Raw genomic sequence first — 126747 nt, forward strand, 5'->3', positions numbered from 1 at the left:
CTGCAATAGTTAATTAATTAGTACCACATTCCCATCTTTTTTTGCATAATTAGCTCCACATTTATTAATAAGTAGTAATATTAACAATTAATAGTATCGTACTAGTATTTAAAATGGAGGCTTATGGAAGTGTTTTTTTTTTTTTTTTGTGGGACTTACATCTTAAACCCCACAAAGGGGGGAACTAGAGTCTAGAGAGCCGCGTCTGACAAGCATATCTTCGACTTGATCATTCTCATCTTCTTGGTGAATATCTTCTTTGATGTGTTCTGTTTCTTATGTGTTTTAAAACAAATTTGTTTATCCACGATTTAAAGTGAGGGTTTTTGTTCGTATAAAAAGGTATTTGCAACGAGATGTACTATTGATTGAGATTAATTGTTTAAGTCGAAATTTGATTGCAACAGACCAAACAGTAAAGAGTTTACATAAAGATTCCAGTCAATCATATTTAGAACAACACTATCTTCCCTTACGACTTGCTACGTACATAGTTAAGCTAATTAGTACTAAGACTTCAAATGGGTTTAGGATTTTGCCATTTCCTTTCCCCCTGGGACTGCTACTGCTACTGCACCTGAAAATCAAACACAGATCAAGATCGCATCTACATGTTTCAAACTAAAACACTTGAAATAGTCAGATTTTAGATGAAGCTCCTAAATTGTTTTATGTTAAACTATTATGACGTTGACTCAAGTTTCACTCCCTAAGACATCCAATAATGTATCTATCTTCAGATTGGATATCTCACATAGAAAAGAAATGAAGATGAGGCCTAAGAAAAATACCAACTCGAGGAAAATACTTACCTTGATCTAATGTTTGGGCGGCTCAAAAGATTCCCCTGCTTTGCTCATAACTTCAACTTGAATCCCTTGGACAGAAATCCACCCCTAAGATTGTGTAACATAAAGAAGTATAAGCATGTTGATACGGTTAACCATTTGAAGATACCTAAGACTCAGATTGATTTTCCTTATCATCGATTTCTACATTTCTATCAAGGAGACAAAACGAGTAAGAAACCACTGGCTCACCTTTTATTACTCTTCTGCATCATCTGATCTTTCCTGCGCTGAGCTTCAGTAGGGTCTCCTTGACATCCCAAAACAAGGCTACTCACGAGGATATCTGCGGTGAATGAACTATCACACTCTATTCCAAGAGTTGTAAGAATCTTTTTACTTTCCAAATCAAACCACATGAGATTCTTGGCGTTGTTAATCTCCATCAGAATCTTGCTCCTGTCCTTGGAATAGAGCAGAGGTCTCACGAAGTCAAAAGATTCTACACTCTCTGGTTTAGGCACCGTAAACATCTTAGTCCAAGATTCTATATCTTCATATTCCCTCAATACCCAAACATCAACATGGCTAAACTCATTGTAACACATCAAACAAACGCAGCCATCTAAGACACCTATATCCATGTTATCTTCTAGATAAAGTTCCTGTGGGAAACTGAGGACTCCAAGGTCATCAGAGGCAAGATCAAATCTGATTATCGTGTTAAAAGCGATCAATCCTTGCTTCCGAGGCAAAATCCAGTGAAGATGATTCTTAGCAACAACACCAAATCCACGGCGAGGCAACACATCGTAATAGAAATAGATGAAAAGAATCTGAACCTCAAAGAGAAGATAGACCCTCTTCCACGAATTCTTCTTCAAGCTGAAAACTTTGATCTCAACAGGGTAACCAAAATTGTCATTGCCTCCTTTAAGCTTAGACTGAAGAATCCTCACAACTTTGAAGTCGTCGCTCACAGAATCATAACCCAAACCGTAAAACACATACTCACGAGTGATGTGACGTTCTGGGAAATCAAGAGGCTCAATTGGTAACCGGTGAATCTTCCTGGTCGACGGATTGAACAGAGCCATGTCTACGGGAGAGTTTACTAAGCCGACGACACCGTTCAAAGAACCAAAAACCTCTGTAAAACCTCCGGCTTGCAGAGGGTGGTCGATGTCGGAGACGTTCTCCGGCGCGTCGAGCTCCACCGTGCGTAGAATGCGAGGTCCTCGGAGTAAGACCATGAGATGGTCTCCTGTTTCGAGTCTGCGACTGAGGTGAGACGAGACGAAGTCTGGACTGTCGATAAGAGAGAAGCATGGCTTCGAGAGGACGCGACAACGTACGAGCGTAGCTGCTGCGAGACGGAGGAAGAGATCGTTGATGAGATCCATCGGACACTCCGCCATGTTCGTTCCCCGGAGAAATTTCACAGAGAGAGAGAGAGAGAGAGAGAGAGAAATTAGGGTTTTCAAAAGGATTTGAGCGAAATGATTTTTGATTTTTTTCGACTACTTTTGTGTGTTCATAATTCGGGTCAAGTTCTCGGGTGTCGGTTGATTCGGATTGGTGAAAACGGATCCGAACTGAAATTATTTCGGTTTAATTTTCGGTTATGTTAGGTTACATTGGTCCAATTCGGATTAAGGAAATCCTCCCACGGTGGATGGATGGAATCAGTGCCTCGTCCTTCCTATTGGCTATTGAGATGATAAATACAAACTTCACTACTTTCTTTAATGCAGAAAGATGAAGAAAAATAGATGCAAACACGTTTCGATTCAATTATTTAGTGAAGTGAGGGTCTTTTTTTTCTTTCTTAATATATTCTTTGTATTTCTTTCTTCTCATCTCTAGTAAATATATGGTATTAAGATCATTACAATTTAGTTATTATAAAAAAATTGGTATAAAATCCAGTGAATATGATTCTTAGCTAATACACCAAATCCACGGCGAGTCAACAGATGATAATAGAAATTGATGAAGAGAATCAGATGGGGATGTGGCTAAAGAAGATTCTTCTTTTTTAGTTATTAATTATTAGTAACCTTTAGTAAATAATTATTCGTAATACAATCTTTAGTTATTACTTATTAGGAACCTTTAGTATTTTGCTGATTTAACTCTAGTATTCGTTCCTTTTTTATTACAGTTGTGGTTGGTAACTTCATGGATTTAGGGATTTGGTGATTGTTGAATTGAAGTTTGATCTGAAAACACCTATCAGAGTATGATCTGATCCGATCATCCAAGCTTATGTTCACAATATGGTTGGTTTGATCGTTTGGTATAGCCTAGTATTGGATCAATTTAGTGTACTAGGAGCTCATATTGCTTCTATCTATTGTTTTGTACGTAGAATCAACCAGAGCGTGTTGTCCAACTGAGAATTGTTAATTCTTAGATGATGTAGATGATTATACTGCTACTGATTGTGAAAGGGACTTGGGTTAAAAGCACTAGCTAGGCAAGAGAAGCGAGCCAAGAAAGAATCATTGGCCACAGTACGTGCCAGTCATAAAGTGATTAGAACTTGAAACTGATGATAAGTCAGTGGTTTCTGAATTAGAAAGTATGATTACGGAACGCTAAAACAGTTTCGACTTATGTGGTTTAAAGCAATTACTAAGTTAGTTCGAGTAGATTTTACTATTTATGTTTCGTTCATAAATAAAAAACCAATGAATATAGGTCATGTACGAGTCGTCGTCATAGGTAGAATATAGATGTAAACCACTAATAGGTGGGTCAGTGGTAGGATGGATTTCGGGTTGAGAGTGAAATTCTCAATACTCCCGGGTTCGAATCTCCACGGCTACAAACACCTTAAGTGGCCACCACAGAAAAATTTAACATTGGGCTATGCGGCCTCTAGGAACCACTCTTGCTGCCTTCGGGACGCACGCCAAGCTTTTGGGCTAGTGGGCTAGTCAGGGCCCACTGGGCTTTGGATAAGTGGATTATCAACAAAAAAAAGTAGAATATAGATGTAGTTCTTATAGGAATATGCCGTTTCTATGTCAAAAGAGATACTAACATGCCGTTTCTATGACAATATACAACTTTAACTCTTTCTGTTTTTACCAATTGTATTTAACTCCACATATATAAAGTTTCTATTAATAACTTTTATAATAAATTTGTAAATCTCTAGAACAAACTTTACAGTAATATTTTTTGATGTGCCAATAAGATCATGCGTGAACCACACTCGCTTACACGTATTATATTTTCTCTATAAAAAAATCATTATTAAATCTCTACTAACATTAATTACTTAGATGCTTTGTCATTTAGAAAATTAGGCAATTAAGAACTCTTTCTACCATGTGTAAACTATTTTACATATTTCTTTATAAAAAAATTTATCTAACACATCATGAGATAGTGTGAGCACACGCGTCGCTTACATTTACTCTATCTCTTATAGTAAATGTATGCAATCTATGTTTGATTTGCCTTAAATTGTCATTACACTCTCAATAGATTTTGTATATGTTTATATGACTGAATCATTTAATTATAGATATCTTGATTCTCCCTTTTTCATATACAAACAAGAGTTATAAATTAATAAATCCTTAGTTTTTGACTAAGTTTAGCCTAAGGTTTATGGTGTATAGATAGATCTTCATATTTTATTAATACACAATCTTTGACACGTTACGCTCTCAATCTCACTTTCTTAAACTCTCAACCCCTATCTCTTCTTATATAAGAAGGGACACCCTCCCAACACCAAAAATCAAAGCAACAACAAAGTCTTATAGTCTAAACCCAAAAAATCAAGTGCTTCTTAGAGAGAAATGGATAACTTGATTGTTTTCGTAGATGAAGACGACAACCAACAACTGAATGGAGAGAAGCCCCCACCGCGAGCGTGTGCAAGGTGTAGCTCCAACAACACCAAGTTCTGCTACTTCAACAACCATCGCGTGTCCCAGCCACGCTACTTTTGCAAGAACTGTCATAGATATTGGACTCATGGTGGGGCTTTAAGGAACGTACCAATTGGTGGAGGCTGCCGTAAAGCCAAGCAAGCTAGAAAAGATAAGTCTCCTGTTTCTCGTATGGTTTCTCCTGACATCCAACAGATTACCCCTGACATCCAACAGGTTAATCATCAACCTTTCTCGTATGTTCAAGAAAGCAATGAGTTTGTTGGATCTTTTGGTGCTTCTTCTTCTTCTGGTGCTGTTGCTACTGTTGGAAACCATTTTGGTTCTTTGTCTGATATTCGTGGTAGTATGGTACCATATGTGCCTCCTCCATCTCAAAGTTTCCAACCAAATCATCGCCTGGATTTCCAAGATGGATCATTTGAACATGATTATTACAATGTTGGATCCAGTACTAATCCTTTCATAAACCAATCAATTGGTGGTGGTTATGTTGATAATTACAACGGTTATGGCATGGAGCAATACAAGTGGAACCAGAGCTTCAACAACACTCTGACCATGAATCATGACGCCAGCACTAGTGGAAGCAGAGAATCTGGCATGACCATGATGAACAACGACAACAAAAACAAAATCATATACAACAGTGTGATCAAGCATCCTTTCTAGAGAAGCATGGTCCTTAATATTCTTAACCGTATTAACTGTTTTCTATTTATAATAAAATAAAAGTCAATTGTTTCTCTTTTATGTTTTCTATTGTTTTTTTTTTCTTCTTTCTAGTTTGCATCTTTTGTTTCTTAAAAAATCAGAAATAAATTGCTTTTCTGATCTTTTTTTTTTCCCTTTGTATAATAATATTAATTATCTATTTTTCTTTAAAGTATAATGTATAATTGTCTAGTAATCACCAGTTTGTTTCATTGTTTTGCAATCTGCATATATCTTTCTTGGTTATGTTATAATTAGGTGTCTTGAGCCAAATCACAAACTAATTTTCAGAGTATTTTTAAATTATGATTGTTATGTAATATCAATAGGGACTTAGAGAATCTAAGTTAACCTCAGTCCTCATCAATGGCACTTGATAATTAATTTCTTGAAAACTTAAGTAACTTCCTTTTTACCAAATTTGTTTTCATATTAATCTATAAATGACTTTTTTTGTTTAATGATTCAATTGAAATTGGGGTTCTTTTTACTAAATACTATCTGTTTGACATAAATAATTATATATTTATTGCAAAAATAGATAGTTAATAAAGAGAAATATGAATTAATAATTATAAAATATAAATTTATTATATTATCATTTATTTGGTCAAAATCAATTATTAATTGATATATAAAACTAATAAGTTTATAACACATTCCTACAATGTCAATTTAGTAGTTGTTAAATAATAAAGTAGATAGATAATCTAAATAAAGTGAGCTTACATATCTCTTATGACCAATCAATAATGATGTAAAACTTAGAAATTAATTGAAATATATTGCCTTTAAATATAATATTTATAGTCTTATTTGGGTGAAATTGAATGACTCTCAGTTTCTTTTGTCAACAACTTAATGAATTTCTATGTTTTAAATAAAAAATAATTGATTTTTGAGAAAGAAAAAAAAAGTGACTAGTTTCCTAATTTTATTTATTTCTAGGTAACTATGAATATATGGAAAAAACCATAGAAAATATTATAAATAGGTACAAGCTGTTGGCAAGAAAAATATGTTATCTCCGATTTTCCTTGTGCCAAAGCTGCCACTTTCTTAAATACTGTTTGAAACATTGTTGAGATATGCTATAGTTGTTGAAATAATAAAACTTGGTGTTATCAGAATTATACCACAAGTATATCAGTCAATGGTACTGTAACTCAGACAACACCAAATTCTGTTACTATGATCACTATAGCGTATCTCACCTGCGTTAGCTCTGCAAGAATTGCCATAGATACATGACTCATGGTGGACATGACATTTCAGGAGAAGCTAATCGTGCAAAGATAGATAAATGTTGGTTTCTCATATTATTTTACACAATTCACCATACATATTCGTATTTTTTTAAAGTTAATTGACATTGCACTACACTCTATAAAGTATTCTTATAAAGATAAAATTATTTAAGATAAAATTTCAGTCTATAAAATAATTATTTTACTTTGACCCGGTAGTACTATTCGAACATACAATACTTGTAATGATGCTTAAATTCTTTTTGTGTGGAAGGATAACTCCCAAAAGTGATATTATGGTTGCAACCGTTGTTGTCCATATGGAATTCGTATTTCTTAATGGTTACCTTTTTATACTAACATGTCACATGTGTTTTTTCGTTTCACATCGCATTATTTCCCTGCATTTTATTTGAGAATAGAAAACAGAGTGGTGGTTGCATTTGGCTTGCATCATCAAAGGGGGATATATAGTGATCGTAGTAACACCAAATTCTCTGTTACTACGATCACTATAGCGTCTCTAACACCAAATTCTCTGTTGCATTTTCTGACCCGCGTTGCTCTATAATTGTCATAGATACATGACTCTTGGTGGACATTTCAGGAGAAGTTAATCAAAATAGATAAAATGTTGGTTTTTCATATTATTTAACAGAATTCTCCATACATATTTGTGTGTTTTCAAGTGAATTTTGACATTGCACTGCACTCTTAAAAGGATCCTTATAAAGAGAATTTTAATGAAAAATCCTTATTAACACAATAAATACTCCATAGTCCTACTAACGAAAGCAGAAATCCAAAGAGTGGTCTCACTAGTTTGTTATATCAAGTCTAAAATTTGGCAACCTGCAATAGAATCCAAAACCCATGAACTGCTTGCAGCTCTGGCTCTAGCAGATTTAGCCAAGGCTTCAGCATCAGATCTTCTCTGGGTCAGAGTTTTCTTCTTGCTAGGCTCAACACCGAACACAATGATAGTTGAAGCTTCATCTTTATCATTAGAAACAGGCCGCCTGCGCAGGATCGTTCCTCCAGCTGCTACAATCAGATCTTGTAGATACCCTTTGTAGGCAACCTCGAAATCTCCCATAATGTAAAACTGTAGTCCATTAAAAAGTTTTGGTTTCTGCATATAGAATGAAACCATTTAGGTGAAATATTCTCAAGTCAATTGTATCATAGAGAGCATCACAGATACGAATTCTAACCTTCTTTAAAGCTCTTTGTCTTCCAAGATAAGGTCCTTCTCGTATTCCATGAACATCCATGGTAATTTCATACGGCTCCTCGCTTACATAATTTTTATTCAGCATACAGGCCTTAATCCCTGCAAGAAACAATATACAACACTTAGAAAATTGGCAATTCATAGATTGCAAACATATATATATGCTTCATTGCTAATAAATTAAAAAGCCTTACAATCAATAGTTAGTATCCATTTCCCCTCCAAAATTGCCATCATAAATTTGAGGGTCCTTTTGCAAGCTCCATTTTCATTGATTGATGCAATGACATGTGTAACAGTTGGCTCCCATTTTTTTGAGATTGTAACTCCAGACAGTTCCGCAAATTCTGTTATAACAGTCTGCAATCCAAGACATCATGGATTTGAAGTTTCAACTCGAGGGTTGCTTATAGTAAAAGAGTATATATATATACATACCTTCTCTTCCACTGTGAGCCCTGAACAGGATAAGACCAATTTCTTGGATCCACGGAAATGCTTGCTCTGGAGCTCACCGATGTCAGTTTGTTTAGAAACTTGGTTAGACTCAGAGTGCAGTGGTCTAGCAATGATAATGATATATGATCAGCTGTCTAATTTAAAATTTAGAATCACATCATAATCCCAATCAAAAGATAAAAAGGACATACCCTTTAGGGGTACGCTTGCATTTTCTTTCTTTTGAATTAGTCTCTTCACAGGGCAGCTTAATGGATGCATCCAAAGGGCATAGCATTACAAAGTTTTCCTGTTGATAAGAAAAGGTTTTACAAGAACTGCTGTGTAAGGAACTGTATAGATCTTCTACAATATATGCATCACTTACATTATCCCATCTGCATTCTGGTATCAATTTTGCACACGTAACATGAAAACTATTCTTGCAACTCTTATTGTAACAACCAAGTGCTGCGCCTTTAAGCTTACAACAGCTGCAACTTATTCTCCGGCTTCTTGTCAACTCCCCATCAAGATTCACTGCAGTAAGGTTCTTGAAGTATACATTTGGAGCCCTGAAAAAGCAACACCGTTTCTTACGTTCAGTCAGTGGTGTACCAAAAGCACATGTGTCGTACCCAAGCAGTTTAAATGATTTCAAAAGGCATGAGCGGATAATTACTACTATCCAGATTACTTACCATTCAGCACAGTTTTTGTGAACATGTATGACCTTAGACCCACCATTAAAATCTGCAGAGACAGGTTCACCTCTGTGGTAGTGAGCCATTTCTCCTGAAGCCTGTTCATATAACATGCCAATTAACAAAATAGTAAAAATCAACAAAGGTCAACATCTAAGACTCCAATGTGAGATAGTGAAGCCAACCTCTGTGTCTTCTGAAGAGTGACAAAAGGCACATGCGAATTTCTTTGTTGAAGGTCCATCACATCGTAGCAACTGTGCACTACCTCCAGATGAAGACTTAGTCATCCCTGAGCGTTTCTCTAAAACTTGCATGGTAAGATTGTCTTTATCCACAGTGGATTTCTTTTTCTTTGTTGAATCTTGTTTATCACCCACTTGATTCAACTCATCAGTTAGGATACCATTTCCATGCGATTGTGTAGCTTTGCTTGAGATCAAATGGGAATCTAGTTTCAATCTCTTTTCTGAAGTCTTCTTTTGAGTTTTCTCAGATAGATCTTTTAAAGCGGAGCTTGCATTGGACTTTCTTCCCCTCTTCTTCAGAGTGGGTTTCTCGGTGGGACTTTGTTTTTCAGGATGTGTATCAGATGAACCATGGGCTCGATCCTGATCCCCCTTTCCCACAATTTCTGTTTCAAGTGAGAGCTCATTAGATCCTTCGATCGGGTGAGCTGGAGAGGATTTAATGCTAGATCTTTTCCTCTTTGTCCCCTGTTGCCCAGCTGCTTCCTTGGATACATTTAGATCAGACTTAACTCGTGAACTCTGACCCTTACTTCTTGTAGTCCTTTTAGCTTTCACATTTTCATCAGGACTCCCATCATTACTAATTATTGTGCCAGAAGTCGAACGACTATCTTGTTTCTCACTAATGTTTGCTACTGCAGATGAGTCCATGTTGTCCACCAGTGAAACCCCAACGCTTCGTCTAGTAACTGTATTATTTCTTGCACTTCCTGCTTTGCGGGTTTTACATTTGGATAATGCTGCTTTAGATAGTTTCTTTTGAGTGAGATCAACCTCACCTTTGCCTGGGACCTGCAAATCGATTTAAATTTTGAGTTCATTTTAATATACTTGCTGACATTATTAGAGAAAACAAAGACCTTGGTGTATCAGATTGAAGAGCTGCCTATACCTTGGCCTTCACAGGACTAGGGAGAATCTCCGGGGAACAAGGCCTCTGAGTCCATTCAAACATTTCGCTGTCAAACATGTCTCCTGGATTGGGCTTATCTTGCTCATCTGCCTGAAATACCCATTGAGAAAAAGGTAAGGTCAAATATTGGATTGAATCAGGGCATTCATGTAACTGAGTCTGATATTTATGAGTAAGATGTGTCAAAGACCTTTAAACTCGCAGTATTCAATCTATATTAAAGATAACCTACACGGCATAACTAAGATTTATCTAACACATTTCTATGAACTCAGAGCAAGTGTAGCATGTACCAATACCACAGAACAACATAATGCAATATGAATACTGAAAGATAGCAGTTACAAAACGCTATTGAGGTTTCCAAGTACTAACCTTTGATGGGCTCTCATGATCTGAGTCCATTAAATCGCTGAAAGAGGGAACATCAACAGGTGTAGTATCTAAAAGTTGATCACTTTGTGTGCGTTGACTTGAGCTCTCTCCGTCAACCTCATCTCTCAACCAAAAGAAGGGTGGCAGATCTCCTCCTTTATTCAGACTTGGATGCTCATCCAAACGAATCACAGTTTTCTCAGTGAAATCCTTGTTATTTCCAGCTATCTCAGTAGACTCAGTAGGTTTAGCTAAACTTTCAGAAGAAAGATTCTGCAGCAGCTGAACCCTTTTCTTGGTTTGGGATGAAGGTTTCATAACAATAGGCCCAAGTTCATCTAGTTCTGTTTCCTTGGTTTTCCCATACTCTTTCCTCTTGGATGCTCGGCTCTTCCTAGATGATACCTGACGATTCTTATCATTTGCCTTTTCAATGGAATCATCTCTCGCATGCTTTTCTTTATCTGTAGGCGCACAAATCCCACTTTTAGACAACTTAATGATTACAGAAACAGTTTCAAACATCATCAATCACTGCCTTTTGTTTCATTCAAGATAACCAAAATGACAACTCATCGATCCAGTTAGACAAGAGTAAGAAGAAGTACCTGATGGTGATGGATTATTATTTTGGCTAACGAATAAGTTGACACCAGAAGCATCTTCCATGTTCTTGTAAATACTCACCAAGCTATCCATATGAGGAGCACCACGAATCTCTAAAAAATACAACACAGTCATTATAAGGTAAGGTAGTACCTCTATCTGTAAGACCAAATAGAAGAAAAGCTGAGAGCAACAAAGAGGATGAGAAGTAGTACCTCTACGATGGTATGGGATTTTACAAACTGGACAAGTAGCATCCAGTTTCATAGATTTTACTATACACGCACTTAAAAATCAAAAAGAGAAGACCAGTGTTAACGCTTGAATAGACTACAAAAGCGTAACAATACGAAGAAGAACAAACTAAGGTAAGGTAAGGTAGATACTTACTTGCAAAAGACATGGTTGCACGAAAGTGAAACTGCTGAATTAAATAGACTCAAGCTGCCAACAACAACAAAAAATCAAATCGAAATTGAAATTAGGGTTTTTTTTTTTCGCCGTGTTCGTCATAAAACTCAGAATAATAATATGAGCAAAGAGATTTACCAAATAGGACACTTGAGTTCTCTTCCCATCTTCTCCAGATGACTTGTGTCCGCCATTTCGATCTTCACTGAGAGTAACGAACAAATCAATCTGACGAATGAATTAAGGAGTGAAGCGGCTCTTTGGGTACTGTATATAGATATAGAAATGGTGAAGCCTGAAGCAGAGTGAAGCGTGTCCTTCAAAGAGGCTTACCATGTAAGCTTTAGGCTAAAACGTTTCACGAGAAAAAGCGCGAAATTTTCACCAAAAAATTCCAATATCCCGCCATTAAAAAAACACACTCAATTTTCGATTTGCCCACTTAAGTTTATAAGTTTTTACGATTTTGACTCATTACTTTTAATTCCTTCAATTTTACCCCCCATATTTTTTACAAATGAATCCATCAAAATTTGAACGATTTGTGTTGAAACGGGAGTCTATTTTTACTGCATTACCAGTAATCTTGACAAGAACAAGAACCATTTTTGAAATGGTGAAACCTGCTACGGTCTCTTACAACAATCTCTCGACTATAAACCTTTGACACAAGTTTGATCGCCGAGTGACAATCTGCGCAGACTCTAAGATTCTTCACGACTCGAATAGGTGATCTTTCTGGTGTGCTAATTAGTATAAAAGCAATAGCTATCTTCTCACTGTGATAGACCAGAGCATTCTCTTTCTCTTCCTCCTCAACATCAACATAAACGTTCGAAATCTGTGGCACGTAGCCTTCTAATCTCAATCTATCAGTCATTTCTTTCAGCTTAGTGTAAATCTCTTTGCTTTGCGGATGAGACTTATCACCCATAAGAAACTCATGAACTCTGTTTCCTACTTCTACTAAACTGTGACCGGGGACTTTTCTCACACCGTCTCTTAACATTTGTTTCCTTATCTTTTGCACATCGGACCAACGCTGCTCAGATGCATACATATTCGACAAGAGGACATAATCCCCGCTGTGGTTCGGTTCTAGTTGTAGGATTTGGAGTCTGGCATATTCTGCTAACTCTGCATCACCATGAACAGTACAAGCTCCTAACAATGTTCTCCAGATCACAACATTTGGCTGCATAGGCATTTTCATAATGTATTCATACGCTTCTTTCACTTGTCCAGCTCTAGCTAACAAATCAACCATACAACCAAAATGTTCAATCCTAGGCTCAATCTTATACTCTTCTCTCATTCTCCTGAAATACTCAAACCCTTCCTTCACCATCCCACAATGGCTACAAGCGTATAATATCCCCACAAACGTGATCTCACACGGTACTAATCCCTCCTTTGATTCCATATCCCTGAAAAGCTCAATAGCTTCTTTTCCAAAACCATTAACAGCTAAACCAACAATCAATGAAGTCCACGAGACACTGTTCTTGTCCACCATTTCATAGAAAAGTGTTTTAGCTTCTTCAACTCTTCCACATCTCCCATACAAGTCCAATAGTACATTCCTGGAATGTAAGTTTCGTGTCAAACCCACTTTGATCATATACACATGGATCCTCTTACCCAACGTCAAAGCACCAATCTTGGCACAAGCAGACAACAAGCTTACGATTGTGAACCCATCAGGCTTGATTCCTTTCGAGTCCATTTCGTTATAAAGCGCTAAAGCTTCGTTTGGTTTACCGTTTTCTGCAAACCCATTAATCACAGAGTTCCAAGCTACAAGATCTTTCTCAGGCATTTCATCAAACACCTTATACGCACTCGATAAGTCTCCGCAATTAGCGTACAAATGAAGCAGAGAGTTCTGAGCAAATATCAACGAACCAAACCCACTTCTTATAACAACCGAATGAATCGTCTCTCCCAAACGAACATCCGCCGTTTTCGCCACAGCCTTGAGAAGAAACGGATAAGTATGAGTATCTGGCTCGACCAAACCAGATACTTTCATTTCACGGTAGAGAGATATAGCAGAGACGGAGGCGTAGTTACTACTGCACTCAGCGTAGCCTCTGATTAAAGTGTTCCAAACAAAGATGTTAATGGGTTTCTCAATCTTGGAGAAAACCTTGTGAGCGTAAGACATGGGAGGTGGAGAAGGAAGAGATACGAGGTAGAAGATGAGGTGCTTTCCCATCTCGGCGTCGGAGATCGAGACGCCATGGCGGATTGAAAAAGCGTGGATTTTTCTTAGTTTCGTTAGCGATGATGAAACGCCGTGGGTTTGCAAGAGAGTTATGCATCTCTCGACCATGGGAAGTAGCAAAACAGAGGTTTCTGAACATGGAGGCATTTTTGCTCTGTTTCTGTGGGCATTGTCGTCAATTGCATTTAGTATCGAGGAGAGTTCCATTATTAATCATATAAAAAGACTTCGAAAGATTATACCTTTCCAGAACCCTAAATTTTGAAATCAAAGTGGCCAAACAACTTCGACAGCCGCCGCAGAAAGATGCATCCTTCAAACTTCAAAGATGAACCAAGCAGAGGGTTCGACTTCAAAATGTCAAAATCCCAAAAGGGTTGAATTGAGAGCAGTATCTCCAAACCAAGAGTTATAAACCAATCAAAGGATGGGTTTTTGAATCAAGAATAGCCTTTTTGAGGTAAGATTCTTCTCTTGGTGAGAACTGAGAATGGTTGAGGTTAAGCTCTGATGTTACTCTATCAATATAATCCATCTCATTGCCCTAGTTTGACACTTTTTACTCTCTAGTTCCGTCCTCTTAACTGTTTATACTTGAGAGGACAACTATATCTATTATGTCTCGTTGCTTTTCTTGATTGATTCACCGTGTATCAGAACTTCATAGCCGTGAGGTTTTGGCATGAGGCTTAACCACGGTGATAGATAAAATAAAAATCAATAAGCACATATGGCTGTATCCATCTGATCATGAAGAGATTAATTGGCAGTCTTAGAGCTACAGTCAGTTTTGTTGTTCTAAGCTCTGAGTTTTCTTCATTCCAGTTTGTCTAGGGACTTTTAGAAAGAGCTTCTGCTATTGACCTGCAGACTCTTAAGATTGATGTTTAGATGCTCTGTTTATACAATCACTCATGGATGCTGATCAATTCATGACTCTGTATGCTAACCAAGCTTTTATGTTTACGGACATGTGACATTTACAGGATGAGGATTGTGGCAAAACACTGAGAAAGGAAGCAGACAACTCGGCATTACCTGGATCTTGTGAATGCCCTCCTCCATTTCTCTCTTCTCAACGGCAAAAGCTGAGGAACTTTTTGGATAAGCGGTGCAAGTTACGCAGATGATTAAGAAAATGTAACTTGATGAAAGCCAAACTCTTGATTCCGTAACTCAAGCTAAACATAATGGCCAGCAGAGTAGCTTAATACAGTGACCTCAACTTCTCTTTCTTGCTAGCCACATATTGCTATGGCAAATTTTTTTTGAAAGAATATGCTTAGCTAACAGTATAAATCTCAATAAACATCCTACTTCATGGACACCAATGTACAATAAGAGATTGTTATGTTCAATGTGTAAATGTGTAAAACAACTACTGGCACCAACGAGGAAAAATACAAAAAAGGTTAAGGTGGTGCCTAATCTGTAATCCTGTTATCTCCCTACCAGTGCTTCGTTTTTGTCATCTGAAATTGCAACATTGTGCTCGGCCTTTCAATAAATTATCCCACAAGCATATCATCTGACTCGGAGATTGGTAATGTGCAGTGTAGTAGTTCAGTGTGCATCCGTATTGGCAGAATTTCCAGCTGTGTGAGTATTCAACAGGCTGCATGGAGGCGTTGAATTTCTCCACCCACATTCCCATGCTCACATCTTCCATCTTGAATAGCTGTGACAACAATATGAAAGTAGTTTAGTTCTAGTATCAATTCAAAATGGGAGACACTCTTATGTTCACAACGGTAAGAGATGGAGATGGAGATGCGGTAAGAAAATGAAAGATGGTCAGACCCTAAGCTTTTGTCTCGAATTCTGAGAAACAATATATTTAGCAATGTTGATTGAAATTATGTATCCGGGTCCATTGGCGTAAGGAGGGTACACAGCTTCTGGCCACTCCTGTTACAGTAAGAAGTAAGAAAAAATGTTAGTGACTGAGGCAGCTTCTGATACTGAATCATAAAAGAGTGTATGCAGGCAAAGTACACAAGCCATTGTACCTCCCATGTAACTGCCCACTTGCCAGTTCTAAGAGGACGATGTCGAAGATTTAGATTTCCCATATAGAGTGATTTTTCCGGAGAGACTCGATCGATTTGTTTCAATATTGATTCCACTCTGATGAATGTGTCATCGTCACATTTCATTATATATGGAGCTGTCACATTCTGGACCTGAAAGGTAGACATTTTAGACAATCATAATCAGATTCCTGTAAAGTAACTACAAGGAGGGAAACTGTAAATAATCCTTAATTCCTTATTAGAGACTATATACAAAGACTTAAATAGAGATGGAGTTGTGACTGCAGAAATGATCAATACCCCAAATTCACAAATAGCAATTGTCTTAAGGACCACAAGCTCGTAACGATCCATAAAGGGCAGAATCACAATGTCTCCAAAATATTCAGCCTCTTTCTTCAGCATTGCATTGACTTCTTTTCTTGCCTTCTAAAATTACATAAATCAACAAAAGAAAAGTATGAACTTCAAATCAGTAATTCTCCACCTCACTAGTCCAATAAAATCGATCTGCAGTATGAACTTTCATAAAGATTTTGTTTCTGGATTATGCCTTAACATAAGGAAAGGTTGGTAAGAACTTACAAGTGCAACAAAGAATCGTACTACTACATCTGAAGATTTAATAGAAGGATGCTGCATCCATGTCTTTCTCACTGCCATGCGCTCTGAAAAATGGTTAGTTGCTGATAGAACACCCATGAAAAGGCGAAAAGGACTGCCAGGCAATGGAGGAGCTTTCCATTCTGAAGAAAACTCTAATGCTTTCTGAGGTGAGAAACTCGGATGAGATGTTGAAAGAGAAGTAGCATGAACAGAGTGAATATCAACATCTCCAGTAACTGCCAGCCCTGTGGCATCTTCTATGGTAAACCCCTGAGAGGCCAAAAATAACAAAATATATTAAAACCAATTATCAGACACCGAGGAGACGAATTCTCTTGGTTTGACTACCAAATCATATTATTGAGTGTTGAGACCAATTAGTAAGGCATATACTAGTATAACGCTCATCTGATATCACACACCGGTCGATAAGGGAATGAAGACACATGCCTTCCTCCTACATTTATATGGAAACCATCAATTCCAGCTCGCAAAGTTAAGACAAAGACTCTGCCTTCCGCAAAAGGGAATGACCAAGTGACCTCTGGTTTCTGTTCACGTCCTATAAACCGTTTGAACCAAGAAGGTGTCTTCGAATCCTTTGAGTCCACCATGTCAATTATGTCATCCTTCGTCCACTTTTCACATCTACGGAATCCATCAACTGGAATAAAACATTTACTTTGTTGAAGAGGAAACAAAAGAAAACATAAATATACAGAACTAAGAAAAACTAAGGTAACTAAAGATAAGACTTCTGGGGATGGGCTTGCTACATTTCTTGCAACTGATTTCAATATGACATTATCGTATATGCGTAATCTGATCTTCCACATCTAAACTAATAAGCAGTTTATGATGGATGTCAAAATCTTACCAAGCATGTCTGTGTCCTTCTTGGATGGAGTACCATCACATCTTTGAGAAACCCCCCACTGCATCCTATAACATGTATTGTGTTCAATGACAGGCCGGTGATTCCAATCACCTTTAATTCTAGGATTCAAATGAAGAATCTTAGGGGGATATTCACCGTCCCCTGTCTTCAGCCCTTGCAACTCAACCATAAATTGTGAAACCATAACCATTACATCGCCTCTTGTAAATCTCGAACGCTGAGGAACAGATTCTTTATGTGCGTACTGTGGAGTTCCAAGAATTGTAATAGAAGATCCTGCAGCAAGACCACAGGGAAGCAACATGGTCCCATTGGCTTTATTCAAGTCATCTCCATTCATTGAGATCTGAGAAGGACATGATTCCACCTTCCCTTGGTACATGGAAGGACTCTCTTCAAAGTTTTCAACCTCAAACTTATCAACATCTTCCCAAGCCTTGGATCCAAGCATCCAAGCCTCATCTGCCATTCTTTCAAAAGGTGACATATGGATAGTTCTATTCCTACGTCTCATGACCTCTCCCGAGATTCGACCATACCGAAGTGGCTGAATCGGTTTAGATCCACTTAACTTCTCTTCTTGCGGCGCATTATGAGTAGTAGAAGGCCCACTTTGAATATCTTCATCTTCTAGCTTCCTATCTAACATGTCACTGCGTAAAGACTCGCTTAAACTAACATCAAAACCAGTAGTATCCCTTAACGCCCCATCTAAACCACCAGTATCCCCACTTAACATAGCAACCATCTCGATGAAATGTGGGAACTTAAACGCTAGGAAAACCAAGTAAAACCCAGCTATAGCTAGCAAGAAATGTGACAACTTGAACCTCCTTGAACTATAAACCCCTCTAAAAGATTCGCTTTTTACCCTTTTCATTGTTAAGGCTCAGCTATAAGTCTATAACAAGTACCTCCCCCAATCAAAAGCACTCGACTTGTTGGTTTCCAAATCGAATCAGTGTGTCAAAACTGCAAATGGCGTGTTATAAAATGTAGCCAATTCATTATACGAACAACTTCATCCAAAGAATTACTTTTTAACCTCAAAATCTGGTAAAGAGATGGACCCAGACCCCTTCACAGTAGTAACAGCTAAAGCTTGGCACGATCTGATGACTCCACGAAAATCCAATCAAATCAACCCAGATGTCTCGATTTGATACGGCTCTTTCCAAATAGACCAATTTTTTGGCGAAGAAGATATAGAAAAAGTTACTGAATTAAAACCCCCAATGAAGCAGAGCAAATCAAAAACCTTACTTTAGTGGTTTAATTCTCCTCGAATCTAGGGCTAGAAGATAAATAAAACAGAGGAGAAACCCACTCAGGAGAGGGGATGATGGAGAAATCACAACAAGGAACCTTTTTCCAATTTTTAAATTCAAATAAAATTGTCCCTTTTTTCTTATCTAACAACAACAACATACAAATTCAAATGCGTGCGTTTTTTTAGTAAATCTCAGTTGAAACTTCAAAGGGTTTTAATTTCTCTGTAATTTGTCTCCTAATTTGTAGTTAAGATTTCTTCAAATTCATGCTCTAATAAGCTTAAGTGGTGGTACTCTATATTTTTTTGACATGTCTTATTTTTCTCAATTTTAAATACATTATTTTTCATAAGATTTAATTATACTTTTATACTAAGAATATATTCTATCATTTTTAATATCCATTTAGTAATTATATATTTTCTAATGAAGTATCATTTACCAATATTTTATATAGTTACCATAATATTATTATTTGTTATATAATATTCATTTGTTATAAAGTAAATAATACAATATAATTATAATTTTTGTTCTAAAAGATCAATTAATTTTATTCTAAAATAAAATCAAGATATGAAAAATTACAATATTTCTTTGTTGTTAAAACATAATTTATTTGATTCACCAAAAAAATAAATAATTTATTCTTAGCGGTGTAATTTATTACGTTTATCCAAACATTGCATGAGTCTTTTTCTAGTATACTAGTAAAGTTAAGTTTTAACTTCTAAGTTAATGAATGAATCATAAAAAAAAACAAAATCAAAATTGAAATTTACTTGTTTACCACAGGCTTTAGTTTCAGTTTAAATATAGTTTTGAATAAATTTCAATTTTGTTCATAGATATGTGAGTGCATGACCTTTAGAAGAACATTTAGCGAGTATCTCATTACGCTTTGTGCAACGATCACACTTTCGTACTTCTTTAATTTGACGGGTACTCGATCTCATTGTTTTCGTTTGTGAGCGTCGTAGTCAAGTTTTCCTTATTCGTTGGGTATGCTAAAGGATTGGATTGTTCTCTTTAGGGAGTGCAAAATTTAATTAGGGTATGGTCTACAAGATCATGAGTATGGGGTTATGTATGCGTTGCTGATTAGTCCCGAACCCCGAAGTGTTGAACTTCTTTATGAACCGGCCATTACATGTGCTAACAAAATGACTTGTTAGTTGTTAGTTGTTACCCCCAAAAAAAAAAAAAAAAAAAAAAAATTTGCAATACAGATTTTATAATATTAGTTTAGATGCAATATATAGTTAACTAAAGTTTGATTCTTGCTACTATTCGAATACATGTATGTGAACATTTCTACAAAAACTACATCTTTATTAAAATGGGGTTTCGAAAATTACAATACTCTTGTAGAACCCCGTATCTAATACAAAATTTTAAACGGCGGCAATGGAGAAGTATATATAGCACGTCTACTGAATCGGACCTTTTACATGATAATAAAAAGGTCGGAATCTTAAGAAAACTATATATATAAATAAACGTACGGGTACACACAAAAATATCGACCCGATCAAATACAAGATACATCACACGTATGTGGTGGATCTAACTAGTTTTCGAAGGCAGAAAAAGAGCTTCGAACCTCGGCAAGAAAATTCTTAGAACTGCTAGATCCGGATATAGAAACCGAACTAGAAGAAGACGAAGAAGCTGAATAAACATGATGATGATGCTGAGATGTTTTCACCATCGTACCACCATTGAAACAATCGTTGTCTTCTTCTTTGATTGTGTCTAGCTTCTGCTTCGCTGCTCTGTGCCTCCTCATCACTGTCACGAATTGAGGTGGAGCAACCTCGGTTACAAACCTAGCTAGACGAGAAGTTGCCATTTCTTGCTTGATTTCTTTAGATACTAAACAAGAAAAGTGTGTAAAGAAATCAAAGGAAAGAGAGAGATATATATATTTTGGTTTTGATTTATGAAAATGCTTGAGATATGAAACTCATATATATATATGAAGATGAGTTGGTCAATTACCCACGTCGTAGGGAATTTGTTTTTAACGTTTTGTACCGTCAATAGCTTTTGGTATTCAATGCATAGACACGTGTATTGTAAGTCTTAATTTTGTTTTGTCGTGAGCTATTCAACTCAAAATTTGAAAGGTTTTTTAATTAATGACTTTTAAAACCAATGGTCTTCTCTATATAACTCTTCTTTAACATATCGTCGATTATGATAGTAAATTGGGTGAAATTAAACTACTTATTTACAAATAACACTCTACGGAAAAACAGTACTATCGATGTTTCATAATTAGTGCCTCGATTAAAAAAAAAATTGAATTGTGACACTTTATCTTTAGTGGTAAATTAATTCACATAAACCACATTAGCCAACTCACTATGTGGTTATACAATGCGTTTGCCAAGTTTTGAAAACGATATATAGAGATACTGAAATTAAATGAATTAAGTTCAAAAAGAGAACGTGTCGAAATCGTTGTAAAAGACCTCATCTCTATCTCTGTCGGAATCGATGCCTGACAAAATCTAGCTTTTTTTATCTCATTTGTGTTAACCGGTCGTATGATAACCCACGTATGAGCTACCAAAATCTGAACGTTTTGTGACTTGTCAATGTCCTTGTTATAACGAGATTTTTCTTTAATATCCACTAAAGATTTTTTTCTAAGAAATTGGCCGTGTGGCTATGGAAAATCTGAGTGAAACTTTTAGGTAATCTGAGTGAACAACATGTAACTATTTAATGTTATTTTTAGGTAGTTCAACATATATTCATAATTACACATAAAATTTATTCAGAGACACATTTATCAACAATAAATCAAAATTTAAAGAAAGATATTCATTAAAGACTATAAATGTTACTACTATATTTTTAAAAAATATTTCAATTAATTTCTATGTATTACATCATTTTTTTTTGGTCATATCTTATAGAAAAAAAACTTAATTTACTTGGATTTACCTATCTACTTGACTACTAGATGATTGACACTTTAGGACTTCTTTTGTAACAATAAATTTTATGTATAATATATTAATTGCTATGAAATTATGGTCATTTCAGATACTATTATTAAAGTATTAAGTATAAAAATAATTATATTGTACATCTATAATTATATTTATCATTGTTAACTACTTATGTAATTATCTATGATTTTTTCCCCCGATTTCTTTAGCCAATCATTAAACATTTATATCTAAATTTACGAATTATGAATAGCATTATAATATTTGAAATAAAAGAATAGCATTATAATCATATTGAATATTTGGGTTGACTAGGACAATAGAAACTCATTCTCAATCCGAATCGAGAATACAAAATCAGTTTATCAAACCGAAACTTATACACTTTGAAAAGTGTATTTTGTAAAATGATAGCTTTATCATATAGTTTTCAAGAAATTATCAAATGCCACGCTAAACTTAAAATTGTGTACGTAGTAGTCTCGATCGAGATTACATGCCGATTTTTTTTTTTTTTTGTGTGTGTGCAAAACATAACGATTTCTATTAGACGCATTTTGGTTTGGGCCGTTTGGCTCAAGTCAAGCCTTAGCAAATGAGAAAGTAGCAGATTTGCAACAACCAAAAAAAAAAAAGGAATCGGTGACGCTTAGATAATTATATATTACTAGAAGAAAAAAAAAGATCAAACAACTGATGTCTGAATCTTTTGGGATACAAAGATGCAAACTTAAATAACTAAAAAAGACCCAACCAAAAAAAAAAAAAAAACAGAACGAAACATTAACTTAAGACATAGAGAACATGTAATACGATAAACTCAAGGACCATGTTTTTTCCAAATTGTTAAGAAGATCTAATCAAACAGGTACTTCTGATCTTTGTTGTCGTTGTTGCTGTTCGTCTCGGTGTCTGAAGATCCTCTGCTTCCACTAGAGCTTGCTTCATGATTCACATTCATAGTGTTGTTGATGCTTTGGTTCCACTTGTGCTGATCCACTTGATTTATGAAACAATTGTTATGATTATTAACATATCCACCACCAATTGATTGGTTGATAAAAGGATTACCAATCAAATCATTGCCAACATCGTAATAATCTTGTTGAAACGAGTCCTCACCAAAATCCAAGCGATCCAGCAGTACAGGTCGAAGACCTCGAACTTGAGGCACATTGGTTACACCACGAAGTTCAGCCAAATAACCCAAATGCTTCCCAAGAACGGCAGCAACAGCAGCAGGAGAAGAGGAAGAAGAAGTAGAACCACCAAAAAGTCCAACAGACTCGTTGTTTTCATGAACAAGTCTCAAAGGTTGATGATTAACTGGTTGGTTCTCAAAGGTAGCCACCTGAGAAACAGAGGATTGTTCTATCCTTGGACGCTTGGGCTTACGGCAACCTCCACCAACCGGTACGTTCCTCAAAGTCCCACCTTGAGTCCAGTATCGACGACATTCCTTGCAGAAGTAGCGCGGCTGAGACATGTTATAGTTGTTATAGTAGCAGAACTTTGTGTTAACAGAGCTACACCTTGCACACACTTGCGGTGGGGGCTTCTCTCCGTTCAGTTGGTTCTCTCCCTTTGCGAAAACACTCACGTTATCCATTTCTCTCAAGAACTATTTGATTCTCTCTTAAGAAAAAGAAAAAAAGTCTTAAACTATAAGACCTTGTTGTTGCTAGCTATGCTCTGTTTTGTGTTGTGGAAGGTGTGAAGGTGTCTTCTTATATAGGTTCTTGGGCGTGGAAATTTAAGAAGAGATACGTTTCGGGGTTTAGGAGAGTGAGATTATGAGTAAAACGTGTCACAGATTTTGTATTAATAAAATCTGAAGATCTATCTACACACCATAAAAACCTTAGGCTAAGCTAAGTCAAAGATGCAAAGCTTTTTCTTAATTTTAACTCTTGTCTGTATATGAAAAAATTTAAGAATCAAGAAGCTATACTTAAATTGGTCAAATCCCACATACAGAAGAAAATCTAGGGTCATTGAGTGCTTAATGACAATATAAGGCAAACCAAACATGCAATGCATGGTTTTATGATAAGAGAGATTATGTGAAAACACGTGTGCTCACGCTTTATCTCACGATGCATAACTATATATTTTTTGCAGAAATTTCTTTATATGATGTTTGAACAATGATTTTTTTATTAAAGAGAAAAGACCAAACACAGTTATTAACTTTAATATGAAATTAATGTTATTTATTGAGAAAAAGAAAAAATAATTATTGTGAGCGCGTATAGTTTACGCGCTCTCATGGTGTGTGTGATACAAAATTTCTTACAACTGGTTTATGTGTGGTTTTATTGGTGCTCTTGTTGGTCCAATACAAAATTTCTTATAAAAAGATTTATAAATTATGTACAATTGGTAACAATAGAAAGGATTAGGTAGAAAACAATACCAAAATCTAGATAACAAGCATATCAGTAGTGTAGAAGAGAAAACTATAAAAGAAGCTGATTAGCTTCGATAACCACCTAGTGATATTCGTTTTTCGAGTTAGAAGACACTGTGCCTGACCGCAGCATGCTCGTGTTGTCTGTCATTGGCGCATCACGGAAGTGAAATTTTTATTTTCATAGAAATTTACCGCACTTAAAGTGGATACAAGTTAGAGGAATAAATGGTTATATAGAAAATAATGCATAGCAAAAATAATTTAGTAACAATATATAGTAACAATGAAATGAATTTTCAACTTTAACAAGATAACAGAATTTCAAGAATCTGTAAAACACTAAGATAAATTAAATTTAAGTTTGTTGATTTGTACACTAAATTAAACAAACAAACATCATGACCTTCGAACAGCAAATTTTCTATGGTCGGAACGAAGAAAAGCTTAGTACTCGTAGAAACAAATAACCATAGATTCCCTTGTCTTATTTAGTTATATACTAATGTATCTCACATTGTCAGATACATGAGACCAAGTTTAGTTTGAAAACAGAGTATAAACTGAAAACAGAACACAAAGTATAGATTCCCTTGTCTTATTTAGTTATATACTAATGTATCTCACATTGTCACATACATGAGACCAAGTTTAGTTTGAAAACAGAGAATAAACTGAAAACAGAACACAAAGTAATGAACCCCTAAGAACACAAAGATTTCTCTTCCTCATCAGTTAAATGTTATGAAATCATCGTCGTCTTTCCGATCTTTCTCTGCTTGTTTCTTCCACTTCGACTTCGTATGATCTTCCACGCTTTTATCGATATCAGCCCGTGCCTTCTCCGCATCATCTTCCGGCCCAACCACAGCTTCAGTCACGGTTTGAGCAGCATTTTTGGTACTCTCCCAAGCTCTTTTCACAGTCTCCTTCGTTTTCTCTCCAAGCTCCTCAGCTTTACCCTTCACAGTCTCCTTAATCCCTTCTGCCTTCTCCTTAGTATCTTCTCCATACTCTTTGACCTTCTCTTTCGCATCTCTAGCTTTCGCTTTTGCGTCGTCCATTGTATCCTCAGCATAACTCTTGGCTCTTTCTTTTGTATCTTCAGCTTTATCAGCTGCCTTAGACGCACCTTCGTTCACCTTGTCTTTAGTCCGTTCCGCATAATCCTTAGCCGTCTCTTTTGCATTGTACGCTGTGTCCTTTGCTTGCTCTTTTGTTTCGTATGCTTTATCCTTTGCTTGCTCTTTTGTCTCGTATGCTTTATCAGCAGCTTTGCTGGCTCCTTCGTTAGCCTTGTCTTTAGCCGCTTGGGCATAGTTTTCTCCAGTATCCTCCCTCCATTTCTGTGAACCGTAAGCTGAATCAGCCCTAGAATCTCTAGCGTTATCTTGCGGATTTCTCCCCTGAAAATAAACATAACAAGGTACGAACTAGTAGTATCAATAGCTTGAGTGCTTGACCAACACGTTAACCTAAGGGCAATATACATCGATTCTTAATTCTTAAGCATGCAGGACCAAAACCTAGTCTAACTAAGATATAAAACAACCGCTACATATGCAAAAATATTTCGATAGTATCATCTAAAGTTAGCTAGGACAGGATCGATAGTTCACGTGCACTCTCAGACCCTCAAACCGGACTTATTTGAATCATACTCTTCACAAAAATAACACACATGAGACTAGAAACCATATGAAAATGTAAAAAATTGTATATAACCTCGGAATGGCTAACGGATGAGGCGAAGCAGACGCGAGAGATTTTTCTAGTAGAAGCAGCGAGAGTTGCCGGAGCTTTGATTCCAGGGAAAGCCTTTGAGAGACCAAAGAGAGCAGTTCTTGTTAGTTGCATAGCCGCCATTTTCAATAATATCAAGAAACACAAGAATTTTTTCTTCGAAATTTTTAGACTTTTTGTTTTTGCTATATGAGATACAATGAGATAGAGATCCCACTTCTTCTTCTTCTTCTCTATTTGCAGTGCATCTTCAAGGTCGGTTTCTCTAATACGTTGCACCTTAACAGAGAAGCTGGCAGCACAAGTATGTGACACGTGTAAATTTTGACGACACGTGTTTAACACGTGAACAGTTTTGGTTTCTTCCAATAATTAAGCGCACCGTTTTTATGTGGGTTAATGTAAATTACCCATTTAGGGTAATATAAATTACAACTCAATTTGACTAAAATAATAAAAGGCCCATGAGAATATTACTTTTTTCTGAGAGGACCAGTTCCCTTTTTTTTTACACACTTGTATTTTCTTTATATTTGCTTTAATCACACACCCTAAAATTAGCCTTTCATTTTAACTTTCGAAGGGTTTGATCAGATTCATCAGTTACGACAAACAACAAACCCTAAAGCACGTCTCAATCTCTCTTTCATAATCGAAAAACTCATTGATCAACAAAAAAAAAAAAAAATCAAGTTTTTGTTTTCGATTCCAATCCCTTGCTTCATTCTTTCTCTAAGGTTTGTCTAGATTGACTAAACCTATTTATAGAAAATCTCATCGGGTGGAAACCCTAATTTTTGGGGGAATCGGCCTTGTCTATTAAGCAAACTCTAAGTCTATATAAATTTTTTGATCAATGAGTTATTTTGTGTCCATGATCTTCTGAATGTCATGATGCCGATTTTGATTTTCTCATGATGTGACCTATGAATTGGGATAGTGGTTTTTTTTTATTACAAATATGAATTGGATCTCAGATGAATTTTTTTTTAGTTTCTGAAATTTTGTACATGGCCATATCAAATAACCAAAGTTTTGTAGTCTCTGCGCATTCAGAATTATTGAAAGGTTAAGGTCATTGTTTTTCTCTGTAAAAATCCAGATGGCTTTAAAGGAGCAGCTAGATAAGTTCAACAAACAGCAAGAGAAATGTCAATCTACTCTTTCCAGCATTGCTTCTTCAAGAGAAAGATCGGGGACTTCGTCGAGGCAGTACGTGCCTCTGCCTGCGGCAATCACTCAGAATAAGCCTGATGCTGCTCCTGTCAGGTTTTCAGACAATACCAAGCAACTTCAGTACATTAACAACATAAGAAACAGTGCTGTTGGAGCTCAAATGAAGCTTGTCATTGATCTTTTGTTCAAGGTTTAATTTGTGTCTCCCCTCTCTTTGTTCTTCCGTTATATGAGCTTGTAATTTATATAATCAAGTTGAGTTTTCTTGTAGTCAAGGGAAGCATATACGGCAGAGCAAATAAACAAAGCTTGTTACGTTGATATGAAAGCCAATAAGGATGTTTTTGATAGATTGAAGAAGAATCCTAGAGTGCATTATGACGGAAGAAGGTTCTCTTACAAGGTAATATCCTAAAAACTTAAACAGTTCATTCAAGGTTGATTTATCTATGACAAGTTTCTCATTTTCTCTTTGAATTCTGCTACTCTGGCGTCACGTCACAGGCTAGGCACGATATCAAGGACAAGAGCCAGCTTCGTTCGTTGGTATTCAAATACCAAAATGGGATTGATGTGGCTGATCTCAAAGATGCATACCCAAACATCATGGAAGATTTGCAGGTCAAGCATTGCATTGCATTGCATTGTGTTGTTTAATTTGGGAAATACAAATGCCATTTTGTTAAGTGTTTTAAGGTTGTTTTGTGTGTTTGCAGGCTCTGGCAGCTTCAGGTGACATTTTTTGGATGACAGTAAACACTGTTTCAAAAGAGGGCATTGCGTATCCAAATGTTGAAGACTATCCGTTTAAGATTGATAACGAATTGAAAGCTATATTCCGCGACATGGACGTCCCGAGCGACATGCTGGACGTGGAGAAGGAGCTGCGAAAGATCGGTTTGAAGCCGGCCACAAACACTGCGGAGAGGAGAGCTGCTGAACAGCTCCATGGCGTACCGAATAAACCAATAGATAAGAAGAAGAAGAAACAAGAGATCAGCAAGAGAACCAAACTCACCAATTCCCATATGCCTGAGCTCTTCAACAGCATTAACGCTAGCAGTTCCCGGAACTGAGCCACATACATTGCGCTTTGAAGTTCTTCGTCTCCGGACCTATTTAATTTTCCTACTCCAGTTCTCTGAACTAATAAGTCAAAAGAGGAGGAAAGCATGGACATTAATTCTTGATAAAAGTACCAAACATATGATTCTCTTACAAGTTACATTAACAATGACAACTTGTATTTTGTATGATGATCATCGATTCATTGAAAAATGAAAACTTGGCATGAGCTAAAGATTCTTGATGATACAGATTCTTCAGTTCTCGAGTCAGCTAAGGGTACCTTAAGGCAAGCCTTTCCACAGTGTGTCTTTGGGACGTGATAATAACTTACTCACTCGAACAGGGATATAAAGGCTAACACACTGACACTGGTGACCTCAGTGTGACCAGTATCAAATAGAGAAAAGGTTTGAGGTAGGGAGCAATTGATGATGTGATGTTTATATATACTTTTATTTTAAAAATGAATTAATGCAACTCACTGTTTCTTTATTCACGTTCGAACATTCTCGATATTACAAAATATAGATAAATTCTTATTATGCAAAAGGATATTACAAAAAAATAAATTAATTTAATCTATCAAACATTATGATTGTAGAACCAAACTGATCTTCCATGTGGGTCTTGAACCGGTCTTGAATTTACCTCAAACCCCTATTGATCATTCAATTAATTAGTTAGAAATAAACTAAATCAGTATTATTCTAATGAAATTACATAATCAATTTCGACTATGTGCTTACATCGTCAACGGCTTCCTTCAGAGCTGTAATTTGCTCCATTGATACTGTGTTCACCTACATATACCAATATACGACAATTTACTGATATTTTGCAATATTTGTATATAACGAAAAATGAAATATATATGTAATGAATAAAGAAGGTTATCAAATTTATAAAACGAAACAAAAATTATACTAATGCGTACCTTTGTGAGTACGGTCCAAATAACGCCTTCAGTGCAAGGAGGAGCAGTTAAAGACCCAATGTATCTATAGATTTTGCTATGAAACCTAGCCTCTCGAGGATCCACCATCCCTATATCTTTCTCTTTTTTCTCCACTCCTTTTATTCCATTTAGTAGCTGCATGTTTATTTTGTTTCGAAATTAACAAATCATCAAACTAATTTTAAAAATAAAATAATCATACATATATATATGTAATTATAAACTGTACCTTTGCAATGAATTCATTAGGTTCACCTAATTTGTAAAGAACACCAATCACTGCATGTTTGCCATGAGCACTCGTGTGAACCATGTGAAGCTCCAAATCGTAACTGTAACACATTAAAAAAAAAAAAAAGTCATCTAAAAGTTTTGACAAATTTGGTGTAAGCGAAATTGTTTTTATTTCTTTTGCCATTTGTTGAAAAAAAAAATACAAACCTGGTTCCGTTAATGGTATGCTCAGAGGGAGTATGCCAATGGCATTGCACCAATTTAAAATCCGTTTGATGTATTGTTACTTTTCCAGCATCTCCTTTCCACGATACCTATTTTTAATTGTATCAAGATTTAAATCACCATAATGAATGTATTAATAATAATATAATTAAGTGGAAAATATAACAACTATGATATATGAATTAGAAAATGTTTAACTACCATAATGTCATGTCCTCTGTTTACAATTACAGCCGGAGCTGGTTTGTAATCTAATTTCCATGCTTGATCATGAACAAGACTGACTCTTTCGTTGGTAAGATCGATCGGAGATTGAAATTTTCCGGTGTTACAAACTTTCCAATCAGGATCTATGTTACCCCATCCCTCTGGTCCTTTGTCTGTTTTTTGTTTGTATGTATATGATGCTTTGTGGTTGTGGCCTGTTTTTTCAAATTATTATAGTAATAAAGTCATAATTAAGATCCAAAAAAGATCAGATTACTAGAGTACAATAGGTAGGGATATAGGAATCATACCGACTTCACGAGCATAAACGAGTAGAATATTAGGGAAAAAGATATCGAAGAAAAACATTGCAAACAAGAAAATTGTTTTTGTGTTTGGTTCCATTTATAAATAATTCTTTTGAGAATTGATTGTGTTTAATCTTCTTGAGTGTTTTGGACAATGAAAGAGTTTAGAGATATTATTAACCTATTTATAAAAGAGGCTTTATGGAAAGGTTTGTTTTGTTGTTATTTTGTAACTTTTGCGGTTGCTGCGAAATGCGAATTATTAGTTATTAATTTGGTGCATCTATTGTAAAAAAATAAAACTGATTTCTCAATGATAACCAAAACCAAAAAAAAACAGTTCATTGGTTCTTTTTTTTTTTTTTTTTTTTTGTCGACAGTTCATTGGTTCCGTTTGGTTGAGTTTTCTAATTTGGGATTTTATAGTAAGTTTGTTTATGTGAGCTATGACAATATGACAAAGATTAAAATCGACCTGGATAATAGAATTGAACTTATTCATAAGAGAATATGTTGAATAATAACGAACGACTTGAACAAACAAAACATGGCTTATTTGAATTCTCTCTACTTGCATTCTCTAGCTTGCTTCCGTAGATTATGGGCTTTCATCATTTTTTAAAATTTTTTTATTATTAGTAAAAATGTACCGATCGAAAACGAAATGTACATAAAGTTGCATAAAATTACACACATGTGAAAACTTTATATGGTGAATGTTACATATATAAAGGTACCGAAAACACAAAACCCTAAATAGAGTAAACCATGTGTATTTTATATAGGCTATCTCTTTTGGCCTTCCCTTTTGCTTAACGGCGATTTTCTCACTTGACTTTGGTTGTTCAACTACGATTCTGATTTGCTTAAAAAATGGGACATGATGATTAGCTACGTACCAAATGTATTTCTCTGTGTAATTAAACAACATTTTCTCGTTTTCTGGTTTTATAGACTAATAGAGATTCTTTGATGGATTGGCTTGGTGATAATTGAATATATTTAAAAAAAAAAATTGTGAAAGAAAGTGCTATTGATCGAATATATTAATTGTATTAATCTATTATTGTTAAAATAAGTTAACAAGTATTGAATACATCAGGAAGAGGAAGGGTTTGAAGGATATATGACGACTCCTCTCGCCGAGTGCTCAAGGACAAACTCTCTAACCTTACCATTAATCTTTCTCCCTCTCTTTCTGACCATTTTATCTTTAGGTGTGCTTAATTAGAGTATATATGTGCTTAATTAGAGTTAAATTTAGTAGCTTAGACTGCTTGCTTTTATATAAATGACAGAGTGGTAAGTGGTTAGTCGTAATGTTGATGTAATCAGGTAACTTTGTTCTTTTCCGATGAGGATTAGAGGAGTATTACTAGTTGACCAAAAAAAAAGAAGAGGAGTATTACTAATGGTATATTGAGGAACATTGCTGATATTGAGACATGAATGGAGTTAACTCATTGCTTTCTTAATTAAAGTTCGAAAAATCTTTGATATTACAAAATAGTATATTTGGTAAAGGGTATTACAAAATAAATGAAATCAATAAATCAAACATTTGGATCGTAGAACCAAACTGATCTGCCCTTTGAGTCTTGAACCGGTCTTGAATTTGTCTCAAACCCCTATTCAGTTGGGTAAATTAATTAATTAATTGGTAATTAAAAAAAAATCAAGTCAATTTTGTTCATGAAATTACTACATAAAGGCAATTTCGACTACTCACATCATCAACGGCTTCCCTCAGAGCTGTGATTTGCTCCATTGATATTGTGTTCACCTACATATACATACACGAAGGATCATGCATATGTAATGAGTTAAGAAGGAAGCTAAGATCATTATATAACAATTTATATAAAAATGAAACAAAAATGTAAATACCCTTTTGACGACAGTCCAAAGAACGCCTTCGGTGCATGGAGGAACAGTGAGAGAGCCAATGTATCTATAGAATTTTCTGGTTTGAAACCTAATCTCTCGAGGATCAATCACACCTAGATCTACCTCTTTGTTTCCCACTGCTTTTATTCCATTTAGTAGCTGCATATATATGTGTGTTATTTTCGAAAATTACAAAATCATCAAGCAAAATCTCTAAAAAATACAATATTAAGTATTATACGGTTACCTTTGTGAGGAATTCATTAGGTTCGCCTAGTTTGTAAAGAACTCCAATAACTGCAGTTCTGCCTCGAGCACTCGTGTGAACCATGTGAAGCTCTAGGTCATACCTAGTTCCGTTGACGGTATGCTCAGAGGGTGAATGCCAATGGCATTGCACCAATTTAAAATCAGTTTGTCGTATTGTTATTTTCCCAGCATCTCCTTTCCACGATACCTTGAGAAAGAAGTAAAAAAAAAAAGATTTCAAATGTTTGAAGCGTTGTAATGGTAATATAATGTAATGAGAATAAACTAAATATTGAAATAAAAAGTTTTACCATAATGTCATGTCCTCTGTTTGTAATGACAGCAGGAGCTGGTTGGTATTGCCTATGCCAAGCTTGATCATGGATAAGGCTGACTCTTTCGTTTGTGAGATCGATCGGAGATTGGAATCTTCCGGTGTTACAAACTTTCCATTCCGGATTTATGTTGCCCCATCCCTCTGGTCCTTTCTCTGTCTTTTGTTCATATGTGAATGGAGTTTCATCGTCTGTTTTCGGATTAAAAACAGAAACAAAAACATATATAAGTCTGAATTTTGATACAAAAGATAAAAAGTTAGTAGAATGAAATAGGAGAGAGAGCTAAATAATCATACCGACTTCAGAATTTGCGAGTGAGATTTTAGGGAAAGATAAGTATATGAAAAACAAAGCAAAGAAGAAAATTGTGATCGTGGTGGAACCCATTTTTCTTCTTCTTTTGATTTTGCTCTATGCTTGTTGTTATGTTCTTGAGTATGTTTTGAAAATTGAAGAGCTCAGATGTAACCTATTTAAAAGGATTAAAGGAGGCTTTAGGGGCAAGGGGTTTGTTTTGTTGCATTGTTATGGTTTTTGCCGTTGCTACAATTATTATTAGTTAATATATCGGTGTTCCTATTGGAAAATGTGAAAAAAAAACCGAATGCTTAGTGAAACCATTTGGTTGAGTTTTTCTAATTTTGGGTTTAATATAGAAATAAATGTGAGCTATGACAGTTTAACAGAGAATAAAAACAGACCAGGACAATTAGAATCAAAACTCATTCATAAGAGAATATGCTGAACGACAGCAACAAATAAAACTAACAAATAACTATCATGTTATAAAAGAAACAAATTCCATCTAACTAGACTTGACCATAAATTGCAAATTTTATAAAATCAAGTGACAGGTGCAAAATGATTCAAGACATTTGGAGGGTATATAATAAGAGAGCCATGATATAAAAAAAGATTTATGTTTTGTGAACCATGTGATGATTTTTCCAAAAGATGTCACGAAGATAGTGTTCTAAATCTCAAATTACAGCAGTACCACCAAAAATTGGAAAAAGACAAGATAATAGAAAACAAAACCCTCCATAGCTGTTGTCTGATTGAAGCTTCAACTCTCAAACGAACCCAGAAACCAAAAGTGTGGACTTTGACCTGAAGAAGATACTTCAAATTGTGAATATATGAATGATGCTTATGTTTTATAACTTTATAGCTACAAATAAAAATCATCAATCACACTACGCCACCAGTTTCTAATCTATGATGAACACAAAAGCATGAAAGTCAGATGATCACAAACTAGATTAATTATAGTGCGTTCTGCAAATTCATGTATTCTAAGTGCTTAATCCAAGTTCCTAAACAAGTAATCAAATCCAACAAGCATATAACGGTAACAACTTTTTCAATTTAAGAGGGTTTGTATATATTACCTGACTTTATAACCATCAAGCTTGAGCTTCATCAGCTTTCTTATCCTCAGTTTCTTTAGCTGCAGCTACACTTGGTTCTGCTCCTTCTGTGTTCTCCTCAGGTGGCTGAACCTGTTCATCTTCAGGCAACGGTTCCTCAACATAATCATTCTCAAAAGCATCTGGTGGAACCTCGTAAATCCTCACTTGAGGCTTCGATGGATCCTTGACAAGAACATACTTTCCTTCGCTTAGTTTCATACACAGATCAACAATGGATTTCACAATACCCCACATGTTAGAAGTGTTCAGATTGATCTGTCCAGCGAAATCCTTAGGCTTATACCCCAAAACAGATAAGATAACATGGTTGAAATGATCACGAGGATGAACCCTAGAGACAAACCCAATCTTCATCATATCAGCATTAGCCAAGAGAGCTTGTGCAGTCCACTTAGCCAACTTATTACCATTGTTCTTCAACTCAGTAGCTAAAACCGCACCTCTCTGAGTTTCAAGCTTCTGCCTCCAATCAACACCAGAATACTTAGGATCAAACTCATTGAGAGCATTCAAAGTTAAGAACGATCTCTGGTTGTTGAGCTCAGCAACACTCTGCAACTCACACCTCGCAACAAGATGCATATCATTATCAAGCTTCCATCTCCTATACCTATAAGCAACAGAAGCAATCTCGTCACCTTCATTAGCAAATGGATTCGCCTCATCAAAAGTTTCCTTCTTTCCATCTCTAACCAACACCTGCTGAGAAAAGTTCTGATTGATATACGCAGCTTCCATACCTAGAGAGTGAGCAGAGTTGATATCATCTTTAGCCTCAGGCAATGGCTCTTGAGATGTCTCGTGCACAGACAACAAATCAAGCTGTGATCCATCTCTCTTGTCAAAGAACAGTTTGTTGCCAACACGCTGGATAACAATATCCCAAGAGTAAACAGATCGAGGAGCACACATAAGAGCAGCTAATATAGCATCAGTAGCGAAAACAGTAGCTTTGTCTTCCTTAGCTAAACGCCTAATCACAGGATCATCACTAGTAGTGACTTTGAAGAAGTTCCTGTTCTTGAAACGCTCGAGTCTACGCTCGTTCTTGGGCGTTATGCGATCATTAACGCGGTTGTAGTACTCAAGGCCACCACAGAGAAGGAGATCTTCTGGCTCTTGAACAGAGTACGAGAGCTTCGAGAACGTCGAGAAAGGGATCTGCTCAAGCATGTTCCACTCCGGCTGAATATCAACGGATGATTTGAAAGCGGCGGCTTCACGGCGCTGGTGATGGATGTTGTTACGGTTGAGATTGTAGAGACGATCACGACGAGCTCGTTCCTTCTCAGCATCACGCTTCTTAGCTTCGACTTCTTCATCTCGCCGCTGAGGAAGCTGATTCCGATTGTGGTGAGGATTGAAACGCCACTTAGGTCCGAATTTAGGACGCGGCGGTGGCTTGCCGTCGACGAGACGGAAAGCTGCGTCTTCATCGGGATTTCCACCGGAGGAAGCGAGACCGAATCCTTCGTCAATAGCAAAAGCGGAGAAATCGAAAACTGCAGACGGATCTGATTTGGATCCGGTGGGAGGACGAGCTGAGGGGTTAGAGAGATTGCGAGTCCAATCAGCTACACGGCCGAGCTTATCGGAACGGGAGAAGGAAGCGAAAGGAACGTTGGGGAGGAGATTTGCGGCGGCAACACTGGTGGATGAGGCAGAGGAGGAAACGTCGGAAGCGTCTGGAGGTCCCCAGCCATCGAAATTGAAAGGAACGGCGACGAATTCGAAAGCTTCGGCGACCATTTTTTTTTTTTGGGGAGAAGATAGTGTTGCAGCTGCGTGTGGAGAAAGCGGAAACCCTAATTCTTTAGACTACGAAGGAGAGAGAATGTAGAAGAAAAAAAACGTGTTTTGTTCATATTTGGGCTTTATGGGCTTTTAATGAATATTTGTTGGACCATATTTTAACAGCCCATATGTAAAACTTTATCAATTTTGTTTCTTCTGATTAATTTGAAATGTGACAAAATAGATTTGTTTTTTAATCAAAATTATTTATCAGAATTTAGTTTAAATGATATAATTTTTGGTTATTTGGTTAATTATAATACAAAAATGTTAAATTTGTATAAATATGATTGGATTTTTGGTTGATCGTAATAGTCTATGGAATCGCACACCATAGAAATTATATCAATGATGTGCTAGTTGTCAAAGTCTCAAAGATAAAATGATAACTTGTATAGTTGTATATATATATATATATATATATATATATGTATTGATTTGAAATTTAATTCAAATGATAAGGTATCATACATTCATACGAAAAAACATAAAATATGGTCGGTTAATTTTTCATTATTTGATGGCTATTTTTAAAAATATTAAAATTAAAATATTTAAAAAAAATTGTTACATTCCTAGCATATTTTAATGATTAGGCTAAAATTCTCGTTCATGCAATTGTTCTCAATTTCTTTTTCTTTTCTTTTCATTTTTGGATTTAGTTCTTATATATTTTTATTATCCTATATTTCACAGCTGTTAGTAGAGAAAAAAAATAATTATGCTCACAATAAAACGTCACTTTCACAGCACATGATATAATTCAAGAAAAGGAGTCTGACATCAAATACTAAATCAAGAAAAGGAACAAGAACATTTTACACCTTTTTTTCAAGAAAAAAAAAAGGAACAAGAAAACTATCTTAATTAATTAATTAACACTGCTCACAAACTTCTCCAGTCTTTCAGTAATTTGACTCCTAGCTCCGTAATCACACTCTTCCACCTATATATGTACATTAAAATATAAATTAACAAATTTCATTCACAATAAACAAAACAAAAAAAACATCAAGGACATCTGCAGGGAATATAATGGATATTACGAGGAATCAACTAGTACAAATTAACTTATTATCAAATGGGACCGATGTATAGTTTCTTAGCATTTTGAGAGCATTCATATGTTATAAACTTTATAATATATCCCGGTGACGGAACTTTAATCCCATTCCCACTGTGTTTATACAATCTTCTGGACTACACGTAGTATTTTAACATAATAGACTTAGTAGTAGTAGTAGCAAAATTTGAGATTGCTATATATTCTAAGTCAAAAAAAAATGTGTTCTTGGATGTTATACCTTGCAATGAAGAGTGTGGAAGACGGCATCATCAACAATGGAGTATCCAGCATGTGTGATCTCAGCTCCTAGTTCCTCAGTGAGAACACGAACGATCTCACAGAACATAAACTTGTGTTCTAAGCTTGTCACGAGAAAGATGTGAAAAATCGAACCGGTTTCTTGAATTTCGATTCTCGGCAGCTTTCTAGGCACGGAGACGTCGACACTCGAAGAAACCAACGAAGATCCTGCGGAATTCAACTTCTCGGAAGTTGCAGCCGCAACAAGTTTGCTTTTCCTTTCTCTCTTTTTCTCCACGTTCACTTGTAGCTTCTTGATGTAGTTCGCAGCTTCATCTAGCTGATCAGGCAGTGTTAAAGGCTCCTAACAACAAACAAGAAAAGAGTTTTTATATATTAAGATATAAGTACACATGGAATTAAAAATTATGCATAAGATGAACAAAAGAATAAAGAGAAGAAGAAAGAAACCCTAGAAGAATGATGGGGAAGAAGAGAGGTGAGTTCTGAGTAGAGAGATTTCATTTGCATCCTTCTATTTTTCTCAACTGTTTTACGATCTACAGATCTTCTTGATTGAGCTGTGTTTGAATGGCTCGGCTCCATTCTTTTTTCACATAGACAATGATGATAAAACTCAATATTAACCACGCTTATATAAAGAAGGAGGTTGGTTGAAGTGACATCTTGATTCGCCTAATGATAATTAACAATTTAGTTAGTGAAAACGGCATTGTAAAGAACGAAAGTTATATATATACCAAATTATTATATAGAACATAACAAAAGCAAGACAAAGTTAAAAAGGTAAGTTCTTTAAATAAAATTCTTGACTCATGTTATGGTCAATATTGTTTTATGTATTCATCTAGTTTTAAAGATTTAAGAATATCAAATTGGTAGTAACAATGAATCAACATTAGTTTGTAAGAGGCATGCGTTAAATTATTTATAAACAAATCATTTTAAGTCAAAGCTCGTTAGTCATAACTCATAACTCTCACATGATATTATATTTTCATGCATCGTCAATCGATATTGGATATAAAACATGCCAATTAACTCTCACATGGTTTTTGCCTTTTGGGTGCATATTTAAATCAGAAATTTGCTAGAACTATTGAACAAATAGTCTCTGTTTGTATTTTAGACCATTGCGTAATTTTTTGATCAATAATTTCACTCTCAATTATATAGCGTTTGTTCGAACTTGGGGTTCGATAAGATCACTCAATTCTCCAATTGGTTGGCTAATCATGTACTTACATTTACTTAGTATAGTAATGACATTAGCTTAACAATTATATTTTTTTTTTCTGAATTCCATCATTGAAAAATACTTAACATCGTTTTCTATAAATGCAAAAGGAGAAGGATAAAAGAAAAGGTTGTGAAATGGAGAGTGGTGGGGTGAGTATAGTCAACTTTTTCGCTAAGGCAATTGCGTGGATTTTGTTGAACCACTCGAACATAGTCGACATAAAGACATGCTCATAATCTTTAATTTGTTCCCATCACCAATTTGTAGATGAATCTTTATCACATTTCTCTATTATTATGTACACATACTACTAGATTAGATTAGATGTTTTATGTCGGATACAAACTATGACATGTATACATACTGTATTTCGGTTTTTCGAATAATGGTAAAAGGTTAACTCATTTAAAACAATCATTATATAGATAGCGCGTAATGTTCTTAAATTTAATGCTATAACAAAATAAGAAGAAAAAAAAAAACTCTATTTTTAGCAATTATAAATTCTGAATTTGAAAGTAGGATTGTTATAGTTATCAAATATGCTTTGATTAGTACTTATTTCTTGCCATTAGTTCATATTCCCACAAAAATCTAGAAGATTTGTCAAATTTGTAATGCAGTTTGACAACAATCGGTTTTCAATACATTGTTGTGTAGTTGACATGTTATTCATGAGTTCCAATTATCCAATTACGAAACCACACTAGATCTTAGGATACCCATTATGTGTAGGCCATATAAAGAAGGTCGAATCGCATTCTCAACATGTGAAAATATTTTCTTATTTTCAAAATTTAAAACTTCTACAAAAAGTCTTTTATTAGTCCATTACTATTATCTGTAAACCCTTCAAAATACAATGCTTTTCAAAAAGTATCATGCATGACATCATACATAAAAACATCAAAAATAGCCCTCTAGCAAAACGCTTCTACCTAATTGCTTAGACTGCAAATCTTTCACATGTTTTGATTCTAACCACTCCATTGACGCGATCTGTCTCTCATCTTTTGTGCTCCATTCCGGTAAAACCTCAATCACTACTTTCTGCAACAGTTTCTGCTCGAATCCATCTCTCATAAGCACTTCAAGGTCTTTGATGTTCCCCCTCAAATCCAACAACACACTGCATAGTCCACGATGATAACAGTAATCTAAAATGGAATCCAAGTTTATCTTTTCCAATACCACGGTCTCAACCATGTTGGTTCCAGATTCTGCAACCAATTCCTTTTTGGTGAACATCACAACTTTTGGACCCGATTCTTCCACTGTACTGGAAGAAGTAAGGATAGGAGACTGTAGTACATTGCTAGCTACTATGATTTGAATAGGTTGGATCGAAACATTAGTATCTTCTTGCGAGGAAATGCTCGGGAGCTTATCAGAAAACGAGGACGAAAGTATTACAGCGTCGTACTCCTGTAATAGCTTTGAGTAGTACCCACCAGTATCCGTAGCCCCTTCCCCAATCTTGTCCACAAAACAACCATTCACAGATATAGAATACCTGCAAAGATTTCCAAAAATTACAAAAAACAATCTATTGACTCGGTTTTGTCTCCACACTCAAGAGAGAAGCAATGAACTTTTACCTAAGGGCAAGAAAAGGCTTTCCTGTTAACATTCGATGGATGAATCCCTCATTCATCTTCTTGCATAACTCTTCTTCAACACCCACAGTGACATCAATACCAGCATCTTTCAAACGACTGATACCAGAAGAAAAAACGATTGGATTAGGATCAACCATCCCAATCACAACTCTTTTCACCTTAGCCTTAATCAATGCTTCTGTACAGGGAGGTGTTCTTCCGTAATGATTACATGGTTCCAAACTAACATAAGCAGTAGCATTCTCAGCTAAGTCACCAGCATCTCTAAGAGCAAACACCTAACCAACCAATGAAAATGAATCAAACTCAAAATTCCACAATCATGAAAGCTAGAACTAAAGTTTCCTCATTTTGCATAAAACCATCAAGAAAAATTGAACCTTTTTTGTTGAAATCAAACGAAATTGTTTATACCTCAGCATGAGGCTGACCAGCTTTGGGATGAAACCCTTCACCAACAACAGCTCCGTCTTTGACAATGACACAACCAACCATGGGGTTAGGACTAGTACACCCAATTGCTCTCTTTGCTAGCTCCACAGACTTCCTCATATAGAACGCATCGTCGACGACGACGACTTCAACACCATCTCCGCTTCTCATTGCAGCCAAAACAGGGTTGCTGAAACCAGTCTGAGATTGATGTGATATCTTGAAACCGTGTTTTGCGTTCTGAAGTGAAGTGAGATTAAAAACGCGGCGAGGATTTGAGGATAGCGATAAAACTGGAACCGAAGTTCGTGGATTGATCGAAGGAATCGAAATCGGGAGGTGACATGTGATCTGCATATCACTATTGAACTTAGGTTTTAGTTTAGAAATCGTAAGATCGGTTTCGAAATTTTTGATGGCTGTGGTTCACCAGCTACTGGATTTCAGATCCGAGCTGTCTACGGCGGCGAATTCAGTCGAAACCCTAATATCAACGGGAGACGACGACGACGAAGACAAGATTAGATTCCTAATTCAAAGAGCCGGTTACGCTTAACCGGAAAGCGTAACGTTATATATCCATCGGTTTACTAGGCTATTTGATTTTAGACCGTCGGTTTTAATCAAGAAAACACTGGTAGAAGTTTGAGTTTTAGTAGCTGAATGTTTGATGTAACGACTTCTTCAACGCACTGATCAGTAATGTTTAATGTAAATTGTAAACTGCTTGTTTTGTTTTTATTTTGTGGTTCAAACATAAAATAACGAGAAAGAAACTCAAAACACAAGATTTTTTTTTTTTTTTTAAAGCATTCTGAAATCATTGAGTCAAAATCACACGTATTTGAATTTATACCTCTTTCGGCGTAAACTAGGCTCAGAAAGTAGTTTAGTTGTATCAATCATCTCAATATGGGGAGGACGAGGCACCGGTTCCATCCACCGTGGGAGCATGAATTGTAATAACTTGACCGAAACTCTGTTGGCTTTGTTCCAGATACCCTCTTGATTATATTCATCTCCGAGGAATGTATTCTTCTTTGTCCGCAAGTTACATGATACCGTATGACGATTCTGTTTGCTCCATATATAGAAAATATCACTATCAAAAGGATGCATTGCCGTAGGTACATAATCATCACCTGGAAGGTTGGTTTTGGACAAAAGCTGCCAAGAGTCATCATCATTGTTCAACCTCCAAACCTTTAAAACGGTTTCTTCCTTTTGAGATAATGATGTTCTCATACACATGAAATGTCTTCCGGATGTAGTAGTCAAGACTCTTTTCTTGTTCCCATCGCCTTCGTTGTGATCAGAGAGAGGTATAACCAGTGCCGGCTCACTTATTTTTGGGACCTTGTGCTCAAATTTTTTTTTTCCCATAAAACTAGGGTTATATTTGCAACATTTCAAATTTTATGACCCTAAACCTTAAAGAAAAAATCATAAAAATCTGGAGACATGGTGCTTTTGCACCGTCTGCACTGCCTCTAAGCCGGGCCTGGGTATAACCCGGAACTGATCAGATTCAGAATACAAATCATGAGCTACAACTACTCCAGGTTGACTAAATAGATTGGAATAGTAAATCGTACCATCAGCAGTCACATAATAGATTCAGTTCTTTTCAGTATGCAGCACTCAACACTCTCCTTCTTGAGTGGATCATGACAATTTTGGCTTATAGAACCGAGCTAGTAGCTGTGTTGTGGAATTATATGAAACGATGCCATGAGAAGCAGAAGTGGTTTGTCTTGTTTATAAGTAAGTTTTGTTTTGATTTAATGCTATTTTTTTGTTTGGTGTATGAATTAATTGTCACTCTCTCGTATGACTATAGGTATATTAGTGTTGTGAGGGTGATTTAATACTTGAAAGTGGTTTAATATTGTCGTTGATGATCAGGCATATGCTAATGATAGTTGACAATGAGGAGTTCTATGAACGAGAGAAGCCTTTATCGCTACAAGATATTAGGTTGTTGATCATTATTCTTAACCAGGTAGGTGTTTTGATTCAGCATTTTTGTAACTTAGACGTGAAGAGTTTTGATATATGATTGATGACTCGTACGTAATTAATGACGAGATTAGATGTGGCTTAGACTGCTACAGAGATATAATAAGCTAGATTGGCTTTGTATTTTCATATGGATGCTTTGCTGCAGTGGTTGTTCAACTTGCTACTAATGTTTACACAACAGTTTTTATCATCTCTTGCACATTGCCACTCTGTTTTATATGAGAAATTTCTTTAAATACCACTAAAAAAGTTTTTTTTCCAAAAATACCACATTTTTTTTTTCAAAAATACCATAAAATTTTTTTTCCCAAAATTACCACAAAACTTACAAAAAACAATCTATTGACGCGGTTTTGTCTCCACACTCAAGAGAGAAGCAATGAACTCTTACCTGAGGGCAAGAAAAGGCTTTCCTCTTAACATTCGATGGATGAATCCTTCATTCATCTTCTTGCATAACTCTTCTTCAACACCCATAGTGACATCAATACCAGCATCTTTCAAACGACTGATACCTGTCGAAAACACGATTGGATTAGGATCAACCATCCCAATCACAACTCTTTTCACCTTAGCCTTAATCAAAGCTTCTGTGCAGGGAGGTGTTCTTCCGTAATGATTACATGGTTCCAAACTAACATAAGCAGTAGCATTCTCAGCTAAGTCTCCAGCATCTCTAAGAGAAAACAACTAACCAATGCCATGAATCAAACTCATTAACACCTAACTCCCCTTAAAATTCCACAATCATGAAAACTAGAATTAAAGTTTCCTCATTTTTCAAAAACCCATCAAGAAAAATTGAACTTGATGCTGGCAAGGCTCGAACCCTTTAATTGATAGGCAACATACTAACGCTCTAACCACTTTGACACAGAAACCAATTTGGTAGCTCTGAACGAAGCTTTTATATATCATAATGCAGTTCGTCTCTCTTCTTCTTCCTTTGTCTCTTTCCATGGCTGATATGGCGACGATGGAGATTATAAAATCCGAATTGCAGAAGAAGAAATTGTTAGTGATTTGGGACTTCTTTTTCTTCTAAGATCCAAAATTCATATCGAAAAAGAACAAGCTTTCACAGAAACCCTAGCTAATACTTTATTTCCAGTCTCTATCTCCATCTCCATTAAATTACTAATGGAGTGTCTTAGGGCAGATGGACTCAATCCGATTTGGATTTCATCCTGTCAGTCATGGAAAGAAAAAGGAAGAAGAACAAGGGGAGAAGAAGAGAGACAAACTGAATTATGATAAATAAAAGCTTTGTTTAAAATTTCAAAAGGTGTTAAGTGTCCTAGTGGTTAGGGCGTTAATGTGATCCATATCCGTTGGCGGGTTCGAGCCTTGCTAGCATCAAGTCATTTTAATTTTATTCAGTAACAAAAATGACGTCGTTTTAGCCTCAATTCCACAAGTTTGCCACCATGGCATCTGACTCAGCACCGTTAAATGGTTCATTAACACCGCTAAAATTATTGTAGAAATTGGCTAAAATCAAGTAGTTTAGACATGTAATTTATTTTTTTTGACGATTTGCATGGTACCATGGGGTTAGCACTAGTACACCCAATTGCTCTCTTTGCTAGCTCCACAGACTTCCTCATATAAAACGCATCGTTGTCGACCACTTCAACACCATCTTCGTTTCTCATTGCAGCCAAAACCAAAACAGGGTTGCTGAAGCCAGTCTGAGATTTATGTGATATCTTAAAAGTTGAAACCGTGTTTTGGGTTCTGAAATGAAGTGAGATTAAAAACGCGGCAAGGATTTGAGAACCAAAGGTGTAGTAGAGATAATGGAGACGACGCCGACCAGAAGATTGGATTCCTGGATTCCTAATTTAAAGAGACGGTTTACTCTTAACCGTCTTTGTGTCTTGTAGACATGCCTAGAGTTTTTATTTTTTGTTTTTTTTGATCAACGGTATTATATTGAATATTAAAGATTGTTACATTAAGTTCAAGAATATTACTAAATATTCTCTAAACTATTACCCAATTTTTTAGATAATGTGAGATATTGTACTCTTATTTTTTATTCATCTATAGAGTAATATATGTCTGTTTTTAAAATTTTGTATTACATCATATGCAGGAAAAAATCACAATTTTTATTAACTAAATGTATTATAGAATAATTCAAGATAATTTAAATATAAACTCAAATAAAATAAAAGATAATCATATATTTATGTTTGAATGAGGTAGAAAGATTTCCTTATTTTTTAAAATCTTACCTATAATTAATTTTGAAGTTTTGGTAAATAATATTAAAGTCAATACATTAAATGTAAAAACTTTCCAAAAATTATTTTTGAGCAAAAACTGCTGCAAAAATACTAGTATAGATATATAAATTTTTTGGTCATATTTAGTTTTAAAAAAATCTTGTACCTTAATAGTTTTTTTTTAGTAACATTGACATCGATTAACATACTTTTTACAAAATATTTCATTTAGAAACTGTTATCAAAATTTCAATGGAAATGTTCATGCGTGACTGTTATCAATATAGTCTAACTCATGAAAGAACTGCAAAAGAAATCTCAAGAAATAGCTTGAGTTACTGCCCTGCGATGCAAGCACACAATACCGTATCAAGTAAGTATCTATAAACTTTGTAAAATGTCGTAAATCAGTTTCCTGTTGCATCGACTCTGACTACAAGTTTGCTTCTCAGGTTAAGCTAGAGGTCCTGCACAAACCACGTATCCAGCTGCAACAAGTAATGCTAAGGTTTAATCGGGCAGAACCAAAAATCTTTATAATTAATATGTTTAGTTTAATTATAAAACTCTATAATTTATTGTGTAGTCTTGAGTCCTTGTGGAATTCGACCCCTAAGTACTACATTAATCTCTTAATTTAAGAGAGTAGCTCTAGGGTTTAATTTGAGCATATCACTTTGACGTTGAAGAATCGCACTGAGTTTCTCCAGAAAATAACAAACTTTCGCGAGAAAAAACAAAACATAGTAGTAAGTTTTTGGGAGGAAGAAAGAAAGAGCCAAAAAGTTATTCTTAAGCACGTAAGTGTTCTGATTCAGCATTTTTGTAACTTAGATGTGAAGAGTTTTAGATATATGATTGATGACTCGTACGTAATTAATGACGAGATTAGCTGTGGCTTAGACTGATACAGAGATATAATAAGCTAGATTGGCTTTGTATTTTCATATGGATGATTTGCTGCAGTGGTTGTTCAACTTGCTACTAATGTTTACACAACAGTTTTTATCATCTCTTGCACAATACATTGCCACTCTGTTTTATATATTACAAGATCATCTCAACTCTTTTTTATCAGCTGAAGTTCTGTGATAAGCATCTTTCTCTTGTGTGTTAAACATTCTCACTTTTATGTTTACACAAGCTTTTTAAGATTTGAATTTTTTAATCCTCCTATTTTAGACCCCTCCATTGGACTATGTCAAAATTAATAAACTTGTTCCAGTGTCTAACTTTTTTTAATTTGTCATTTTTTTCAGTTATAAATATTGTTGGATCCCAAAAAATGGATCCAACCATTGGAGATGCTCTCTTTGGAAACATATGACACCATATGTTATCTTTTAGATGCTTACTTGCTTTGTAAAAGTTTTGATTTTTTTAGTAGCTGAATGTTTGATGTAAACTACTTGTTTTTTTTTTTTTTGGTTTTTTGGTTCTAAGATAAATAACTAGAGATAAGAAGAAACTAAAGAAACTCAAAATACAAGATTTAAAAAAAAAAAAAAAACATTCTGAAATCATACGTATCTGACTCTATACCTCTTCCTCTTTACGAGTAAACTAGGGTCAGAAAGTAGTGAAGTTGTATCGATCATCTCAATATGGGGAGGACGAGGCATCGGTTCCATCCACCGTGGGAGCATGAATTGTAATAACTTGACCGAAAATCTGACGGCTTTGTTCAAGACATCCTCTTTATTATATTCATCTCCAAGGATTATTGAATGGTTCATTGTCCGCAGTTACATGATACCGTATGACGATTCTGTTGACTCCATATATAGACAATATCACTATCAAAAGGATGCATTGCCGTAGGTAACCTGGAAGGTTGGTTTTCGACAAAAGCTGCCAAGAGTCATCATCATTGTTCAGCCTCCAAACCTTTAAAAAGCTGCCAAGAGTCATACACATGAAAGATCTTCCAGATGTAGTAGTCAAGACTCTTTTCTTGTTCCCATCGTGATCAGGGAGAGGTATAACCCGGAACTGATCAGATTCGGAATACAAATCATTAGCCACAACTACTCCAGATTGCCTAAATAGATTGGAATAGTAAATCGTACCATCAGCAGTCACATATTTATGATGAAGGTCGGCAATTTGGTGAGCGCAGTGAATTATCTTGGAAGTCCATAGCCCTGTCTCAGAGGAATAAAGAAACATACTCAAACTCGTCCTATCTAGTGAAGTTAAGCTAATCACTTTGAAGCTCAAAACGACTCCATCCTCATCCACGCGAGTCACCAAACTATAAACAAGAGAAGAATCATCTGGAGGTGGAGGGATTTTGACCCACTCTTGTAAAACAGGATTGCCCACAAAGCAGCTACCATATCCTCGAATCAAAACCAGTCCATTGGAATAATATAAACGAGCATATGGGATCAAAAAAGCTAGAGACTTTGGAAGTTCCCATGTCTCGCATCTATAGAACCTTATGAGTTCTTTTGTTATGCCGCACGTTAGCGACCACGAGTTTGAATTTTTGTGCAGAGACACATAGAGACGGCGGAAATACATACACAGATTCGATTAACGATTTCGATGTTTTGCTAACCGTTTTGAATCTGTAGATGCTTCTCAAAGGCAGCCTCGCCAGAATCTCCGTCAATATCGCCTCTGGGAGTGTTTCCATTTGGAATAATTTGCGATTAGGGTTTTTAAGATTTTAGTGCCCTGAGAAAGATCATATATATAGTGTTACAAACGTAACCTAAAAGTTAAGATTCCTAATTCAAAGACTCGGTTAAGTCTAACCGGAACATAGAACACACCATATAGCAGATTACGTTCTCTTCAGTGAACAGAGGAAAAAAAAATGAAATTTCATTCACTACTCATGAGACATGAGCAGATTACGTTTTCTTTTTTTACAGGGAAAATGTTATAAGAAAAAGACTACTAGAATTCAACACACTACTACTACTAGCTTGAATCAAGAGCATGCTTCTCCAGAAACAAAAGCATGAACTTGACAAAGGAGAACACAATCAGAGGGACCAAACTCCATTGGAACCTACAAAACATATTAAAAAAAAAAAGACAGAAGGAATAGCAAACACCTTGTTGGGTTCCTAAATCGAAGAAAGATCTTCATAAATGGTCTTAATACCAGGTCTCTCTGAAACTGATCTTATACACCTCAAAGCAATCCCAAGAACTTCTTTCATGCCTTTCTCTGTAACCGGATCACTTCCCATTTCCTGAGTCAAGACCGAATCAAAGCATTCCGCACCACGCCCTTCTGCTACACGTAACCTCACCCAATCGGTTAAATCAACACCTTCTTGTTCACCTGTGATCACATCTCCCGCACATCTTCCCGTTAGGATCTCGAGAAGTATCACACCGAATGCATACACATCTGACTTAAAAGAAGGTAACGGTTTTCTTGAAGCTGCTAGCTCAGGAGCTCGGTAGCCGAGGATTCCTGCGTCTAGAATCTGCTCGACTGTGCCTGCTTGTGTCATGAGACGGTGGAGGCAGTAATCTGCTACACGTGCGTTTAGCTCTGCTCCATCTAAGAGAATGTTTGTTGCCTTGAGGTTACCGTGTGGGACAGCTCTGTCGAAATGGAGATAGTTTAGACCACGTGCGACATCAACTGCAATTTTCAACCGTTGAATCCAGGCTAAGGGAGGGCCTTTCCTGCCTGGTCGATCTGGAGATCAAACAAGAATCATAAGCTTGATGAAAAGTACTGCAGATACATATAATACTTAGAGAAGTTTATTTGAAAGGAGCGTTACCGTAAAGGAAGCTGGCGAGGCTTCCTGGCGATATAAAGTCTGAGAGAATAAGCTTTTCGTGTTGTGTTGGACCCCAATAGTACCCTCGGAGAGTCACAACATTAGGATGTCTAATGTTAGAAAACTTTTTCACTTCTTTAGCAAACTCCTTTCTTTGCTTTGCCACGCCTTCTCTTAGCCATTTCACGGTTAAAAACACTCCATTATCCAGCGTTGCCCTGTAAGAAGTTCCATGGCTACTTCTTCCAAGAACTTCAGCTGGTGCCCTCGATAGTTCCTCTGGAGTCAACTTGATTGAATCATCCAGAAACTGCAGCTCTCCCACAAGTCTATCTGGTGACCTAACATCAAGCCGTGCTAATTGCTGATCAGCTGGGAATGAATCTCCTGAGCCAGGTGACCAAGATAAATTGCTGGTCTTGGAAGGAGAGAAACCAGTTGCAACAGCTAGTTTTTCATCTGGACTGAGAATTTCAGATGATGAGCCTTTTCTTGAAGCAACGAGATCCTCAGCAGAGACAACCATACCACCTCCACTGCCTGAGGGGATTGTTTGAGCCCGCCTATTAATTTCTTTACCTGTCATAGTACGCTCCTCGCGTCTTCTTGAATTGCAGATGCAGAAAAGCAGGATAGCCACAAGGATGAGAATAATTATAGCAACGGCGCACGAAACTATTATAACAACCTTAACAAGTAAATTGGATCTCTTCGTGGAAGCTTCTGATGCACTTGTTGAACCAGAGGATCCAGCAGGCAAGGAGAGTTTGCTGTTTCCAGGATAAAAGGAAGGCGGAGGGAAGTTCTTCAGATTCTCTGGCACAGTCCCTGATAGATCATTGTATGAGACGTTAAAGGCCATAAGGCTGCGAGATAAGTTGCTTGGGAGTGGTCCAGTGAAATGATTCTGGGATACGTCTAATGAGCTTAGAGAGACCATGCCATTCATGGAGCTAGGCAAAGAGCCAGAAAAATTATTTGCTGCGAGATTCAGCACTTGAAGATTGGTTAAAGATCCGACCACACCAGGAAGATCGCCGTCAAACCGGTTGTGAGAGAGATCAAGAAGACGGATTCTTGAACCAGAAGAAGGTAGGGGTCCGATGTTACCTGTCATGCCATTGTTTTGAAGGTGGATTTCCTCCAAAGTGGACATGGATAGTAATGCACTTGGGATTGGCCCTTCTAAGCTGTTGGAACTTAAGTCAAGTACCTGAAGTTTCGGATAATGCGTAGGAATCCGATCTGGAAGTGAGCCTGTGAGCTTATTGTAGGAAAGATTAAGATGGTTTGCTCGCAGAAGCTGGGGAGTTACATCTGGGAACGGCCCAGTGAAATGGTTCTGGCTGAGATCAAGGTACTCAATATTCTCCCATTTTGACCATCTTGTTAGATTTCCTTCAAACTGGTTGTTTGAGAGATCAAGTAGTATACAGCTCCCAGTCAAGAGAGGAAGCTCCCCGGTCAATGCATTTGAAGAAAGGTCAAGAGTGTGAAGAGTTGTTGACATGATAGAACTTATTGGCCCTGGAACACAAAAAGAATCAAGTTTTCTTATTGGCCACTATTAAGATATAACAATTCACACTCTGTAGAAGATAATGTTAAAAGCATACCTGAGAGATTGTTGCCACTTAAATCCAGCGTTGTCAAAAGCAAAGAGTCACCTTTCAACAAATTATTGGGTAGGGAACCTGAGAATCTGTTGTTGCTAAGCTTGAGTACTTGAAGATCATAGGCATAGTTGAAACCTGGTAACTCTCCAGATAACTGGTTGTAGCTAAGATCCAAGACTTTTATGTTCTGAAACAATTGAAACCCACTAGTCAATGAACCTTCAAGCTGATTATGGCTGAGATTTAAATGCTTGATGCTCTCAGAAACACCAGGTAACAGCTTCCCAGATGTAGTCACCAATTTGTTTCCACTGATATCGACATAGCTCGCATTCGTTGAAAGGAAAAACTGCCCATCAAGATTACCTTCAATTGAGTTACCATGCAAATCAAGCACTTCAAGGCTTGATATCAACTCAAAGCCCCTTGGGACTGTCCCTGTGAATCCATTAGAAGACAGATTCAAGTACAAGAGATCGTTCAGCCTTGTCAAGGACTTAGGCAAAGGTCCAGATAAGGAGTTGCGACTCATATCCAAGGACTGAAGAGAACTCAACCCACTCATAGATTCCGGAATCTCACCAGAGAGGTTGTTACCAGCCAAAGAAAGATTCCTCAAGCTTACTGATCTACCAATCTCTTTAGGCAGTGAGGAAGAGAACAAGTTATCAGACAAATCCAGGAACTGGAGGCTTTTGAAACTGCCTAAATTATTAGGTAAGCCACCAGAAATGGAATTGTTGGCCATAGATAGCTTCACAAGCTTGGTCAAGTTGGAAAAGAGACTGAAGTCAGCATCAGCAGTCAAGCCCAAATTATCCAAAACAACACCAGCCACATTACCGCCATTGCAGACAATACCATTCCAAGAAGAAGGACAACCATTAAAGTCAATAGACTCATCGTTCCATGAATTAAGGACAAAACCAGTAGGGTCATGTTTGATTCCTTTCTTGAATTCAAGTAATGCCATGATGTCCTGTGATGGAAGTTGCCCCATTGCAGACAGGAAAAACATGGAGAGTAACAAAATCCTCCTAGATAGATTCATCCTTGACTTCATTATATTTCCCCCAAAGCTACAGTCTTTTGCAGAAAGCCAACAACTTTATATCCAGCTCACCAACGCAGAACATTCATGGAAGCCCCCAAGTAAATCTGAAACAAGACAAACAAAACCCATCAATGTTACCATAAAAAGTTTCAATCTTTCCGCAAAAAATCAACAATACCAAACATTTCCATAAGAGAAAAAAACAAAACGGAAGCTAAATTTTACCAAAAAAACGCAAAACAAAACGGAAGTTAAAGAGAGACTTCACCTCAGATGAACAAATCTTCTGAAAAAACTAAACCCAATCAAACTAAAATGCAGGATGATAGTGAATGAGAAGGAACAAACTTGAACCAGAGGGAATCAGCTGGGGAAAGAAAACATTAAATGAACAAAATGGGGTATTGAATATGGGGTCCCATTCCGAGATCTAAAAACCTAATCACAAAGCAAAAGAGATAAAATGAGAAAAAGTGAGGATTTTTTTAAAAAACTTACGGAGAGATGAAAAAAAAGCTTCACTGTGGGATGGGAACAATGTCGACAGAGGTGAAGAAGAAGGAAGACAAAGACTTTGAAGCAGAATGATTTTGTAAATTAGCTCATGCAGTGCACGGGGTTTTGGATTTGACTCTCTCAAAGACACTGTAGAGAGACTGAGCCAAGCCAAGTGAGAGAGAAATCTTTGTTGTGGGTCACTTTCAAAATTTAAAAGAACATTTAACAAACAAAAGATTGATTGTCACACTTGTTTTAACAAACAAAAGAAAGAAGCCAAAAAAACAAAAATTAAAGGAGAAAGAAAAATTTGCTAGTTTTCACGTACGACAGTGATGAACGACAAGGACCTTGTAAAGAGATAAAAAAAAAAAGTCTTGAAGCTTGTGAACGGCCAAACAAAAAACACAACCAACCAACAAAATCAAAAACCCTAAAAATTAAAAGAAAATAAAACTGAAAAAAAATAGCAAGAAAATAGTTTACTATTTTTATTGGTTCACGAGAGAGAATTATTTTAAGCTTACTTTTTCATAGTCTTTTCAGGTAAAGAGAAGAGGGTAGTGCTTAGGAAAGATTAAATATTAAAGATTAAAGAGAAGAGGGTAGTTTTTAATTATCACCCGCCAGGAATGGCCCCGGGAAAAAAGAATCCAAAAAAAGACTGCAAGAACAAAAAAAAAAGGTGACCTACACTAACTAATGTTTAAGTGACTGTGACTCATGGTGGACGCCAAAGTGTTTTATCCAATATGGTTTTGAGTCTTTTGCCCTTTGCCTTTAGTGAAGGCTAAAACTGTCATTTTGACTTCACAGTGAGTTTTTTGACCTCATTGGGAAAATAAGCGAGAATTGCGCAGTGCAGTAATAATAATAAATCCTTGTTAAAAAAAATTGCAACTAATATGAAATTTACAAGAAAATTTACAGAAAAAATGGGAATAAGTTAATAATAACCAGTGTTCAAGAAAGCGCTAGGCGGTGTTTGGGCGGTGATTCAGCGCCTAGCGCCTAGAACGCCTAACCGGGGCCTAGACGGTTTTAAGCAGTTTAGACATTTACAACATAAAACATTATATATATAAAATTATGTATAAATATATGTTAGAAAAATAAAAAAATTATAAATTGTAAACAAAATTAAGAAAAATACATTTATTTAAGTTATATTAACAACATATAAACATTTATAATTACATATACATATATAAAACTTGATAGTTTAAATATATTTATAGTTAAAAATCAAAAATAAATATTAAAATTAAATTAATATAATTTTAAGCGGTTTAGACGATCATCTAGGCGTCTGCTGAGCGCCTAGACGGCGTCTAGGCGGCCGCCTTGACTGCTTTCTTGAACACTGATAATAACCTATAAATGATTTTTTTTTCTTTTGAGAAATCCAGGAAAAAAGAATGAATCCCAATTAAAATTCTGAAATAGATATAAAAAAAAAGAAGAAGAAGAATAATGAATAATTATGTCAAAAATCAATGATAATTAATAATTGAGAAAAGCAACATTTATTAGTAGTAAAATGTAGAAGAAATGGGGTCCTCAGATGCTGACTACGTTGACTAGGTGAGACCGGGATAGACAAGACCCGGTCAGGACAATTATTTTGGCTTTTACACTGATAATTTCAAAAGTTATAGTCCACTTTCGGAAGAAACTGGGAACTAAAGGGGTCATCTATTCAAAAAGCAAAATTGATGACTCATGAGTGTGCTGGTGAGATGATCTGATCATGAGAGAGGAGGACTTGCGTCTGAGACTCACTCACTCTCCTTTTGCTTATTTTGCTAAACAAAGCTCTTGAAAATTTCATCAATGGCGATTCGCAGAGCGCAGTCTCTTCTTTGTCTCACCAAATTCAAAACCAATTTCGTGTTTGGATCTTATCTACGGCCCCGCCGATTCTCTTCGTCGTCTCAGAATTCAAATCAGTTCCAGGTTCTGGTTTTAAAACTTTTCTTCATGATCTCTTTTACTCATTTGCTTATAACGTTCCAAAAACATGATCTTTAAGGTAGCTGGAAGAAAAAGGTCTTAACTTTTATAATATCGAGCATAGTTTTACACGAATTTTGTCTTTCATTGTTTTGTGAATCTGATCAAAATTTATGTAAATGAAATTCTCATTTTTCTCTGTTTTTCTCAGAACGTTGGTTTCATAGGGCTTGGGAATATGGGGTCTAGGATGGTGAATAATCTAGTTAAAGCTGGATATAACGTTACCGTTCATGACATGTAATAATTACCCTTTAGTGCCCATTTTCATATTTTGTTAATGGTTGATCCATTTGAGTTGTCTAACCTTTTTGCTCGTATACTTGTGTTTGATATCACAGAAATCGTGATGTTATGAAGATGTTTGCTGAATTAGGAGTCTCTGCTAGAGAAACTCCTTATGAAGTTGCACAAGATAGCCAAGTTGTGATTACCATGCTTCCTTCATCATCTCACGTAAGTTATTATTGCCTCTAGCAAGAGTTTTTTTGTGAGAACAGTTTTGGACATTGTCATGTTAGTTGCATGATTCAATGCGTTATTGGGAAATAATAGTCTACAAGAATCAAGATAGTACTGTTGTTTAACTCCTGTTACTGGGATGTTTAGATGGTTGAAACCTGAAGCCTGAAGGAATGTAAAACCTTTATTTGTTGATCTCTTGATTGGTTTTATGAAGAAAAAGGATTCTAATTCATGTAGGTGATGGATGTGTACACAGGAAGAGATGGGTTGCTTCGTGGAGAAAATGCAATAAGACCTGCTTTGTTTATAGATTCATCTACTATTGATCCACAAACAACTCGAAAAATCTCGCTTGCTGTTTCTAATTGTAATTTGAAAGAAAAGAGAGGTAAAGCATATAATAGTATTTGCTCTTATGAGTTAACTATGAGTAAACAACAGCTTCATTTTGTTCTTCTTGTGAACAAGTCGAGTTTGTTTCATTTTATATAGTTTTAACCATCTTCGATGCAGATAACTGGGAAAGGCCAGTCATGTTGGATGCTCCTGTCTCTGGAGGTGTACTTGCTGCAGAAGCTAGTACGCTCACTTTCATGGTATGTTGTCGACTCTCTTTTCTTCTACAATATTTGAATCACATCCTTTATAGATACTCAATGATTATATGTTCATGTAGCAGCAAAATGGCATTGATACAATTGCACGTTTATAGGTTGGAGGTCCCGAAGATGCTTACTTAGCTGCTAGACCAATTCTTCAGTCAATGGGTAGAACTTCCATCTACTGTGGTGGTTCAGGAAATGGATCTGTAAGTTCACTGTTATACCATGTTTTAGTGACTTTTTCTATTACAGTTCCTCTTATCTAATCATTGGTATATTTGGATCCACAATTCTCTGGATGAATCTTTTCAATCTAGACTGAGAAACGACGTGTTCTTTTTTTCAAACATAGGCTGCAAAGATTTGTAACAATTTGGCAATGGCTGTTAGTATGCTCGGCACTTCAGAAGCCTTAGCTCTTGGTCAGTCTCTTGGAATATCTGCCAGCACTTTAACAGAAGTGTTAAACACATCTAGTGGCCGATGTTGGAGTAGGTATGTAACTAAAATGACCTCTTCAAATTTATAAACGCCTTCTATTTAAGTACAAATCCCAATTTAACTTCATTATATTCTTAAAACCACAGCGACGCATATAATCCAGTTCCAGGAGTGATGAAAGGTGTGCCCTCTTCAAGGGATTACAATGGCGGTTTCGCATCCAAACTTATGGTCAGTTTCTTAACATATATATTTATATTGTTGATCCTATCTGTAAAGCTCCATTTCTTTTGTTTCTTTCATGGATTTTGGGTATTCAAAATGCAGGCTAAAGACCTAAACCTCGCAGCAGCATCAGCTGAAGAAGTTGGACACAAAAGCCCATTAATATCCAAAGCACAAGAAATGTGAGTACTTACACTAGCTTTTCTTCTAGACGTTTTTTTCCTTGAAAAGATGACTCGGTGTTAACAAAGAAGGCTTGTGAAGTTTATGAAAACAACTTTAAAACCTGTGTTTAAAGCTCCTTAATGAAGCAATGCACACATATCATCAAGCTGGAGTTTTTTTTGTGTGTTTGCAGTTACAAGAAGATGTGCGAGGAAGGGCATGAAACAAAGGACTTCTCTTGTGTCTTCAGACACTTTTACAATGGCAAAGATGAAGTCTGAGGCAAACTTTACAATGACCCTGTAAAAATAATCAGTGTCTTCGTATACATCTTTGGTAATAAAAGAGCATTATATACAGGATTTACTCTTAGTGCAGAATAAAGCATGAAAGCATTCTATACAGGATTAAACAAAGTTAATGCAAAGTCAAACGTCACCGTTGGTAATTAACATCTTTTTTTTTTAACGGTGTTACTCGCTAAACCGATCCACATTTATATCATTTTCCTTTTTTGTATTCGTAATGAATTTGATATACAATCAGTCTTTGGCTATATTCCTAAAACATCAAGATCTTGACTTCGACATGACAAGTCCAATGAAGAACCAAACCATTTTTGCAGAATCTCCGGGTACCAAATCTCTCTATTTGTTAGAAGTGGGAAGTAAAAAAATCACGGAAACACCCCCACAATAATGTAATGACCAATACACCCTTGGCTTTCTTCATCCCACCGCTACATTTGAAAATCCCCAGCTTCCTCTGTACGCTCAAAACTAGTTACATGCCATTTCTCTCAACACTGTTATAAGGTAAGTCTTTGTTTCTTGCTTGCTTTTCGTCTCTTAAGTTTCGCTTCGTTTGGTTCTTTGTAAATTTTGATTTCGTTGATCCTTCGTTTCTGTGGACGATTCGGTCCTCGTAACGTTACTTCAACCCTTTCTTTTTTAATTTTTGATCCCTTCGCGCGGAAAAATCCTTGCTTTGACTCATGTTCCTCTGTTTCATCTCTCTGTTTTCTGCGGCATCTCCGTAAAGCCTATTACTTTATCGGATTTGAGTTTGTTTACATCCTTCACTCATCTGAATTTTCTCCTTTGGATTTTACCATTTTGTATGTTGTTGTGGAATCAAGACTCAACTAGACTGATAATTTAAGCCATCTTCTCCTCTAGCTAACCCCTGAATTTAGGTCATCTTCTTAGGTTCTCTCTCTTTAGGAAAAACCCTAGTTTTTTGGGGTTCCGTGCAGTCGTACAGTTTGCACAAAAGTTGCCATTTTCCCTGATCTATGCAAGTCATGTATAGTTCTTTTGTTTTGTCTCAGTGTCTAGAGAAGCTAGAGTGAGTTTGTAATGGCGGGTGAGGAGAAGCAGACTCTTAATCCTAAGGAAATTATACATGACAAGTTTGGTGTTAAAGCAAGTTACAGAATTGAGGAAGTTCATGCTTCTTCGAATGGATGCCTCTATCGATGTCACTTGCAGCTACCTGACTTTACTGTTGTATCAAACGTCTTCAAGAAAGAGATGGATTCTGAACAATCCGCTGCTGAATTGGCTCTCGAGAAGGTTTGTTTTGTTATATTAATCTCCTGTATTTTGTATCTTTGTTTTCTGAATGTTGTTATGCTAAAGAAGAAGACGATACTATTCATGTTGCAGCTTGGCATTCACCCACTGGATTATAATGATGATGATATTACAGTGGAGGAAGCTTGGGATGATATCGTTGAACGCATCAAGTATATATTTTCTGATGAGGTTAGTATGTCACAAGCAATTTTGGATTTCTGTAGGTTTGTAAATATGAGTAATGGTTATTGATTAATTGATCACTGGACTAAAAGCCTAAAAGCAATCTGGGAGTTGTCTTTATGCAAATGACATTATATAATTAACCAACTTACGTTTTTCGGCATTAATGTTTTAAGTTGTTGCCATTGCAGTTTCTTTCAGCTGATCATCCTCTTGGAGGTCACATTAGGGCGGCATTGCAAAGGGATGGTGAACTTTGCGGATCAGTTCCTGTTTCTGTCATCGCTACATTTGATACAAAGATCAACAGTCGTTGTAAAGTGATTAATCCTTCTGTGGACTCAGATCCTAGCTTGCTCATGTCCTATGTCATGAAGGCTGCTGCAAAGTTGCCAGACTACGTTGTCGTATCTCCGCATGAAGATTCACTCCGGAGGAAAAAACCATACCCTTCAGCAATTATAAAAACATTGGCTACTCAAGTAGAAAGCATAAAATTTGAGGCTGTGCATTTACAATGTAGCGTTGATGGTGAAGAGGCTGTTAAGCCAGTCACTCTTGATATTTCATCAGGTCGGTATTACTTGGATATTATTGCTGAAAAGCTTGGGTTGAAGGATGGCAGCCAAGTGATGATATCAAAAAGGTGATGAAATTTTCCTTTTTGTCAATTAATGGAGCTTTCTTGGTGTTAATCTGATTAAAACTCTTTTTGGATTTTTTCAACAGGACTATTGGCAAAACTGACTCTGGCTTAGAGTGTAGAGTATACGCTGCCATAACTAAGTTGAATCATTCATGGAAATCCCGTGAAAAACGTCCAATTAATGAATCATCACATCTTGAAAAGTCTCGGAATGCAAAAGCTAGTTTTGTTAGTGGTCTAGATATTCACGGTGATGCGATTGTGGCATCTGTTGGTTATCCATGGAGGTCCCATGATCTTGAACACGATGATGTAACTTTAAAGTCATTTTACAGGTCTCTACTCCTACCAACTTTTGCTCTGTTTAAGTTTTTATCTTCTTCTTTTGTATATCTTTTGGTCTTCCCCGCTGATGCACTAATTATCTTATCATGTTTTTGGCTACATGTAGGATATGTTGCGGTATGTCTCCTAATGGTATCTATAAATTCTCCCGACAAGCACTAATTGCTGCACAGTTGCCTTTTTCGTACACTTCAAAGTCTAATTGGAGAGGTCCATTCCCGAGGGAGATTCTCTGCATGTTCTGTCACCAGCAACAGCTAGCAGAACCCATTTTTACTGTAACTATATCCCCTGTGAAACCACTGTCTGGCATATTAAGATCCTACCAGAAGCTGAAAGACTCAGAATGTGATGATAGCGACAATCAGTATATGAGAAGGGAAGAAGACGAGATACCAGGATCAGGGACTGGGTATAGATGTGAAGTGAAGATTCTCTCAAAGTCACAGGATTTGGTTTTAGATTGCTCACCGGGTAACTTCTATGAGAAGGAGAATCATGCTATTCAAAATGCTGCGTTGAAAGCCCTCTCATGGTTTAATGGGTTATTCGATGACCTTGATGCTGATCCAGATCAACCATGTTATTCGAAACTACACCTGGATATGCTCTTTCAACGTAGTGTCATGATAAAAGGGGCTTTTCCAAGTAGTAGAAAGTATGAACAGCCCAGGTCTAAATCAAGGAACACGGGTATGCCACGTGAACGGAAGCGTGTTCAATCCATAACAGATGGTTCCTTGGTTAGCATATGCTATTCTGTGTCCGTGGAGGTTGATGCTGACTTTTGGAGGAATAGTGAATGCTTGAAAGAACTCATCGAAAGCAATGAAGAGATAGAATTTGAGGTAGGAAATGGATCTATGAATCCACATCTTGAATCGGTTGTCACTCAGATGTCTGTGGGACAATATGCTTGTTTTTTAACTAATAACCCTGCTGAAAGCTTGGTTTTGGCTGCTGCCACTGATACTGTGAGAACTCAGTCACTCTTATCAGGTAACGCTTGTAATGTTTAATAGAGAAATCTTAGCTTTTTCAGGTAACTTTATCAACTGACGACATATCTTTTGTTACAAATGCAACCAGAACTCTCAGCCGGTTTGGAATACAATGTACGTTTGTTGGGAGTGAAAGGGCCGACAGAAGAACGAATGGAGGCGGATTTTTTCAAACCCCCACTTTCAAAACAGCGTGTTGAATATGCAATGAACCATATAAAAGAATCGTCAGCTTCTACTCTGGTAGACTCTTCTTGTTTCTTATATATTATCTGTCTTTCTGCTTCTTGTGATTCAGGATTCTTTTTAGGACTCCTTATAATATTCCAGTCTTGATACTTGTTTCAGGTTGACTTTGGATGCGGGTCTGGAAGTTTACTAGCCTCTTTACTTGACTATCCAACTTCACTTCAAACCATGGTCGGTGTTGACATCTCACAGAAGGGCCTTGCCCGTGCTGCCAAGGTATGCTAACTCTGAGACTTAACCTGATGAGACTAAATGCATCTTAAAGCTTGATATGTGTTTGATCAAAACTGCATTTATGCGATTCATGAGTTGTGTAACATGTGAAGATTGTATTTTATATCCTCTTCAGAGATGGTTGAATGAAGATTGTTAACTTACATCAAATATGTGTGCATGTATTGTTTCAATTTCAGATGCTACATTTGAAATTAAACAAGGGACCTTGCAACCTCAAATCTACTACACTCTATGATGGCTCTATCCTCGAGTTTGATTCTAGGCTGCAAGACATTGACGTCGGCACTTGCTTAGAGGTCCCCTTCTATTTTCTTGCTTCATTTCTTCATCATCAGCTTTTCTTATATTTTTTTAAAAATGTGTATTATCCTTAAAGAAATCTGACTTTAACATATAATCTGTTCCGACTCTGTAGGTCATTGAACACATGGAGGAAGATCAAGCCTGTCAATTTGGGAAAACAGTTCTAACCTTGTTCCGCCCGAAACTTCTGATTGTCTCCACACCAAACTACGAGTACAACAAAATTCTCCATAAGCGTGCTCCAGACAACTCAAAAAAGAAATCCATTTCACAGCCACTCCAGTTCAGGAACCATGACCACAAGTTCGAATGGACAAGGAAACAGTTTAACCAGTGGGCAACTAAGCTCGCCAAAGGCTACCACTACAGCGTCGAGTTCAGCGGTGTTGGTGGGTCTGGCAACATAGAACCCGGATTTGCTTCTCAGATTGCTGTTTTTAGACGGAAATATTTGTCTGCTGTTAAAAGGAAGGACTCGGAAGGCTCGATGCGGCCTTATAAAGTCACTTGGGAATGGACAAGAAGAAATGGAGACAAAAAAGACTAATCTTTGATCAACCAGAATAGACTTGTGTCCTTTTTTTGTTTAGCTTCTTTTTGAGTATGTAGATTTTATTACTGTTTGAAATCTGCATGTTTCTTCTGTATCACACGGTCTTTGATGCTTATTATCTTTAATGTTTTTCAGAAAGCACAAGAAATGTGATAAAACTGTCAATTACACAGAAGTCACAAATGACACATTATTTTCTTCTAAAAATAGAGAATGGTGGATAGGGAATAAAATAAAAAGTTGAAAAAATAAAGAAACGATTCTACTACATCAATGAAATGACCAGAACACCCTCTTTCCTCTTTCCTCTTTCCTCTAAAACCCCATTCTCTCTCCCACTCTCTTTTTCTCTGTTGTTCTCTCCTCGGTTCTTACATGACATTCTTCTGCTCATCTCTTTAGGTTCGTTGTTGATTCTTCGTGCTTTTAGGTTTGTCTGAATCGTTTTTACAACTTTTGGGCTCTTTATGAAATTCAATTTCATTGACTCTTCGTTTCTCGTCATGACGATTCGTCTGTCTTGATGTTACACTCAAAACCCCTTTTTTGTTGTTGGGTTTGTACCCGAATCCTCTATCTGTACTCTCTCAGAACGAAAATTATCGTTACTTTACTTATTTTCTTGTGTTTCTTCTCTCTGTTTTTTTCGTGGCATGCGTAATCGATTCTAGTTTTATAATTTGGGTTTTGGCAAGACTGAGACTTTACTTATCATTCTCTAGTCTTATAATAATGCAGAAAAAGTGGTTAGAATTAGAACATTGAGAATGTGGGAACTCAATCAAATTTGATGTTGGTTAGAATTAGAACTTTTTATTTGTATGTTAATGTTTTATGTGGCTTTGATTTTAATTGTCAAGTTACCATCTTTCCTGATCTTTGGCTTATATTTATATATATATGACCCTTTGTTTGTCTCAGTGTATTGAAGAAGCTACATTGCGTTTATGATGGCGGGTGGTGGGAAGCGTACTCCTACCCCGAAGGCAATTATACATCAGAAGTTTGGTGCTAAAGCGAGCTATAGAGTTGAGGAAGTTCATGATTCTTCTCAGAGTGGTTGTCCAGGTTTGGCAATACCTCAGAAAGGCCCATGTCTCTATCGCTGCCACTTGGAGCTACCAGACTTTTCTGTTGTTTCAAATGTATTCAAGAAGAAGAAGGATTCTGAACAATCTGCTGCTGAATTGGCTCTTGAGAAGGTATGCTTCCTTGTATGTGTCTCTTTTTGATATTTTGGTATCTCTTATGATATAACAAAAACAGTACCATTCATTTTGCAGCTAGGCATTCGTCCTCAGAATGATGATCTTACTGTAGATGAAGCTTGGGATGAGATCGTTGGACGCATTAAGTATATATTTTCTGATGAGGTATGTATCTCAAAAGAACTTTCTGATTTCTATTTATACAATACTTTGATCAAAATAATATCTTATATTATTCGGTTGCAGTTTCTTTCAGCTGAACATCCTCTAGGAGCTCACCTTAGAGCAGTATTGCGAAGGGATGGTGATTGTTGCGGCTCAGTTCCTGTTTCTGTCATTGCTACATTTGATGCAAAGATTAATAGTCGTTGTAAAATCATTAATCCTTCTGTGGAATCAGATCCTTCTCTGGTCATTTCTTATGTCATTAAGGCTGCTGCAAAGTTGTCGGACTATATTGTCGCATCTCCAGATGAATCTTCACTCCGAAGGAAAAATCCATACCCTTCAGAAATTGTAGAAGCACTAGCTACTCATGTATCTGATTCCCTACTTAGCAGAGAACTCGCGGCTGTATTTATACCATGTCTCGGTGAGGAGGTTGTTGAGCTAGATACTCTTTACATTTCATCAGACCGGCATTACTTGGATAGTATTGCTGAAAGGCTCGGTTTGAAAAGTGGTAACCAAGTGATGATATCCAGGTGATTATATTGTTTTTTTTTTCCTATTAGTAAGTGGAGCATTCTTGGTGTTAATCTGGCTTGAAAGTATTTTTGCTTTTCAACAGGACTTTTGGCAAAGCTTCCTGTGGTTCTGAGTGTAGATTGTACTCTGCTATTCCGAGCAAGTCCTCTGATAAATCATCAGAAGCTTCTGGATGTTCAAATGAAGACTCATCTCATACTGAAAAAACTAGGAATGCACGAGCAAGTTACATTTGTGGTCAAGATATTTTCGGGGATGCTATCTTGGCATCTGTTGGTTATCGATGGAAGTCCAACGATCTTGACTGTGATGATGTAACTGTGAAGTCATTTTACAGGTCACTTTCTCCTACTAACTTTTGCTCAGTTTTCTGTCTAACATTGCATTACTTACGTCTACTAACGCTGACATATTGCATTTTTGACGTTTGTCTTGGCCTTCCGATGAAGCATTGCATATCTTATTATGAACTGATGTATGACATTAGCGTTGTGGCTTCTGCAGGATATGTTGTGGTATGACACCCAATGGAATCTACAAAATTTCACGTCAAGCAGTAATTGCTGCACAGTTGCCTTCTTCATTCACTACAAAATCTAATTGGAGAGGTCCATTCCCCAGGGAGGTTCTCTGCATGTTCTGCCACCAGCACCGACTAGCAGAACCCGTCTTTTCTTCATCCAATGCTCCTGTGAAATCGTTATCTGACATATTCAGATCTCACAAGAAGTTGAAGGTCTCAGAAGTTGACGATGCTGATAATGATAATTTAAGTAGGGGAAAAGAAGATACACCAGGATCAGGGATCAGGTTTAGATGTGAAGTGAAAATTTTTACAAAGTCTCAGGATTTGGTTTTAGAATGTTCACCGAGAAAATTCTATGAGAAGGAAAATGATGCCATTCAGAATGCTTCATTAAAAGCCCTCCTATGGTTTAGTAAGTTCTTCGATAACCTGGATGTGGAGCAACCATCTGATACAGATGACGACGAGGATATCATATTTTCAACTCCTAATGTTTTTGCGGCCCCTCCGATTATCCAAAATGGAGACAGTTCTGAATCAAAAACCACAAATGTGCCATTAGCAGAGAAGCGTGTTCAATCTATAACAAATGGTTCTGTGGTTAGTATATGCTATTCTTTGTCTTTGGCAGTGGATCCTGAAAATTCGAGTGATGGTGAATCTGCAAGTGATGACATCGAAAGCAATGAAGATATGGAATCTGAGGTGGATGCTGAGTATTCGGCTAATTGTGAACCCTTAATAGAACTCATTGAAAGCAATGAAGAGATAGAGTTTGAGGTAGGGACTGGATCCATGAATCCACATATAGAATCAGCTGTTACTCAGATGACTGTGGGTGAATATGCTTCTTTTAGTACTACACTCTCTGATGCTCCAGAAGCTTTGATTTTGGCTGCTTCTGCTGATACTGTGACAGTCCGCTCGCTCCTATCAGGTATTGCTTCTAATGTTTACATTTGTTGGATGTTATAGGATGGTTTCTGAAAACGATTTTCTGGTTGGAAGAAAAAAAAAGGTGTTTATCAAATGTTGATATTTGTACTGCCTTCATTAGTGAACTTACTTACTAGTAAGTACAAAATTCTAGGCAAAGTTATGTAAGGTAGCATCATTATTAACAAATAACAATTCACCTTTGCTGTATCGAGCTTTTATAGCTGACGGCAGAGGATGAACAAAAGTTAAGAGATTCCATGAACATTTATATGTGATACTGATGAATTTCTCTGCTTTTTTCTTTCACAGAACATCCAACTTTAAATTACAGTATACTTTTGCTGGGTGTGAAAGGACCATCAGAAGAACGAATGGAGGCGGCTTTTTTCAAACCTCCACTTTCAAAACAGCGTGTTGAATATGCACTGAAACATATAAGAGAATCATCCGCTTCTACTTTGGTAAGCTCTTTATATCTTAATGTCTTCCTGCTTATTGGGACTCTAAATTCAAGACTTCTTCAATTGTTTTGAGTCTCACTTGTCCTAATTGGTAGCACTGTAATTAAGCGTAAGATGACACCTCTATTTCTCGTTACAGGTTGATTTTGGATGCGGATCTGGAAGTTTATTAGACTCTCTACTTGACTATCCAACTTCACTTCAAACCATTATCGGTGTTGACATTTCACCGAAGGGTCTTGCCCGTGCTGCTAAGGTATTCAAAATCGCATACCACTGTTTTTTTACTCCCGCTAGTAGAAGAAATAACTTGATGAGACTAGTGCATCAAGAAAATTGATGTGTGTTTGATGAAGGCTGCATTTGTGTAATCGAAAAGAAATGGTAGATTTACGTATGTTTCTGTGTATCAACTTCAGATGCTACATATAAAACTAAACAAGGAAGATTGCAACGTCAAATCTGCTACACTTTATGATGGTTCCATCCTTGAGTTTGACTCTAGGCTGTATGACGTAGACATCGGCACTTGCTTAGAGGTGGTTCTCCTGTCATCTGCTTTATTCCTTAAAAGTTTGTGCATGTTCATCAAAAGCAAACTGTCTGGTTAAGCGTTGCATATAATCTGTTCTGAATCTGTAGGTTATTGAGCACATGGAAGAAGATCAAGCCTGTCAATTTGGGGAAATAGTTCTGAGCTTGTTTCGCCCCAAGCTCCTGATTGTATCAACACCAAACTTCGAGTTCAACACAATCCTCCAGCGGTCTACACCTGAAACCCAAGAAGAAGACAAAACCGAGTCACAGCTTCCTAAATTCAGGAACCACGACCACAAATTCGAGTGGACAAGAGAACAGTTTAACAACTGGGCGTCTAAGCTGGCCAAAGTCCATAACTACAGCGTCGAGTTCAGTGGTGTTGGTGGGTCTGGTGAAGTAGAACCCGGTTTTGCTTCTCAGATAGCTGTTTTTAGAAGGGAAGCTTCATCTGTTGAGAATGTTGCAGAAGGCTCAATGCAGCCTTATAAAGTCATATGGGAATGGAAGAAGGAAGATGGAGACAAAAAAGACTGATCTCTGATTAGAGTAGTAACGAGCAAGCAATGTGATGAATGTGTTCACCTAAAAACAACTCAAAGCTTGTTTAGTTCCTTTTGTCTTAGCTTTTGCAGATGATTAAATTAAATTAACCGTAAAAAACAATGTTTAAAACTAGATTAATGCGAATTACCCTTTTACCCCTGCATCAAAGTTTGTTTATTTATACACAAGTCCTTGTAATTATTATCACTTTCTAACTTCTTCGACTCTGTTTCTTTCAATTCAAGCTAAAGAAGAGCATTTGAGTTCTTTGATCTTTCCACGAAGGACGATCGATCTCTCTGAGGATTTGCTATTTTCTCCGAGAAAATTGAATAGAATCGCCAAGAAAATGTGTTCCTTTGAAGAACGTCGTGCTCCGCCTGGGGTTTACTATACTCCGCCGCCGGCGAGAGCAAGAGATTATGTGACGCCGATGCCGTTGACGGAGAGGAAGAGACCACCGTATTCTTGCTCGTCGTCGTCGGAGAAACGTGACCCCTTTCACATTGTTCACAAGGTTCCTTCTGGTGATTCTCCTTACGTCAGAGCCAAACATGCTCAGGTATAATGAATCTTCCCGGGAAAGCAAGAAAGGATTTTTTTTTTTTGCCCTAATTTAGGGTTTCTTAATTCGTCTGAAGATTTCTCTTAAAATCTTTTAGATTTGTATCGCTGAAACCAATCTTTGAACTCAAATTTGTTGTGATCTTCTTGAACAGTTGATAGCTAAAGATCCGAATCGAGCTATATCATTGTTTTGGGCTGCAATAAACGCTGGAGATCGAGTTGATAGTGCATTGAAGGACATGGCAGTTGTTATGAAACAGTTGGACCGATCTGATGAAGGAATTGAAGCCATCAAATCCTTTCGGTATCTCTGTTCCTTTGAGTCTCAAGACTCCATTGATAACTTACTCCTCGAACTCTACAAGGTAATGAAGCAACCCATTTTTTCTATATCTTAAGTGTTATGGACTTTTGGATGTTTTACTCACAGCTTTGAAATCGGTTTTTGCAGAAGTCAGGGAGGATAGAAGAAGAAGCTGCATTACTTGAGCACAAGCTTAGAACATTCGAACAAGGAATGGGATTTGGTGGTCGAGTCATGAAAGCAAAAAGGGTTCAAGGAAAATATGTTACAATGACTATAGAGCAAGAGAAAGCAAGGTGTGAAAATTTCGGTTTACTCTCATGTTATCTTGATGAGTGAGTATTCTGTCTCTTGAATTGACGTTACCATTGTTTGTTTGAACATTTTAGGTTACTAGGGAATTTAGGATGGGTTCATTTACAGTTACACAACTATGGAATTGCAGAGCAGCATTACAGGTTTGGTTTTGTAATCAGATTCCCAGTTATGGATAGTTGATTACTGTTCCATCTTGTGAGTTTTTGCTTAATGTTAATCATCCATGAACAGGAGAGCTTTGAGTTTGGAACCGGACAAAAACAAAATGTGCAACCTAGCAATCTGCTTGATGCGTATTGGTCGAATTCCTGAAGCTAAATCTCTGCTTGATGATGTACGAGCTTCTTCTGCAGAGATCGACTGTGGAGACGAACCATTCGCAAAGTCTTATGACAGAGCTGTTGAGATGTTAGCAGAAATAGAATCGAAAAAACCAGAAGCTGGTCTTTCAGAAAAGTTCTACGCGGGATGTTCATTTGCAAAAGGAATGAAGGAAAACAGAGATCCTGGATTTGCAAACAAGAACTATTCACATGTTTCTTCTTCTCCAGCATCTGTTCGACAGAACTCTGCAGGTCTATATACACAACCACGCGAATGTAGTAGAGCAGTGATGTACGAAGAAGAAGAAAAGAGAGGTGCAGCTCGAAAGCTACTGTTTGAGAATAGGAAGCCTTTTGATTCTGAGCAATTTAACATCTTAAAGAGAGGAGAAGAAGAAGAACCCATGAAGCGAAAGAAACTGGACCCGAACATGATTCATTATCTCCATGAATACATCACAGATGCTGCAGATGGTCCACAAAGTGAATCTAAGAAGAGCTGGGCAGATATCGCCGAAGAGGAAGAAGAAGAAAATGAAAAATTGCAGGCAGAGCTTAAAACCGCAAAGATATAGGATCTAGTTGTACCAGTTATCAAGTTTTTGGATCGTAGGTGTTTGTCATTTGCAGGCAGAGCTTAAAACCGCAAAGATATAGGATATAATTGTACCAGTTATCAAGTTTTTGGATCATAGAAATTGTATGTGTTTGAGTTTGACATTGATATATTTTCATGAACAAAACAAAGAAGCATAGGGCAAATGGGATTACACTCCGGAACAAATCTTAGTTTTTGGAAAGAAGAAACTCAATAACAAAACACACAAAAGCACAAAAAGAGAGAGAATTCAATTCAGAAAAAGGAGATAAAAGAAATGAGTGCGACAAGACGAACTTACAGCTTGTGTGTGAAAAGCCTTACAAAACAAAAGTAGTAATCAATAATCTTTTTTCTCTTTAAGCCTCTTCTTCTTCTTCGTCCTCCTCGTACTCCTCTTCACCGACTGTAGCATCCTGATATTGCTGATACTCTGCAACAAGATCGTTCATGTTACTCTCAGCCTCAGTGAATTCCATCTCGTCCATTCCTTCTCCTGTGTACCAATGAAGGAAAGCCTTTCTCCTGAACATGGCTGTAAACTGTTCACTCACACGCCTGAACATTTCCTGGATTGAAGTTGAGTTTCCAATGAAAGTCGATGCCATTTTCAAACCAGTGGGAGCTATATCGCAGACGCTTGATTTCACGTTGTTTGGAATCCATTCAACAAAGTACGATGAGTTCTTGTTCTGGACATTCATCATCTGCTCATCAACCTCTTTAGTGCTCATCTTTCCACGGAACAAAGCGGAAGCTGTCAAGTAACGGCCATGACGGGGATCAGCTGCACACATCATGTTCTTGGCATCCCACATCTGTTGAGTAAGTTCAGGGACACTCAAGGCACTGTATTGCTGTGATCCTCTTGATGTCAACGGTGCAAAACCAACCATGAAGAAATGGAGTCGTGGGAAAGGGATAAGGTTCACAGCGAGCTTTCTAAGGTCAGAGTTTAGTTGACCAGGGAACCGAAGACAGCATGTGACACCACTCATGGTAGCTGAGATGAGGTGGTTAAGATCACCAACTGTGCATCAGACAAAAAGAACAATGTCAGGGTTTCAAAACTACAATTCTACAATCACATGAATATTCCAAAACAAAAGGAGAAATGGTTTGTAAATGTACTCACAGGTAGGATTAGATAGCTTCAAGGTGCGGAAACAGATATCGTAGAGAGCTTCGTTATCCAAAACCATACATTCGTCAGCATTCTCAACAAGCTGGTGAACAGAGAGTGTAGCATTGTATGGCTCAACAACGGTATCAGAAACCTTAGGAGATGGGAAAACCGAAAAGGTCATCATCATACGATCAGGATACTCCTCTCTTATCTTAGAAATCAAAAGCGTTCCCATTCCAGAACCAGTTCCTCCTCCCAAAGAATGACAAACTTGAAAACCTAATCAATAATATACAAATCATACAATCAGAGAACAGCTTAATCAAGAATCTAAACCAACCGAGAGCATCATAAGCAAAATGATCAACCTATACTAAACAAATTCACATTTCTAATAACAGATCTGGATTCAAACCTTGAAGACAATCACAGTTCTCAGCCTCTTTCCTAACAACATCAAGAACGGAATCAGTCAACTCAGCGCCTTCGGTGTAGTGACCTTTAGCCCAGTTATTGCCAGCACCAGACTGGCCAAAGACGAAGTTATCAGGGCGAAAAATCTGACCAAAGGGACCGGATCTGAGAGAATCCATAGTACCAGGCTCCAGATCCATAAGAACAGCGCGAGGAACGTACTTGCCTCCGCTAGCTTCGTTGTAATAGACATTAATCCTCTCTAGCTGTAGATCTGAATCGCCACAGTACTGACCGGTGTGATCGATACCATGCTCGCCGCAAATAACTTCCCAAAACTTAGCACCGATCTGGTTTCCGCACTGACCTCCTTGAATATGAAGGATTTCTCTCATTTTCTTCACCTGATGTTTTTTTTTCTCGGGAAATCGCTCAAAATCTTAAAAAATTTCTCGAGAAAATGATGGTGAGAAAATTTTTGGCGACTCCCCTTCTCTCTGTTGTTTTTTTGATTTGTGAGGGGTATAAAACAAAAAAAAAGAGTAGTAATCGCCTATATATATATAGTTTACGTTCTTTTTTTCTCAGTTTCTAGAATAATTTGCGTTTTGGTCCTTTATCTTTTCTCGAATTGTTAAATTTACCCTGATAGTTTTCGATTTGGTTTCTTTATGTGCTGTAATGACAGCGAATCAAAAACAAAAAACAAAATATCTTTCCTTAGATATTTTTTGTTAATTAATTAATATTAAAATCACTCGTGAAAAGATAGAAAGGCAAATTTGTTTAATAATTTCAGATTAGATCCTTTATTTTCTTCGGATATTGTAATAAAAGACTAAAAGATTCGAATTAGCGTCATTACTGGAATTTTCCTTTCTTGTTTTTTTAAACACTAATTTAGTAAGTTGATTAATGTTTTTTACAACCATGAATAGGCAATTTTACTTATTTAGCAAATAACCGTATTAATTAGATTAGCTGACAATAGAAATTAGAAGTAAATGGTTTTTTACAAGCCAACGCCAAAGAGTTGCCAACCCATGAAAATTGCTAAATATAGAGAGAGATACGTCGAGTCGAGTAAAGATAATTACTAAATGTTACTATTTGCTAACGAGTTTATAATATGAATCAACGGTTCAAGTATTTAGCAATCAGAAAGGTGTTGGTAAACATCTAACTATAGACATAATATGTTGTTGATCGGTTTAATGAAGAAACTGTAAATATTTATCTTTAGAAACATAAAGAAACGTAAGAATCTTAAAATAGACGTAACCAAATTAACCATGTCAAATATACAGTAGATGAAATGGTTAGTTCGCTGTATTTAATTTGTTAGTTAACAAATTCTCTAATTCGAAATGGTTTGGAAGTTTTCAGGTCCGGTTTAATCTGACTTAATTTTGGTTTGGTATTTTATTTCGAACAATACGAATTAAGATTGAGAAGCTATTGTTATACTTATATAAAGTCATCAAATATTTTTTAACATACGTATTAGCAAAAACTAAGCTGAATAAATTAGTTTTTTTTTTTTTTTTTAAGTTTTAACTCCATAAATGTAAGATCTCGAATATATAAAATTATCAGTTCATCTTTCATTCGGTTTAAGTTACTTTTGTTGGTTTCGGTTTATAAATGTACAAATTATTGATTATTTCGGTTCGATTGGTTATTTTTAATTTGGTTAAACAAAAAGTATTGAATCTACAAGATCTGCCTAGTACAGTTGTACAACTATTACAAAAATGGAAAAGAATAAAAAATAAAATGGTTAAGGCACGCGTCGTCCTGTAAATGTCTTTTAAGCGGTTTCCTCATCATATCTCTCTCTTTGGAGGCCCTTTCACTTTCTGCGCAAACAAGGAAGACGAAGACGAGAACGAAGAAAGAGCTCTCTCTATCTATCTATCTTCTCTCCATTTATTACATTATATCTCTTCTCTCTCTCTCTCTCAAAATGTCAAATTAATGGTTTTGATCTTCCAACCAGATCTTCTTCTTTATCTCTTCGACAAACCCTTTCTTCTGGGTTCTTCCTTGAGCTGATTCTTTCTCCCAAAAACCATTTTTGTTGTTTCTTGAGGCAGAGAGACATGCCTTTACCTTGGAAGAAATCTAGATCGAGTCGGATCTCAAGATTCGTATCAGACTTTCAACAATCTCCAAAACATGGTGGATCTCTCGTTGTTGAAACTGGCTTCCCTACTTCTTTAATCGATCTCTTCGTCAAGAACCGCGATCGTCTCAAAAAACAATCTTCTAAACGTGTTAATAATAATAACAACAAGACTACGGCTCCTACACGACGGCGTGTTTCCTCTCCTCCTCATCCTCATCATCCTCTGCCTCCTTCTCTGTCTTTACAGAGACGTATGTCTCTTCCTCTCAAGCTTGATCCTGCTTTGGTTACCGAGGATCCTTCTCTTGTTGTGAGTAAGATCGATGAGGAGAGTTTTGTCCCGGAGAATAAACGCGGCGGAGGAGGTGGTGGATGTTGTGTTTTGATGGTGGTTGTGTTTAAGGTTTTTATGGTGGCTGTGCTCGCGTTGAGCACGAAAAAGCTCGCCGTTGGGATTACTCTCTCTGCTTTTGCGCTCCTCTTCCTCGAGCTCGCGGTGGCGCGTGTCTTTACGCTTTTGAACATCTGCCCCGACGCGCAGGTTCGGATAGATTCGTTGATCGAGAAGCTCATAGGGAAGCGACATAAAGAGAAGCTAGAAGAAGAAGAAGAAGTAACGACATGGACGCATGACAGAAGAAACAAGGTCTCGTTTGAAATAGTCGAAGAGCCTAGAGAGGAGATTAGTGTTGTTGTGCCTCAATCGGAGAAGAGCTCGTCGTCGGAAGAGAAGACGAGACCTGTGGCTGAGGAGGAGGAGGAGGAGGAGAAGAAGAAGGAAGTGCAGACGATAAGAGACGTGGTGTTTAAGAATGAGAAGAGTAAAAGCGCGAAGCTTAAATCAAAGATTGTGAAGAAGATCGTGCCAAAGAAGTTGAGGAGTTATAAGAAGAAGAGGAAGATGAAGAACAAAGAAAAAGAAGAAGCAGCAGCAGAAGGACAAGATGTTGAAGTTGAGATTGAAGAAGAAGGGTCTTTGACAGAAGTGTCTAGCTTGTATTCAGATGATAGAATCGAGAGTGAAAGCTCTGAAAGAGATGATGTAAGTTCGAGTCCGCCATTGTTAGAAGAAGAAGAAGGAGGAGAGATTGGGTCAAAAGGAGGGGATCTAACGAAAGTGATTGTTCTGATAGTGATTGTTCTTGTTGGATTGTTAATTGGGAAAGTCTTTGCTATCGGTCTGACACTATCTTCGTGTCTGATCCTCAGAGTTTTCTGCTGCAAATCACGAACCAGTCTCTGAATCTGAAACAGAAGAAGCAGAAAGATTTCAAGGCATTGGGTTTTGTTTTTTTTGTTTGTGTGTCCGTGGCAGTGGGTGGTGTGGTGGGCCTTACGGTGAAAGGGAGTGTTATTGTTTTGGGGTGGTTGGCAGTTCGAAGCTATGCAATTGGTTTGCTTATGAAACTGTAAATTTTTTAATTTTGTTTTGTAAACTTAATTAACAGAGAATATATTGTTATTATATATGATGGTCAAAGAGTCAAAGATGTTTGTGTTTACAAGAAAAAAAACGAAAACAAAAAATATAATTTAAGAAAAAAATGGTCATTGTTAATAATGAAAGGCAGAGCAATAACGTTTTTGTCGGCCAAAAAAAGCACTAACTTTTAGCAATAATTTATGTGGCGATATTGACGGAGACACATGATGACATGACCTTATTTACTTAGTCGTGCGTATTTTACAACATTTGATATACGTTCAAGATAATCTTGAATTTGATATGGCGTAATCGTATTGTCCTCGGTTATGTTATGTCCTTTGCGAATAACTAATCGTGCGCCTTTCTTTTGTTGTTTTTTTCACAGTTGCTAAATCAACTTTTTAAAATTGGATTCAATCTTTCTAAAAGAAGAAACTTTTTTTAAAGAGGATGTTGAAACATTGATAGTATCGATTTTTAGGTGGTTCAAATGAGAGGCATCAACATTTCTTTTTTTATGTATCCGGATTCGAAATGCTATTTTCTTGGGAATTAAAGAAAATGAGAAACAAGATCTACTAGTAAACTATACTCCAACATGATTGGTTTATAATAAAACAAGAAATTTGGACCTTGTATTAAGAAGACTGCATATTCCATGCGAGGAATCTTATCTGTGACAAATATCTTTGTTGTGGACTGACTATTAGGAAGAAAGAAAGAAAAAACAAAGCCCTTTTTGTTAAATTAAAGAGGTTGATTAAATATCTAAACCTAAATTAAACTTATATAAAAGTGCATGATGTATACTACTATTATTTATATAGTGGAAAACCTCACCGCTATATCATGTTCATGCCTACCATTAAGATTTTAATTTGGCCATGTCTATTAATTTATATATATGCAATGACTTGCTAGTTGGGTTGTTGATTACTAGTTCCCAACAGATGAAGTGTCTAAATGCATGTGTCATGTACTCATGTGTGTGTGTGTGTATATATATTTGTTGATATAAAATAACATATCCAATGATCCAATCTTGGTTTATATAAAATCATATATGTGAAAACTGTATACAGTTTGTATAGATCTCCTAGTGTAACAAACAACTTAAACAAGGCAGAGCCGCAGAGGGCTTTATAATATATATTTTCTACACATAATTCATTCATCTAGTCTTTGTTTAAAAATTAGTCATGCGTCCACATAATTCATGATTTATCATAATAAAAACTGTTGGTGATACTTGTGAGCAAAAACCCATTCTCATAGACTCTTAAGGCTCGTAGACTGATAGTAGTAGTGCATAGATAGACTCATAGTCCATAGAGAAGAGAAAAGCTTTCCCTAAAATTTGTCACAACTCACAAGTGACAAGAGATAAACTTCATGAAACATCATATTATCGAGGGACCGACCAATCCTATGAATCTATGACTGAAGACGTTTTCATTACCGATAGCAGCTCCCGCTCAAGCAATTTGTAGCAGCTCAATGTTGGCTACTTGGCTAGGCAGACTATTTTTTTTTTGTTTTATTCTCCATTTCCAAAATCAAAAGCGCCTCATGTAATTTGCGCTGAGGATGCTGATAAGAAAATTATGAAAAAAATTGAAATTTGTTTTCCACAGTTTAAAACCTTTGTTTTTAAAATAGCAAAATTATTTATATTTGTTCCATATACTGTACATGGGGATGTTTTCTAGAAACAGAATGGATTTATAAGCAAACACTATTTTGTTTTCCTTACAAAGACTATTCTTAATTTTAAACTTATTTTCTTCCAAAATAGCAAATGAAAATATATATTTTCTATACAAAACAAAAGATATTTACAAATATTTCCAAAAACAGAATAGATTTAGAAAATACTATTTTTATTTTTCTTACAAAAAAAACTACTCATAATTTCAACTTTTTTAATTTCCAAAATAGCAAATAATTTTTATTTGTTTCTAAACAAAATAAAAAAAGATATTTCCAATGGCTAAAGAAAAAGAGAAAACGTGGGCCGAACATTATCAGGATTCAAGCGAAGCATAATCCCACCCCTTCTGGTGACAGAGTGTTGTTTTGTTGTTTCCCTTCAATTGGAGAAAGAGTTAGCGAGTCTCTTACGCCGAGATTGAGAGAGAGAGAGGCTTGTTCTTTCTTTCTTCTTCTTCTTCGTCGTCGTCCTCTTTAAGGTAAAACAAAAAACCTCAGATCTCTTCTTCGCATTCTCATCTTTTTTTCTTCCGATTTCTTCTCCTTCTTTCTTCTACCACCCTTTTCTTTTTAAAATTTCTTGCGAAAACTTCGGGATTTTGTTCGTCAATTTCGGAGAATGTTTGTTTTTTTCTTCACCGTCTAAAAGGTGTCTTTAGCTTTCGTGGGGAGGGAAGGGTTTGATGATTTTGATTTTGTTTTTGTTTTCCTTGTGATCTCCGAAGAAATCTCATGTTTTGATTCGATTCAATCCTTCTCAAAGTTTCGTCCTTTTTATTTACATTGTCGAGGTTCTCTCTGTTTTATTGGCTCTGTCTTTTAGGTAATGATGTGAATCTTCCAATTTACTTAACTTTCTTTGTTGGATCATTGACCCTTGATGAGACTCTTCTTTGTTTTTGTGTTCCCCTTCTGCTAATTCAGCTTATTAACCAATTCCTCGGATGCCAAATGCAGTCTTTTTTAGATTCTCATTAAAGCAATAGAGTTTCTGAGAATTTTTGTTTGAGGTTGAATTGCACCTGGTTTTTAGGCCTCAAATCTTGTTTTCTTTTTGGCAATCGTTAATGGACTCAGTTACCAGATTTATATTTCTTTGTAGATAGATATACGCATTTACGATTTTTGCTCGTGGCTCTTCTTCTTGCAGAAGCAATCTCTCTCATATAGTGGGCAAAGATGGTTGCAGAACGCTTCACAGTCGATTTGAATAAGCCACTTGTCTTTCAGGTGATGCGCTCTATCCCTTCTTTTTTGAATCTACCTTTTAGATTGACAAGAGAATGTAATAAATGGCGATTTCTCTGTCAAATCTTCACAGTTGTTTGGTAGATTCTTTGATTATGTAATGCATCATTTTTTACTAATATAAAGATACTTGTATCCTTTGTCAGGTTGGTCACCTTGGTGAAGAGTACCAGGAATGGATTCATCAACCTATTGTATGCGTCGAAGGTCCTCGTTTTTTTCAAAGTGACTTTTGGGAGGTAACAACAACTCTGCCTTATTAAGATTTATCTTCTTATATATTGTCTTCTTTGTTCTGACTAAATCCTTTTTTTGGGGAACTTGAGCAGTTCTTGACTCGCACGGTTTGGTGGGCTATCCCAACAATTTGGCTTCCAGTTGTTTGCTACGTTCTTTCGATATCGGCAAGGAAGGGACTTACATATCCCCAGATCGGTTTAATAGTTGCCTTAGGCGTACTCACGTGGACACTTCTCGAGTACACCCTTCATCGTTTCCTTTTCCACATCCAAACCAAGAGTTACTGGTTAGTTCAATATCCATATGATTATGCATAAAACCATATCCAGAGTTTCATCACGAAGCTGATTTTGTTTCCCTGTAGGGCAAACACCGCACACTATCTTCTTCATGGATGCCATCACAAGCACCCACAAGATGGCCTTCGTCTTGTTTTCCCACCTACTGCAACAGCTATTCTCTTGGTTCCAGTAAGTATGCTTGATCCAAATCTAGAATCTTGTTTATTCATTCGAAACTATTATTAATGTTCTTCTTTTCTCATTGTTAGCTGTGGAAGCTTCTCCATCTCGTAGCTACTCCTGCTACAGCTCCTGCTATGCTTGGAGGCATATTGTTTGGCTATGTGATGTATGATATTACTCATTTCTATCTACACCATGGTCAACCTAAAGTACCAACCTTTAAACATCTTAAGGTAAGAAAACCCATCTCTAACCATCTCCCTATTTGTTTGGCATTCAAACTTATTCCTCTGAATTTCTTTCTGATGAGGTTTGGTATACGTTTTTACAGAAATACCACCTGAATCATCACTTTAGGATTCAGGACAAAGGATATGGAATCACTTCATCTCTCTGGGACAAAGTCTTTGGAACACTTCCTGGTACAAAAGCCGCTGCAGGGAAGAAGAGCTAAATCGGATTTCTGTTTGCCATTTTGAGAGTGTCGAAAAACTCACTGATATTGTGTATTCTTATTCATCAGGTGATTCAATGACTGTTTAACTACTACTGTATACGATCTATTCACCATATTTGAACATATATAGTGGTGCCTAAACTGGTTCTCAGTTTAATTTTCACTAGTCTATTGGTTTAATATCATTCAGAATTTGGTGTTTTAGCTTCGACCAACCTTGGTTCTCATAAATCGTATTGGGTACACTCACTTTTACACTAGCAGAAATCTACACTATCATAAGAGAAAACATGAAATGAAATCTTTGAAATATGGTTTTGTGTTGAGAAATCAAAACAGAGGAGGAATACTCTGTTCGTTCCTGAAGAAATTTGTTGGATCAATCTTCCCTTTAACCAACCCCAATCTCTTGAAGTTATCTTTGAAATAGGTCTCACCCCATTTCCTTGCATCTTCAAAACTTGTGTTGTTCCCTTTGCTCGTGCCTAAATCAAGATCTCTGTAATTCAAATAAGCTCCTCTCGGCGATTTTGAAACGTAGGGAGTCATGTAATCGTGTAGCGATCTCATCCACCTAATGTTTATGTCCATCTCCTCGACTTCATTCACTTTCCATTTCACCATGTACTGTATATTATACAGATTCCCTCTCCTGTGTGGATATGGAGACTCATTTTCTGAAAGCTGGTTGATCTTTCCACCCAATGGCTCGAAGATCATCAATGGAGTTTCTTTCTCGAGAAACCTCTTGGTTACTTCTTCAAAAACTTTTTCAGGAAGTGGGGTTTGAACAAAATCTGACTTTGCTTTGAAATACTGATCTTCGAAGCGTAGGTCTCTGTTGAGCATGATCTCTAACGGCTGTCCTAATGTCCAGTTGAAGAACATTATGGATTCGATCCAGCTCATTTCCTTGCAGTCTTGAGATCGTAAACCGAGTTCCGGAAACTCCTGGTTCATCAGAGGAATCAGTCTATCGATTCCACCAAGAAACAGAGTTTGAAATGTAGTTTTCACTGTCCTTTGATTCCCTTCGTGACTGTTGTCAGTTATGACTCTGATGAATAGATCTTCGTCTAGCTCTGATCCAATGGATTGCCATCTATGAACAAGCTTGTTCATGCTAGGTCCCATCGTATGTTGACTTATGAAACAAGTTACCTTTTCAGGAACCCTAGCAAGCTTAACCTTCCATGACAAGACAACGCCAAAACTTGCCGCTCCACCTCCTCTAAGCGCCCAAAACAAATCCTCTCCCATTGTTTTCCGGTCAAGAATTCTCCCGTTCACATCCATCAAACGCGCGTCTACAACGTTATCAGACGCTAAACCGTGTTTTCTCATTAATGTACCGAATCCTCCGCCGCTAATATGCCCACCAACTCCAACACTTGGACATACTCCTGCGGCAAAGGCATGGATGTTGCTGGTTTTGGCGATCTCGTAATAGAGTTCGCCGAGTGTTGCCCCGGATTCGATCCAAGCGGTTTCGTCTGTAAGGTTGATCTTGATTGATCTGAGGTTAACGAGGTCGATGATTATGAAAGGTGATTGTGAGAGGTAAGATAGACCTTCGTAGTCATGACCACCACTCAGGGTTCTTACTTGCACTCCAAGTTTCTTGCTACATAGAATTGAGTTTTTGATTTCGGATTCGGATTTTGGTTTAACGATCAGAATCGGCTTCAGGCTTACAAAACTCAAGTTGACTAAACTCGAATCTGGAGATGAAGATTCGGTGTAGATTCGGGAATATGGAGTGTGAGTAGTAAGATTTATAGGGTTTTGGAAAGTTGAATCACAGTGATCTGTCGACAAGCAACTTTGAAACTGTTCTCTTGTCGGGGGAGAATAGTTTGTAAAATTATCAAAATCACCAAATCCTTGGTTAGACATCGTTCCAGATACCCTGAATATCTCTGTCAATCAACATAGCTTTATAAGCACCACAACACAAGACAATTTGAGACTAAGCCTAACACTAAAGTAGGGTAACATTTTGTAAGATAACTGGCTGATAAAACTATAGATCTGAATCAGAATCAAATTGAAAAGACGAACCTTGATTCAACAGACGGCTACATATTGGCAGGACTTGCATAAAAGGTATAAGCTTTTGATGTTCGACGAGAAGCTCCGTCAAGTACTGAGAGCTGTTCGAACAAGAACCAGAGAACACAGATCGGTTTCCATCACATAAAACCAATAAAATAGTGTTGCGAAGAGAGGAAAAATCAAGATATTTGGACATACCTGTCGATCTCAAGAGTGCTTCTAATCTGAGGAGAAGTCATGAGTTATTATACAAACCAGACATGAGGTTTTGTTGTGCTCTCTTCTGTATAGAAGTCAAACCAAAGATTGTTGCAGAACCAAAAGATAAGCAGAGAGGGTAAGAGAAAGAGAAAAAGCAAAGCCAGCCGACACCCAAATGTGGATTCTGCAGGTAAGACGCCAGTCTTTTAAAATTATTTGTTTTTTGTTTTTTCCCTCCCTCAAACAAATTAAACAACTATTTTTCTTTCCATTTTTGGGAGAAAATGTAATTTTTAAACTCAGACAGAAAAAATAAAAATCAGCTAAATCACATTTGATTAATCAATTAAGAATGTCACATAAACGTAAAAATTAAGAAAGTAGTTGTAGTGGACTAGTGGTAAAGGAAAATACATTTTTTAGTGTTTAGTTACATAAAGAGTAACTAGACTATATGTAACTTAGTATAGACTTTAAGTGTTCAAAGAAAGTTCTATTTACATATGGTGAAGTATCTAAATTCGAAAATAAGTTGTAAAACCAAAAGCATAACCCAACATATAATAGCTCAAACTCACTCACAAAATATATGTATGATCATGAAATTAGTTTCACATTTCATCAAAAAAAGAAATATATATATATATATATATATATATATATATAGTGTATGATCTCTTACACATAACATTTATAAAAATAAATATACAGAACTCAAACAAAGCACTAAATAGACTTGCTTTCATCAGGTGAATTCAATGACTGTTTAACAAATATTGTATAGAGTAATCAAAAAAAGAAATATATATATAGTGTATGATCTCTTACACATAACATTTATAAAAATAAATATACAGAACTCCAACAAAGCACTAAATAGACTTGCTTTCATCAGGTGAATTCAATGATTGTTTAACAAATATTGCATAGAGTAGTGTATACACTTTTGATCATATTTTAGTGGTGTCCAAACTGGTTTTCAGTTTTTAATTTTTACTAGTTTTATTGGTTTAATTAATATCATTTAGAAATTTGTGTTTTAGCAAGTTCTATCTTAAGTTAAAGGGGTTTGAAAGAATAAGAATTAATCCTTTCTGGTTTTACTTAATTCATCGAAAAATTGAAATCAAATCGGTTTATTTTATTCAATTCTGTATTGTGTACATTTCTACTTGAAAAATACATTCACTTTTACACTTGTAGCAGAAAGTAACACTATCTATAACAAAAGAACACATGAAATGAAATCTTTAAAATAAGTTTTGTGTGTTGAGAGAAATCAAAACAGAGGAGGAATACTCTGTTCGTTCCTGAAGAAATTTGTTGGATCAATCTTCCCTTTAACCAACCCTAGTCTCTTGAAGTTACCTTTGAAATATGCCTCACCCCATTTCCTTGCATCTTCAAACGTCGTGTTGTTCCCTTTGGTCGTGCCTAAATCAAGATCTCTGTAGTTCAAATAAGCTCCTCTAGGCGATTTTGAAACGTAGGGAGTCATGTAATCGTGTAGCGATCTCATCCACCTAACATGTTTGTTCATCTCCTCGACTTCATTCACTTTCCATTTCACCATGTACTGTACATTGTACAGGTTCCCTCTCCTGTGTGGATAAGGAGACGCTGTTTCTGAAACCTGGTTGATCTTTCCACCTAATGGCTCTAAGATCATCAGTGGAGTTTCTTTCTCGAGGAACCTCTTGGTCACTTCTTCGAAAACGTGTTCAGGAACTGGTGTCTGAACAAAATCTGACTTTGCTTTGAAATATTGATCTTCGAATCGTAGGTCTCGGTTGAGCAAGATCTCTAACGGCTGTCCTGATCTCCAGTTGAAGAACATGATCGATTCTATCCAACTCATTTCCTTGCAGTCTTGAGATCGTAAGCCGAGTTCCGGAAACTTCTGGTTCAGTAGAGGAATCAGTCTATCGATTCCACCAAGAAATAGGGTTTGAAATGTGGATTTCACTATCCTTTGATTCCCTTCTAGACCGTTGTCAATTATGACTCTCATGAATAGATCTTCGTCTACTTCTGATCCAATGGATTGCCATCTATGAACAATCTTGTTCATGCTAGGTCCCATCGCATGTTGACTTATGAAACAAGTTACCTTTTCAGGAACCCTAGCAAGCTTAACCTTCCATGACAAGACAACGCCAAAACTCGCGGCTCCACCGCCTCTAAGCGCCCAGAACAAATCCTCTCCCATCATTCTTCGGTCTCGGGTTATCCCATTTACGTCCATCACGCGCGCGTCCACAACGTTATCAGACGCTAAACCGTGTTTTCTCATTATCGTGCCGAATCCTCCGCCGCTAATATGCCCACCAACACCAACACTCGGACATATCCCTGCGGAAAAGGCATGAACCTTGCTGGTTTTGGCGATTTTGTAATAGAGTTCTCCGAGTGTTGCCCCGGATTGGACCCAAGCGGTTTCGTCAGTGAGGTTGATCTTGATTGATCTGAGGTTGACGAGGTCGACAATTATGAAAGGTGATAGTGAGAGGTAAGACAGACCTTCGTAGTCATGACCACCACTCATGGTTCTTACTTGCACGCCAAGTTTCTTGCTGCAGAGTATCGATCTTTTGATTTCGGACTCGGATTTAGGTTTCAAGGTCAGAATTGGCTTCAGGCTGGTGAAATTCAAGTTGAGGAAACTTGAATTTGGAGATGATGATTCGGAGAAGTCGGTGAATATTTGGGAATCTGGTGTGTGATTAGTGAGGTTTCTAGGGAGTTTGGAGATTTTATTTGTCGCCAAGCAACTTTGAAACTGTTCTTTTGTCGGAACAGAACTGACACAATTAAAAACAAAGAAGAAAAGAAACATAGACAAAGCAAGCTCTCTCATGTTTTTCTTTTTTTCTTTTTTCTTGTGTTTGAAGTCTCAGACAAGGAAGAAGGAACGTTCTTGAACTTTAGTGGTTTAGGAAAGTTTCAGAGATGTGTGTTGAGAAACTGAATGAGTTGCAGAGATGAACAAATAAGGAGGCTATATAGATTTTCAGTTTTTTGGCGTTATTTATTTGACCATAATATTAAATTTCAACGTCATGGTAGAAAATATAATATGATTAATTTGAAGAGTTGCTAAAACAAAGACGCTAACGTCTCGAGTCAAAAGAAGACCATTTGCGTAGTTGATGTGTAACAATGATCACCGTATATACGCGTTTTAACAAATATTGCAATTTCTAAACGTGGAGATAATTATTACTTGATGGAAAATAATTTGGCTCATTGTAAGATGTAGACCTCCCCATTACTCCCCATTGTTACAAAAATAACAATAAAACAATTTATGTAAAGAAAAGAGGTATTTCCTTCTACGGTAGTATCCATTTTAAGTAATTTGTCATATTTAGAGAGCTTAGATTGGTGGCTTTTCAAGAGAGTCATGATGTAGCCTAGCTAGGCTAGATATTATTCCACAAAAATTTAATAAAATGACTTCTAAGTTTTAACTTCTAACGAATTAGAACGTAGTTTAACTCCTAGCTACTAATGATAGATGTTTCAGAAAAAAAGAAAGAAAAAAAAAGTGTTTCATAAATTAGGTAGATCATCTACCCTAGGTCCGTAGATGTATTATTATAGTTTGTGTAACATTTAATTTTGGATTTTGTCCTTATTATATTTAGAGTTAAAATAAAGAAAACGTTATAAAACAAAATTATATTAGGATTTGGTATAAGTACTGATTAAATATCAATTTTTTCTGCCAACAATCTTAAATATATTAGCTAAATTACAACAAACAAAAAAAGAAGGATGAGTAATTTACAGGTTTTTTGTGGGTGATAGATTTGGAAAACGATGTATTATAATATGTCTTCTAGATTATCAATCAGACCTAAAGCTTAAAAACTACACAAACGGTGTAAAATTCCACAGTTTTAGTTTTTTAAAAAGAGACCTAGTTTTAATTTCCTTGTTATTAAACTTGTAAGCGTTATGAAACATTAGCTGGATCAAAATAGAATACATGCAAGCTGGTCATATGAAACCAAGAAAAAGTAAACGTCCGGATACTCTTGAAATTCAAAGTAATTAAAATAATCACGTCTTTCTTTTTACTATTTTTTTTATTTTTAGTATCTCACTTAAGAGAATATAAACTAATAAATTATGAAAAAAAATATGAAGCGTTAACGTCGTCAGGGCTTTGATGTCTACTCTCTCCACAGTCTCTACGGCCGGCATAGCGCAAAAACGTGTGTCAACGTTCTTACTTTCTGGAAGTCTTTTGTGTTTTGTGGAATGCATTGAATGATTTATTTTAGTGTTTACAAATATGATTCGTCGTTGTACTTCTCTCACAACCACAGACACCTAATCCGTATCATGATTCGTAAACTATTTGGATATCATAACAAAAACAAAGTAACGAGAATAATTAGTCTAAATTATGATTATATGAAATGTACGATATCTTTATTATGATTCTTAATTTCCTCGCTTTTTTCGTTTTTCTTTTCTTATGACTCCCCCCATCAAAGCTGGTATGAAGAATGATTGATCGATCGTTTTGTGTATGTGTGTGTATGTAAAATAGATATACCACAAAAAAGGAACGACGTTAAGAAAAAATGATAAACTTAATTATATATATCGATCGAAGACTACGTAATCGGTGATGTGATGATGATCATACAAACTGCTTCAACGTCAATGATCTCAGCTAACGTTCCAGCTGTGTTCGAAACGATCCCATTACAACTTCATGCATACCTAGGAGCAATATTCATATATATGGTTTTCAAAGCAACAAGGATTGTTTTTTGGGAGAGACCAAAACACAATTATCTGTAGTAATATATATATATATATATATATATATATATATATATATATATATTTCTTCAACTTGCATTACATTTTGAATTTTGCTGACACATTAAAATGTTGCTAATTAATCAAGATCTGATCCCCCCTTTTCTGGGATTCTTCATATATAAGCCCACATGACATAACTAACACAAATTTTTATCCATTCCTCTCATCCTATTAATAAAATAGTAAAACCTTAAATCAAAACGTGTAATTGATTAGGATTGTATACACGTTTTGATTTTAGTGGATTTTTTTTTTGTTGACCAAAAAAAGAAGTTAAACGTATATTCAATCCTACTTTTATCTAATTTAGTTACGCTATTGGTATAATCATCTAGGAAGAAAGTCAAATTGATCTCTACAAGATTAACAAACTGATAAGAAAGTATACTCAAAATGTTACGAATTAAACGAGCGAGGAAGGACCCCCAACTCCAAGTAGCAATTAGAGTGATTCCAACTTATTGAATTTGTTTATATGTTCAATTTAAAAACTTTGTAAAATAAGAAACTAAATCCAAAAAAAATAATCACGTTATCTAGATAGAGCAAAGCCAAGCCACCAGTTAGAGTCAGCCACCCACCACCAAACTCCATTGACACTATCCCCAAAATTAAAAAAACAAAGACCTCTCTCACGACGAGTCACCACGCACGATCCGGTGTAGCAGCAGCCAGCCAGCGACTCCCCTGTTAATTGACCAAAATACCCCTACTAACTTAAAAAAAAAAACAAACACACATACCGATGATGGATCTGAGTCTGCAGCTGCTGCAGGTTCACGGCCCGTCGTGTCCTTCTTATTGGGCTTCCTCTTCGTCTTCTTCACTCTCTCGTCCCCGTGATTTCATCATTTCATCTTCTTCGTTTCTTCTTCATCGAAGACTCAAATCCTTCGGAAGAAGAAGCTTTTCTCGTTCTCGCGGAATCCGATTAAGACGGAGTGGTTCCTCGGCGATGCCTTGTTCTTCTTCTGAGAATCTTACGGCTTCTCGCGTCGGCTGTGGCGGAGGAGGTGGTATCGGTGGTGGTGTTGGAGCTGAGAATGCTTCTGTCGCTAATTTCAAGCTGAACGAGTCTACTTTCCTTGCTTCTCTCATGCCTAAGAAAGAAATCCGTGCGGATCGCTTCGTCGAAGATCATCCTGAGTTCGACGGTCGTGGCGTCGTTATCGCTATCTTTGGTACCACTTCTTCCTTTCGTTTTCTTCAATCGTTAAGCGTCTGGTTTTGTGTATGGAGAGAATTTGCGTGAGCCTTATTATGCTATAGTTAAGTTGCTTGTACTGGATTAGATAGTAGAGCGATTGATTGTTTTTTAAGACGACGGCGTTGTAACTCTCCGAGTAAAATTCTGATTGAGGATTTTTTTTTTTTGTTCTTTTCCAGATTCTGGTTTTGATCCTTCTGCTGCTGGCTTGCATGTAACTTCTGATGGGAAACCTAAGGTTCTCGACGTCATTGACTGGTATATTTGTGGTTTACTTGAATTTTGCTTCGGTGTTCTTTGTTTGTTGAAGTGACTGACCTGATGGTATCCATTTTTTATTGTTCAGCACTGGAAGTGGGGATATAGATACATCCACAGTGGTGAAAGCCGATGAAGATGGTCATATTCGTGGAGCATCAGGTCAGTGATTTGATCTAGAAAGAGATATTTGTGATATCTGCATAATAGTTTTCTCGCTCATTATGGTTTGCCAATTTTTTAGCTATATTATACGTTGCTCATTTCTTCTGTTTAAACAAAATGGTTACAGGGGTACCTTTGGTTGTCAATTCTTCATGGAAAAACCCCACAGGAGAGTGGCGTGTAGGTTGCAAGTTGGTTTACCAGCTATTTACTGATGACTTAACTTCTCGTGTCAAGGTAGCTATTAGAGTTGTGATTTTTGCCGTTGTTGGATTTTTATTCACCTAGTCCTTAAATCTTTAACAAATTAGACACAGCTGGTCTGCAATTTCAGTTGTCTAATTTCTCTCTCTGTTTTCTCGTCACATAGAAAGAGAGAAGGAAAAACTGGGATGAAAAGAATCAGGAAGAAATTGCAAAGGCTTTAAAGAATCTGTATGATTTCGATCAGGTGCTACAAAGATACTGAATCTGGTTTCCTGTATTATGGATGTTGAGTTAGTGCGGTGCTAATTAAATTCTATCATCACCTCATTTGTCATTTTTCTCCTGCAGAAGCACAGCAAGGTGGAAGATACGAAATTGAAGAAGACCCGTGAAGACCTCCAAAGCAAAGTTGATTTTCTGAAAAAACAAGCTGATGTAAGTTTAGAGACTGTCCTTTGCTAGTTCTATTTCTGTATTCTTGTTCGCTGTTTTCTTGAATCTTTGCTGTAAATCATTTGTTTTTCTGTAGAAATATGAAGACAAAGGGCCTGTTATTGATGCTGTTGTGTGGCATGATGGAGAAGTATGGAGGGTTGCACTTGATACGCAGAGTCTGGAAGAGGATCCAGATTGCGGGAAACTAGCAGACTTCTCCCCCCTGACTAACTATCGGCAAGTCTTCCTCTATTTCTTATCAAAGTTCACGTTTTTATTGTTTGGGAGCATGATTTGTTCGCCAATAATAATAATTATTTTTTCATCTCAATCTTATATGTACTACAGAATTGAGCGGAAGTATGGCGTGTTTAGCCGACTAGATGCATGCTCCTTTGTTGCTAACGTGTATGATGAGGGAAAGGTCCTAAGCATTGTAACTGATAGTTCTCCTCATGGCACCCATGTTGCTGGAATAGCTACTGCACACCACCCTGAGGTGCCAACACATCTATATCAGTTAATATTGATAATTTGTTGCAACCAATTAATTCCTTTTCTATGTTTATGTTAGGAGCATTTGTTAAATGGTGTAGCACCTGGTGCACAAATAATATCTTGCAAAATTGGAGACTCGCGGTTAGGTTCAATGGAGACCGGAACTGGTTTGTCACGGGCATTGATAGCTGCCCTGGAGGTAATAATTCATTTAGCTGAAAATAATTCACCATTATTACAATTGTAACTTCTTCATATCACATCCTTTCAAGTTTGAACAAACAAGTCGTATTTCTCTTAATTGACTTTGTCATCAGGAAGTATTTCATCTGTGTGAATTATTTATATGTGAGGTTTGCATTGACATAAGTCAATACTTTCAGTATTCCTTTTTTATATGCTGACTTATATAAATGCTACAGCATAATTGTGATCTTGTCAACATGAGCTATGGAGAGCCAGCATTACTTCCAGACTATGGGCGCTTTGTTGACCTTGTTACTGAAGTATAATTCAAACCCTTCTATCTTTATTTGTGCAGCACTTATCTGCTTGTTTTTTGTGACTTTTATATTGCATTTATTGTTATTCTGCTGTGTTTTTTGTAGGCCGTGAACAAGAGACGCCTAATATTTGTAAGTAGTGCTGGCAACAGTGGTCCAGCTTTGACAACAGTCGGAGCACCGGGTGGAACAACTTCCAGTATCATTGGTGTTGGTGCATATGTTTCTCCTGCAATGGCAGCTGGTGCCCATTCAGTAGTGGAACCTCCCAGCGAGGGGCTTGAATACACTTGGTATTTTCACTGTTTTCCTTTCTTTTGATTCATTCTATAGCTAGTTGTAGATGGCATTAGATAGTTATTGCTATATTGTAGGTCAAGCCGGGGGCCAACATCTGATGGGGATCTTGGTGTCTGCATAAGTGCACCTGGTGGGGCTGTTGCTCCTGTTCCTACATGGACGCTTCAAAGACGCATGCTCATGAATGGAACATCAATGGCATCTCCTTCTGCCTGTGGAGCAATTGCGTTACTTCTAAGTGCTATGAAGGTTTCTTCTTCAACATTTTTGGTATATACGTTTTCTTCCCCGTTATTTTCATTCTGCTGCTGACATTCTTTGATACTTCTGTAGGCTGAAGGCATCCCAGTTAGCCCGTACACTGTGAGAAGGGCCCTCGAGAATACATCTACACCTGTAGGTGATCTGCCTGAAGATAAACTAACTACTGGACAAGGGCTTATGCAAGTCGATAAGTAAGATTCTATACTGTGTAATTAATATGACACCATATTTAAATAGTTAGTTAATTTACTTTTTTATGACAGGGCATATGAATACTTGAAAAAGTTTCAGGACTGTCCATGCGTAAACTATCAGATAAAGGTCAATCTCTCCGGAAAAACAAGTATGTAAACAAAGAATTTGAACTTTATTTTTAAGATTTTTCAAGCTAGAATCTTATTAAAAACTTGCTTGCTGAAACGTATCCCACATTCTTATTAGAATTAATTATAAACAGGACAACTGATGTTGATTTCCAATTTATATTTTGAATTTGCATCTCATCTATGTGTAGCTATTGACCTAAAGGGCTTCCTACTTTTGCCTGGGGAAATTTCCTAAGATTTTGAGTTTTATCGATAAAACATGTACCTTTCTTTTTATGATGAACTCTGTAAACGCAGTTCCACCATCACGGGGCATTTACCTGCGGGAGGGTACTGCTTGCAGACAGTCTACTGAGGTGAGCTGTTTTTATATATCTAGAATATGTTCACTCATGAGTATGCATAGCATAGTAATCTGCCCAAATGCATACCAACATAAATTCTATATAAAAAATCATTATCTTCATGCGACATGCCATATTCGTCCATTTCTAGAATATTAAGTTCTTTGGATGCCCTATCATGGAGCCAGAATTGCGCTTGGCATACTTTATCTCCTACCAGATGCGTAGTATATTTTGCTTTCAAGCTTTTCTTATATCTCATGTCTGGTATATGAAACAAGCATAGTTTTGACTTTCCAGTGGACGGTACAAGTTGATCCGAAGTTCCATGAAGGTGCAAGTAATTTAAAGGAACTTGTCCCTTTTGAGGAATGTCTTGAGTTGCACACCACAGATGAAGGAGTTGTGCGGGTTCCTGACTATCTCCTTCTCACTCATAATGGACGTAGCTTCAAGTTAGTTTTTTCCAATCCTGTATTTTGCTCCTTATGTTCGTTTTGCTTTTCCGTGCCATGTTATCTCTGTAGTAAAGTTATATCATCTGTTTTCAGCGTTGTTGTGGACCCCACAAATCTTGGGTATGGTGTGCATTACTTTGAAGTTTATGGGATTGATTGCAAAGCACCAGAGCGTGGTCCTCTTTTCAGAATTCCAGTAACAATAATAATACCAGAGACTGTGGCAAATCGACCTCCAGTTATTTCGTTTCCACAAATGTCTTTCATCTCAGGTTATCGTTTGTGGACTTTGTAATGTGTGCTTTATAACAAATAAGTCCTCTGAAACGGCATCCATCTTTTACCTTTGATATTTTACTGTCAATAATTCCCACTGTAGGCCACATTGAACGAAGATTTATCGAGGTACCACATGGAGCAACATGGGCTGAGGCTACAATGCGAACTTCGGGGTTTGATACTACACGACGATTTTATATTGATACACTTCAGGTAGGGCACAATCAAGGATAATTTTTTTTTTTTTTTTTTTAATGCTGCTGGTTCTAATCTTTACTTAATTTGCAGCTTTGCCCATTGCGAAGGCCTATCAAGTGGGAGAGCGCATCAACTTTCGCATCTCCATCTGCTAAAAGCTTTACGTTTCCTGTGTTTAGTGGTCAAACGATGGAACTAGCTATAGCTCAGTTCTGGTCAAGTGGCCTTGGGAGTCGTGAACCGACTATCGTTGACTTTGAGGTAGGAACTGAGAATTATGTGTGTAAATATATATGCTGTTAAGGCTGTTGCAAAAGTCATGTCAAATGCTTGTGTTGTTTTGTCTTTTGTGTCATCCTGTTCTGATAAAACTCTACTTTTTAGTTTAGATCTGTTGTCCCATTATTTTTGTCCTACTGGTTTGCTGACTTCCCTTGTCATACTAGTTTATCTTTTGGCCCACGTTAATGCATTGCATATTTCTTTCTGCAATTTGGTTCCCTTATCCAATTTTTAGCCTCACTTTAGTTGGATGTTAGGTCTCTAGTTAAGCAATAATCACTCCTGTTTGTGCATTCTCGTTTAAGAATGGTTTTGGAAACGAATTACAGGTAAATAATAGTTAAAATGTTTTAGGTCAATCTTCATGCTGTGACACCTATATTATGAGAAAAGTTCTATGTTCAGTTCGCTCACGAGTACCAACTATATTGAGGACATAGTGACTTGTTAGAAATGAGTTGACGGAAGTTATGTGTGGTACTTTAGATTGCATTTCATGGAATTGGTGTCGATAAAGAAGAACTGTTACTTGATGGAAGTGAAGCACCAATAAAAGTTGAAGCTGAAGCTCTGTTGGCATCTGAAAAACTCGTTCCCATAGCTGTTCTGAACAAGGTGCGGTGTATTTAAAGATGGCATCTTCTCCTTTTCCTTTAATTTCTTGTAGAATTGCTTCTGGACAGTTTTTTTTTAACTGCAGATTCGAGTTCCGTATCAACCAATTGATGCACAACTGAAGACTTTATCAACTAGCCGTGATAGGCTACTGTCGGGAAAACAAATACTAGCATTGACATTAACGTGGGTTTTGCTTCTGCGATCTTGCTTTTGTTGCTTACCTATCTCTTTATCAATTTCCAAATGAGCAATTCTCATCCTTCTGTTTCTGCAGCTACAAGTTCAAATTAGAAGATGCAGCTGAAGTGAAACCGTATATACCGTTATTGAACAATCGCATATATGACACAAAATTTGAGTCCCAGTTTTATATGATCTCTGATGCCAATAAGGTACTCTTCAAACTGCCACTTAATAGGATGGGTACAAGAATAGATAAGCTTGTAATTCTCATTTGCATTGTCAACCACAAACCTGATACATTAACAAAGTTAATGAATTCCGAGCTCGGTTATGTACTATGAAAACGCTTTTCTGTTTTCGTGTCTAGCAAATTTGGTTATTTTTCTACTAAATCATAGTTTTTTTCTTGCCTTAACACACTGTCTTTGCATACTTTCAGCGTGTATATGCAACGGGTGATGTTTATCCTGAATCTTCTAAACTTCCGAAGGGAGAATATAAACTTCAGCTGTATCTGAGGTGTGTGCTTCATCTTTGATGGTTGCAGTTTGTTTTAAAATTTGAAGAGTATAGTTTGTACAGACTAATCTACAGGCTGAATTGATCTCCTTAACATGTTCGGTTGACAAGTTCCTGTAGACTATTTTTTTTTTATGGTTGACAACGTTGTTTCACAGTGCATATTTACGTATTTAGTCGTCTACTCTAAAAGCTAATTGTTTTCACCAGGCATGAAAATGTGCAGCTGCTGGAAAAGTTGAAGCAGCTCATTTTGTTTATCGAAAGAAATGTGGGGGTAAGATTGTGAATTGTGTTACGTTATACTTTATTTTGAAAAGCTAGATGTGATTTTTCAGATTAAAAACAAAAAAAAGAAATTCCGGAACAGAGTTGATTTTTTGCGTGTTTTCTGATGTCAATATATATCATTTTTCCAACCTTAGAATTCATGAAGAGTTAATTTTTTCCATCTAATTTGCTGGTGGTGCAGGAGGTTCGGCTGAACTTACATTCTGAACCAGATGGTCCAATCACAGGAAATGGTGCCTTTAAGTCCTCTCTTCTAATGCCAGGGTACTTTTTTGGCTCACTTACCAGTTTAAACTTGTGTGGCTGCTGCGGTGGTTGTTCTCTGGATGTGTTTCTCACCTTATTTATCACCCTGCAGGGTGAAGGAAGCGTTTTATCTGGGCCCACCAACAAAGGACAAGCTACCCAAGGTTTAGTAGATAGTTGACAAGTATAGTTATTGTTCTGATGCATATATCTCTCAAATGTACACTCTTAATTTCGCCTGCAGAACTCTCCCCAAGGATCTGTGTTGGTGGGAGAAATCTCATATGGGAAACTGTCGTTTGATGATAAAGAAGGGAAGAATCCAAAGGATAATCCTGTATCTTATCCGATATCATATGTGGTTCCACCAAATAAGGTATCTAAAAAACTCATTTTTGGTCTTGTTTGCCTGGTAGCATAGGCTTGTGATTCATGACGCAGTAATGCAAGAAAATCTGGCTACAGGAGCTTAATATTTTTGTGTTTAGCCTGATCTAGTTGTTTCCTTGTACTCCATATCTTCTAACTTATTTATTTACTTCTTTATTCTACAGCCTGAGGAAGATAAAAAGGCATCTTCTGCTTCAAATTGCTCTAAATCAGTATCAGAACGCTTGGAACAAGAGGTATAATTTGCAGAAGCATGTTTCATATTGGCTCTTTGTCAGCTTTGTGGGTCATTCTATATGTAAATGAATCAAGTACTGCTGGTCAATATTGAGGGGTTTTCTTTTCTATTTTTGGAACTGTTTTACGAAGCCACTATCTTTTGTGATCAGGTTCGTGACACAAAGATTAAATTTCTCGGGAGCCTGAAACAAGAAACCGAGGAAGAGCGTTCAGAGTGGAGAAAGTTGTGTGCCTGTCTCAAGGTTTGCCAACTAAAGGCTTTTCTTTTTCGTTTAAGCAATGATTTGTGCCAATTTAAGTTTGAAAGTTTTGAAAAGGGTATGCAAATCTGAAGTACGGTTAGATTAACTTGAGCATTATGTTCCTTGGCAGTCTGAATACCCAAATTATACTCCATTACTAGCTAAGATCCTGGAAGGTTTGCTCTCTCGGTCTGATGCTGGGGACAAAATCAGCCACCACGAAGAGGTAAATTTTCAAATGAGTTACTATCCAAATTGTGCACTACTCTCTCTAATCATACATTAAACAGAATAATTAAAGTTAAAACAACGAGCAGCCTCTGACAAACTCTCAAGCGTTTGTAAGATGGTCAGGGAAATAAACATGTAAGCTGAATATCCCTTCGTTTTGTTTTTGCAGATTATAGAAGCTGCAAACGAAGTAGTACGCAGTGTTGACGAAGATGAGTTAGCAAGATTCTTGCAACAAAAAAGTGAACCAGAAGATGAGGAAGCAGAGGTTTGATATTATTTGATTCATTGCGTTTTCTTACAAAGTTGGTTTTTTTTTAAGAGTATTTTCTCAACTATTTCCTTGCTTTCTTTACGAGTTTGATAACAACACCTACTGTGTTATTTCTGAATTAGATTTTGAAGAAAAAAATGGAAATGACACGTGATCAACTGACAGAGGCACTATACCAGAAAGGGTTAGCAATGGCAAGAATTGAGAATTTGAAGGTAAGACCAACAATTAACTTACATATCTCCTGGTTAACTGTTAATTAGTCTATCTGACTAGAAGAGAGGAACATGTTAGTAGTGGTGATTGACTGATTTATGCATGTGATAGTTGATGAGTATAGCGTTAGAAGAACTACAAATAGTGTTGTCATTAGCATTTTTTTTATAACTTATATTGGGAAATGACACCGCTCAATTGTTTGCAGGGTGAGAAGGGAGATGAAGGAGAAGAGGAAAGTAGCCAGAAGGATAAATTCGAGGAGAATTTCAAAGAACTGACAAAATGGGTAGACGTGAAATCATCGAAGTTTGGCACTCTCACTGTTCTAAGAGAGAAACGGCTCTCACGACTCGGGACCGCGTTGAAGGTAAACACGTCAATATATTCTCTAGACGTACCAAGAAACTGCAAATGATGCTCATCACTGATCCACATGACTGATAATGATTTCAGGTACTTGATGAATTGATCCAAAACGAGAGCGAGATTGCGAATAAGAAACTCTATGAAATGAGACTGGGTCTGCTGGAGGAACTAGGTTGGAGCCATTTGGTAACATATGAGAAGCAATGGATGCAGGTTCGGTTCCCTACAAGTTTACCCCTCTTTTAGTAGTTGTTGTTGGTAAGTGCTTGTTCAATAAAAAGCTTGTCCAGAACGTAGTGTGCTAAGTTCTTGTCCAATAAAAAGCTTGTCCAGAACATTTAATTCCATTATTTTCCCAAACTACTGTTTTATTTTGTAGTCTTTATAAACTGTATGTTCTTGGTCTATATTGTGAAACATTTTTCGGTTGTGAATCAATAAAATTATAGATCAATTTTACTATTAGTGTAAATGTGGAATCTTGCTCCTTCCAATAAAAGTGATCGAGAGATGAACAAGCTTTTTGTTGACTTCTTCCATAAAGTACTCATAGCATGATGTCATGATGTATAACAAGTTAATATTATCCATGCCATTACCACCGAATTTCTAATCGTGCATTAATAAGATGTGTATTCGCGCTGGCTAAGAGATTATGTGACTAATCGGATAAGTTAATCTTTATCTCTAAGGAATGATGATAAGTAAGATAGTCGCATAAAATAGGGTCTCCATAAAACAAGCGAGTAACGACGACCAAATACACTCAGATATTGTTATCGTTTATCAAAATCTCCACTATTGACCAGTCTGGCATCGTTATAGAAGACTTTTGATCCTGTATTTGTTGTTAGGATTCTTTCTTTTTTTTTTTTTTTTTTTTTTTTGACAACAAATACAAGATTGGCGCAAACAAGCCAATGTGGATGCGGTGATTGGATGCGGTGAAGTACGAGCACGCCGTGCAAGATTATCCGCATTACCATTCTGGGAGCGAGGGACGTAAACCAAGGAGAAAGAGGCAAACTCCTCCTTATCCATCTGTATGTCCTCCAAATACGGTGTGAAAGCTGGCCACTCAGAGGGTGAAGACACCATCTTCACTAAATCGGAGCAGTCGGTGAGGAAAACAACTGATTGATTATCCGCTCCAATCATACAACGCATAGCCCAAATAAGGGCCTCAACCTCAGCGTGAAGAGGAGATAGACTACGGCGATGGTTAGCAGCACCCTTAGTAGGGGCATCACCCAAGGGCGAAGTACAAAACCATCCTCTACCCGCAAAACGATCTGTTGCTTTCCAAGAGCCATCTACAAAACACATATAGCTCGATGGAGATCTAGGGATTCCTAAACCCCCACTGACGCAATGTCCTATCACCCCAGAGATCTCCGGGGTACATGCCATATCATCCACTTGAGCCAAGGCCCAGGCTTTCGCCTCATCCTCTGCTAAACGCAATATGGCTAAGGGATTGGAATCAAGGTTACCAAAGAGCTTATCATTACGCGCTTTCCAGATATACCACAGAATCCAAGGGAAAAATTCATAGTCCGGCACATTTTTGAAGCGCCAATAAAGAAAATCCATATTTGTGAAAACTGACTCCGAAGGAAATGAGCCCGGACTCGTCGGGAAGCGCGACAAGGCCCAAACTTGCCTAGCTGGTGGACAGGTAAAGAGAGTATGATTTATCGTCTCCTCTTGATAACCACACAGACCACACGTGGCATCACAACTCATACCACGTTTGCGTAGATTCGCCGTAACCGCAACACAACCGGAAAGCACTTGCCACATGAAATGACGGAGCTTTGGTGGACATTTGATCTTCCAGACGAAGGCCTGCAGCGGCACAATATCGGGTCCAAATACCTTCGACTCAGGAAAAGCCGTTTTATTGGACCGAAGAGCATGATATCCTGACTTAACCGAATATTTACCAGACTTAGTAAAGTGCCAGCCCAAGAGATCCGGAGCATCCGGTTGTCGCAATGGCAAGGCGGAAATTATAGCAACATCTTCCGGTACAAAAGTAGCCGTAAGTTGAGCCATATCCCAGGAATTAGAATTCCTGTCAATAAAATTTGTAACTCGGAGCAAGGGATCAAAAGGTAACCCTGTGCTTAGTGCTGGTCTCGGGGATTGAGCAGGGATCCATGGGTCAGTCCATACAGAGATGGAAGCACCAGATCCTACCCGTTTAATAAGTCCTTTATTAACCAGAGAGCGAGCAGAAATCATACTCCGCCACCCGTAGGATGGAGAATAAGATTTGATTAGATCCAAAGGATCAGAATGCCGATAATAACATCCTTTAAAAACTCGTGCAAAAAGTGAGTCCGGTACTGTGATCAAACGCCATAGCTGTTTTGCCAGCAGCGCAGTGTTATAATCATCCAAACATCGAAAACCAAGACCCCCTATATCTTTACCATGACAAAGTTTATCCCACGCGACCCAATGTAACCCGCGTGATTGACCGGACGAGCTCCACCAGAAATTAGAGATCGCGCTAGTCAATTTCCTCGTAACCGTCTTAGGCAGACGGAAACACGACATAACAAAAGTAGGAACAGCCGTAGCAACAGACTTGATCATTACCTCTTTACCGCCTTTGGACAAAAGTCTAGCCGGCCACCCGCTTGCCCGGGCCTGAAGCTTGTCCTGTACAAACGAAAATTTTTTTGTCTTAGCACCCCCTAGACTCTCCGGAATACCTAAGTAAGAGCCCATCCCACCCAGGTTCGTGATACCTAGGACCCCTTTCAGCTCCTCCCGAAGATCAGTGTCCACCGTATGTCCAAATTGGACAGAGGATTTCTGAAAATTTATTTGTTGACCTGATACCCTTTCATACCTCCTAAGAATCCACAGAACCACCTCACACTGTTCTTTTGTAGCCCGACAGAAGAACAGACTGTCATCCGCGAATAGAAGATGGGATATGGCGGGACTAGCAGTCGAAACCTTTATCCCAGTAAGTAACTTCATGCGCTCTGCCTTACGAAAATGAGCAATAAGTACCTCCGTGCAGAGAATAAAAAGGTAGGGGGACAACGGGTCTCCCTGACGCAGTCCCCGACAAGGAATAATAGAACCATGAGCTTGACCATTAATCAATACTTTATTCTGGACCGACCGAACACAATACATTATCCATGATATCCATTTATCACAAAAACCGAAATGCCGGAGCAGATGTTCAACAAAGGACCATTCCACTCGGTCATAGGCCTTACTCATATCCGTTTTGATAGCCATAAACTTTCCCTTGCAGGAAGGGTTTGTTCGCAGACCATGGAACATCTCCTGAGCAATCAAGATATTATCAGAAATTAAGCGTCCTTCAACAAATGCTGATTGAGTTTCCGAAACCAGGGATGGTAAGATGGTGCGGAGCCGCTGGCACAAGACCTTAGATATAACCTTATAACCAACATTACATAGGCTTATGGGTCGTAACTCCGTCATTCTCGTCGGTTTATCCACTTTTGGGATAAGACAAATATTAGTCATATTTAACCTACTGTCAAATTCCCCATTCCTCATGAAAGAATTAACCAATAAAACCAGATCAGATTTAACCATAGCCCATGCTTTCTGGTAAAAAAGGGCAGTCATGCCATCAGGTCCCGGAGCCTTATCTCGATGCATCATAAAAAGCGCTTGTTTAACTTCCTGTTCAGTGACCTCGCGTGTCAAGAAGTCATTTGTGGCGGGAGTGATTGAGGGAGAAACCTTATCTAACATGTCCTGAAAATCCGATGGATCCGAAGAAGTAAATAGCTCCTGGAAATAAGATTCTGCAATATTTTGGACACTTCTCTCCTCCGTCGTCCAAACACCCTGCTGATCATGGAGACCAACAATACGATTCTGAGCTCTCCGTTGCTTTGTTTGAGCATGAAAGTACCCGGTATTATGATCCCCAAGCTTCATCCACCGACTTCTACTTTTTTGATACCAATACACTTCCTCATCCCTATACGCCTCCCGCAATTGCCAAGTGAGGTCCGCGAGTTCATCCACCGTAGTAGCATCATTTTCCTGAGCCGCCGCTAATTTAGCTTTTAGATCCTCAATTGTCTCTCTCCCATAAGGTAACTGTGCCTTCCGCCAACGAGATATCGCTCTCCGACATGTGGTAATCTTATCCATCAAAGTGGGAGTAGCGGATATATTCGTGTCTCACCCGTCAGCTATCACATCATAAAAACCCTCTTTATCAAGCCAACGTCTATCAAAACGAAAACCACTTTGCCCCCTATGTACCTTGTCTTCAATAACCGCAACTAGGGGTTTGTGGTCCGAGGCAATCATTGTTAAGTATTCGGTAAAAGAGTCCTTAAACATATCATGCCATTCCTCATTGGCGAGGGCCCGATCTAACCGGCACCGTATTGGTTTCTTGTCCCGCCATCCTCGCCACGAAAGATTATCCCCAAGAGAAGGGAATTCTAGGAGACCGCAATGACGAATCATAGTGTTAAAAGGCACAAATGAAGAAGCATGGCGCAATTTGCCACCTCTCTTCTCATGATTGCCTTTTAGTTCATTAAAATCTCCAATTAAAAACCAAGGGGAATCCCTATTTAAACCAATCCGTGTTAACCGTTCCCAAACCACCTCCCGGTTCTTAGGAACCGGATCCCCATAAACAAAAGTAAGATAAATTAATTTCCCTTTGTATAATAATTCAACATCAATTAGTCTGTTTGAGGCAGATAAAATTGAAACATTATTGATTTTATTTTTATTATTATTATAAAAAAGTGCAAGACCCCCACTACAACCAATGGGTTCAACCGTTTTTAAATCAGAAAAACCAAAATGACCAACAAAAGGTTCTAAAATAGAAAAAGATTGCCTTGTTTCAGAGAGAAACAAAAACTCTGGCCTGTGCTGGCCTGTGCTTCCCCCACAAATCCCTGAGATAGCCAATAGTCACTTTATTCCCTAACCCTTGACAGTTCCAGCTTAAAATCCTCATTTATGATTCTGTGGTTTTAGTGGCTTGGACCCACCACCTGCTCCCTTCTCCATGTCCTGGTTGTTAGGATTCTTTCTTCTCATTAAAATTTGATTTCTTTTTTCCCGTCAATTATTTTGCTACTTTGACTATTGAATTGGTTAGCTTACTTTTACTTTTGAATTTGTATTAATACTTTGTCGTGTCTTATCACAACGAATTCCTATCTAATTTTCCAATTCAATTAGGTTCGATTTTTTTTTTTTTACTGAACTGACTAATCGAAGTAAAAATGGAAGGCTATTATTGCACCAAAAGATGTAAGATTACATAATTTACATCTCACCAGCTTTATCTTATCATATGTTTGGTAATGAAAATAATGCAACTCTGTCCTTTTTCTTGATCTTGTTCGAGAGGAGGGCAATTAGAAATATCAATCTATCTCTATAGACCATCAACAAATGATAGCTGTTGGCCGGCAAACTAAGTAAGAATTCAAACGAACACACCAAACACATGGTATTGGGATAGAATGATTACTGAATCAGCAGATACTATTAATGATGATGTTTAACTTTCTCTCTTGCTGGGGCAGATTGATCAGCCGTTATTTCTGGTTGTAAAAGTCTTTTTTTGTTACTTTGAACAATCTTTGTACCAAGTCTATTCTAAGATGAATGTCTCGTAGACAAAACAAGCCATTTTCTATTCTTTTTCGAGTTGTAAAGATAATGCAAATCCAGAGAAGTGTTTTTTTCTTATGAAATGTATAGTATAATGAATCTAAAAAATTGTTTTTTTCTTATTGGAAATTTTGATAAACAATACATTATCTGAATGTAATGATAGCCGTTACTCGCTTGTTTAATGGAGATTCTGTTTTATGCGACTCTTCTTATTAGAGATAGAGATTAGTCACATATTATCTATGATTTGTTTACAAAGCCCGAATATAAAACAACATTCGTTCTTAGGGTTCTTTCTTCTCATTAAATTAGGATATATCCCGTGCTTAAAGCACGGGCCAACATTTTTAAAAAAAAATATAATATAATAATAAAAATTATTGTTTTATTTTTTGTTTTTAAATTATTTTGTTTGAGATAATATTTATTTTTAATTGTTATGTAAATCTATTAGTCTATTTGAATACTAATTATTTTAGAATATTATAGTATTTTACTTTTGACGTATTATTACAGTTTTATATTGTTTATTTGTTGTATTTGCATCATATTTTGTGAAAGATAAAATAGTAATTTTAATATTATAATTGTGAGTAAATAAAAATTATTAATTTATCATCTATAGAAATTTAGTTTTACCAACCCGCCAATATGGAAATTAAAACACACATTTTCATACATTGAATAATATATCTTCGTTCTAAAAAATTCAAATCACAACATATGCAGAAAAAAATATGCATTTTATTAATTATAAATATTATATGAAAGTTCTAAACAATTTATAAATAAAATAAAATAAAAATGATAGTAGAATCATAACTTGAAATCTTAATAAAATCTTCGAATTTAGTTATTAAAAATAATTGTATTATATACTTGGATATAAAATCTTAGTTTTTAGAATTCTGATTGGTTTATATATTTTTTTTAAAAAATAATTAGTAATTTCGTCCATAATTTATTAGAGAGAAAAAATATTTTTTTTAGATTTTTTTTAGATTTTTTAATATTTGATATGTGAGTGTTTTTTATTTTAAATTTAATTATATTTATTTAAATTAGTTAATTAAGGTTAATTAATTTTTTCTAATGACAATTAAATGTAATTTTTTACACATTTTAAGGTTAGTTTCATATTTGTACTTCTCAATTAATATAGTAGGATTTTCATTTTTTTCCAACAATTATATTGGTGCTTTGACTATTGATTGGTTAGCTTACTTTTACTTTTGTAATCCAGTCGTTTGTATTAATACTTTACCTTACTTATCATGAATTCCTATCTAATATTCCAATTTCAGTAAGGTTCGATCATTTTTTTTTTTAACTAAACTAATCGAAGTAAAAATGGAAGACTTTCCACCTACTTCCTCCTATCATATGTTTGGTAATTATAAAATAATGCAACTCTGTCCCCTTTTATGATCTTGTTTGAGATACACTAATTGATAATTGACCACCTTTCTTCGAAAGTAGTGGCGTAGTGCTTAATGTGTGATATATGTATACGCAAGTGTGTGAAGCACAAAGGCCACTATGAGTTTTGTACATATGTTAGATTAGATAATACAATTATACAATGATCATATTGACTCGATTAAATATTCCATGATTTGACTGTAAATTATATATCTTTCCTCTATTGTATTGAAATCTTAAATCCGTATGCGTTTACTATAAAATTAGTAAGATTGCTGCTAACTTAATACTTTGACAAAAATCATAAATGTGATTATTTTAGTAGAATTTCAGTTGAATACTCACAGGATAATTGAATAATGCTTACATATAGTACGATTCCGTGAATGATTTACCAATCATGTGGGCATCTTAAAAATTTTGAGAAAATAAATAACTACAACAAGACATTTTTTTGCTCAAAAACTTTACAACATGATACTCTATATACTTATCTTTGAAACTACATTATTATGTAAAGGTATAGACGTATAGTCATATCCATACTATATGCATCCTAATATCCTATCCCGTTATATATATATATATAATAAGATTCATCAAAACTATAGTTACCATATTCTTTATCTAAAACACTAGCTAGTATTTATCAAATAAAGCTTCGTCTAACATATTAATTTTCTTGTTACAGTAGTTTACGTGACACATGTTACTCCTTCGAAAGTCCATGATAGTTTCTTTTTGGTCGGAGTCCATGATGGTTTACGCCTCAGAAAATATTAAAACAGAAAATGATTACTAAAATTATTTTGTTCCGCCATCTTTGTTGAATTCATATTTCATAATGCAAAATCATTATGACACTTTTGAAACTCTTGAACCATGCATAACTAATTATACAATTTTCTTTTGTTACTTGCATTAAAATAAAATAACAATCCCAAAATTTTCTTTAATCCACAAAACCGAAAACGAAAGTCGGTGAAAGCGTGCAGTTTGATACACGAATCTATCTAGAATTAAAGAACTAGAAAACGAAACAAAAAAGTTTGACTTTTAGGCTCTAGTCAACGATTCAATATAAGATTCTTAAAGACTTTTAAGACCACAGGCACAAGTCCTACGAATACGGTTACTACTCTTGCTCATGCCCCAGCCTATCGTCTTGGCTGTGACCTGTGGCCGTGTTAGGTTCCACCGTCGTTCCCTTCCCCAGTTACATGTCAATTAGTCAACTCTTATATCATTCGTTACATAATCCAAAATTTACTCACGAGAGTCATTGTTGGTTAAACTACTACAAAATTCATAATCCTCAATTTCCGCAATAAAATTCAATATCAGGTAGCTACATCTAACAATCAACGGTTTTATAATTTCTGTGTTTATCATCAATACCACCAACCCCCTTTTAAAAGCTTTTCACATCATGAACAAAGAATCTTATAATAGAGTTCCGTGAATACAATATACAATATTCCAAATCATATTCTTCATCACTAAACATTATTGGCTTATTAAAAAATCAAACGTTTTCATTTCATTAATTAATATAAAAAAGCTAAATGTTTTTCATCACTGTGCCTTACTAGGCAAGGTAGGTATACTCTGTTCATTCCTATAGAAATTCTCTGGATCAACAGCGGTTTTAATCTTCACTAATCGATCAAAGTTCTCTCCAAAGTACTTCCTTCCATACACCTCTCCTTCCTTGTAACTATTAGCACCATGATCGTTCACACCGATATCTACATCCCGGTAGTTCAAGTAAGCGTTTCTAGGGTTCTTGCTCACAAACTCGGTCATGAAACTGTAAAGAACCTTAGCCTGATTCAAGAATCCCTTCTCTATCGCCGGAGAGTTTTCTTTCCAGTTCACCGAGTACTGAATCTTGAAAAGCTTGTTTCGATGCGGAAACGGTGTCGCGTTAACCGCAACCTCAGCCATTTTCCCACCATACGGGTTAAAAACAAGCCCTATTTTCCCTAACTCGATCATCTTCTTGAACAAAGACTCAATCCCATCTCTAGGAATCTCACTCGCAACATAATCCGATTTCCTCTTCCCGAAACTCGCAGTATCGAGTTCCCGATCAAGAAGCACCTTAGGATTAGTCTTAGTTGCATTCTCATCGTTATCCCACCATAAAACAGATTGAATCCAAGTCATCTCCTGACAACTCTCCTTCTTCAATCCCAATTCAGGAAACTCCTTAGCAAGCAACGCAACAACTTCGTCTGCTCTGCCTAAGAACAGAGCAACCACAGAGGCTCTCACAGTCTTCACCTTCTTCCTCGTCACGGGTTGAATCAACATCCTCATAAACAGTCTCTGATCTGTCTTCGGACCCACGGATTGCCATTTGTAAACCATATCCACAGCTCCTGAATCCATATACTGCTCCACTCTAAACACCGTAACAGTTTCTGGTACAGGAACAAGCTTGACCTTGTATCCCAATACAACTCCGAAGCTACCTCCTCCGCCGCCGCAGATCGCCCAGAAAAGATCCTCACCCATCGCTTTCCGGTCCAAAATCTGACCTTTGACATCTACGATCTTAGCATCCTCAACGTAATCCACAGATAATCCAAATTTTCTCACCATGTTACCGTAACCAGCGCCGCTGATATGCCCACCGACACCAACCGTGGGACAAACTCCGGCGGGAAAGCCATGAACTTTGCTTTTCTGCCAAATCCCGTGGTAAACCTCTCCGAGAGTGGCTCCGGCGGAGATCCACGCCGATTGATCGGCGATATCGACGGTGACGTCACGAAGATTCGACATGTCGAGGATGAAAAAGGGTTTATCGGAGATGTATGAGAGACCATCGTAGTCATGGCCGCCGCTTCGGATTTTGACGAGGAAATTTAGGGTTTTTGAGCAAACGACGGCGGCGCTGACGTGGCTCTCGGAGCGAGGGGTGACGATGATCGTGGGTTTGGGAGTAGAGGAAGTGTTGAATCTCGCATTGCGGATGTAAGCACGGAGGACAGAGGAGTAAGAAGGGTTTGTTTGAGAGAAGACATTGTCAGTGATTTGGGTTTGTGGGGATTTCGTCTTGTCGGAAAAACATTGAACGAAAGATTCGTAGATTGAGTCAGACGACGGAGGTGCAGCGAACATGGACAAAGGGAGAGATACGAGGAAGATGACACAAAAAAGGACAGAGACAAAGGTTTGTTCTTTAATCATCATCATCCTTGTAATGAGAGAGAGAGAGAGATTCATTGCTGCTTCTCTGTTCTGTCTGTACTTTTATAACCGCTAATCAGTGGAGATAATGTTTTTTTTTTCCTTTAATCATTTTAAGAATTACAATATGACAATATCTATACATTACTTTTTTGGGTATATATTATTAAATTTTAATCACAATGGCATAATAATACAGTATAGTTTTAGTTTTGTTTTGTGGGTTGTTTAATCTATATATACATGTACACATATTTTGTGTTCTACCTTTTAATTTTACTTATTTAAAAACTTATTTACAATATTAATCCTGAAAAAATTACAGAAAAAAAAACTATAACTAAAACCGGTAATTCCTAAAATATCTTTAATTATAACAATATTCTGTTTTCCTTTATTTTTTTATATAAAAATTGAAATTATCATATTAAGAACCAAAATCCTAAACTTCCCTAAAACAATTGTAACAATTATTCATTCTACTTATAAATCCTAAATGGAACCAATCTTCAGATCATTGAATCAAAAATTAAATCAACAATTTATTAAAATAGGAAACAATACCTAAGTAACAAATTTGATCTTTTAATGCTATCACTAACAATATATATGGTATTAAAACATACAAAACTAAATGGAAACTAAATTAAACATTAAATATCTAATCGAGATTTTCAAGATTCCTAAGTTGCTCACCAAAATTTATTCTCCTAACGATGATTACCTCTATAAATAACCTGTAAATGGAACAACTATTTTTATCATCGTAACAATATAGAGTTCATATTTTCTTATCATTAAAAAACATTTTTTTTTGTCAACCATTAAAAAACATTATTTCTCTCATTTTTGATTTTTTAAAAATGGTCCAATTTGTATTTTTTTTTTTTTTTTTTTTTTGGACAAAATGGTCCAGTTTGGATAAACTATATGCGAACAAGACAATGAATACAAGAGAAGCATTAGTTTTTTTTTGGGTTTTTTGTTATGCTTATGTTTCTTTTTATCAGATTATATTCAGTTTAATTCTTTTTATTTTTGTAATGATTATACTAATTCTTAATCCTAAGTAATGTTGATTTCAATTGGGTATTGATTTTATTTTTTTGTAACAATTATAATTCTTAATCTTAATCATTATCCTACAATGGTATACTGCGGGATAATTTTTATATAAATTTTATTTTGCAGTTAATATAAATATTTGTATAAAAGTTTTATAGAAATATTTGTAAATATATAAGTGAGTGCGAAACAAAATTTACAAGCATTCAAATTTAAAAATTTGTATATGTTTAATTCAATTCTTAGTCAAACCGTTTAATTATACCATATAATATTTCAAAATTTTAAAATAAAAAAGAAATATTACATTACAAGGTTATTATATAGTGGGACATGGGCTTCCAAATTAGACCAATTTTCTTTTACCTTTACAAAGAGGGAATGTAATAGTGTGACACATGTTTTAGCAAAATTTGGTTGTGTTGAATTTCCATATTACACTAATTATGTATTAAAGCCTCTTTGGCTAATCAACTCTCTCTGTAATGACTAAGTTCAATCAATATATTTCTTTTGTGGAAAAAAAAATATAGCGGGACTGGTTTGGATCAACATTAATATAAATTTAAAATTTCATTAACTCACTTAGATTGGTTTGATCCTAGAATATTGATATTAGATTCTCTGAAAATTAATGTATATTAAGATTATGGTCCATTTACAATACCTAACTATAAACGTACTTTCAAAACTGACCCAAAAATAATTGGAATGTTTAAATAGGAAATACAATTAAATACTTTTATCCAAATACTTATCTTGAAATACATATTATAAATTTTCTTGACTTTCATAAATTTATTTGCAAAACTAAAATAGTAAAACTCAAATTATAAATGTTAAATATTTCAACCAAAACCCAATATATATTCCAAACTAGAAAAAACCACATTTTCATCCAAAATTAATTAATAATGTATAACTGTTATATGACATATGAAATACTACCAAAAATAAACATAATTTTATTTGAAATTTTTAATTACAAAAATATATTTCTGCGATGTACCGCGAGTTAAAACTTAGTTTTGAGTTATTTTAATCAATAGTCAACATTTGTCAAAGACTCAAAGGTCGTAGTGATTAGGAACTGCAGAAGAAAGTATCAAATTAGGTCTAAATCAAATCAAATCAAATTAGATTATCTTCTTTATCTTGATTTGATTTCACAATTTCATTGCTTTAAAGTGAACTAAATTTCCATTTAAATACAGAAACAAATTTAATTTGTATGACAAATCACTGCAAATTAACACATTTTCTAAAATTTGAAAAGTTTTTTGAAGATGTGTACCTGGTTAATCCCTAAAATAATCATATACATAAAAGTAAGATTTTGGTCTCTCATTATTGATTGATTTTCATTTAATGTTTTTTATTTATTTTATTTCTTTTATTTGCTTTCTAATTGTTTAATTACTTTAAACAATATTTAAGACCCAATTAACACAATACTTTTAATTCACACATTAAAATAAAATTATCACTAAAAATAAAATAAATTATGCATTAATCGTATTCCACCACTCAATTTTATTTAAAAACAATAAATTATAATTGTAACTCTCATAATTCTAAATGAAACTTCCATCTATTCTTATCATATAAATAAGCATACTCTTATTCTTTCATATTGACATTATTTTACTTTCTCATTTTCACATTCTCTTATTCTCTTCCACACTACAAGAAAACATGCATTTTGGGACTACAGTTTGTGACTACATATTCAGTCGCAAATTATAGCGACACTTTTGAGACTAATTTGTGACGATTAAGCGACTACAAGAAAATTGGAGAGAAAAACGTCGCTTATTAACGACAAAACATAAACGTCATAAAAGGGTTTCAAATAAGCGACTACATTAGGACGATTTTGCGTCGAAAACAAATTCGTCTCATAATGGTCACAATTTTGCGACTATTCTGTGACCCGCTCTATAGTCGGTAAGAATAGTCGCAAAAAAGTCGCATATTGAGGACTTATTTGCGTCCACATTTTTTACTCCTACCACGTAACAAAGTAGTCACAAATTGCGACTATATTGTGACATATATCTGAAGACTTTGCGACTAACACCTGATTTAGCTACTCTTTTAAGACTGTTTAGCCACTCTCTATATTTTTTATTTTGAAATTTCACATTTGAGATTCATCTACATGTTTAGGTTGAAGTTTATACTTTGTTTTGCTCACTTTGTCAATAATAACTTTATCAAAGTATTAAATTTCAATGACTATAAACTAAACATCCATAAGTGTTAAACTTTCTCAAATTTATCCTAAGTGTTACATGTTCTTTTATAAGAATGTGTTCCAATGAAGAAAAATCAAAACTAAGTAATATAAACATTGTTTAACTAAATATTACTATTACAAGTACTTTATTGTATCTACTATGAGTTCTCCTTAGTGATTTATATTGTTCATAATGTGTAGAACTCAAGATTTTTATTTTGTGACTTTAATAAGGTAGTATTAAAATAGTCACACATTGCGACCCTTTTGCCACAATGTTACGACTGAAATCTTTTGTCACTCTTTTGCTACTAATTTGAGACTAGTTTTGCGACTATATTGTGACATATATCTGAAGACTTTGCGACTAACACCTGATTTTGCTACTCTTTTAAGACTGTTTAGCCACTCTCTATATTTTTTATTTTGAAATTTCACATTTGAGATTCATCTACATGTTTAGGTTGAAGTTTATACTTTGTTTTGCTCACTTTGTCAATAACAACTTTCTCAAAGTATTAAATTTCAATGACTATAAACTAAACATCCATAAGTGTTAAACTTTCTCAAATTTATCCTAAGTGTTACATGTTCTTTTATAAGAATGTGTTCCAATGAAGAAAAATCAAAACTAAGTAATATAAACATTGTTTAACTAAATATTACTATTACAAGTACTTTATTGTATCTACTATTTACTACTTATATGAGTGATTTATGTTGCAAATTAGCTATTAATGTGTGTAAATCAAGCTTTTGGGTTGCAACTAAAAACATATAGTCACAAAAGAGTAACACTTTGCGACTAACTTGCGACTGATTTGCTATTTTGTTTTGGCGGTATATCTTCCCACCACTTATTAATCTAATTAATTTTGGCGTTTTTTTTCACCCAATTATTTTGGTTGCGACTGGTTTGCGACTAAAGTGCGACCTAGTTTCGTTATTAACTAGGCAAACCCATTAAACGATTAAACACTTCTTCCTTCTTTTTCATTTCGATCTAGGGTTTTCGAGAGAAAACCTCTCAACTCTCCTTCTCTCAAACCTCTCAATCCTCTCCTTCTCTCAATCCTCTCCTTCTCTAAAACCTCTCAATCCTCTCCTTCTCTCAAACCTCTCAATCCTATCCTTCTCTCAATCTCCCAATCGTCTCTTTCCTCTCATTCGATCTAATGCCTCCTAAGGGTAAGACTTCTTCCAGAAGTCACGGTGCCAGAACCGCCACAGGTGTCCGAATCTTTAATTCGAGTAACAGTTTGTCTTCTCATTCGTCGAACCCCTCTCAACGTACACAGTTTGCGACGCAGTCGGCAAGCCATTCACACCAAAGTCGACCTTCTCAGTTTCCGCTGACGACAAATCCAGCGCCGATAACGAGTCCATCACCAAGTACCCATCCACCGTCAAGGGAAGATCCTGAACCGCGGAGGGAACTTACACCGCCGGGTACAAATCCACCGCGGAGGACAAATCCTCACCAACTGCCTCCTCATCAACCGCAGAGGACAAATCCTCACCAACTGCCTCCTCATCTGCCGCCTCCTCATCAACCGCCTCCTCTTCAACCAGAGCAACTGCCTCCTGATCAACCGCAACAAAACCCTAATCATGAAGAGGAAGATAATGGCGAAGAAGGAAACCAAGAGCAACAAAATCCAAATGTCGATTACTACCAAGAGCTTTTGGATGGTTTGCTAAGACTTCCAGGCCGAGAACATCTACCACTCTTGTCTGAGCATCCTATCCCTGGCGTCGAAACGCTATGGTATGAAACTCTTTCCTTTGCTACTCGGTTGTAGTTGTTGATTACTCGGTTGTAATTGTTGATTACTCGGTTGCTTGTATTTTCTTGAAACGCTATGGTATAAAGTGTCTGTAAGTCTATAAGTGTAGTTCTATGGTATAAGTGTCTATGGTATAAGTCTATAAGTCTATCGTATAAACTATAAGTGTCTATAAGTCTATAAGTGTAGTTCTTGCTTTAAGTGTTTGATATTCAATAAGTCTAAGTTTGTAGTTGTTGCTTTAAGTGTCAATAGTTCTAGTTGTTGTTTGATGTTCAATAAGTATAGTTGTTGCTTTAAGTGTCGATTGTTTTATATTCAATTGTTTGTTTCAATTGTTTCAAGTCCATATTTAGTAGTAGACTTATTCATTTTATGTAACAGGTTTAACCGGCAGAAAGGTCAGCTGTCTCGAGCGATTTATGGAATATTGAGGAGAAAGTTTGATGGGCCTTACTACAGTTGGAAGGTTACTCCAGTCAACATTCAAGAGCGATATTTCATGATATTTGCGGTAAGGTTTACTCTTTATTTATGTTATTGTTGCTAACTATGTTTTGGTATTGTTGCTAACTATGTTTTGTGTTATTGTAGCGGAAGTACAATTGGAATATCGGCATTACTGAGCTCGTTAAAGCAGGTTTCTTGAAGATAGCCAAGAAAAGAATGAAAGGAATTGTCAGTCAAGCTAGGAGGAGTGGTGTACAACCACCATGGATTGGTGAAAAATTATGGCTTGTTATGGTGGAATATTGGAAGACCCCTGATGCAATTGAGAAGAGTGAGAATGCTTCACAGTGCAGAAACTCTGATCGTGGAGGTCTTGGAGTGCACAAACACTTAGCTGGTCAGAAATCATTTGTGCAAATTCATCAAGAGATGGTAAGACTTCTCTTTTATCGAATTTAGCTCAAATTTTTTCTGATATTTCCATGTTTCTCTGATATTTACATGATTTAATATGTTTCACTATCATTGTAGGAGGAAGAGTTGGGGCGTCCTGTGTCACTGGTGGAAGTGTTTCTTAAAACACACACTCGTCCGGATGGAATATTTGTGGATCAAAAAGCCAAACAAGTTGCTGAGACATATGATAGGACCATAGAAGAGAGACAAGCTGAAACAGAGGAAGATGGTCCAGATGGTTCAGAGAGTTCAACACATCATAATCTTTCCCGTGATGAAAGAAATGAAATCTTCCTTCAGGTAAATTCGTTTCTGTTTTTTTTTTTTTAAATCATGTTCCATTTAGTCTGTGATGATTACTGAATGTTTATCTCTTGGTTTAGTGTACTCATACATACCACAAAGGCAACCCATTTGGACTTGGATCACTTGTGGAGACACTAAAGAAAAGGAAAAGGACAGAGAGTTACACAAGTGCTTCTCCAACAACTCTTGGGGAGCTTCAAGATGAACTTCGGCGCAAGATTTCTGAACACGAGGCTGAGAATGCACGACGTGATCAGGAACACCGAGAGTCTCAAGCTGAACTGAAGAGGCTTCTCCTCTATATGAAGAAAAAAATCCTGAGTTTGAAGCTTTTATGGTTTCTCCTCCTGAATCATCCACACCTCCAACCACCCATCCAGCTACCGCACCTGCAACCAATGCACAACTCACTGGCGGAGGAACCACACCAGGCACCACACCAGTCTCTAGTCCAGCTGCCAATTCCCCTTCCTCTAATACTGCTTCCAACTGAACTTGTTGCAATTCCCTTTTTTTTTTAATGAACTTGTTTTGCTTTTGAATACTTTTTGGATGATCTTTTTGTTTAGGATGATAAATTTGCATGATTAGTACCTTAAATCATTATTACTTTTGATTAATATCATTTCAAAATCCGAAATTAATCAGATTTAGGATTGCTAAACCGTGACTAATTTGTGACCAAACCAATTTAAAAAATGTAACTACTTTGTGACCAAACCATTTCAAACAATGTGACCACTTTGTGACCATATCCAAATTACATAAATAGTCACAAAAAGTCCCCAAATAGAGTTGGTTGCAGTTTAGTCGGAAACTGCAACTACCATATACGGTCACACAAACGTCGCTAATATACGACTATATTAACGAGTCTTAAATCAGTCGCAAATAAGCGACCATGTTGCGACCAAAAAATTTTGCGACCGTTTTTTAGCGACCATCACAAATAGTTGCTAAGTGGTCGCAAAACCCTTTTTTGCGACCATTGAGCAACCATTACGGGTGTCGCAAATGGCATGCTTTCTTGTAGTGCCATTTCTCTCATTCTCTTCCACAATACCTCAAATCATTTTTCGTTTTTTTTTTGTTTTCGATTTCTTATTTTTGTTGTATGGGTTACAAAAAAAAATATCATTGTAAAATTTAAATGCTAAATTTTAATTTTAGAGATTACATGATATATATTTTACATTGTTCTTATTTTTAAAGATTCATCTTCATTATCTAATTTAGATTATCATCTTATAAGTAATCATTTTCTCCTCCTCTCCTACCAATATCAAATGTTATTATATCTCATGTGTTGTAAGAGTTTAATTCTATATTTTAATTCAGAAAGTATTATATATATTTAAGATCTTTTTATGCCTTACTTGGCAAGGTAGGTATACTCTGTTCATTCCTGAAGAAATTCCCTGGATCAACCGCAGTTTTAATCTTCACTAATCGATCAAAGTTCACTCCAAAATACTTCTTTCCATACACCTTCCCTTCCTTGTAACTATTTTTCCCGTGATCGTTCACACCGATATCCACATCCCGGTAGTTCAAGTAAGCACTCCTAGGCTTCTTGCTCACAAAACCGGTCATGAATCTGTAAAGCACTTTAGCCTGGTTTAAGTAACCCTTCTCTATCTCCGGAGAGTTTTCTTTCCAGTTCACAGAGTACTGAATCTTGAAAAGCTTCTTACGGTGAGGAAACGGCGTCGCGGTAACCGGAACCTCAGCCATTTTCCCACCATAGGGGTTAAAAACAAGCCCTATTTTCCCTAACTCGATCATCTTCTTGAACAGAGACTCAATCCCTTTCTTTGGAATCGCAGTCGCTACATAATCAGACTTCCTCTTCCCGAAACTTGCAGTATCGAGTTTTTCGTGGTTTGTTATGTTTGTTTGTGGTTTGTTAAGCATTGGAATCTCAGTTGCTTGTGTGTATAGCCTAGTAGATGGGAGGATTGCCTCACTAAGTATTTGTGATAATACTTACGCATCTCAATTGTTGTTTGTGGTGTGTAGGTATGTGACGTGGAATCATGGCGATGAGGAGGAGGATGATCTAGGGTCTCGTTTGTGTGTTATTAGATTTATTGGAAATGTTGTTGGAACCTTGGTTAGTGTTATGTTAGGTTGCTGGATAGAATGGTTAGAAATGTTATTGTATTGGTTTTGTATTATTGATATGTTTCCGCTGTGCATGTAATTGGATGTTGGTTTATTATTGGTTGTTAGTGTGTGTGGGCTGGTTTGTTTAATTAAGTACTATGGAATGCTTAATTATATATTGTATTTAATTATTTTTAAAAAAAGGATCGGGTTGTTTCAACATTTAATCTCCCCTTTGTTTTAGCAACTTATCCCAAGGTCTCCTCTCCTTTCAGTCGAGTGTCATCTGATTTGACTACGAAGAAAGGAACTCGAGGTGAGGCGGCACCGTCTTGTGCAACGCAACCATGGTTGGCCCTCTATCATTTCAATTCACATATTAAAATAAAATTATAACTAAAATAAACAAGCCCTATTTTTCCCAATTCAATCATCTTCTTCGAGACAGTAGTGGATCATACATTGAATCTGGCCAAGCAATAGGAGCTATCACAAACAGTCCATTGGAAAGTGAACTTCAATCAATGGTTTTCGCAATGCAACATGCAAGTAATCTGGGAATAACACAAATTCATATGGAAGGAGACAATCAAGAACTTACTAACCTCCTCAACAACAAGGGTCTCAACTTTGCGGCGTATAACTGGATCTGTGAAGTCAGAAAATGGAGCAAACATTTTGACATGATCACCTACAATTGGATACCGAGGAAAAACAACAAATGTGCAGACATGCTGGCCAAAACAAGACTCACCAGAAATTCTCCTCTCTATTATTATCGTCATGCACATAACTTTTTATTTCCCCTACTACATTGTGAAGAACATCTCTATCATTAATAAAGTTATATGAGTTAAAAAAAAGAAATAATTAAAAAAAACTAAAAATAAAAAAATTTATGCATTAATCATATTCCACCACTCAATTTTATTTAAACACAATAAATTATAATTGTAACTCTCAGAATTCTAAATGTAACTTCCATCAATTCTTATCATATAAATAAGCATACTCTCGTTCTTTCATATTGACATTATTTTACTTTTTCATTTCCACATTCTTTTATTCTCTTCCACAATACCTCAAATCATTTTTCGTTTTTTATTTGTTTTCGATTTCTTATTTTTGTTGTATGGTATATATATATATATATATATATATCATTGTAAAAATTAAATGCTAAATTTTTAAGTTTAGAGATTACATGATATATATTTTACATTGTTCTTATTTTTAAAGATTCATCTTCATTATCTAATTTGGACTATCATCTTATAAGTAATCATTTTCTCCTCCTCTCCCACCAATATCAAATGTTGTTATATCTCATGTGTCGTAAGAGTTTGATTCTATATTTTAATTCATAAAGTATTTTATATATTTAACATTGTTTTCAATTTTAAGATCTTTTTATGCCTTACTTGGCAAGGTAGGTATACTCTGTTCATTCCTGAAGAAATTCTCTGGATCAACCGCAGTTTTAATCTTCACTAATCGATCAAAGTTCACTCCAAAATACTTCTTTCCATACACCTTCCCTTCCTTGTAACTATTCTTCCCGTGATCGTTCACACCGATATCCACATCCCGGTAGTTCAAGTAAGCACTCCTAGGCTTCTTGCTCACAAAACCGGTCATGAATCTGTAAAGCACTTTAGCCTGGTTCAAGTAGCCCTTCTCTATCTCCGGAGAGTTTTCTTTCCAGTTCACAGAGTACTGAATCTTGAAAAGCTTCTTTCTATGCGGAAACGGCGTCGCGTCAACCGCAACCTCAGCCATTTTCCCACCATAGGGGTTAAAAACAAGCCCTATTTTCCCTAACTCGATCATCTTCTTGAACAGAGACTCAATCCCTTTCTTTGGAATCGCAGTCGCTACATAATCAGACTTCCTCTTCCCAAAACTCGCAGTATCGAGTTCCCGATCAAGAAGCACCTTAGGATTAGTCTTAGTTGCATTCTCATTGTTATCCCACCATAAAACAGATTGAATCCATGTCATCTCCTGACAATCCTTCTTCTTCAATCCCAATTCAGGAAACTCCTTACGAAGCAACGCAACAACTTCGTCTGCTCTGCCTAAGAACAGAGCAACCACAGAAGCTCTCACAGTCTTCACCTTCTTCCTCGTCACGGGTTGAATCAACATCCTCATAAACAGACTCGGATCTGTCTTCGGACCCACGGATTGCCATTTATAAACCATATCCACAGCTCCTGAATCCATATACTGCTCCACTCTAAACACCGTAACAGTTTTTGGTACAGGAACAAGCTTGACCTTGTATCCCAAAACAACGCCGAAGCTAGCTCCTCCTCCACCGGAGATAGCCCAGAAAAGATCCTCACCCATGGCTTTCCGGTCCAAAATCTGACCTTTGACGTCAACGATCTTAGCATCCTCAACGTAATCCACAGATAACCCAAATTTCCTCACCATATTACCGTAACCAGCGCCGCTTATATGACCACCGACACCAACCGTGGGACAAACTCCGGCGGGAAAGCCATGAACTTTGCTTTTCTCCCAAATTCCGTGATAAACTTCTCCTAGAGTCGCTCCGGCGGAGATCCACGCCGATTGATCGGCGATATTGACGGTGACGTCTCGGAGATTCGACATGTCGAGGATGAAAAAGGGTTTGTCAGAGATGTAAGATAGACCTTCGTAATCATGGCCGCCACTTCGGATTTTGACGAGGAAATTTTGGGTTTTTGAGCAAACGACGGCGGCGCTGACGTGGCTCTCGGAGCGAGGTGTGACGATGATCGTGGGTTTGGGAGTAGAGGAAGTGTTGAATCTCGCATTGCGGATGTAAGCACGGAGTACGGAGGTATAAGAAGGGTTGCTGTGAGAGAAGACGTTGTCAGTGATTTGTGTTTGTGGGGATTTCGTCTTGTCGGAGAAACATTGAACGAATGATTCGTAGATTGAGTCAGACGACGGAGGTGCAGCGAACGTGGAGAAAGGGAGAGATACGAGGAAGAGGACAACACAAAGGACAGAGACAAAGGTTTGTTCTTTAATCATCCTTGTAGTGAGAGAGAGAGAGATTCGTTGCTGCTTCTCTGTTCTGTCTGTACTTTTATAACTGCTGATCAGTGGAGATAAATGTTTTTTTTTTTTTCATGTAATCAATTTAATTTTGACAATATCTAGACATACTGTTTTGGGTATATATTATTAATCACAATGGCATAATATTATAGTTTTGTTATGTGGGTTGTTTAATTTTGAGTTATTTTAATCAATGGTCAACATTTGTCAAAGACTCAAAAGGTCGTAGTGATTAGGAACTGCAGAGGAAAGTATCAAATTAGGCCTAAATCATCAAATTAGATTTATCTTCTTTATCTTGATTTGATTTCACAAATTTCATTGCTTTTTCGTGAACTAAATTTCCATTTAAATATAGAAACAAATTTAATTTTTATATGACAAATCATGTATATCCGCAAATTAACACATTTCCTAAAATCTGAAAACTTTTTTGAAGATATGTACTTGGTTAATTCCAATATTTTTAAAACCGGACCGGTAACTGAACCGCGAAAGCTTTTGGGTCATGAGTCAATATGGTTCGACAGGGGTCAACCAGGTTCAATTGATTTTGATGATATTTTTATAAATAATAGGTAAGGATATGTTTTCTATTTTTTTTTCAATGATTACAACTATGATATAAGTGGTTATACCAAATAAAATACTTCAATAATCATAATGTCTTTTTTTTAAGTAATAAACTCAAAATGTAACAAACTAACCATTACCAATAAAATATTTTAGCAATCATTCTCTTCCATTATGTACACTAGGGAAAAAAATGGACACCAAATTGATTACCAAAACATGCACTGATCAAACATCTTTTATTATAAAAATAATTGGTTTCAATAAAATTACCTTGATTTTGAAAATTTGTGGTGTGAGTTGCAGAGATTTCAAACTAGAAAGAAAACAAACTAGTCTGAAAAGTAAAAAGTTCAATTACGGAAATTTTTATCTTAAGAAACCCTACTACTGCTAAGAATAAAACTAGAAAGGTAATTAATTGCACTCGTTTTTACAAAAAAAGTTAGAACCCGGTTTTATCTGGTTCAATGGTTCACCGGTTTTTGGGTTTTTGGAGGGTTGATATGGTTTTTTACCGGTTCAATTTTTTTGGGTTTTAATATAAATCCAACCCAGGTATGCTGCCGGTTCACGGGTTAACGTAGTTCGACCGCCGGTCCGGTCCGGTTTTGAAAATATTGGTTAATTCCTAAAATAATTTATCTTAATATTTTGATTAAATTTTTCATTGTTCTTCATTTTATGGCAAAATCTTCAAGGCTATGTTTATCTTACCAATCCACGTAAATATGCGTGAATATTGGATAAATAAGTTAACATAAAAGTTACATTAAAAAAAAAAACATAAAAAGCATATAACAATTAAATCAAAAAGTGTGGATCATCATGCTTTGTCGGGTATTAGCTTATTGGTATATCAGTGTTTTGTGAATGGTTCTTGGAAAGAAAACAATCAATATGCAGGTACAGGATAGTTCTGCGTGTCACCAAATGGAGGTGCAACGACCATGGGAGCATCTAATCTTCGATGAAGTCTCTTATGTCTGCACACTGAAGTGGAAGTAGTAGTCTGGGCGATCAAGTGTATGTTGAGAGTCGGTGTTCAAGACATAGTATTTCTTATCAACTGCTCTGATTTGGTGAGGATGGTGTCTTCATCCTCTGAGTGACCAGCTTTTAGAATACATATGGAGGAAATGAAGATTGATAGGGGAAATTTCTCTTCTTTTTCTTTATCTTTAGTCTTTCTTAGTGTTAATATCAAGGCAGATAATTTGGCGCCACGAGTGCCACGAGTTCATTTGAGCTGATTCTTCGTAACATAGTTGTTGACCAAAGAAAAGAAAAATCAAAAAGTTTATTCAAACCACTCGTAACACTTTACTGTAGCTGTAAAAATAAAAACACTTCCACTGTATGATCTGTTCTCACGAAGTTTTTGAATCTTTAAAAATTCATTCAACTTCAGATAAAGATCTGAAAAGAGTGAGGCTCTGTTCATCTTATGAAGAGATATCATCACTCAACTAAAACAAAACACAAAAGAAAAGAAGCAATCTCAATATTCTAGAAGACGTGTAAGATCACCGTGGCAGCTACGGTGGCTCTTCCAGCCCGTGACCACCGTCTTGCCGTTCCCGGCGCTGGCAACAACGTTCCCGTTGCATCTGCGACCAAATCAGGTCCAAAAGTCAACATTATCATTTCATTACACAAAATTGCAGGTCACAAGAAAGAATCATCGTAAACTACTCCAAACCAAACCATACAGTTTCCACAATTATCGCCTTAAACTTGAATAGCAGGGAGCAATTTTCAAACAATCACTGGTTTGGAATTAACCAGAACTTTGACTTATTACATACGCTTGTTGTAGAGTTCCATGAACAAAGAAACTATACAATCTACAATATCCAAAACCATATATTCTATATTGCTTCACTATGACGTTACATTAAAGTAAAACCAATGTTTATATATCAAATGATAAGTGATCTTTTTATGCCTTACTTGGCAAGGTAGGTATACTCTGTTCATTCCTGAAGAAATTCCCTGGATCAACCGCGGTTTTAATCTTCACTAATCGATCAAAGTTCACTCCAAAATACTTCTTTCCATAAACCTTCCCTTCCTTGTAACTATTCTTCCCGTGATCGTTCACACCAATGTCCACATCCCTGTAATTCAAGTAAGCACTCCTAGGCTTCTTGCTCACAAAACCGGTCATGAATCTGTAAAGCACTTTAGCCTGATTCAAGTAACCCTTCTCTATCTCCGGAGAGTTTTCTTTCCAGTTCACAGAGTACTGAATCTTGAAAAGCTTCTTTCTATGCGGAAACGGCGTCGCGGTAACCGCAACCTCAGCCATCTTACCGCCATAGGGATTGAACACAAGCCCGATCTTCCCTAATTCAATCATCCTCTTGAACAGAGACTCAATCCCTTTCTTGGGAATCGCAGTCGCTACATAATCAGACTTCCTCTTCCCGAAACTAGACGAATCAAGATTCCGATCAAGAAACACTTTAGGATCAACCTGAGTCGCGTTAAGACGGTTATCCCACCATAAAGCAGACTGAAACCAAGTCATCTCCGTACAGTTCTCCTTCTTCAAACCCAATTCAGGAAACTCCTTAGCAAGCAACGTAACAACTTCGTCTGCTCTGCCTAAAAACAGAGCAACCACAGAAGCTCTTACTGTCTTCACCTTGTTCCTCGTCACGGGTTGAATCAGCATCCTCATAAACAGATTCGGATCCGTCTTGGGAGCCACGGATTGCCATTTGGAAACCATATCCACAGCTCCTGAGTTCATGTACTGCTCCACTCTAAAAACAGTAACGGTCGATGGTACAGGAACGAGCTTGACCTTGTATCCCAAAACGACGCCGAAGCTACCTCCTCCTCCACCGGAGATAGCCCAGAAAAGATCCTCACCCATGGCTTTCCGATCCAAAACCCGACCGTTTACATCTACGATCTTCGCGTCCTCGATGTAATCTACAGTTAATCCAAAATTTCTCACCATGTTACCGTAACCACCGCCGCTTACATGACCACCAACACCAACCGTGGGACAAACTCCGGCGGGGAAGCCATGGACTCTGCTTTTCTCCCAAATCCGATAGTAAACTTCGCCGAGAGTGGCTCCGGCGGAGATCCAAGCCGAGTTCGCGGCGATGTCGACGGAGACGTCTCGGAGGTTCGACATGTCGAGGATGAAAAAGGGTTTATCGGAGATGTAAGAGAGACCATCGTAATCGTGGCCGCCGCTACGGATTTTAAGGAGAAAATTTAGAGTTTTTGAGCAGAGGACGGCGGCGCTGACGTGGCTCTCGGAGCGAGGAGTGACGATGATCGTGGGTTTTGGAGTAGAAGAAGTGTTGAACCTCGCATTGCGGATGTAAGCGCGGAGGACGGAGGAGAAAGCAGGGCTGCTCTGTGAGAAGACATTGTCGGTGATTTGGGATTGCGGTGATTTCGTCTTCTCGGAGAAACACTTGAGGAATGAGTTGTAGACGGAGTTCGATTGAGAGAGAGATGAGAGAGGGAGAGAGAAGAAGAGGAGGAAGAAGCAGTAGAAGAGAGGGACAGAGACAAAGGTTCGTGGAGGATGTGTCGTGAGCATCTTGTCTAAAAGTGAGATCTTTTCTCTTTCTTGGGTCTCGAGACGTGTGTTCCTCTGTTCTTTGCACTTATCTTGGTTTATTTATAACCGTAGCGAGAAGATATGTCGTTTTTATTACTATTATTTTTTGTTCGTTATATAACAAAAGATATTAGTGGGGGATTAGGGGATGATTAGTGTGATTACAGAGATTTCGTTTTATAACAAAACAAAAAAGAAAGGTTCTACGTAAATCGTCCAACCCGCCTTGAAGCTCTCCTAAATGTAACAAAGAAAACAGTTCTTTTAACAATACCATGATTAAAAAAAAAATTAAATATTCCAAATTTCCCATTTAAAATACTCCATAAATACACATATTTATTTTATAAACAAAAAAAAACTCAAATGTATCTGTAATTTAATTCAGTTTCATTGCATTTATTTACGTTCATTTGAGTCACTATAGTATTTGAAGTTTTTGACATTTATTACAAGGTTAATTATTACGGTAAAAGTTTTTCTTCAATAATTAACTCAAACTAATCTCCGTTATTTATAATTTAAGAGTTACTTTATTAGTTTATCACTAGTATTAGTTACGAATTACTTAACCGATTGAAACGTTTATACAATTATACTAATCAAAAGAAGCAAATACTAGAGATTCATAGATGAAAACGGACACAGTTTTGGTCTAGAACATTTTGATTTTGTTTCATTTACTTTCTCTTTTTTTAATATGTGTTCGATGTTTTAAGTCAATGGTCGTAGCATTCATTGGTCGGGTAGGGTAATATAATCCAATTGGGTTTGTGGGACTAGTGGATGATGATGATATGAGGCAAGAAAAGTTGAAGGAGAAGACCTTTAATTAATGAACCTATACGTACATTGTTTTATAACGAAGCTTCGATACAGTCTTTTGCGACTTTTTTGTTTGTCAATTCGTTTCAATTTTTACTTAAATAAATTGTAGGCTCTAATAAGATCCTTTCATTTTGTATTTTTGTTTTTAGTCAGTATAGTGTTGATAAAAAAAAAAAAAAAGTTTATAGTCAGTATAGTATTGTTTGGTTTGTTGTCTAGATACCAACAAAAATGATCATGGGAATGGGGAAAAATTGACTAGACATTCTGAAATACTATCAATTATTTTTTCCAACAACCATCAAAATCAGAGAGACGCGTTAATTACAACTTTTGTATTACGCACTAAAATGAAAATATATCGTTTGTACATTGGAGTTTTGTGAACTCATTTATTTTGTCATCTTTGATGCTTCTAACTTTTCAAGTCTTCCCCATGTTAAGACTTAAGAACAAAGTCTTCTTAATTCTGTTACGACTTTAAAGAGCTCCGGTTGACCTAAAATAACAAATGATTTGTCATAGGAACGATATATACTATTACTATTATTTTGTTTGAATGGAAAACTATAGTTGCGTAGATAAAGGTGTTTATTATGTTGACGAGTTTATAGCAAAAATCAATGGGCAGTGTTTATGATAATAATACATGTTCTTAACGTAAATTCTTGACCCTATCAAATTAAGAAATTTCAACTGAAATAGTTAAACTTTATAAAATTCAGCAATAAGTTTCAATGTAATAAAGCACCAAATAATTGATTCTTGATGTTATGTTTTGTAGTCATTCTGAATATGGCGTTATGAATGAATACATCGTTTTCTTCTAACTAGTCTTTAACTGATTTCAACCCAAAACTAAATTAACATTTTTGTTGCATTCCAAAATGAAAACTATAGATTTAATCACAAACTATATTAGATATCCCACATTAGTTGAGATTAGAATCTTTGGGTATTATAAATATGATGTGGCAATCTTCTTCGTTTGAGATAGCTTTTTTGAAGTGAGTTAGGCTGATTACTAATTAGTGATATCGATATCTCACATGAGTTGGGATTATAATTATTGGATAGTATTATACGTGATGTGGTAACCATCCTTTCTTGAGCTAGGTTTTAGGTGTTGAGTTAAGCTCATTACTAATCTGGTATCAGATAAATGGTCAGCCCAACTGACTAATTTCCACAAAAATGATTTCCACCTGCGTAGCTCATTTAAATGTCTGTCTTGTTGTATATCTGAGAAATTGGGTTTGGATAGTTTTAGTGTTGGACCATTTCCAACCCACATTTCAAGAGGAGCTATCAGATATTATACATTGGTTGGGATTAAAATCATTGGGTAGTATATATGTGATGTAACAATCGTAGTCTCTTGAGATAGCTTTTGAGTGTTGAGTTAGATTTACTAATAAACTACGAAATATGCAAGAATTTATATACAATCTAATTTAACCTATATATTATATAAATGAACTATTAGATAGTCGCCAAAAGCTATGTTTTATAAATGGACAGAGGTCAGAGCTCTTACTCACAATTATTTTGCATTTTGTATCTTGCATTTTCCATTTTTCTGACAGAAAGAATATCGTAGGCTCTAAACACTTCTCTTGTATAATTATTACTCCCTCCATTTTTATTTACTTGTCATTCTAGGCACAATTTTTTGGTTCAGTTTGCTTGTCATTCTCAGTTTCCAATGCACTTTTAATAAAAAAATTATCTTATTTACCCTTCATTATATAAATCAAATATTAAATACTTTAGAAGTTTAGTGTGTCAAATAAGGATATAATAGACTATTTAAATATTTTCTTAATATCTGTGAAACAAGTTAGAATGACAACTAAAAAAACCCAGAGGGAGTATTAATTAGTATAATCGGTTAATATGTCTCTATGTATTTCTTTCTGTAGTGTATGGAACAAAATATTGACTTAACATTCTGAAATACACTAGTATTAATTAAGAATTTGCATGAACCTTCAAAATCAGATATAGCTCTCAATAAATGTTTTTGACTAGTACTAATTTGATTACATTGTAAATTGTAGTTTTGTCCACTCGTTTCGTTTTCATTCTTTTATGTTTATGACTTTTAAGTTTTCTTCTTTAGGGTAAAAATTAAAAGGGCTCTTCTGCTAACAATTTTAAAAGCAGAAGATATCTTTTTTTCACGAATTGAAACTATTGTGAAGAAAAAAGAAAGTAGGAAAACTGTAATTTTCTTTAGATACGATACGATGCATACTTTGTTGCCGAGCTATAACATTAAGGATGCACACGATACACATCCATTTTAGTGCAATTCTCAACATAAAAATTTGATATTTTACAGATCATGTGGATGTGGGTAAACGTTAACGATAGAAAAAAAAGAGTCCAAACATAAACCCTTTTAAAACCTGTAAAACTAAGAAGATTCAATTGAAATTTAGATCAAAAATGATAAACTTCAACTTTAAGATTCGCTATGACAAAGCAACCAATTTTTTTCTTTTCATTATTATGTTTTTTCTTTAAAGTTGAAAGTGAAAGGGTTTTCTTTGTGTGGCTTACATTTTCATACGTTGTGATGTTAATAAACATGCGTTCACGAATTCAATCCACGATAACGTGTTTTTCTTCGTTTTTCGTTTACTTCTCTTATGCCGAAAAGTAAAATTTCATTTTTTTTTTTCTTTTTTTGGTTAATTGTAACATTTCATTTTTGAATTGCAAGAAGTTCTCAATTAACGATAAGACAAATGATTTATTTTATTTGTTAGTAGTATATTTTTTTTGTATAAGCATTGTTAAAAATGTTTTTTCCAAAAACATCTGATTATTTTAGAAAGTTTTATTCGTATTTTCGATAATTTAACTTCAACAAGCTTAGTTATTGCATCATCATGTTATATAAAATAGTGCACGTACTGTGGTACGTGTTTTGAATTATTATTGTTATTTTTTCTCAAACGTGTTTTGAATTATGGATGTCTAGAAAATTAATTGGTAGTTTAGATTCCTTCAAATCACATATTCAAAAAAAAAAAAAAAAAAAAAAAAAAAAAAAAAAAGATCACATATTCAAATAGACGCAAAACAAATTTGAATGAATAATTTTTAAAGCATAACAGTTATTTAACGAGATCGAATAAATAAATAAATCACAGATTAATCCTTAAAATTGAAACTTTGATTAGCTCCTTGTATTTTTCTTCATCAGCTATGCGTCAGCATGACCATTGACCACAACGGCGATTGCTTCCGACATCAATGCCTGTTGTTGCATTTATCAGATTATTTCACGTGCAAGAGACCATTACGCCTTCTCGAAGTACGTGATCTAAAGCTTCCTCCGCTACCAAGTAATAAAGTAGACGTTTCTAAAAACTAAAAACTTGCCCGTCACCGATTACATTGCATTGTTTCCGTACGTCTTACCCATTAACTGTTCATCTTCAGTATCCCTGCTCCATTATCACTTTATTAACTTTAAACCTGGTTGCTTCCTCTTGAAGAAAACTTACGCTGTTCTGTTCTTTTCAGAGTTTTGTAGCAAATTTCTTAAGGATATTATTGGAATGTATTGTAGAGTATATTGTATATTTTCTTATTCTAGATATCAATCTACTTAGAATAGGAAATAGAATAACTTAATCCCCAAGCATTGCTTGGTACACAAGTTAGTTTCTCTTGTATAAATATAGGATTGTAATTGTATTTGATTCAATAAGAAAGACAGAAAAGTTTATTCTAAACCTAGCCGCTTCTAGTTTTACATGGTATCAGAGCAAAAAGCCTGATTTTTCGTTTCTTCCTCCTTTCTTCTTCGTTTCTTCTTCGTCCAAAGTTTTTCTTTCTCTTTTGATATTTGATTAAGATCCAATCAAAGTTTTTCTTTCTCTTCGTTTCTTTCTCTTTAGTCTCACACAGTTACGATGTCGAGTGAAGAAAAGGCTATTGTTGCTAAGCCCACTGAACCAGCGGATGTATCACCATACACGTTGTTCTCCGGTGATAACCCCGGTTCGATGATCTCCTCCGCTCAGTTGACCGGAGACAACTACGCAGAGTGGACAACAGAGATGATGAACGCCCTCAAAGCCAAAAGAAAGACTGGTTTCATCGATGGTTCAATCAAGAAGCCGGCAGTTGCGGGTGCAGAGATGGAATCGTGGGCGAGTGTGAATTCCATGGTGGTTGGATGGTTGAGAACTTCTATCATTCCTCGAGTACGCTCTACGGTGTCGTTCGTCTCCGATGCTGCAGAGTTATGGGAAAATTTGAGAGAACGTTTCTCTGTTGGGAATAAAGTACGAATCCATCAGATCATGTGTCAGTTGGCATCATGTCGACAAGATGGACAAACCGTGATTGATTATTACGGTCGTCTTGTGGTGTTATGGGATGAGTTGAATGGGTATCGCCCAATTCCGGTTTGTACATGTGGAGTTGGTGCACGTATTGCACAAGAGAGAGAAGAAGAGAAAGTTCATCAGTTTGTCATGGGACTTGATGAGTCTCGGTTTGGTAATGTGATTTGCCAAATCACTGATGCAGACCCGATGCCGGATTTAGCACAAGCTTATGCTAAAGTAATTAGAGAAGAACAAAGGCTTGTCGCTGCGAAGAAGAGAGAGCAGCAACATGATGTCGTGGGATTCACGACACGGACCGTTCAACAAGCTGACGGTGTTCAGAACAACGGACTTGAGCTCACCGATGCTTCTGCTTATGTGACACGCTCTGCTCCTCTGAAACCTGCACAAGGTTACAGTAAGAGTAGAGAAAGAAGTTTGTGCTCTCATTGTGGTCGGACTGGGCATGAAAAAGATTTTTGTTGGGAATTGAATGGATACCCGGAATGGTGGACAGAACGTTCTGGTAGAGGAGGTGGTCGTGGCTCCGGACGTGGAGGAGGTCGTAACCCGAACTATGGTGTTACGGGTCGAGGTCGTGGTTATGCTACAGTTGCTCATGCAACAAGTCCACATGCCTCTTCTTATCCGACTTTTACAACAGAACAATGGAAGATTTTGGAACAATTGGTGAAAGACAAGAAGACAACCACTTCCGATAAGCTTTCTGGTAAGATTAATAAGGATATAATTATCGATACAGGAGCATCTCACCACATGACGGGAAATTCTTCGTTACTAGTAGATGTAATCTCTACACCGCCATGTTCAATTGGTTTTGCGGATGGCAGTAAAACAATGTCAACGAGTATGGGGATGCTTCGTGTTTCTGCTGACATAGTACTCGATAATGTGTTATACGTTCCTGCTCTTGATTGCACACTCCTTTCAGTCTCTAAGTTACTCAAACAAATACAAGGTGTGGCAATGTTTACAGATGATTTTTGTGTTTTTCAGGACCGTTTTTAGAGGATGCTCATTGGAAGAGGTGAAGAGCGTGATGGGTTTTACTATCTTCAAGATGCGGATGTTGTGCGAGTTAACAAGGTTGGACTGCAGTGTGATTCGACTTTGTGGCATCGAAGATTTGGACACCCTTCTTCTATAGTTATTTCTAGTTTACCTATGTTTTCTGATTTTAAAAACTCTGCCAATCACCACCATTATGATGTGTGTTTCAAGGCAAAGCAAACAAGAGAGATTTTTTTATGATAGTTCAAATAAAGCAATGGAATGTTTTTCACTTATACATGTTGACGTATGGGGTCCTTATCGAATCCCTGCATCCTGTGGAGCGGTTTATTTTTTGACCATTGTTGATGATTATTCTAGAGCAGTATGGACCTATCTGTTGCTTGAAAAATCAGAGGTTAAACAAGTTCTACAAAAATTTTGCATGTATGCAAAGAAACAGTTTGGGAAGGATGTTTGCACGGTGCGGAGTGACAACGGCACCGAGTTTATGTGTTTGTCTTCATATTTTCGTGAGAATGGAGTTATACATCAAACTTCATGTGTGGATACACCACAACAATATGGGCGTGTGGAGAGAAAACATCGTCACATTTTAAACGTCGCTAGGTCTCTCCTCTTTTAAGCTTGTTTACCAACCAAGTTCTGGGGTGAAGCGATCCTAACCGCTGCATATCTCATTAATCGCACACCAACGAAACTTCTCAAAGGTAAAACGCCCTATGAGTTGCTTTTTGACAAGAAACCCTCTTATGATGATTTAAAGGTTTTTGGTTGTTCCTGCTACACACATCGCCGGTCTCGTGATAAAGATAAGTTTGGACATAGGAGTCGTTCTTGCATTTTTGTTGGCTATCCATTTGGAAAGAAGGGATGGAAGGTTTATGATCTTGAGACAAATGAGTTCTTGGTTTCAAGAGATGTGGTTTTTCAAGAAAATGTATTCCCGTATGTTGCAGAGGATCATGAGAATATTCAGTCTCGTCAAGATCAGCAATTTGATGCTGATTGGGTTGTTCCACCGGAAACCATGCCTGTCGTAAGGGGGAGCGACACTGATGATCGCACTCCTCCTATTGTTGAAGTTATGGAAGACGAAACTATACCGGAGATCTCCACACCGTTGGTTGTGGCGGAGTCTCCTTCTCAGCCGTTAATCACGGAGGTTTCTTCCTCTGATGATGAAACACCGTCTTCTCCGTCTGTTACCGAGGCTGCTCCGTTGAGTGAAGTCCAAGAATTAGGAGTTGGTAAACGAAATAAGTTTCCTTCTGTCAGGTTACAAGGATATGTTACTTACAATGCACGTTGTCTCGAA

The 126747-nt window shown here is 36.5% G+C and overlaps 25 protein-coding genes, 1 long non-coding RNA gene and 6 pseudogenes across 43 annotated transcripts; 11 read left to right on the plus strand and 21 right to left on the minus strand.

Moving 5' to 3' along the window:
• Positions 1 to 378: 378 nt before the first annotated feature.
• Positions 379 to 2563, minus strand: LOC104731449 (F-box protein At4g22390-like). The gene is made up of 3 exons (XM_010450824.3): positions 1041 to 2563; positions 813 to 896; positions 379 to 577 (listed from the first exon to the last, which is right to left on the minus strand). The coding sequence occupies exons 1-2, from the start codon at positions 2204 to 2206 to the stop codon at positions 857 to 859; spliced, it is 1206 nt and encodes a 401-aa protein (XP_010449126.1). The 5' UTR covers positions 2207 to 2563; the 3' UTR covers positions 379 to 577; positions 813 to 856.
• Positions 2564 to 4441: 1878 nt separating this feature from the next.
• On the plus strand, positions 4442 to 5585 carry LOC104731450 (dof zinc finger protein DOF4.5 pseudogene; annotated as a pseudogene).
• Positions 5586 to 7283: 1698 nt separating this feature from the next.
• LOC104731451 (protein BREAST CANCER SUSCEPTIBILITY 1 homolog) lies at positions 7284 to 12035 on the minus strand. Its single transcript, XM_010450826.3, has 14 exons — positions 11731 to 12035; positions 11572 to 11625; positions 11397 to 11467; positions 11184 to 11294; positions 10576 to 11039; positions 10180 to 10290; positions 9222 to 10079; positions 9034 to 9134; positions 8721 to 8907; positions 8545 to 8642; positions 8333 to 8456; positions 8089 to 8254; positions 7875 to 7993; positions 7284 to 7792 (listed from the first exon to the last, which is right to left on the minus strand). The coding sequence occupies exons 1-14, from the start codon at positions 11784 to 11786 to the stop codon at positions 7487 to 7489; spliced, it is 2826 nt and encodes a 941-aa protein (XP_010449128.1). The 5' UTR covers positions 11787 to 12035; the 3' UTR covers positions 7284 to 7486.
• A 98-nt stretch (positions 12036 to 12133) lies between these two features.
• LOC104731452 (pentatricopeptide repeat-containing protein At4g21065 pseudogene) lies at positions 12134 to 13966 on the minus strand (annotated as a pseudogene). The gene has a single exon (XR_015574675.1). The product of XR_015574675.1 is annotated as a pentatricopeptide repeat-containing protein At4g21065 pseudogene (transcript).
• Positions 13967 to 14142: 176 nt separating this feature from the next.
• LOC104731456 (uncharacterized) lies at positions 14143 to 15262 on the plus strand. Its single transcript, XR_758613.2, has 2 exons — positions 14143 to 14279; positions 14806 to 15262. It is a non-coding gene; the product is annotated as an uncharacterized LOC104731456 (long non-coding RNA).
• LOC104731454 (hydroxyproline O-galactosyltransferase GALT2) lies at positions 14965 to 18965 on the minus strand. Of its 3 annotated transcripts, none has more exons than XM_087478634.1 (7): positions 17336 to 18965; positions 16881 to 17106; positions 16438 to 16728; positions 16153 to 16281; positions 15829 to 16002; positions 15620 to 15727; positions 14965 to 15497 (listed from the first exon to the last, which is right to left on the minus strand). In XM_087478634.1, exons 2-7 carry the CDS (start codon positions 17070 to 17072, stop codon positions 15288 to 15290), a joined length of 1104 nt encoding a protein of 367 aa, XP_087334760.1. In that variant the 5' UTR covers positions 17073 to 17106; positions 17336 to 18965; the 3' UTR covers positions 14965 to 15287. The 3 variants fall into 3 exon arrangements, 2 of the variants coding, with proteins under 2 accessions (XP_087334760.1, XP_010449132.2); XM_010450830.3 differs by having other exon boundaries at positions 16881 to 17122; positions 17336 to 18881; XR_015574674.1 differs by lacking the exon at positions 14965 to 15497 and having other exon boundaries at positions 16852 to 17122; positions 17336 to 18776.
• Positions 18966 to 22233: 3268 nt separating this feature from the next.
• LOC104731457 (dof zinc finger protein DOF4.4-like) lies at positions 22234 to 23331 on the minus strand. Its single transcript, XM_010450831.3, has 2 exons — positions 22713 to 23331; positions 22234 to 22589 (listed from the first exon to the last, which is right to left on the minus strand). The coding sequence occupies exons 1-2, from the start codon at positions 23197 to 23199 to the stop codon at positions 22447 to 22449; spliced, it is 630 nt and encodes a 209-aa protein (XP_010449133.1). The 5' UTR covers positions 23200 to 23331; the 3' UTR covers positions 22234 to 22446.
• Positions 23332 to 24580: 1249 nt separating this feature from the next.
• Positions 24581 to 25989, minus strand: LOC104731458 (uncharacterized). Its single transcript, XM_010450832.3, has 2 exons — positions 25726 to 25989; positions 24581 to 25406 (listed from the first exon to the last, which is right to left on the minus strand). Exons 1-2 carry the CDS (start codon positions 25864 to 25866, stop codon positions 24732 to 24734), a joined length of 816 nt encoding a protein of 271 aa, XP_010449134.2. The 5' UTR covers positions 25867 to 25989; the 3' UTR covers positions 24581 to 24731.
• Positions 25990 to 26274: 285 nt separating this feature from the next.
• LOC104731459 (transcription initiation factor IIE subunit beta-like) lies at positions 26275 to 28231 on the plus strand. The gene is made up of 5 exons (XM_019233868.2): positions 26275 to 26480; positions 26846 to 27109; positions 27191 to 27322; positions 27424 to 27540; positions 27636 to 28231. Exons 2-5 carry the CDS (start codon positions 26846 to 26848, stop codon positions 27993 to 27995), a joined length of 873 nt encoding a protein of 290 aa, XP_019089413.1. The 5' UTR covers positions 26275 to 26480; the 3' UTR covers positions 27996 to 28231.
• A 233-nt stretch (positions 28232 to 28464) lies between these two features.
• Positions 28465 to 30013, minus strand: LOC104731460 (alpha carbonic anhydrase 4-like). 2 transcript variants are annotated; one of them, XM_087477941.1, is made up of 7 exons: positions 29929 to 30013; positions 29603 to 29808; positions 29384 to 29490; positions 29172 to 29274; positions 28922 to 29077; positions 28734 to 28787; positions 28465 to 28644 (listed from the first exon to the last, which is right to left on the minus strand). In XM_087477941.1, the coding sequence occupies exons 1-7, from the start codon at positions 30011 to 30013 to the stop codon at positions 28570 to 28572; spliced, it is 786 nt and encodes a 261-aa protein (XP_087334067.1). In that variant the 3' UTR covers positions 28465 to 28569. The 2 variants fall into 2 exon arrangements, with proteins under 2 accessions (XP_087334067.1, XP_087334066.1); XM_087477940.1 differs by having other exon boundaries at positions 29603 to 29823.
• Positions 30014 to 31335: 1322 nt separating this feature from the next.
• Positions 31336 to 32777, minus strand: LOC104733444 (alpha carbonic anhydrase 4-like). The gene is made up of 6 exons (XM_087476860.1): positions 32687 to 32777; positions 32364 to 32578; positions 32051 to 32260; positions 31804 to 31962; positions 31646 to 31699; positions 31336 to 31544 (listed from the first exon to the last, which is right to left on the minus strand). The coding sequence occupies exons 1-6, from the start codon at positions 32775 to 32777 to the stop codon at positions 31470 to 31472; spliced, it is 804 nt and encodes a 267-aa protein (XP_087332986.1). The 3' UTR covers positions 31336 to 31469.
• A 498-nt stretch (positions 32778 to 33275) lies between these two features.
• Positions 33276 to 35847, minus strand: LOC104733445 (eukaryotic translation initiation factor 3 subunit D). The gene is made up of 2 exons (XM_087478567.1): positions 33782 to 35847; positions 33276 to 33500 (listed from the first exon to the last, which is right to left on the minus strand). The coding sequence occupies exon 1, from the start codon at positions 35570 to 35572 to the stop codon at positions 33797 to 33799; it is 1776 nt and encodes a 591-aa protein (XP_087334693.1). The 5' UTR covers positions 35573 to 35847; the 3' UTR covers positions 33276 to 33500; positions 33782 to 33796.
• Positions 35848 to 36320: 473 nt separating this feature from the next.
• On the minus strand, positions 36321 to 37838 carry LOC104718240 (transcription factor bHLH162-like). Its single transcript, XM_010435949.3, has 3 exons — positions 37395 to 37838; positions 36922 to 37287; positions 36321 to 36563 (listed from the first exon to the last, which is right to left on the minus strand). The coding sequence occupies exons 1-3, from the start codon at positions 37527 to 37529 to the stop codon at positions 36489 to 36491; spliced, it is 576 nt and encodes a 191-aa protein (XP_010434251.2). The 5' UTR covers positions 37530 to 37838; the 3' UTR covers positions 36321 to 36488.
• Positions 37839 to 38953: 1115 nt separating this feature from the next.
• Positions 38954 to 40951, minus strand: LOC104718241 (riboflavin biosynthesis protein PYRD, chloroplastic-like). Its single transcript, XM_010435950.3, has 3 exons — positions 40218 to 40951; positions 39783 to 40081; positions 38954 to 39697 (listed from the first exon to the last, which is right to left on the minus strand). The coding sequence occupies exons 1-3, from the start codon at positions 40590 to 40592 to the stop codon at positions 39091 to 39093; spliced, it is 1281 nt and encodes a 426-aa protein (XP_010434252.2). The 5' UTR covers positions 40593 to 40951; the 3' UTR covers positions 38954 to 39090.
• Positions 40952 to 42644: 1693 nt separating this feature from the next.
• Positions 42645 to 43912, minus strand: LOC147930420 (riboflavin biosynthesis protein PYRD, chloroplastic pseudogene; annotated as a pseudogene).
• A 2273-nt stretch (positions 43913 to 46185) lies between these two features.
• Positions 46186 to 47158, minus strand: LOC109128087 (F-box protein At3g26010 pseudogene; annotated as a pseudogene).
• A 136-nt stretch (positions 47159 to 47294) lies between these two features.
• LOC104731461 (LRR receptor-like serine/threonine-protein kinase GHR1) lies at positions 47295 to 52143 on the minus strand. 4 transcript variants are annotated; one of them, XM_010450836.3, is made up of 5 exons: positions 51412 to 52143; positions 51182 to 51280; positions 49860 to 51017; positions 48244 to 49770; positions 47295 to 48155 (listed from the first exon to the last, which is right to left on the minus strand). In XM_010450836.3, the coding sequence occupies exons 3-5, from the start codon at positions 50920 to 50922 to the stop codon at positions 47569 to 47571; spliced, it is 3177 nt and encodes a 1058-aa protein (XP_010449138.1). In that variant the 5' UTR covers positions 50923 to 51017; positions 51182 to 51280; positions 51412 to 52143; the 3' UTR covers positions 47295 to 47568. The 4 variants fall into 4 exon arrangements, with proteins under 4 accessions (XP_010449138.1, XP_087335088.1, XP_010449137.1 ...); XM_087478962.1 differs by lacking the exon at positions 51182 to 51280 and having other exon boundaries at positions 51939 to 52143; XM_010450835.3 differs by lacking the exon at positions 51182 to 51280 and having other exon boundaries at positions 51412 to 52079.
• Positions 52144 to 53044: 901 nt separating this feature from the next.
• LOC104731464 (putative 3-hydroxyisobutyrate dehydrogenase, mitochondrial) lies at positions 53045 to 55679 on the plus strand. Of its 4 annotated transcripts, none has more exons than XM_010450839.3 (10): positions 53045 to 53367; positions 53576 to 53664; positions 53766 to 53880; positions 54127 to 54277; positions 54403 to 54485; positions 54602 to 54697; positions 54844 to 54986; positions 55079 to 55163; positions 55260 to 55339; positions 55516 to 55679. In XM_010450839.3, exons 1-10 carry the CDS (start codon positions 53245 to 53247, stop codon positions 55601 to 55603), a joined length of 1053 nt encoding a protein of 350 aa, XP_010449141.1. In that variant the 5' UTR covers positions 53045 to 53244; the 3' UTR covers positions 55604 to 55679. The 4 variants fall into 4 exon arrangements, with proteins under 4 accessions (XP_010449141.1, XP_019089482.1, XP_087335095.1 ...); XM_087478968.1 differs by having other exon boundaries at positions 53126 to 53367; positions 54146 to 54277; XM_019233937.2 differs by lacking the exon at positions 53576 to 53664.
• Positions 55672 to 60564, plus strand: LOC104731463 (small RNA 2'-O-methyltransferase). 2 transcript variants are annotated; one of them, XM_087478967.1, is made up of 11 exons: positions 55672 to 55766; positions 55869 to 56137; positions 56653 to 56896; positions 56990 to 57088; positions 57274 to 57728; positions 57812 to 58063; positions 58180 to 59072; positions 59163 to 59317; positions 59423 to 59539; positions 59737 to 59856; positions 59976 to 60564. In XM_087478967.1, the coding sequence occupies exons 3-11, from the start codon at positions 56681 to 56683 to the stop codon at positions 60408 to 60410; spliced, it is 2742 nt and encodes a 913-aa protein (XP_087335093.1). In that variant the 5' UTR covers positions 55672 to 55766; positions 55869 to 56137; positions 56653 to 56680; the 3' UTR covers positions 60411 to 60564. The 2 variants fall into 2 exon arrangements, with proteins under 2 accessions (XP_087335093.1, XP_087335092.1); XM_087478966.1 differs by lacking the exon at positions 55672 to 55766 and having other exon boundaries at positions 55997 to 56137; positions 56653 to 57088.
• Positions 60565 to 60680: 116 nt separating this feature from the next.
• On the plus strand, positions 60681 to 65504 carry LOC147930421 (small RNA 2'-O-methyltransferase-like). Of its 3 annotated transcripts, none has more exons than XM_087478964.1 (10): positions 60681 to 60818; positions 61338 to 61618; positions 61700 to 61789; positions 61871 to 62328; positions 62415 to 62669; positions 62837 to 63795; positions 64107 to 64258; positions 64398 to 64514; positions 64678 to 64797; positions 64901 to 65504. In XM_087478964.1, the coding sequence occupies exons 2-10, from the start codon at positions 61364 to 61366 to the stop codon at positions 65330 to 65332; spliced, it is 2838 nt and encodes a 945-aa protein (XP_087335090.1). In that variant the 5' UTR covers positions 60681 to 60818; positions 61338 to 61363; the 3' UTR covers positions 65333 to 65504. The 3 variants fall into 3 exon arrangements, with proteins under 3 accessions (XP_087335090.1, XP_087335089.1, XP_087335091.1); XM_087478965.1 differs by having other exon boundaries at positions 60715 to 60846; XM_087478963.1 differs by having other exon boundaries at positions 60698 to 60818; positions 61700 to 62328.
• A 45-nt stretch (positions 65505 to 65549) lies between these two features.
• LOC104731466 (protein POLLENLESS 3-like) lies at positions 65550 to 67600 on the plus strand. The gene is made up of 5 exons (XM_010450841.3): positions 65550 to 65903; positions 66061 to 66273; positions 66360 to 66508; positions 66602 to 66670; positions 66762 to 67600. The coding sequence occupies exons 1-5, from the start codon at positions 65691 to 65693 to the stop codon at positions 67426 to 67428; spliced, it is 1311 nt and encodes a 436-aa protein (XP_010449143.1). The 5' UTR covers positions 65550 to 65690; the 3' UTR covers positions 67429 to 67600.
• On the minus strand, positions 67582 to 69666 carry LOC104718249 (tubulin beta-9 chain). Its single transcript, XM_010435957.3, has 3 exons — positions 68993 to 69666; positions 68587 to 68856; positions 67582 to 68481 (listed from the first exon to the last, which is right to left on the minus strand). The coding sequence occupies exons 1-3, from the start codon at positions 69384 to 69386 to the stop codon at positions 67811 to 67813; spliced, it is 1335 nt and encodes a 444-aa protein (XP_010434259.2). The 5' UTR covers positions 69387 to 69666; the 3' UTR covers positions 67582 to 67810.
• Positions 69667 to 70645: 979 nt separating this feature from the next.
• Positions 70646 to 72607, plus strand: LOC104731467 (uncharacterized). The gene has a single exon (XM_010450843.3). The coding sequence runs from the start codon at positions 71094 to 71096 to the stop codon at positions 72360 to 72362; it is 1269 nt and encodes a 422-aa protein (XP_010449145.1). The 5' UTR covers positions 70646 to 71093; the 3' UTR covers positions 72363 to 72607.
• A 1877-nt stretch (positions 72608 to 74484) lies between these two features.
• LOC104731469 (dihydroceramide fatty acyl 2-hydroxylase FAH2) lies at positions 74485 to 76866 on the plus strand. 2 transcript variants are annotated; one of them, XM_010450844.3, is made up of 7 exons: positions 74485 to 74734; positions 75406 to 75485; positions 75650 to 75742; positions 75833 to 76029; positions 76108 to 76213; positions 76294 to 76440; positions 76539 to 76866. In XM_010450844.3, the coding sequence occupies exons 2-7, from the start codon at positions 75435 to 75437 to the stop codon at positions 76659 to 76661; spliced, it is 717 nt and encodes a 238-aa protein (XP_010449146.1). In that variant the 5' UTR covers positions 74485 to 74734; positions 75406 to 75434; the 3' UTR covers positions 76662 to 76866. The 2 variants fall into 2 exon arrangements, with proteins under 2 accessions (XP_010449146.1, XP_010449147.1); XM_010450845.3 differs by having other exon boundaries at positions 74604 to 75078.
• On the minus strand, positions 76864 to 79108 carry LOC104731470 (berberine bridge enzyme-like 22). Its single transcript, XM_010450846.3, has 3 exons — positions 78918 to 79108; positions 78726 to 78817; positions 76864 to 78583 (listed from the first exon to the last, which is right to left on the minus strand). Exons 1-3 carry the CDS (start codon positions 78956 to 78958, stop codon positions 76995 to 76997), a joined length of 1722 nt encoding a protein of 573 aa, XP_010449148.1. The 5' UTR covers positions 78959 to 79108; the 3' UTR covers positions 76864 to 76994.
• Positions 79109 to 80040: 932 nt separating this feature from the next.
• On the minus strand, positions 80041 to 82048 carry LOC104731471 (berberine bridge enzyme-like 22). The gene has a single exon (XM_010450847.3). The coding sequence runs from the start codon at positions 81775 to 81777 to the stop codon at positions 80200 to 80202; it is 1578 nt and encodes a 525-aa protein (XP_010449149.1). The 5' UTR covers positions 81778 to 82048; the 3' UTR covers positions 80041 to 80199.
• Positions 82049 to 84264: 2216 nt separating this feature from the next.
• Positions 84265 to 93767, plus strand: LOC104733446 (tripeptidyl-peptidase 2). Its single transcript, XM_087478970.1, has 34 exons — positions 84265 to 84943; positions 85149 to 85227; positions 85316 to 85389; positions 85520 to 85629; positions 85763 to 85843; positions 85948 to 86034; positions 86129 to 86271; positions 86383 to 86533; positions 86609 to 86731; positions 86955 to 87038; positions 87141 to 87328; positions 87410 to 87584; positions 87669 to 87790; positions 87863 to 87942; positions 88223 to 88281; positions 88570 to 88724; positions 88821 to 88999; positions 89107 to 89219; positions 89295 to 89465; positions 89973 to 90101; positions 90187 to 90287; positions 90379 to 90496; positions 90727 to 90806; positions 91017 to 91083; positions 91279 to 91361; positions 91456 to 91507; positions 91588 to 91719; positions 91898 to 91969; positions 92123 to 92215; positions 92346 to 92441; positions 92616 to 92714; positions 92843 to 92935; positions 93145 to 93306; positions 93393 to 93767. The coding sequence occupies exons 1-34, from the start codon at positions 84508 to 84510 to the stop codon at positions 93549 to 93551; spliced, it is 4146 nt and encodes a 1381-aa protein (XP_087335096.1). The 5' UTR covers positions 84265 to 84507; the 3' UTR covers positions 93552 to 93767.
• An 8051-nt stretch (positions 93768 to 101818) lies between these two features.
• LOC104731473 (berberine bridge enzyme-like 21 pseudogene) lies at positions 101819 to 103720 on the minus strand (annotated as a pseudogene). The gene has a single exon (XR_015574829.1). The product of XR_015574829.1 is annotated as a berberine bridge enzyme-like 21 pseudogene (transcript).
• Positions 103721 to 111160: 7440 nt separating this feature from the next.
• LOC109128163 (berberine bridge enzyme-like 19 pseudogene) lies at positions 111161 to 111909 on the minus strand (annotated as a pseudogene).
• Positions 111910 to 112413: 504 nt separating this feature from the next.
• On the minus strand, positions 112414 to 115142 carry LOC104731474 (berberine bridge enzyme-like 21). Of its 3 annotated transcripts, XM_087478972.1 has the most exons (3): positions 113420 to 115119; positions 112753 to 112807; positions 112414 to 112647 (listed from the first exon to the last, which is right to left on the minus strand). In XM_087478972.1, coding segments are annotated over exons 1-3 (1665 nt in total). In that variant the 5' UTR covers positions 115029 to 115119; the 3' UTR covers positions 112414 to 112646. The 3 variants fall into 3 exon arrangements, with proteins under 3 accessions (XP_087335098.1, XP_087335097.1, XP_087335099.1); XM_087478971.1 differs by having other exon boundaries at positions 112642 to 112807; XM_087478973.1 differs by lacking the exons at positions 112414 to 112647; positions 112753 to 112807 and having other exon boundaries at positions 113330 to 115142.
• Positions 115143 to 116911: 1769 nt separating this feature from the next.
• LOC104731475 (berberine bridge enzyme-like 19) lies at positions 116912 to 119370 on the minus strand. The gene is made up of 2 exons (XM_010450854.3): positions 117582 to 119370; positions 116912 to 117238 (listed from the first exon to the last, which is right to left on the minus strand). The coding sequence occupies exons 1-2, from the start codon at positions 119197 to 119199 to the stop codon at positions 117138 to 117140; spliced, it is 1719 nt and encodes a 572-aa protein (XP_010449156.1). The 5' UTR covers positions 119200 to 119370; the 3' UTR covers positions 116912 to 117137.
• Positions 119371 to 123641: 4271 nt separating this feature from the next.
• On the plus strand, positions 123642 to 125704 carry LOC147930422 (uncharacterized). Its single transcript, XM_087477564.1, has 2 exons — positions 123642 to 125127; positions 125415 to 125704. Exons 1-2 carry the CDS (start codon positions 123978 to 123980, stop codon positions 125447 to 125449), a joined length of 1185 nt encoding a protein of 394 aa, XP_087333690.1. The 5' UTR covers positions 123642 to 123977; the 3' UTR covers positions 125450 to 125704.
• Positions 125705 to 126747: the final 1043 nt, after the last annotated feature.

The sequence above is a fragment of the Camelina sativa genome, chromosome 12 (genome assembly GCF_030686135.1).
Source record: "Camelina sativa cultivar CO46 ecotype springtype chromosome 12, ASM3068613v1".
Taxonomy (NCBI): domain Eukaryota; kingdom Viridiplantae; phylum Streptophyta; class Magnoliopsida; order Brassicales; family Brassicaceae; genus Camelina; species Camelina sativa.

Excerpts from the sequence above, each read along its gene's own strand:
- LOC104731449 (XM_010450824.3), bottom strand. The coding sequence starts at position 2,206 with ATGGCGGAGTGTCCGATGGATCTCATCAACGATCTCTTCCTCCGTCTC. Across the intron at positions 897-1,040 it reads ATGCAGAAGAGTAATAAAAG|GGGTGGATTTCTGTCCAAGG; the intron begins GTGAGCCAGTGG and ends ACACAATCTTAG.
- LOC104731451 (XM_010450826.3), bottom strand. The coding sequence starts at position 11,786 with ATGGCGGACACAAGTCATCTGGAGAAGATGGGAAGAGAACTCAAGTGT. Across the intron at positions 10,291-10,575 it reads ATCATGAGAGCCCATCAAAG|GCAGATGAGCAAGATAAGCC; the intron begins GTTAGTACTTGG and ends TGGGTATTTCAG. Across the intron at positions 9,135-9,221 it reads ACTCTTCAGAAGACACAGAG|GCTTCAGGAGAAATGGCTCA; the intron begins GTTGGCTTCACT and ends TTATATGAACAG.
- LOC104731454 (XM_010450830.3), bottom strand. The coding sequence starts at position 18,236 with ATGAAAAGGGTAAAAAGCGAATCTTTTAGAGGGGTTTATAGTTCAAGG. Across the intron at positions 17,123-17,335 it reads GAAGGACACAGACATGCTTG|TTGATGGATTCCGTAGATGT; the intron begins GTAAGATTTTGA and ends GTTTTATTCCAG. Across the intron at positions 16,729-16,880 it reads CTTCATTCCCTTATCGACCG|GGGTTTACCATAGAAGATGC; the intron begins GTGTGTGATATC and ends TTGGCCTCTCAG.
- LOC104731457 (XM_010450831.3), bottom strand. The coding sequence starts at position 23,199 with ATGGATAACGTGAGTGTTTTCGCAAAGGGAGAGAACCAACTGAACGGA. Across the intron at positions 22,590-22,712 it reads GCTGGATCGCTTGGATTTTG|TGGATCAGCACAAGTGGAAC; the intron begins GTGAGGACTCGT and ends TCATAAATCAAG.
- LOC104731458 (XM_010450832.3), bottom strand. The coding sequence starts at position 25,866 with ATGGCGGCTATGCAACTAACAAGAACTGCTCTCTTTGGTCTCTCAAAG. Across the intron at positions 25,407-25,725 it reads CATCCGTTAGCCATTCCGAG|GGGAGAAATCCGCAAGATAA; the intron begins GTTATATACAAT and ends GTTTATTTTCAG.
- LOC104731459 (XM_019233868.2), top strand. The coding sequence starts at position 26,846 with ATGGCTTTAAAGGAGCAGCTAGATAAGTTCAACAAACAGCAAGAGAAA. Across the intron at positions 27,110-27,190 it reads TCATTGATCTTTTGTTCAAG|TCAAGGGAAGCATATACGGC; the intron begins GTTTAATTTGTG and ends GTTTTCTTGTAG. Across the intron at positions 27,323-27,423 it reads GAAGAAGGTTCTCTTACAAG|GCTAGGCACGATATCAAGGA; the intron begins GTAATATCCTAA and ends GTCACGTCACAG.
- LOC104731460 (XM_087477940.1), bottom strand. The coding sequence starts at position 30,013 with ATGGAACCAAACACAAAAACAATTTTCTTGTTTGCAATGTTTTTCTTC. Across the intron at positions 29,275-29,383 it reads CATACCATTAACGGAACCAG|TTACGATTTGGAGCTTCACA; the intron begins GTTTGTATTTTT and ends AATGTGTTACAG. Across the intron at positions 28,788-28,921 it reads TTTGGACCGTACTCACAAAG|GTGAACACAGTATCAATGGA; the intron begins GTACGCATTAGT and ends TGGTATATGTAG.
- LOC104733444 (XM_087476860.1), bottom strand. The coding sequence starts at position 32,777 with ATGGGTTCCACCACGATCACAATTTTCTTCTTTGCTTTGTTTTTCATA. Across the intron at positions 32,579-32,686 it reads ACTCGCAAATTCTGAAGTCG|ACGATGAAACTCCATTCACA; the intron begins GTATGATTATTT and ends ATCCGAAAACAG. Across the intron at positions 31,963-32,050 it reads CTAATGAATTCCTCACAAAG|CTACTAAATGGAATAAAAGC; the intron begins GTAACCGTATAA and ends ATATATATGCAG.
- LOC104733445 (XM_087478567.1), bottom strand. The coding sequence starts at position 35,572 with ATGGTCGCCGAAGCTTTCGAATTCGTCGCCGTTCCTTTCAATTTCGAT.
- LOC104718240 (XM_010435949.3), bottom strand. The coding sequence starts at position 37,529 with ATGGAGCCGAGCCATTCAAACACAGCTCAATCAAGAAGATCTGTAGAT. Across the intron at positions 37,288-37,394 it reads TTCCCCATCATTCTTCTAGG|GAGCCTTTAACACTGCCTGA; the intron begins GTTTCTTTCTTC and ends GTTTGTTGTTAG. Across the intron at positions 36,564-36,921 it reads TCCACACTCTTCATTGCAAG|GTGGAAGAGTGTGATTACGG; the intron begins GTATAACATCCA and ends GTACATATATAG.
- LOC104718241 (XM_010435950.3), bottom strand. The coding sequence starts at position 40,592 with ATGCAGATCACATGTCACCTCCCGATTTCGATTCCTTCGATCAATCCA. Across the intron at positions 40,082-40,217 it reads CTGGTCAGCCTCATGCTGAG|GTGTTTGCTCTTAGAGATGC; the intron begins GTATAAACAATT and ends TTGGTTGGTTAG. Across the intron at positions 39,698-39,782 it reads AAGCCTTTTCTTGCCCTTAG|GTATTCTATATCTGTGAATG; the intron begins GTAAAAGTTCAT and ends AAATCTTTGCAG.
- LOC104731461 (XM_087478962.1), bottom strand. The coding sequence starts at position 50,922 with ATGAAGTCAAGGATGAATCTATCTAGGAGGATTTTGTTACTCTCCATG. Across the intron at positions 49,771-49,859 it reads AAGTGGCAACAATCTCTCAG|GGCCAATAAGTTCTATCATG; the intron begins GTATGCTTTTAA and ends TTTGTGTTCCAG. Across the intron at positions 48,156-48,243 it reads CCTCGCCAGCTTCCTTTACG|ATCGACCAGGCAGGAAAGGC; the intron begins GTAACGCTCCTT and ends TTTGATCTCCAG.
- LOC104731464 (XM_010450839.3), top strand. The coding sequence starts at position 53,245 with ATGGCGATTCGCAGAGCGCAGTCTCTTCTTTGTCTCACCAAATTCAAA. Across the intron at positions 53,368-53,575 it reads AGAATTCAAATCAGTTCCAG|AACGTTGGTTTCATAGGGCT; the intron begins GTTCTGGTTTTA and ends TGTTTTTCTCAG. Across the intron at positions 55,164-55,259 it reads GTTTCGCATCCAAACTTATG|GCTAAAGACCTAAACCTCGC; the intron begins GTCAGTTTCTTA and ends TTCAAAATGCAG.
- LOC104731463 (XM_087478966.1), top strand. The coding sequence starts at position 56,681 with ATGGCGGGTGAGGAGAAGCAGACTCTTAATCCTAAGGAAATTATACAT. Across the intron at positions 57,089-57,273 it reads AGTATATATTTTCTGATGAG|TTTCTTTCAGCTGATCATCC; the intron begins GTTAGTATGTCA and ends TTGCCATTGCAG. Across the intron at positions 59,857-59,975 it reads ACGTCGGCACTTGCTTAGAG|GTCATTGAACACATGGAGGA; the intron begins GTCCCCTTCTAT and ends CCGACTCTGTAG.
- LOC147930421 (XM_087478963.1), top strand. The coding sequence starts at position 61,364 with ATGATGGCGGGTGGTGGGAAGCGTACTCCTACCCCGAAGGCAATTATA. Across the intron at positions 62,670-62,836 it reads ACTGTGAAGTCATTTTACAG|GATATGTTGTGGTATGACAC; the intron begins GTCACTTTCTCC and ends TGGCTTCTGCAG. Across the intron at positions 64,798-64,900 it reads ACATCGGCACTTGCTTAGAG|GTTATTGAGCACATGGAAGA; the intron begins GTGGTTCTCCTG and ends CTGAATCTGTAG.
- LOC104731466 (XM_010450841.3), top strand. The coding sequence starts at position 65,691 with ATGTGTTCCTTTGAAGAACGTCGTGCTCCGCCTGGGGTTTACTATACT. Across the intron at positions 65,904-66,060 it reads TCAGAGCCAAACATGCTCAG|TTGATAGCTAAAGATCCGAA; the intron begins GTATAATGAATC and ends CTTCTTGAACAG. Across the intron at positions 66,274-66,359 it reads TACTCCTCGAACTCTACAAG|AAGTCAGGGAGGATAGAAGA; the intron begins GTAATGAAGCAA and ends CGGTTTTTGCAG.
- LOC104718249 (XM_010435957.3), bottom strand. The coding sequence starts at position 69,386 with ATGAGAGAAATCCTTCATATTCAAGGAGGTCAGTGCGGAAACCAGATC. Across the intron at positions 68,857-68,992 it reads GAACTGTGATTGTCTTCAAG|GTTTTCAAGTTTGTCATTCT; the intron begins GTTTGAATCCAG and ends ATTATTGATTAG. Across the intron at positions 68,482-68,586 it reads GAAGCTATCTAATCCTACCT|TTGGTGATCTTAACCACCTC; the intron begins GTGAGTACATTT and ends TCTGATGCACAG.
- LOC104731467 (XM_010450843.3), top strand. The coding sequence starts at position 71,094 with ATGCCTTTACCTTGGAAGAAATCTAGATCGAGTCGGATCTCAAGATTC.
- LOC104731469 (XM_010450844.3), top strand. The coding sequence starts at position 75,435 with ATGGTTGCAGAACGCTTCACAGTCGATTTGAATAAGCCACTTGTCTTT. Across the intron at positions 75,486-75,649 it reads ATAAGCCACTTGTCTTTCAG|GTTGGTCACCTTGGTGAAGA; the intron begins GTGATGCGCTCT and ends ATCCTTTGTCAG. Across the intron at positions 76,030-76,107 it reads ATCCAAACCAAGAGTTACTG|GGCAAACACCGCACACTATC; the intron begins GTTAGTTCAATA and ends GTTTCCCTGTAG.
- LOC104731470 (XM_010450846.3), bottom strand. The coding sequence starts at position 78,958 with ATGACTTCTCCTCAGATTAGAAGCACTCTTGAGATCGACAG. Across the intron at positions 78,818-78,917 it reads AGCACTCTTGAGATCGACAG|CTCTCAGTACTTGACGGAGC; the intron begins GTATGTCCAAAT and ends TTGTTCGAACAG. Across the intron at positions 78,584-78,725 it reads TAGCCGTCTGTTGAATCAAG|AGATATTCAGGGTATCTGGA; the intron begins GTTCGTCTTTTC and ends GTTGATTGACAG.
- LOC104731471 (XM_010450847.3), bottom strand. The coding sequence starts at position 81,777 with ATGAGAGAGCTTGCTTTGTCTATGTTTCTTTTCTTCTTTGTTTTTAAT.
- LOC104733446 (XM_087478970.1), top strand. The coding sequence starts at position 84,508 with ATGATGGATCTGAGTCTGCAGCTGCTGCAGGTTCACGGCCCGTCGTGT. Across the intron at positions 85,228-85,315 it reads GTTCTCGACGTCATTGACTG|CACTGGAAGTGGGGATATAG; the intron begins GTATATTTGTGG and ends TTTATTGTTCAG. Across the intron at positions 90,288-90,378 it reads ATACTAGCATTGACATTAAC|CTACAAGTTCAAATTAGAAG; the intron begins GTGGGTTTTGCT and ends CTGTTTCTGCAG.
- LOC104731474 (XM_087478971.1), bottom strand. The coding sequence starts at position 115,028 with ATGATTAAAGAACAAACCTTTGTCTCTGTCCTTTGTGTTGTCCTCTTC. Across the intron at positions 112,808-113,419 it reads GAGTATACCTACCTTGCCAA|TAGGGGAAATAAAAAGTTAT; the intron begins GTAAGGCATAAA and ends TTCACAATGTAG.
- LOC104731475 (XM_010450854.3), bottom strand. The coding sequence starts at position 119,199 with ATGCTCACGACACATCCTCCACGAACCTTTGTCTCTGTCCCTCTCTTC. Across the intron at positions 117,239-117,581 it reads GAGTATACCTACCTTGCCAA|ATGCAACGGGAACGTTGTTG; the intron begins GTAAGGCATAAA and ends ATTTGGTCGCAG.
- LOC147930422 (XM_087477564.1), top strand. The coding sequence starts at position 123,978 with ATGTCGAGTGAAGAAAAGGCTATTGTTGCTAAGCCCACTGAACCAGCG. Across the intron at positions 125,128-125,414 it reads CACTTCCGATAAGCTTTCTG|GACCGTTTTTAGAGGATGCT; the intron begins GTAAGATTAATA and ends TGTGTTTTTCAG.